Source organism: Mytilus trossulus, chromosome 9 (genome assembly GCF_036588685.1).
Source record: "Mytilus trossulus isolate FHL-02 chromosome 9, PNRI_Mtr1.1.1.hap1, whole genome shotgun sequence".
NCBI classification, from domain to species: Eukaryota; Metazoa; Mollusca; class Bivalvia; order Mytilida; family Mytilidae; genus Mytilus; species Mytilus trossulus.
Window position 1 is genome coordinate 21,366,335 of NC_086381.1, and position 144,179 is coordinate 21,510,513.

At 31.7% G+C, this 144,179-nt stretch overlaps 5 protein-coding genes across 6 annotated transcripts in view; 2 read left to right on the plus strand and 3 right to left on the minus strand.

The window, feature by feature from the left end:
• Positions 1–5,178: 5,178 nt before the first annotated feature.
• Positions 5,179–9,009, minus strand: LOC134683686 (uncharacterized). Its single transcript, XM_063542995.1, has 2 exons — positions 8,958–9,009; positions 5,179–7,001 (listed from the first exon to the last, which is right to left on the minus strand). The coding sequence occupies exon 2, from the start codon at positions 6,990–6,992 to the stop codon at positions 5,277–5,279; it is 1,716 nt and encodes a 571-aa protein (XP_063399065.1). The 5' UTR covers positions 6,993–7,001; positions 8,958–9,009; the 3' UTR covers positions 5,179–5,276.
• Positions 9,010–18,234: 9,225 nt separating this feature from the next.
• On the plus strand, positions 18,235–18,675 carry LOC134684379 (complement C1q-like protein 4). Its single transcript, XM_063543664.1, has one exon. It carries the CDS (start codon positions 18,235–18,237, stop codon positions 18,673–18,675), a length of 441 nt encoding a protein of 146 aa, XP_063399734.1.
• Positions 18,676–24,379: 5,704 nt separating this feature from the next.
• LOC134685301 (sigma intracellular receptor 2-like) lies at positions 24,380–26,958 on the minus strand. Its single transcript, XM_063544939.1, has 3 exons — positions 26,764–26,958; positions 25,306–25,450; positions 24,380–24,727 (listed from the first exon to the last, which is right to left on the minus strand). Exons 1-3 carry the CDS (start codon positions 26,878–26,880, stop codon positions 24,477–24,479), a joined length of 513 nt encoding a protein of 170 aa, XP_063401009.1. The 5' UTR covers positions 26,881–26,958; the 3' UTR covers positions 24,380–24,476.
• Positions 26,959–45,652: 18,694 nt separating this feature from the next.
• On the minus strand, positions 45,653–105,816 carry LOC134685302 (vesicular glutamate transporter 1-like). 2 transcript variants are annotated; one of them, XM_063544941.1, is made up of 13 exons: positions 105,344–105,816; positions 82,790–82,811; positions 69,961–70,273; positions 69,024–69,145; positions 65,783–65,897; positions 61,965–62,052; positions 59,548–59,634; positions 58,634–58,770; positions 56,607–56,756; positions 53,251–53,380; positions 52,352–52,462; positions 50,790–50,917; positions 45,653–48,064 (listed from the first exon to the last, which is right to left on the minus strand). In XM_063544941.1, exons 1-13 carry the CDS (start codon positions 105,375–105,377, stop codon positions 47,630–47,632), a joined length of 1,872 nt encoding a protein of 623 aa, XP_063401011.1. In that variant the 5' UTR covers positions 105,378–105,816; the 3' UTR covers positions 45,653–47,629. The 2 variants fall into 2 exon arrangements, with proteins under 2 accessions (XP_063401011.1, XP_063401010.1); XM_063544940.1 differs by lacking the exon at positions 82,790–82,811 and having other exon boundaries at positions 105,344–105,813.
• A 37,323-nt stretch (positions 105,817–143,139) lies between these two features.
• The window catches only part of LOC134684380 (perlucin-like protein), a 2,725-nt gene continuing 1,685 nt past the window's right edge, over positions 143,140–144,179 (plus strand). The window contains exons 1-2 of the mRNA XM_063543665.1: positions 143,140–143,302; positions 143,842–143,945. Of these exons, the coding sequence (XP_063399735.1) occupies positions 143,140–143,302; positions 143,842–143,945 (267 nt within the window). The remainder of the gene's footprint in view (positions 143,303–143,841; positions 143,946–144,179) is intronic.

The following is a 144,179-nucleotide window of genomic DNA, read 5'->3' on the forward strand; positions in this document are numbered from 1 at the left end:
ATTTTCTGTTTACAAAACTTTTAATTTTTCGAAAAACTAAGGATTTTCTTACGCCCAGGAGTAGATTACCTTAGCCGTATTTGGCACAACTTTTAGGAATTTTTGGGTCCTAAATGCTCTTCAACTTTTTCTTTGTTTGGCATTTTAACTGTTTTGATCTGAGCGTCACTGGTGAGTCTTATGTAGACGAAACGCGCGTCTGGCGTATTAAATTATAATCCTGGTACCTTTGATAACTATATTCGGGACAATAATTTCATATTACTTTTAATTATTAAACAGATCTTGATGAAATAATATTGTATGTATATGGCTATAATAACATTTTGCATGAACATACTTGTAATTGTTCTTATATTTCTTGGAGAGCATAATTTCTCCAATAGATATTATTTGCGTTTACTGCAAATTCACGTTGATTTGCATATGTATGTCTTTTGTCTTTAAGCAAGTGTTTTTTTTTCGTGTTTCTTGCCAATCCAAAAGATTTTGAAACTTTTTCTTAAGCTGTATTTTTACGATCAATAAATTAAATTATATTCATCTTTCACCAAATACAGTCGATATTTATAAATTTTAAAACCAAGTGTAAAATAACAAAATACCGAACTTCAATAAAAATCAATTGTCAAATTTTAAAGCTAAAACACATCAAACGAATGGAAAACGACTGTCATATAGAAAAGCAACAGTAATATTCCGGTGTTCAAAAGTCACAAAGCAATTGAGAGAAAACATATAGGATTACAAACTAAAACCGATGGAAACACATCAGCTATAAGAGGAAAACTTAAGTGCAACAGAAACAAACATACATAGTGGATTGAACTTGGTTTGATGGCTAGCTAAACAGCTTACTTATTTAATTGTTGCATACAATTCCATTATATTGACTACAATGTGTGTACAAAATAAACAGGGGTCATAGGTAAAAGGTCTAAAGTAGGGTTACATTCTTTACCATTGTGCTATAATTTAGGTGACTATAAAACAAACGCATATGTTAACAAATATCAAAAACAGCAAAAAATCAAAACAAATCGACAAATCACTTTGAAAAACAAGAAAACAAAAATCCGAGTTACTTCAAAAGGATATTACCAACCATGGATTAGTAAAGGTTAAGAATTAACAAAGGCAAATAAAAGAACACTATAACACGTTATTTAGACGATAGTTATTCTCAGTTACCAGAAGCGATACTCCAAGACTATCATGTATTAATTGTGAAATTGGTACGGGAAACTTATAAACACGGTTTTATGAAAAAGACTATCTTATTCCACAACTTTCTGTACATACACTTATCTAAGTTGCAGCTTACAGCCATTGAATACAGAAATGAGTTGGTAAAGGTATATCCTATATGAAGGTGAAGTTGATATGATGCTACAAAGGGAGGGCTAAGTTGATAATTTCAAATTTACAATCTCCTCGTTTTGCTCATGTCTAAAATGAGTCGGAGTTTCTTTGATATTTATTTCTGGTGATATATAACAATCTATAATACTAAAATTAGGAGGTCTAATTTGTCAGCCGTCATCACGTAAAAACGACGAATCAAAGAATTCAACTTTATATATAACTAATATAGTACAAAGGTGTAGATTAAAAATTACACCACTCCAGGCCCTTTTGTTTTCCACGTAATTAATATTGCCAATAATTAAGAAGTTCCGGGTCGAGTCCGATACCGATACCAATAGTATATTCATCTGTTGCCTTTTACCTTATCTGTACGTTCTGCATTTGACTTGCGCACCACCAAACGGTGTATCCAGGATATGCTATATACACGGGTCATAATCACAGGGTTGACACTACTAAATTGTGAAATTGTTACCTATTGTAGTATTTTAATCAGTAAAGATTTATAAGATAACAATACGAATACTAAAAATAAGGCGTATAGGTACAGTTTTCAATTTGTTAGCGGGCATGACGTAAAACAGCGAATCAAAGAATTCAACTTTATTTATAACTAATATAGGACAATGCTGTTGATTAAAAAAATACTCCATCCCAGGACCTTTTGTTTTCCAAATAATTAATATTATCAATAATTGATAAGTTCCAGTTAGACCGGTTCAAACAGAAAGATTTGAAAGCAGAGAAAACTGTGATAGCTATCTTATAATCAGCATGATTTTATCAGATGACAATACTAATACAAAAATAAGTCTTGCGCAAAGTTATATATTTTAATTCAGTCACGGACCCGCGATATCACGGGTGTATTCTAGTACAACATAAAATTAGAGCCATGCTATACAGAATTACAAGATACTATTATTTGTCTGTTTATGTTTAGTCATGGCGTTGTAAGTTTATTTTCAATCTATGAATTTGACTGTCCCTCTGATATCTTTCGTCCCTCTTTTAAAATCCACACATGTACTATATTAAACAACAAAAATTAAGTCCTATTAGCAATAAATAAAAGTTCTATGTTTCTTTAAAATTAAACAAGTTTTGGTACATGTTCGTATCATATTAACATCTGAAATAAAAACAATATTTTTGGTTGTCTTCTAAAATATTACAATTTGCAATAAAATTCAGCAGCATAATATTTAAACAGTTTATAAATAATTGCAGCAGTAATATACCGCTGATCAAAAGTCGTTAATCGATTTAAAGAAAACAAATCCGGGTTATAAACAAAACCGAGTGAAACACACTTATCCTTAGAGGGAAACAACAGAACAAAAAAAACAAACGCGAACATAATATGAAATATTAAAATTTTCATCGAAATTCAGCAGCATACTATGTTAATAGTTTATGAATAATTCCAGCGGAAGAATACTGCGGATCAAAAGTCGTAAATCGATTATAAATTAAAACCAAGGAAAACACATCAACTATAAGCGCAAAACACAGAACAACAAAAATAAACGCTTACATACATAGAAACGATCTATTTGATAATAACTGCCATATTACAGACTTGGTACAGGTCATTTTAACATAAAAAGAAGGATAATTGAACCTGGTTTTACGGCTGGCCCAACCTACTGCTTATATGGCAGAGTCAACTAAAATCGCTTAAATGACAACACTAATCACAGCACACAAAATCGCTAGAACACTTTGTACAGAGAAACACACAAATAAATTTTATAAAAAACGGTACAATAAAATTGTCATTAAGAGGACTTTTCAGTGAACCATGCGCTTCGTCTTCCATAAAACTAATACATAATGACATACTATGTTTCTAACGTATACAACACCACTGCCAAACGTTGGGGAAGGGTTGAGCGCTCAGAAACATGTATAAACCCGTCACATTAAATACGAATGTGCTGGTCTCAGGAAGGAGCATCTACTATTTTATAATTTTTAGTGGTTGCTGTCTGTCATATATTTTATTTGTCGTTTCATATCAAGTCGTTAGAAGTTTCTTTTTTTCGATTTATAGTTAGATGTTTTATTCCGTACGATGACTTTAGTTGCTTAATTCCACTTTACTTGGTCCTCGGTGCTCTCCTTTTTGGTACACTATTTGGTCTTTTCATATTCATTTATTCGAGCGCCATAGCTGATTATTCTTTTATTAACGAAAAGAGCAGCTGGTGTTATGCATGGGGTACTCGTAATCAGTCATCGTAATCAGCTGTAATCGATTACATTTTACAATGTAATCCAATGTAATCAGTAATCATGCCACTTATGATTACAAGTAATCGTAATGTAATCGATTACATTGCCAAAAACATGTGTAATCATGATTACTTTTAGATTACTTTAAAATTAAATTCAAATGATTACTTGCTGATTACAAATCTTGTATACTGGTATATAGAAAAATAGTATTTGATAGACAATATGAAAATGTACAGCATGAATAAAAAATTCATGAAACTAGTATTCACTATGATGGGACTTTGTTAAATGTGATAAATAGTATCATCTGTATAACAAGTTTTGTATAACCAGGAGTTTTATTTTGTTTACAGTTTACTTAAGGAATTTGCTTTCCAGTGTTTGTGAGATTGAGCTCCTATGATATTAGAGAATTTCTTGAAAGCATTTTTGTTCATTGATTGAGCACGTCTGACATTAACTCCAGTCTTTTGTAGACGCGCGTCTGGCGTATATACTAAATTTAGTCCTGGTATCTATGACGAGTTTATAAGTATGACCAATATTTTTATAAAACTACAATGAAATTTAAAAGCAGAACACACTTAGTTCCAATTTGACTTTGAGGGTCGACATACATTAATGCATGAGCCCTTTTAATTGGAAATCATATTTCATTTTTTGACAATTTTAATAAATTCTGTTTTCCATAAATATTATGATATAAATAATTTGAAAAAAAATCAAACAAACTATGACAATTAACCACGTAAAACTTTATTGATATTGCAATTAAGACAATAAAATTTTAATACCAAAGCTCAACTTTTGTTTGTTAAAAAATGGAAGAAGTGATTAACACTAGTAAAAACATTTACGAATGTATCAATTATGTCCTAACAGACAATAAAACTATACTTAATTGATTTTTCATTATTTGTCCAGGTTTAGTGAATTGAGCAGTTGGTTAAAACTTGTAGAAAAAACAAAGTTATATCTTTTACATAGAGAAAGGACACTTGTCTATATCTATGTTATCAAATTACACATGTTAAACTGTACTTGTCTAAATTCTTTTAAATAAGATTAATGAATTATGGCTATACAAAATATCACCAAAATAAGCTTTTTCTTGAGGATAAAAAGTTATTAGAAATTCTTTAATATTGTAATATACAATGTAATCATAAGTAATCACAAGTAATCAAGAAAACTTTAAAGAAAAGTAATCAAGTGTAATCAATTACATTTGAAATAAGGTGTAATTGAAATGTAATCAATTACATTTTATTAGCAAAGTAATTGTAATTTAATCGATTACAGTTTAAAGTAATCGACCCTATCCCTGGCTGGTGTTTATGTTTTAGGTTTGGTATCTATTACTGTGTTATTTGGATAGTATCTCATTTGCAATCGTACAATATATTCCTCTTTATTTTAAATAGTTTTACAGGACAATTGATGCTTTTTTTTGAGAATTCATTATGTATGAATGTTCAAGTACCCGTTTATTTCACTTTTATCTTATTTGTATTTAAAATTCTCGGACAGGTTTTTCATGTTCTCGGCAAACAAAACAAAAGTTGTATGTAAAACATTTACATTTACACAAAATATGTTTTTTATTACAGTATCCACAAAGTTTATGGGATATGACAATGTCGTCTACACTTTTGACTCTATATTTTTCACTTCACATTATAAAGTAATGCGGACGATATGTTATTTTCATTGTTTGAATCTAACATCACAAGTAGTTTTTTTCTCTCTCTATCATAATACAAATCTTTCAAAAACAAAACGCTCGGAAGAAGTTTACTCTTCTTACCGTCGGCAGATATAACAACAACGCAACCGTTTTGATGATCTACAGTGTAAACATTGCCATTTGAATCTGTGCTAAGACCTCGTGCGTCATTAAGATCTTCCGATGCAAACGTCCATATTTTGTCTCCATCAATATCACAGCAATGTATTTGGCATTTATCGGTTATGAAAAACAATTTGTCCTTATGATATTTCAGGTAACTTATTTCTCTTCCAAGAAATTTCGAAAGGGATATAGATTTAATTCTTGCGCACACTCTGTGATCTAAAATAACTATTTCCTTTTCAGTTCTCACTGCCAAATTATTGTTGCTGACAAATGAAATGTCATAACATTTTGTGTTTAGTGGTCCAATACATTTTTCATAATTAAATGTTTTGGATTCATAAATATCTATTCTTTTCAATTTTGGCAATGAAACTGCTATTTTCTTATCACTTATCATATCTATATCAAATGGTTTTACCGGAAATTTTACATCTTTATGGCGGTTTCCTTCTGAATCGAGAACTACTAATCTCATGTTATCGGAAAAATCGAGGAATAAAAGCTTACCATCAGACAAAATTAAACATCTTTTTATTTCAGTATTACCAATATGGCTAGGTGGTATAACGATCTCTTTCTTGAGTTCAAGGCGGATTCTATCGATATTTTCGGTTACAGAAATCGTCAAATGACCTTTTCCTGACTTCAGGAACTCGTGTTGTCTGGTTCGTGTTTGAACTGAGACATCTGCTATAGTATCTACAGTGGATATACAATCGTTCAGTTTTTCGGTTAGTTTGATTTCTATCTCTGTTTCTTTGATTGTTCCCTTTTCATATGCTTTTAAAATGTCACTTATTTCTTTCGAAAGCATTTCATCAAAATGACGGATGCCGAAAAATGTCTGCCGATTTGTTGAAAACTGCTTCATGCGGCCAATTTCTTCCTCGATCTCTTGGATTTTGACTCCTTTCTGTGCAAGGATGTAGATTTCTTCCTCAATCTCTTTCACTTGCTTAGCATGTACACTTTGGACATCTTTGGTGAATGTATCATGTACCCTGTCAAGAAAGAGATCGATTTTCTTACGAAAGGATTCCCCCTTTTTTAATGCTATTTGTTTTTGTTCATCTAGAGCATTGATGCTCTCTCGTCTATTTATAGTTATTTCATTTATAGTTTTTAGTGTATCCGACACTGACTGCTCCACTTGATTTAAAGCAGTTGACGTTTTTGCCTCTTCTAAGATGTCTACAAAAGGAACAACTTTTGAACACTGCTGGTGGAAATCTGTTACACATTGAACACAGCAAGGACGATCGTGACAGTTGCAATAAAATTCGCTTACTTTGTCATGTTCTTTACATAACTGTGTAAGACTTAATATGAACTTTGGAATTTTACCTTTATCTTCTAAAGGAATCACCGTATGACGGTTTGTGCCTATAAATGCGTTATGATGGTTTACGCAGTTAGAACACATTGCTTGATTGCAATTTTCGCACCAAGATGTAGCATGAACATTTTCTTTTTTCATAATGTCGCATGGATTACAAATTAGTCCATCTTGAAATCCTCCTTCAGCCATATTTACTTTCTACAAAACAAATGTACGACTTTTAATGCAACTGAATGGTGTCAAAACATTAACTTCAAATAACGATAAGCTGAATAAACTCAAGGTTTCTCGATTGAGTTAACTTTAAAAAAAAATTATTTGTTTACACAGAAATGATTGATAAATATCTTATAAGTTTGGTATTTCAGAATGCGTCACGCATCGTACGGTCTTAAACTATGAGCAAAGCCCATTCCGCACAATCAGCTTAAAAAGGCACCGAAATAACAAATGTAAAACAATGCAAACGTGAAACAAACGGACTAATGAATGTACAAACAAATGAATGAAAAACAAATATGTATAACACAGCACCAAACGACAACCACTGAATAACAGGCTCCTGAATTGGGATAGGCACATACATACAGTATATAAATAAACTCATCATAGATACCAGGACTAAATTTTGTATATACGCCAGACGCGCGTTATTAAAGTGGGTTGATTATGTTAGCGGGATCCATCCCTATAACATGGGACAGTGTTGCAGCAGAATATTATAAAACCGAAATTTAAAAATCAGATGAAAAAGGCTTAACTAAATAGGTGGATACAAATAGAAAAACATTTTTTGTATGAGAATGTTTTTTTTATATATGCTTGTACAATCATCGAATAAGCTCACTGACTCGTGTTCAATAGTTTAGCTACATGTCATTTGATTTAGTTTGGTCTTTTTACCGAACATCTCTGGCTATCATATACACAATTTCATTCACAGCCAACGACAAAAATTGAAGTTGTTAAGAAAACGAAACTCATTTAGTCTTCGACGACTGTTCTTATTGTGTTCTTATTGTGTTAATTGTTAGTGCAATTAAAGCAAAACCATTTTTAATGTTTTCCTAGAATTGTTAGTGTATTCGTGTGATGTGTTTTCGTTCCAATACCAATATTCACTTCTGACTGTTTTTACTGCTGAATTTTTATTCACGTGTGTACTCAAATTTTAAAAGCATATTCTGTCGAAAGTTTTTAGGTATCTAGATTTTCTTGTCAAGGCTTATTATGATTTTCTACAATTTCCGATTATTTTGCGATTTTCAAAACGGCGTCATATGTATTCGTATTAACGAAAAACTGAATCAGTATACGGAGAGGAAATTACTATAAAATACGGAAAGTGTTTGTTTACATCGTGGTTCCGGTTATTGCTTGAATCATAAAAAAAGTTTTCTTATTGTTTTCAGTACTTAAATTAACTAGTAAATAGTTTTTGGTTGATGTTTCATGTACTGAAATTCTAACAGTATGAATTCTTTTTCAGTTTGGCACTGGGTTTCTTCAAAAGACCTTTTTTTGAATTAAACTTGTATTTTTCATTTGTGATTAATGTAAATAAATAAGACTGTTTTCATCTTTAAATACAAACGCTGCATAAAAAGAATTGTCAATAGAATGTGGTCTGAATGCAGTTTAAACAACCATTTTGTATAAGAACCCAGTTAATTTTAACTCGCTGGTTTGTCATAAAGACTACCAAAAAAACACATGACAGTCACATGTTTTGAAAATCCGGTGTCTGCCAGACAAACGGCATAGCTGTACTTAATGTAACCCTTCAGATTTTCATCAACTACTCTAATGATGCATATTTTTGACATTAAATAAAAATGGCTGAAACATGTCACTTTTATTAAGTTTGTTCTAACGTCTTTTAAAAGTTTTAGTTTTGTTGTTTTTCTGAATGTAGAAACAGAAAAACCCGCTACGATATACGCGTTTGCAATCAAAACTGATGAAATATGGATGATACAAAAACATATGACAAGACGATATTTGTATACAGAAAGGAAAGTGTATTGCACACACTTCTATATTACATGAAGTCATATGTTGGGAAATATTTAAAAGCAAAGGATTATAAATGGTACAGCAGCTTAGTTTAAAAATTCGTGATCCATGGTCAGTTTCAAATTCTGCAACACTTACCGCCTGGGATGGATAATCAAAGTGAAAACGAAACTAGGAATTTCCACATAACATACATCACACGATTAAACATGTGACTTGTTAGAGACGTACAAAATACTAACTTTATTTTTAGCATTGATTTATTTTCCATAGCACAAAATATTTGAGCAGTGTATTAACTTATGACTCGGGTTCAATATATAAAGACAATATTCGGTGTTTTTGGTGGAACTGGTGTTGTTCGGTCTTTTGTTTTGAGTTTTTTTTCTACCGCTTTTATTCTTAAAAATGACTTGGTAATACAATAAATAGTCTGTTGACGTTAGTGGCAGAAATCATTTAAAGGTTCTTCGGAGAATTAATCTTATCATACACCGGCACGTATTAACATGTGGTTAATGTCTTTAATACATGATCCGTTTTGTACCTCCCCCTTTTTCCCCTTGCCACGTACCACAAACTTCAACATGTTCAAAGCTATTCAATATAAAAAAAAAGAAAGATGTGGAATGATTGCCATTGAGACAACTCACCACAACTGACTAAGTGACACATCAATTAACAAATGTAGGTCACAGTACTACCCTCAACAATGGGTAAAACTAATACCGCAAAGTCAGCTCTACAATTCCCGATATCAAACATGAACAATAATTTAAACGATAAATATAACGGCCAGATTTATGTAGAACATAATGCCAAAAAAATGATATATAGAAACAAACAACAACCAATGATTGACATGTTCATGACTCGAGACAGACTAATCCATGATGTTGCGGGGTTAAACATGTTTTAAAAATGGTGCGACAATGTTCCCCATACCTCGGACACTGTGTACTAGTACAAAAGCAATATAGCAAGCCTGATCTCCATCATCTTCCTTTCCATCAACCACCACAAGACGTGTATTAATATTTCACTTGCCTGGCATGAACACATGTCTGTACAAAAAAGGTTTTGCTCCAAGCAAACACATTCCTTTGAGCACACAGATTTTCCTCTGCAAGTACAGACAAGGTCTTGACACAATTCATCATTGGTCAGTGTCACCAATCTCTCAATTTCATGGTAAGCAATACTTGTTAGATAGTATCGCACTTCATTAAACGAAGCACACAAAACATTGGCATTCAACGTTTCAACAAAGTGTTTAGAACTAAACTGATGATACATTTGTGGGGCCAATCTTAAATAAAAAAAACAATAAAACTGTTTTTGGCCAACGGACACCATTGACTCAACAATTGACAATCATTTATGCAATTTCTCTGGTACCATTCCCTGATATGATAATTTGTTATATGTAGTATCCTCCAGTCACCATGAAATGAATTGTATAAAGACGAATGCAGGCTGAATTGGTGATGGAAAAGCCAATTCATCAGAATTTAGTATTGTCCTGTGGAAATATGTGGAGTGTCGATGTCATTTCTTAGTATACTTGCAGCGGAATGCAATATCATTTCCTTATTTGTGTCTGTTGATACAGATACCTGCATGCATCTCTGTGCTTTCGATGCCTGCTTTTAAATGACTAGCAGATGATTAGGCATCTTCAATTGTTATGTTGCTACTGGATACTATGTTAGATTTGCTTTGACTTTGTTATGGTTGTATGTCAACTTAGTTTCTATAAAAGTTAATGAGTTTAGACTGCAGTTTCCAAGTATAATATATTATCTTAGAATCAGTAGGATTGAAAGATTTACATTTATCAAGTAACATTGTCGTGAGGAATGTTTTTTTTTTCACAATCAAGTCGTTTTCAACAGTTAATATTGAAGAAGTAAAAGCAGTATCGTGATCTGCGATTTTTGCTTTCAGGCAAACATTTTGTATTGCAAAAAGAATGATAAAGTGCTCGAAGTTTAAAAGATGAGAAACTATTTCTACTTTAAATTATCCTAATTCCTTTCTGCCACGGCTAAAACATTCTTCTTGATATGCTTATCTGATTCAAACTTTGCAGAGTTTTGGATCTTTCTTAAATGTTTTGTTGCAACAATTATACAAGAACATCTTCATTCTAGAAACAAACACCCGAAACTGAGGGACAACAGTCCGTTGATTGCCTGTAGTCATTTAATTTCAGAAGCATCCCTACTCTTAAAGGGGGAACACTTCTATTTACGTTTGTAACATGAACGATTGTAATTGACTACCTCCTGTTCTTCAAATTCACAAATATCAACAACTTCTTCTCAAACCTTGAACTATACCTCATTCAATCTTTTAATTCATTGCAGATAAAAAAAAGTCAACTTCTATATACTAGTAAATTGACTCAATTTTTTTTTTGGCATAGTATTCAATACATATAATTGAACAAATTTCGTTCTTTCTTAGGTCTATAAGAAGCAAGTTTCAACAGATTTGACGATCTGTACACGTCGCAGAATCTTAACTCAAACTATCACCCAATTATTATTTTAGATACAATAAGCCTGTCTGACAAAGTGTATTTGACGGATTATAACAAACTGTTTATCTTATGTTAGTGGTCTTAATTGAAAATATTTGTATATATTAGCGAAGAATTAAGGCAATAATTTCATGAATGTAAGTTATTGACCGTAAGGTTTTATAATTCACAAAATATGAGGGGAAAAGAAGTGATTAAGTTCTTTGCTGAATTTTTTTTATTACTCTTTCCTTCTCCATTCATATCTTCAGGCTTTTTCATATTAAGGTTCTAAATTTTGTATCAGTAACTAGTTTTATGCAGTACACTATGCTTAAAATATCATAGGATAGTTTTTACTACTACTTTGAAGAAGAAACTAAAGAGTGTGACTGAATTTGCGATAAAAATGCTCCTTCTTTTAAACAAGTTAAAACTTGTATTTAAATATGTGTATGCCCAAAACAAATGTGAAACATAGCTGACGTTTCCAAGAGTACTTTTAACTGTGCGTGAGCTCCTCCGCGATCGAAATTAACGAACACAAATTAAATACTAGTAGCACGAATTCGAACTCAAACTCTGGCTCGAAAGTAGAACTCTTACTCCAATTTAACCTTAAAACATTTAACCCGATCGAATTTGACTCGTACTCTTACTTGAATACGAAGCATAACTCGAACTCAAACTCAGACTTTAAAAAAAATTATTCAATCTTTGTTGTTATATACACTTCTAAAAACTTGAAGTTTGTGTTACAAAACATAGATGAATGCACAAAGAAACGTACACAAAAAAAACAACCCAAACAACTTAAAAGTGTCTTTCCTAGACACCAATATAAATGCCCTTTCAATGTCTAGCTCAATCACTGTTGCGTTATTTATAAATGAAACGAAAATAATCAGAGTAAATAATGTCTTGTAAATACGGCAAAGCTTTTCTTTTCTTTTCTTTTTCTTTTGAATATTTAATATTCAAATTTTGTGTTTCAATATATAATTCCAGTTGGTACTCATCGACTTAGCTAAAACTATGTAGCTTAGTTATACTGTTTTGTCAAAAATTGTGTTTTTTCAACAAACAAAATCTGACGTTTGATTCAAGTTGAATAAATAGGTGGTGTTATAACTTTTTAGTTAATATCTATAATGTGTGCCGCAATTTACGAGTTGTCATAATATTTTTCTTAAACATCTATAAATGTGTGAAGATAAGAAACCGTGGACCGGTTGATTGTAGATCTTCCGTCTTTAAAAATCAGATTAATATGATCTGTTTATAACTACTTTTGTTTTATTGACATCGACACACAATATAGTCGTAACCTACTAGAAGGCTTATCGGTGTGCCACACAAAAGCTTATCTTGGTCGTTTGACAGAACATTATTACCGATTCTAGGTTTTAAAATGTTGGAACAAAAATATATTTTTCTTATTTTGATACAACTTTTACATGTTCATGGTATAAAGGATACTTTTACCAATGAAGACATACTTCATAGAATTTCTCTTCTTGAAAACAAGGTAGCTGTTTTAGAAACTGAGAACACACACCTTACAGAAAGAATTGCAGCATGTGAATGTATTAAGCCTAAGACCTTATTAAGCTCTTTACACTCTACAGATCAAAGGTTAGTACAATTTATTATTTATTATAATCGCTTCCATAATCAATCTTGAAGAAAATATGGGTCTGTGCTCTGAAGAATCATATATTTCGGATGAGAATTTTACCATTATGCATTTGGTGATTAATGATCGTATTGTTTCACTTCTTTTATTATCTATGTCGCTTATTTGTTATTTAATTGGTGATTTCACTATTTCTCCTTTTACTCTTAAACAAAGTGTTTAAAGCAACAACTATTTTTTAAAATAATTTTAGTGTCTTTTTGTTTTTTCTATTACATTAAACAGCGATACTGAAAAAAAGAACCTGACCATAAGGGACACTCAACAGAATGCAAAAGGTAAAATATTTGGGAGGTTTGGATAGCCATAAACCAGGTTCAACCTTTCATTTTTATACGCCCGTCAAAATTTTGACGGGACATATTGTGGTATACAAATGTCCGGTGTCCGTCCGTTCGTCTGTCTGTCTGTTTGTCCGTCTGTCTGTCTGTCTGTCTGTCTGTCTGTCTGTCTGTCCGTCTGTTAGTCCGGCGTAAACATGTCGTACCGTATGTGTGGTTTTTTCACATGTCGCACCGTAACTCAAAAAACGATTCTTGATTATTGCTTAACACTTTACACACTTCTTATTTATATTAATCTTAATATCTGTATACTTTTTGGTGATGATTCAAAATTTCATTTTTGAGTTATTGAGTATTTTGTAAAAAAAAGGGGGAGGGTTTTTTTTACATGTCGCGCTGTATCTCAAAAACGATTTATGATTATTGCTCAAAACTTTACACACTTCTTTGTTATATTAATATAAAGATCTGTATACTTTTTGGTGATGATTCAAAATTTCATTTTTGAGTTATTTAGTATTTTGTAAAAAAGGGGGAGGGGTTTTTTACATGTCGTGCCGTATCTCAAAAACGATTTAGGATTATTGTTTAAAACTTTACACACTTGTTTTTTTATATTAATCTAAAGATCTGTATACTTTTTGGTGATGATTCAAAATTTTAATTTTGAGTTATTGAGTATTTTGTAAAAGGGGAGGTTTTTTTTACATGTCCCTACGTATCTCAAAAACAATTTATGATTATTGCTTGAAACTGTACACACTTCTTTGTTATATTAATCCAAAGATCTGTATACTCTTTGGTTTGATTTTTAGTGATATTTAGTTTTTTGTAAAAAAAAAACCCAAGGTAGGGGTGTTTAACATGTCCTGCCGTGTCTCAAAAACAATAAATGGTTATTGCTTAAAAGTTTCTCAGAAACTATTTATGATTATTGCTTAAAAATTCCACACAAGACGTCGGGCGTATCATGCGCTCGTGGTGCAGCTGTTTATTTGTGAATGTCCTGTATTACTCAATTTATTTCACTTGGCATCTGGGCGGGGTTTAACCGGTTCACTCATAATAAACCAGTCCATCTATAGATAGGTGTTTTAGGATAAACTCATCAGTGAAGTGTCCGGTCATTCTTTGGTAAATTCCTTTGATGACACTGATAGGAGACTAGTATTCAATAATAATTATAAAGACAATCATCCTAATCATACAAACATCTTAAATAGACTGTCTAATGCAAATTAAAACGTAATAACATTGGTAATACCTAGTCAGGAAAAATGGAAATGGTTATCGTATAGTTTGTTTCTGTAGGTTTTGAATCGTCATTTATTTTTTGTTCACTACCGCGTTTCTGTTGTTTTGTTGTCCAACTGTTCTATATTGTATTGCATTGTTTATTTGCGTAATTCTCTGTCCTGAATGTTCTTGTTTTTTTTGTGTATTGTATTCCTGTCATGTAATGGTGTCATGTTAGTATTATATTTAACATTGCCATTAAAGTGCGAGGTTTGGCTAGCCACAAAACCAGGTTTATTTCTTAAAATGTCCTGTACCAAGTCAGGAAAATGGCCATTATTATATTATAGTTCGTTTCTGTGTGTGTAACATTTTAGTGGTGTGTTTCTGTTGTGTCGAAGTTCTCCTTTTATATTTGACTAGAACACATCCGCGAAATCGCGGGCATATACTGTAACTTGTATACTGGTATGGGATAAATTTTTATAAAGATATTATTTCTGGAGAATTTCATAAAAGGCACTAAAAGCCCTCTCCCTTTTTTTTTTAAAGTGCGTAATTATTAGTTTTCTTTCTGTTAAATTCTTTTTTTTTCTCGTGTGTCTGCATAGCCTCAGACCACATTATTCTTCCCCTTTGCTACAATGCATTTTTTTTTGTAAAAGTCAAATTAAATTGAAAATTTTCATCGCTTCAAACATGAAATAAATGTAAAAGTTTATAGACCATTATTATTCTAATACTGTGTGACTGTAGTTTACATGTAGATACACGCCAAAAAATAATTGTCCTTTTTAAGGAGGTATTATTATAGTTGTTATTCTTGCGATCAAAAAACCATGATATGGAGAACGCTCTCATTGGCTTATTTATTTTTCATTTTTGTTATCTATCATACGATTGGTTCTAAATTTTTTCTCAATCGATTGATGAATTTCGTATAGCGGTTTACTACTGTTGCCTTTATGCATCCAGTTTCCACTATTTGTTTCTTTTATAGAATCAGGTTAAATGTGTCATCAATCTTTAGTTGTACATCATAACTATCACTACAATTATAATGATTTAAAAATAAAATAGAAAGGACACTTGTTTGTACCATTCGCAAATAAACCATATGCATACACCGAGGTTAACAATCCTTAGCCTAGCGATAACCTCTAGAACAGCAACATTGATGTTTTTATACCGTACAAGCAACTATTAAAATGTATCTCTTTTTTAAAAAGAGCCATAGGCATTGTATTATCACCTCGATCTGATTTGTTTTGATAAAATGAATTTAATATATACTGAGCCAAAATAGTTTAGCAACAAAACTGTTAAATTTTATTTTATTACAAAATCATAGCAACATATAATTTAAAAAATAACAAAATGGTATATGACATGTCAGAAGCAACATGAATGATTATCACTCACATTTATGAGGGTTTTCTTTGTATGGGGCGCAGGAGGATTAAAATGCGAAAATGAGTTTAGTGTTCTTCAAAATCAATTTCTCAATCATGCCCTAAAAGTACCAATGAAGGATTGGCAGGCACACCAGCAGCTGCCCTTAGTCAATGCACTACTTTTGTGGCCGAAACAAAACTTGTCACGTGTTGACGTAAAGTGAAGGTAGCGTTCCTCCCTTGACAATATTTTTTTTTGTCTACGATATATAGACCAATCATGTGCAGTTGCAATTTGTCGATATCTTTTTGTTAGTCTTTAAACTGTTGCCTTACGCACATTAAATCGAGCCACAATGTCAGCAACACTCATCCCGGCATCAACCATCCCAAGAGCTTTCTGACGGTCATTTTCGGGGAGGCCTGGTTGACGCCCCATGCATTTTTTTCAAAGGTGTATGTGTTTTTCTTACCAATGGTGTGTTTCTGAACGTTAGTGAAAAAGAAATTTTTAATATCGTTTTAAAAGTACAGGTGCCGAAGGTAAAACATCAATTACACGTGCAAACTTCACCGGCTGACATGGCGCGAAAACAATCACTAGGAAAAAGGACGACTGTTTTGAATTACAATTAAAACAAACTTAGGATTTATATCAATGGTGTTTAAATTAAAAAAAAGTCCAGAAAGAACAAAAAATAAAATTAAAAAAGAAAGTGTTAGTAAACTTTTTTGGCTCAGTATATTTACTCAGTATGTTTATTCAAATCCATAGTATGTTTATAAGATTATTATTTTAGTTGTTCTTGTATATTTAATTTGAAAGATTTCAAACAAAGACCAAGTCACAGTGTAAGAAATAGGAAATTGACGAAAAGACGAGAAAACAGAATCGTTTCCAAAGCATTAGGTATAATATACATTTAACATATATTTTTTTATGAAAAAAGTAAGTGTTTTGTTTAATGTTAATATACATTTATCGAACATAAAAAAATCAACACTAGTATTTTTAAATAATTAGTTTTGTTTATATTATTCTGTATAAAAAGTATAAATCAAGGAACCTTGTAAATACTAAAGTCCCAAAATACAGTGTTGCACACAGCAAAAACCTGAACCTTCATAAAAATAATACGATAATTGTCCTCAAAAAGAATTGACGACTTTCGCACTTCTATGTCACAATGCATATATTGTTATGTCACAAAAAGAACCGATTGTTAGATGACGTTGTTTTAGTCGATTGGCCACGGGGCAACAGGTAAAACTCATTCATAAAACAACTCACTTCTGGTCATAAACCCATATTTTCATATTGTTATGGATTCATATTCAGGACATGAATGCTATGCATTAAAGTTGTTGAAAAATAAGACATGTATTTGCGGTCAACTCGAGACTGCTTCGTGTATTTGCAGTATGACTTGTAGCCTATATGTAAATCGCAGGGAAGCATTTAAAGATAGGCTGCAGGGAAATTGAAATAAACAAAATGAATGATTAAGCAGGGGCAGATCCAGCACTTTTAAAAAGGGGATCCGAACCCAGGACAAAAAAAGGGGGTCCAACTATATGTCCCCATTCAAATGCATTGGTCGTCCAAACAAAAGAGAAGTTCCAACCTTCAATTTCGTCCAGTTCTATTTTCGTTTTCTAATGTTTTATGCGATTGACTAAAATTAGTTTATAAGCTACATTTTTTATCAAACAAACGATCACACAGTGTCTTCAATTAAACTCTTTTAGCGATTCGAGTTTTTCAAAATCTAACTAATAAAAAATGTACACATACAGATTAGATAAATATGCTTAGATAAATTATTTTGAAGGCAGAACACTGCTAAAACAAATGAAATGTATGTTTAGACTCATTTATTTTGATCGAAGGATGATATATGCCAAACAAAGAAAATACAAATTACTAGTAAAATGCGGTTGTAAAATGCTGAATTCAATGCTATCATATGCGGCAAGCTGAATATTGTAGTATATTAAGATCTAGGGACAGGTTGAAGTTTAAATTTTGCTAGTGTATGCAACAATAAACCCATTTAAATTAGTTCAAGTAATAACAAAGGACGTAAAGACTGAAGAGGATTCACGATATATCGTTATTCACATATAAATTCTTACTTTGAATGACATTAAAATAGGTAATAAAACTAGACGTTAGATACAAAGTAGGGTGTTTTTTTTAACTTCAAATGTAGAACTATTCAATACTTAGTAAATACTAACATTTGAATATAATCACAGACTAAATGAATGTAACTATTCAATGAAGTATGATTTAAATTCTATTACAGAAGACGGAAAAATCGCATTTACAGCTACGAACAGTAAAGACATTGGACACTTAGGAAATCATCAAACTATTGTGTTTGATCGTGTTGTGACTAACATAGGCAATCAATATCATCAACACAGCGGAATTTTCACCACAACCGTCTCTGGTGTTTATGTGTTTTTCTTTGATTTAAGGGCTAGACAAAATGCACAGTTATATGGAGCACTTGTAAAAGACGGAACAGTGCTAGTAGTGGCATATGCATACGCACCAAATGTGAGTCATTACCATCGTTCCGATAGTAATATGGCAGTTACCCATCTTAATGAAGGAGACTCTGTTTGGGTACAGACTGTAGACGTTTATCAGCAAACAATTCTTTTATTAGATGACGGGTCTTCATTTTCAGGTTTCTTACTTTATCGAGATTAATAAATACTTCACATTTAGAAGAAAAACCACCAATCTTGAATGTTTGGGACCTTTGATTTTTGCCTTTTACTAAAAAGTGAAAACTAGTAGCGTAGTTTGTGAAATAGGTTAAGGACATCATTCGTAAATATAGCTCAACATGTAGACTTCTTATACGTTCAGGTATTTCACATCCAATTTTTTTATGGAAATATTCTTTATAAAGCACAAAGGTGTCAGTATTCACCTCAGAAACTAACAAAACCTTTGAATAGACTTATTAAGAAGGGATATAGTTACGAAACTGTTGTCAGGTCATCAAAGATTGCGGCATATTTTGGCGTTAATATTGATTCACTTATAGGGTCTTTGCATCGGAACTAACCACATTTATTCAAAAAACAGTTGTTGGCATGACACGGGTTATGTTCTTTTCATATATGTTATGATGGTATGATACTTAACCCCTAACAGGAAGGGTTGTGCCTGGTGTTCATATGATGAAATCATAATCTTTCAGTCAGTTTTATTGAAGTCTGAAGCTGCCATGTCAGTTAACTCTTAGTAGTCTGTTGTTATTTATGTATTATTTTCATTTTGTTTATTTTCTTTGGTTACATCTTCTGACATCAGACTCAGACTTCTCTTGAACTGAATTTTAATGCGCGTATTGTTATGCGTTTACTTTTCTACATTGGCTATAGGTATAGGGGGAGGGTTGAGATCTCACAAACATGTTCAACCCCGCCGCATTTTTGCACCTGTCCCAAGTCAGGAGCCTCTGGCCTTTGTCAGTCTTGTATTATTTTAATTTTGGTTTCTTGTGTACAATTTGGAAATTCGTATGCCGTATATTATCACTGAACTAGTATATATTTGTTTAGGGGCCAGCTGATGGACGCCTTCGGGTGCGGGAATTTCTCGCTACATTGAAGACCTGTTGGTGACCTTCTGCTGTTGTTTTTTTCTTTGGTCGGGTTGTTGTCTCTTTTACACATTCCCCATTTCCATTCTCAATTTTATAACTTATATCATAAAACACTAATGTAGTTGCTAAGGAATATACAAGACTTATAATGAGTTAGGGTAACCCTTATTCTAGTTGTCATGAATATGATCAAATATCAATAGCAAAATGAAAATTTGTTTGGTTGAGACCTCCATAGAGACATCGAATAACACTTCATATCCCCTTATTCATCATCACAGATCAATATACATAAAGTTTCAATAGACTATTGTATGGTAAATAAACTTTTGTGTTTTTCTTTCCTCAACTAATAGATAATTGATATAATTGATTGTAGGAATACTAGGAGTAAACCTCTTTTATATGGTCTGTGTCCTTGCGTCTCATAGCCTTATCAAGTTCCTAAAAAACAGAGAAATCTCTGACGGAGGCACGCATTGCTAGGTACAATGGTCAAAATTACAAGAACTAATAAGCAGTAATATTTTAAACTTAAAAAAAACCCATTTAAACAAATTATTTTCAATAATTAATATGATTATACAATAGAAAAAAAAACTAAGGCAACAAATAATTAAAAAAAGAAGAGAATTGTAATGGTCTACTTTTCAATTATTTTAGAATACATAACGACATGGATGTTATAAGTATATTGACCTCCAGTGAAAATTTCAATAGCTGAAATTTTCACCTTTGTTCTATTTTTAGCCGTAGGGGCCATGTTGATTGGCAGGTGGGGTCGTCGGACACATTTTTAAAAATTTAAATTTAAATACCCGAATATTGATTGTGGCCAAGGTTGGTTAAATTTAACCCAGTAGTTTCAGAGAAGAACGACTGACGCCAAGGGATGAGAAAAGCTCACTTGACTTTTTAGGCCAGGTGAGCTAGAAATGTTGTTTGTACAATCCTTTTTATTCACTTTTGTTTTTATAAATACTTTTTCATTACATTTTGGTAATAACGGAGGGGTGAACAATTAGTAAAGTGATTAATTGAAGACTTTCAAACGTCATTTGTAACCTGTTTCTAACGCGAAATTATCAAAAGCTTCCTTCGAGTTGGGATTAAGTTTATTTCACCTGTTTTTATTTTGTCCTATAAGAGTTTTTGAAATATTTGTATTCAAAGTACTCCAAAATATATAATTGCAAGATTTGATGGGCTCGTATAAGGGGAAACACAATTAATGTATTACCCTATTGCATTCCTTATTTTATTCACCAACGGCAAACAGTCACAGCTCTTTTTGTTTTTTGAAAAAATTGACAGACATTGGATGTCAAAACTACAGGATAAAACCCAACAAACCTTTAATTTGATACCGAAATTACTAAAATTTTATACTAATCTATATTTAATATTTGCGTCTCTTTGAAACATTCTCCATTCTCAATTTTATTCTGTAGTACAAAAGACGTATGTCTACGATACTTTGGATAATATGGCAATTGTAAACAAGAAATGCGTATATTATCCATCTCCACTTCCGTCTAAAAAATACATGTTATACGAATGGTTAAAACGCTTACCACACAGGACACGTTTCGTGCTATCTGCAAAGACTATAAGACTACTCAGTCAAAAACAAAGTGTCATTATCCATAGTCATGGAATTCTTGGTAATTACTTATAAGAGAACCTGAATTAGGTATTGACAATTCACTTGGAAACTCAACATATAACCTCACGACACTTACCAAAGAGGAAATCCTGAATAATCATAGGTCTGTTCTTTGTTCCTTTGGAATTTCAACCAAAGATGAAGAACTGGATCTTCCACCACTGTATTGGATAACTACATAAGTGTCCTTACAAACAACGGCACATTGCTGGGTCTTCCAAGTGCTCCATGAAACCTCTTTCTAAATTATTAACATTTATTTTATCAGCAATCAAAGACGGGCTTCAAAGTTGTTGTGAAACTGCCTATTCTAGAGGTGGCGTGAATCAGATTTGGATACTTAAAAATTTCAAAGATCTTTTAGAGTACATACAATCTAATTCTCCTTTATCTTGTAACAGTATTAAAACATTTGACTTTTCTACTTTTTACACACGTATTCCACATTCCAAACTAAAAGACAAATTGAAAGAGTTGGTATTGCTTTGCTTCACCAAAAAGAATGACCAACGTAGATACAAGTATCTTGTCTTAGGAAGGAATAAATTCTACTTTGTAAAGGATCACTCTGATTCAAACAAAAAATTCTCTGAAACTGATAGTATCAAGATGCTTGTTTTTTTTATTGACAACATATTTGTTACGTTCGGAGGACATGTTTTTCAACAGACTGTCAGCATTCCAATGGAAACAAACTATGCCCCTCTACTTGCCGACTTATTTCTTTTTTATTATGAGGCTGACTTCATGCAAGAACTTCTTAGGAGGAAAGATAAGAAGTAATCAATATCCTTTAACTGTACTTTCCGCTATATAGATGATGTTCTTTCACTAAATAATTCAAAATTTGGTAACTATGTGGAACGCATCTATCCCATTGAACTAGAGATAAAGGATAATACAGATACAGTTAAGTCGGCTTCATATCTAGAAATTGACAATGAGGGTCGGTTGAAAACAAAACTTTACGACAAAAGAGATGATTTCAGCTTTCCAATTGTGAACTTTCCATTTCTAAGTAGCAACATTCCAGCAGCACCTGCATACGGGGTATATATCTCCCAATTGATACGATATTCCCGTGCTTGCATGTCCTATTATGATTTTCTTGATAGAGGGTTGCTGCTCACTATGAAGCTATTAAACCAAGAGTTTCAAATGGTGAAGTTGAAAGCATCCCTTCGTAAATTTTACGGACGCCATCACGAGTTGGTTGACCGTTATGGAATAACCGTTTCACAAATGATACCGGATATGTTCCTTACTTCGTAACTTCAATCCCCTCCCCTTTCATAAATGTGACCTACCGAATTAGACTATTTACCGGATTTGATATCACATAAGCAACACGACAGGTGCCACATGTGGAGCAGGATCTGCTTACCCTTCCGGAGCACCTGAGATCACACCTAGTTTTTGGTGGGGTTCGTGTTGTTTATTCTCTGGGTTTCTATGTTGTGTCAAGTGTACTATTGTTTGTCTGTTTGTCTTTTTCATTTTTAGCCAGGGTGTTGTCAGTTTGTTTTAGATTTATGAGTTAGACTGTCCCTTTGGTATCTTTCGTCCCTCTTTTACATGTGTATGTTTCACTAGTGGGATATTTGGTGTTGTAGTTTGTAGCTATTACTGCCTACAACATATTGAAACCCCGAATTTTAAGATACCAGCAGCTATTGCCATGGGTACTTATGCAATGATCTGACCATTTTATCTTATTTTCACTGAACAAAATCTTGTTGATGGGCATGTCGAAACGACCGAACACTAAAAGCTACTATCAAACATAATAAGGTTCCCAATGTGTATATGGTTCCAAAATTTCAAAAGAAACTATAAATTTTGTTGTATTACTGATCCGGGTATGACGTTAAAAGGTACCCATCTTACCGCCAAATGCATAATTTGACATGTGATGTCTATTTATTGATGCTAGAGGCAAACAAACATTCAGTGCATCGGACTACTAACACAAAGGTACCTGGTTCGATTCCCGTCTGGGATGAAAATTGACACAATTTGCGAGTATGGTCTTAAGGAAACGATGATAGTCCGTTCGAAGGGGAAGATAAATGGCTGACCCGTGTCAAGAGAGATCCATGTCTCTTGCACGTTAAAGACACCCTTGTAGATTTCGAAAAAGAGCAGGCTAATGCCGTTACAAGGCAGCACTCGCAGAGTGGAAAGGGATTAATATAAGTTGCAAAACTTGTTTCCAATAAATAAATATGCTGAAACTAAACAAACCATCTGGATATAATGAAAATAGATGTATTAAGATACGACGAGTGCAACGGAGAAAACTCTCCATCCAAGTCATAATTTGTATAACACTACAAGTAAACCATCATAGCTCAAAGCACGGCCTTCAAAACGGAGACTGCGATCTCATTGAAATAACCTTCTCGTTTTGACAATTTTGGATATTCACCTTTTCAACAGGCATAATTGTATAATGACAAAAAGTACAGCCAACAAATCAACGACAAATACGTTTTTCTTCTGATATTTTGCTCTTTCAATAGTTAAGAAATTTGTAAACCATTTAGTAAATACACTTATTTTAATAGATGTATCAACTTCAATATAGATAATAAACAAATCTGTTCTGGAAGTCACACGTCATCGTGTCTTTAATTCCAGTTTATAACCTTGCTTTTGTGACCACCCTGTGAAGGAAGAACATACACTAACTATCTCAGTGTTGACGATGTCATATTTTAACAAGTTTAGTACTATGAGCTTGCTTTCAGTAACAGCAAACATTCTTTGCGGGTTTTTTTTGTATTAAAGAATTTGAAATACAGCTCATTTTTGATTGTGTTTAAGAGTTGCTATCAAATTAGTACAATGTGAAAATAAATATACGAAGAGTGTTTACGTCCATTTGCAGGGTAATTGTACGGACATTTATAACTACAAATCAAACAACAATATACATTTTTAAATTTCAAAAAATGTGTTTGCTATTCAAAAATACAAAACCCAAACTTTTCGTCTTATTTCGACTACAAAGTCGGAAACATATCTAACAAATCTGCAAAACTGCACTTAGATATAGTTGCAACTGGTTACCGTATATATCGGAAAGTGAATATACATAAAAAAAGAACATTTTTTTGATGGCAATTACATTGTATTCGTCGAGAAGCGTACAGTATGCATAAATAAACATTTCATAACACAAATAAACATAATGCAGCGATACTTTTAACTGTTGTCAATAACATATTACTTCTGTTTTAGTTTTTCTTTCGGAAATTCTCGAAAGGCAAAGTTTACAAGCAAAAGTAAAGGAATCAATAGAAACGGACTGTATATAGCAAACAATTTAAGCCTATCATTCATTGACGTTGGTCCTGGGTATTTTGATGTGTTGAAGTCATGAAGAAATAAATGGAAGGTTATACATATTGTCGTTGTTGCTGTGTGAGTGGCATAGATCAACATAGGTCTCTGTATCCAGGGACATCGGGTTACACCTAAAATAAAATGGTAATTATGAAGTTGACAATGATTAAATTGCGCTAAAGTCTTTACAGCGATTGATTATTTGAAAATTAGAGAAAAAAAAATCAGGGCGAGGAAATATCAACATCAAACCATTGTAACAATTGACTGGTGCATATGTATGGTCAGAGGAAGGAAAGGGGTGAACTCTTCAAGTTAAAGATATTACCTACTGCGTACCAAGTGTTCCAGGTCCAATACCGACTAATAGTGGTATTGGTCTTTAACAACACATATATTTTATTTAGCTTGTTTCAAAATCTATTAAGATTCTTATCTTATCTCGGTGCACCTTGTTACACTTCACTGGATAATCAACAGATTGTATTTATTGACATATACATTTTTTGTCTAGATAATAATACAACTTAAAAATTATTCATTGCCAATGTTTCTTTAAATTGATAATTCGGTACTTTTGTATTGAAGTTGATGCGCTCTTACTTATACATAGGAACTTTGTGACTGAACCAATCTCCCTGAATTAGATATTAAATAAAAAAAAAACGTAAATGCTAAAATGATTTCAAATGAAAAGTTACAACAATACCTTTTGAAAATGCATATACTGCCACAAAAAAGAATGGCAGTTGAAACAAAATTTCACAGCAAATAAAGGACTTGAACCAGGCTGGCGATTCTACCATCATCGGGTCTTTAAATTCTCGGCAATACCAATCCATTAGGTCTACCACCTATAATGAAATTCACAAACTATAAATTAATAACAGTTTAGACAACTGTAAACGGGTTAAGTAATCATTTCTCTATTAACCGTTTAGAACAGTAGTTCCTAGACTAGTAACAGTTTCTCAGATAATAAAATTTACTACATGGACAAAAATCCATACAGATTTTAAGTTTTCATGATTCGGGGAACACAAATGCTGTCTGACAACTGGAATATATCAATCATAAACTTAATTTAAATTGTGAATGACGTTTGGTTGTGTAGGATGGATATATTTACCATTGCTACTGTCATCTAGATGCATGCACATGTCGGGCTAAGGAAAATAACATTTTTCATTTTTATAGAGTACCACTATCTCTGCATATATAAGAAATCTCGTACCAACTCTTTAGTTATTACGAAGACTGTTGAAGTGACCGAGGACAATCGCAAGAAAAAAAACGTCTGCCACAAACAACTCATCCTCTATTGCTAGTGGCAAGCCACATTTCCACCCTTCGTTTAGACGGGTTAACTTTAAATTGCAGTTTCAAACTTAGACGAGATTCAATATGAGTATGGAGAGGTTTCCCTCTGGATCACAGGGACTAGGTAAGCAGATTAAAATTTTGTTAATCAATGTTTTATTATATTTTTTTTAGTATTTCCTGTCTATTTGTATTACTTTATTAACATATTTGACGATGTCATCGATATTTCTTTGTTTTCTAGCAATGTGCACTTTGACTATCCATATCCGTATACTGAAATATGGAGAGTAAAGTGCACACTAAAGAAATATCGATAACATCGTCAAATACGTTATTAAAGTAATACAAATAGACAGGAAATACTAAAAAAAATATAAAAAAACATTGATTAACAAAATTTTAATCTGCTAACCTAGTCCTTGTGATCCAGAGGGAAACCTCTCCATACTCATATTGAATCTCGTCTAACTCTAACCGAGTCCCTGTGCTCTGGATGATACCGGCATATCCATACTAAATTTCAGTAACAATTCTTAAATGAAACAACTGTGTGTTCCCTGTGTCTGCACATGGAGGAATATTAGTCATGTGCACTCTTTTCTTCTATCACCTTTTGTTTAGAGATCTCCGTGGAGAGGGGGAGGAGAGCACTTCCTATACACAATGTGATAGGGCGTGCCGCTTGAATAAGGCACATTTTCAAGCTTGAAACATGTGAATAGGTTGGGAAAACTATCAGAAATATAGGATAAAGTCAATAAAGTTCCAATTACTTGTATGTATCATCGACAGTTCAAAAGAGAGGATGACGGTTACAGATATATACGACTTAAAATGTACTTACCACTCTAGGGTAAATCCATTTAGGGACAATTGCTTGTGAATCGAAAAAAATTGCTACTGGAATGTGTACAATAAAATATATCAGGAAAATAAAATCCAGGATAGATGTAAACTTCATTGTGTAACATATAATGTACGAGGCCTCAATGTACAAATAATTACAAACAACAAAATGAAAGTGAAAGTAAAGATAAATAATTAATCGTAGACGGTTTTTGTAAGCTAATAAGTTCCGGAAATCACAAAAAGTACGGATTGTTTTTAAATTGTAAATTTATTTTTAGAAGTTTGTACTGCCAATATGTTGTGCTTTTTACTGATTCATCTGTTTATGTTTTACGCAAATCTTATGGTTTTATATTTTTTGTATGCAAACTTAAATGATTTTTGATATAGTTCTAACTCACATATCAAGCATTGTTGGAGATATAATTCTAAGACAAACAAACGTACAATATAGACCACTCCATAATGAAAACACACAACTTGTACATGAAGGCTTAATTGGTGTCTATTATTTGAATGCATCCTCTATAACTGATACCAGAAGTCTATCCGTTTTCCTAGTAACCCCAATGAACCTCTGCTACATTTCTAATATATAATGCATGTATTCTTGTTGCTTCATGTAGGGGTAATCTACATTTTTATGAATGATTAAACGTTCTGTATATATGTGTTCCGGACCATATGAGTATTTGGACCATACGCGTATGGTCATGACCATATGGGTATATACTCATATGGTCCGACCATACGCGTATGGTCGGACCGTACGCGTATGGTCGGGGTAATTAACAGGTACATTTATGCTAACCTCTTTATGTAACCCGTCTATAGTTGTCACGTCATTAAAAAGACACTACCAAAGGTAATTTTTTCATTAAAAATTAGTAATAACAAGATTAACAAAATAAAATAAGCAGTTTCACACAGTAAATTTTATCACTAGTCAAAACTATAGTAAACACATATTTTTTCATTTAAGACATTTAATACCGATATGTTATTACGAGTGAATGCATGGCAAAATGTCGACCTCGGAAGATAACTTCCAAAAATATTTGAATGAACTGTTACACAAGAAGTCAACTGTTTTACGTAAAAGTCGACATGATAAAGAGTCTAATAAATTGCTTACTTTTGAAACTTAATATGATTAGCATTAGCAATGCAATATTCATAATTTTTTAAACTTTACGTGTTTTGTTTAAAAAAAAATGAATGACATCACCGGCAAGGACGCTAGTTTATTTTTTAAAGTTGTCTGGTGCTATGATGTACTTCCGTCATGATGATGTTACGATATTGGAGATCTAGAGCTTTTTCTTCGTAGACACATCGGAATGATCCAGGACCCAAGAAAAGCTATGGTACCGTGTTGATGTAAAGGTCACCCTACGCATCCATGCAAGAATACAATTAGCGATGAAAACTAACTTTGGCTTCACTATTTAATGTTATTTGAATTGTAAATAATACAATTTCATGTAGCAATCATTGTTATTTTATAAAGTTTTCTCAAGTATATTATTGAAAAAAATACCTATATGGTCCAAATACTCATATGGTCCGGCCCGTTTGTAACCAAACGAGTATATACTCATATGGTCCGACCATACGCGTACGGTCGGACCATACGCGTATGGTCGGATCATATGAGTATACGCATATGGTCATGACCATACGCGTATGGTCCAAATACTCATATGGTCCGGAACATATGCATAATAGAAAATAAAATGTTACAATTTTCCTGTCTTCCGAATACACATTTTTTGGATTTACCAATAGCAGGAACTTTGAAAAGCCGAAGATATATAGACATATAAGGAGATATACAAATAATAAGGACTAAATTCAACAGCCAAAACGAGAAATAAGTCAAGCTTTGCCATTGTTATTAATAACAGCACTGTAACTTGTGAAATTGAAAACAAACCCATACCATTTTAGAATTTATTCATCTATAACGACAGTACATATGGCATTTAATTAGCATTAATTAATTAAAAACATGTACGGATGATAAAAGACTATACTTTGTTTATATTGACCATTTAGTTGTTGAAAGAACCAAAACAAGGATTGGGATTATCACAGACACGGGGTATGTTGGTCCCTTTGCTGACATACGTCGTTGAACGATTGTAATGTTTATAGCTAACAGGGTATTATAAATGGCAGACATATACTTAAGCAGAAGGAGGAACTGGACTCAATAATTTTGTCATTGCAACAATAGGGTGTAAGACCTCATTTGAATATTATTCATTCAAACATCAATTTTACATTCATGATATTCTTTTGTAGGCTCGTGGAAATCGGCTAAATCTTAACTTTGACAGAAACGGCCCACTTTAAGTATTTATCCGAGATTTTAAAATTTCATTTGACAATTAATGGCTGAAAAATGTACTACCATTTTCAATCAAATGTTGTTGTACCTTTTTATACTAATTAAATTTTAGTCCAACACTAAATAGCCAATATTTCGGTACAAGCATGAACATACTAATATGTTTTTATTAAAATTTGTTGTTTGAGAACTTGAAATATTTTTGAATTTAGCAAGCTCTGATTCTCGGTATCAATTTTGGCTTTACTCTTAGTCCATTTGTTTTTAGGCCCACCTACGATAGGAGAGGGGCATTATGTTTTCTGGTCTGTGAGTCCGTTCGTTCGTCCGTCCGTCCCGCTTCAGGTTAAAGTTTGTGGCCAATGTTGTTTTTGATAATCAACTTGAAATTTAGTAACCCTATGGTATGATCTTTCTAATTTAATGCTAAATTAGAGTTTTGACCCCCCCCCCCCAAATTTCACGGTTCACTGAACAAAGAAAATGATTGAAAATATCAGGTTAAAGTTTTTGGTCAAGGAAGTTTTTGATGAAGTTGAAGTTCAATCAACTTGAAACTTAGTACACATGTTCCCTATGATATGATCTTTCTAATCTAAATGCAAAATTAGAATTTTTACCCCAATTTCACGGTCCACTAAACATATAAAATGATAGTGCGAGTGGGGCATCCGTGTTATATGAACAAATTCTTGTTTTCATGTTCTCCTCGAACATCACTGACAAGATATTACGTCTATATCAAATGTCAAAATGCGCATCCGGTGCAATAAGTTCGTACCGTTAATGTGACCAAGCTCCTTTTAACGAGGACAGATATGAATGGTGAATATATATAAAGATATATTTTATTACACAAGAAGCTGTAAATTTGATGTATTATGTATATGTTTACGAACAAAATGAAAACATTAAGTCAGAAAAACAATAAGCAATGAATATCAGAAGGACGACGCCTACTTTCGTGTTTCATAAGTCATAACTCCATTCAACAACACATTAATAGCCCTCTCAAGAACATACTGTGTTAAATATAGCTATGTTATTTTCCATTTATTACAACTCACATTTATATTAATTTTATAAAAGTAAGAGCACCAGAGAAAAGTAAGATATTCAGAGAAGGATTGTCTATATTAATGTATTTTTCGTGATATCGGTATGTTATTAATTCCAATTTCATTACTTTGAAATCATCTCCAACGTAAAATGACATGCCTACTGATAGAAAGACAATCACCAAAAAAAACCTGATCTGAGTTGATTACCAGTACATCATTCTATTTTCTATATTTTGGATATTCGCGTAGTTGGGTTACTGTCTCATTGGTTATAATCTTACATCTACTTCTATCTACATTCACAAGGCGAGCATTGGTAATTGCCAAAGTTATAGAGTTTATAATGTGCATATGGGCTTCTTATGGTGGTACCCAACACATTGACTTAAAAATCAAATGGACTCGTATAATATCCATAAAATGTTGACAAAATGTTTATTTTGAAAAAAATATGAAAATTTCAAAAAACATGAACCAGACAAATTATCAGATAAAATTGGTTGGAAATATATAGCAGTTTGTTAAACACTCATTCTGATCATTGAGAAGCTTTATATTTTTTAACAATATAACGTAATTAAAACGTTTAGCCGATTTTACATACATGTAGTTATCTCAAGTAGTGGTATCATCTATCACGTTGAGGGTTGATATGACCGTCATCGACTGTAAAGCTGCATCTGACCCACTAAATCAATCGGCAATCATCGGGAATCTGACGAGTTGTGACGAATGTCGCTAAACAAGTCCTTGTGCAATGTTCTTTGCCAAAAACCGTAAATATAAAAATAAGATGATATGACAACTATTTCCAAGAGACCGAATGACATAGGTATTAATAATTTTATCTCATGATTGGAAATATGTTGTATATTGTTTTTGTTTTAGATGTCATAACTAAAAAATTAGATAAAAATGTTGGTTTTCTCTTTAGCTAACCAAGCACAAAGGACTGTGTGTCATCTAATTCATCCTTTTATTCAAAATATGTTTGTTACTTGTTCATTGCAATACACAAAGTAAAGTGGATGAACATATTAAACATTCTCATTAGTTTTCTGAATGACTTCTATTCGCGTGTCATCTTGACCATACGGTTAGTTAATGTTTTAAATTGAAAGAGTTGCTAATTAACCATCTTCTTAAGCAAATGATCTTAACTGATGTTGTTGAGCCAAAGACTTATGCAATGTATATATGTATGATGTTGAACCATCTCCCTCTGGTAAAGTAACCCTATATATAATATATATATACAACTATTCTAAACATCAACCCAACAATGTTAAATCTGTAATTTTGCTTTTGCAAATGTTTTGTAGATGTCATAACTAAAAAATGAGATAAAAATGTTGGTTTTCTCTTTAGCTAACCAAGTACAAAGGACTATGTGTCATCTAATTCATCCTTTTATTCAAAATATTTTTGTTACTTGTTCATTGCAATACACAAAGTAAAGTGGATGAACATATTAAACATTCTCATTAGTTTACTGAATGACTTCTATTCGTGTGTCATCTTGACCATACGGTTAGTTAATGTTTGAAATTAAACGAGTTGCTAATTAACCATCTTCTATTTAAATAAAAGCAAATAACCTTAACTGATGTTGTTGAGCCAAAGACTTATGCAATTGTATACATGTATGATGTTGAACCAACTCCCTCTGGTAAAGTAGCCCTATATATAATATATATATATACAACTCTTCTTAACATCAACCCAAAAATGTTAGATCTGTAATTTTGCTTTCGCATTTTTTTTTGTTTTTCCCTCGCAGGGATTCGAACCCATGCTACTGAGATATCTTGACACCAAATCGCCTGCACTGCAGCCGTCCTGCTAGACCACACGACCACCTGGGCTTCACAAAAATACAGTTTCGGTGGCCGTGTGTTACCTTTCCTCGTCAGTTTCAATCTAGCTTCGTACTACAGTATATGATATTAAGCATGGAGATGTTATTGTTACAGATCAGATCAATAATCTATAGTAAAGGATCCTATAATATCACATATATATATGGATGATATATGGATGAACCATATATACATACTGTGAATTCATTTATTTTCGTGGGTACAAATTTTCGTGGATTTTGGAAAACTAGTATTTTCGTTGATACTGGACTTTGTTTTTTAACCAATCTGTGCATACAACGCCTATTGAAAATTTGCAATTCGTCGATTTGAATTCGTGGTTCTCCTAGACCCACGAAACCCTCGAAAAATGGGTAGCCAACTAATAAAAATTAATCCACAGTATGTCTTCTTTGGTCATATAGTCCCATAATGCTTGTCCAGAAAAGCGCTTTGGATACACGAAATGTATGGCTCTTCAAACTTTGTAAAATCGCAGATTGTTAAATTTAATTTATTGATGTTTGTTTTCGTCTAGTGGCATGTATTTCAAGTTGATTAATGACCGGAGTATCTTACAAATAAGTGCAAAATGTAGGATCGAAAGTATTTCAACTGGGATGAAGAGTTTGATTTTCTGTAAATGATAGGTATCGACTTTATTGACTGTAAATGTCTGTGTATTTATACATACAGCACAGTCAGACACCCACTTAAGCAAGGATTTACTGCCTAACAGGATATGTCCCTTGAAGAGAACACCTATATAACTCTGGTCTACCCTTGGAACTCTCGAATTTGAGGTAATTTTTATACCCCACATATGTTCTTGCATAAGATATAAAAATGTAAATGGTGGAGATATTCTTCATATCTATATATAAATCCAATTTCTTTAAAATATAAAATTAGCAGCCAACATATTATCCTAGTAGTATACTTGTCTAATTCATCTATTTATTTCGAATTATTCTAGCCTTGAAAGGTGTAACAGCATCGCATGTCTAGATGAAACAAAAATACAGACGATCGATAACTTCTTAAAGATATAGTAGGAATAGAGCATAACATAACACCTTTAGATCACTAAGATAAAGCTATAAAAGGAAGAAATTCATTAATAATGTACGGATACATTGTCTTCTTTCAGAAAAACTAATAAAAAAACCAAATGACGTGTTAAATGATCAGGCGTCTGTTTCTTCCAAGTACAAGTCCACTACGAGAAAATGAAAGGCTGTTGCATATAAATACATTTATATGAAGATTTGGTATGCGTGTCAATTAGACAACTTGCCATCCAAGTCGCAATTTAAAAAAGTAAACAATTATAGGTCTAGGTACGGTCCTCAACACGGAGTATTAGCTCACACCGAACAGCAAGCTATAGAGGTCCCCCCAAAAATACTAGTGTAAAACCATTAAAACGGGATAACCAAAGGTCTAATCTTTAAAATCTATACATGGTTTTGAAAAACATTTAATTAAACTATGTGTTAACTACAGTGTTAACAATCAACACATTTAAAATTGAGAATGGAAATGGGGAATGTGTCAAAGAGACAACAACCCGACCATAGAAAAAAACACAACAGCAGCAGGTCACCAACAGGTCTTCAATGTAGCGAGAAATTCCCGCCCCTGTAGGCATTTGTATGTAAACATCTTGTTACGCTTTATTAAATTCGAAAGCGGCTGTTGCACGACATTCAGATTGAAGGTATAATTTGTATAGCAAATGGAAAATCATAAAATGATAACAATGTCTTATGAACAACCTTCAAATAGCAAAACCAACACTGCCTATGACTTAATTGAAATCAAAATAATCACTGAAAGTATTTCAACAATTAAAAAGTGATCTGTCACAGCCGATTCAAAAGAGCGTTTATTATATATACTGGTTTGTAATTTAGACTAAATGTATGCAACAGCAACAATGATGAGCATATTTGATTCGGTCTGAATCTTCAAATGGGAAAACTTTTATAACATACTCTTCAAATGGGAACACTTTTATAACATATTCTAAGTTTTGTAGATTATTGTTCGTCTTACAATATTCGAATTCCTTCTCTGACTTTTGATGTTTTTTTCGCTATTTTCTATCATGGAAATTACCGCCATGTTTTTTTTTGTCGTTGATATTACCTATATTCTGTCTTGATAATTACCGACAACTTAGTTGTTTAGTTGATTTCCTCTGTATTCTACCTTTGGTAATAACTGACAACTTAGTTGTTTAGTTGATTTCCTCTGTATTCTACCTTTGATAATTACCGACAACTTAGTTGTTTAGTTGATTGTCTCTGTATTCTACCGTTGGTAATTACCGACAACTTAGTTGTTTAGTTGATTTCCTCTGTATTCTACCTTTGATAATTACCGACAACTTATAGTTGTTTAGTTGATTTCCTCTGTATTCTACCTTTGATAATTACCGACAACTTAGTTGTTTAGTTGATTTCCTCTGTATTCTACCTTTGATAATTACCGACAACTTAGTTGTTTAGTTGATTTCCTCTGTATTCTACCTTTGATAATTACCGACAACTTAGTTGTTTAGTTGATTTCCTCTGTATTCTACCTTTGGTAATTACCGACAACTTAGTTGTTTTGTTGATTTCCTCTGTATTCTACCTTTGGTAATTACCGACAACTTAGTTGTTTAGTTGATTTCCTCTGTATTCTACCTTTGGTAATAATTACCGACAACTTAGTTGTTTAGTTGATTTCCTCTGTATTCTACCTTTGGTAATAATTACCGACAACTTAGTTGTTTAGTTGATTTCCTCTGTATTCTACCTTTGATAATTACCGACAACTTAGTTGTTTAGTTGATTTCCTCTGTATTCTACCTTTGGTAATTATCGACAACTTAGTTGTTTAGTTGATTTCCTCTGTATTCTACCTTTGATAATTACCGACAACTTAGTTGTTTAGTTGATTTCCTCTGTATTCTGCCTTTGGTAATTACCACCAATTTGGTTGTTATTGTTGATTTCTTTACAACAGGGTAGCAGTAAACATACAGAAACAATGTACAAAGGTCTGACAGTTGCCGGCTTTCAGAAAGTATCTATCTGTTTAAAAGATTGATTGAATTCTACAACATATAAGAGAAGTCAAAGACAAAAAGCCTGTTTTTATTTCTATACAAAAGATAAAAATCGTATCATTATTGTTTTGATATTTTGTTATTGACATAAAATACATTTATAAATTTAACGACATCATCTGAATTCAAAAGAACAATTAAGTGTAATTTTTACTATCATCAGTACAATTTGCCTTTTAATAAGGGAGGCTATTTATAACATTTTTATGATATCAAAGTTAATTTTCATGTTTAAAAACAAAGTTCGTGCGAAAGTGTTATCAAACCGGAATGGTTTGATTATTCTGTTTCAGACAAAATCGGAAATTGAAAATGAATTAACGTATAACATTAAAGTAACACAGTACTTTTAATCCTCCTTTTGAGATTCAGGGCACGCAACACAAAATTTAGATCACATATTTATGTTTAAATGCCACCGTTTAGATAATTAGTCCATCAGCTAGTTCTCAAAAGCGCGCTAGTTAAGGAGTTTGTGTTACACCCCAGGGTACCGCGATTTTTTTGGATAGAATTCAACTTCATTATCTTATTGATAAAATACAAGGTGTTAGACTAAAAAAAAAGTGTCCAAAAGAGGATTAAAAACGTCCCTTCCAATGGTCCCCTCATTTAGCAATCATGACTAAGTAATTTGTAATTAATTGTTTTAATATAAAGCGATTAAAAAAAAATAAAGTATAGGTTTAAACAACTAAAAGAGATACAAAACTTATCATATTAAATGTAACTCGGAAGATTTTTTGTTTAAAATGAAATGTTTTTTTCATTACAAACAATCCGATTTTTTGGGTTCAAATTAAGGCATATTTTCACCTTTCATAAAGAAATTCGTTATACAATTACCCGTTTTAGCTAATTAAACTTGAGAATTAATCATTATGCAATGTTTAAATCGTTTGCAGTATTTATATATCGTCTAAAATATGAATTATTTAATAAAGTATATGTACGTGGACATACTCGTGAAATACCGGAAATCATCAAATTACCGTCTTTGATTCAGTATACAACATGTACAATGTATTAACACATAAGCTTTATCAATTTGCAACTGAAAACAAACATTTAATTGTCGATTTATGCTGTTTTTGTGAGACAAATTATTTTATAAAGTGAATGTGTAACGAAATATTTATGAAAAAAATACAAATTAAGTTGATTTTGTTAGCGTTCAGAAAAGGTGCGCTCTATCGAACTCAATAAAGGTGTGCTTGATAACATTTTGTGTTGAAGCTATGAAGTGATTGACTTAATAAGGGCATACGATACAGTTTTGATCCTGTATTTACAAGTTCATGAAAATTTGCATATAGGCTATTTTTACCTGATTAAATCAAATATGTAATAAAAAATATACCTTCATGTGTTACTTTTTGCGTAAAATGAGGTCGAAATTTTGTATATTTGCTCGAAATTCAGATTTGTGGCCGTAATTTCTTTTTCGAAAGAAAGACACACACAAAAGTAAAAACAAATTGTTTTTTGTTAAATAATCGGTAATTTCTGTATTTTATAAATATCTTTAAAAAATATGCATTTTTTTTTATTCAGAAATGACTCATATTTATCAAATGTTCATGAATTGAGGTAAAAACGTAATTTTTTACTGCATGTTTATCACAATTAAAAAAAATATAAAATTTGGGTCACATAATCTCCCTGCAAAATGAAACCAAATGCCGTTTTGTAAAATAGGGGTCCATGAACTCGTTTTCAAATTACTAGTAAATCAGTTTGAATGATAAAAATCAGTCGAAAAATGCAACTTTTCCCGATATGTCACAGTTTGACGTCGCGAAAATAACAAATTACGTTTGCAACGTCATTACCTTCCCTGTAACTGTATCGTATGCCCTTTACTCTCTAAGGTTTCTTAGAGATAAAAAAAAAATGGCTTTGTTGGTTTCAGTTTAAATAAGGATTCTGATAAACGTTGGTTGCTAAATGCACATGAAAGAGCTTCAATATCATTAAAATGTCGAGACTTGGTAGGAATGGTTTACCCTGAAACATCCGCCCCAAAATAACTTAGAAAAACTCGAATGAAGCGAGACGAATCAGATGTTTTGAAATTGTTTCATACAGAGCTGGCCAATTCCATTATAACATCTGAGTAGTAAAATGGCTTGTTCTCGGGTTCTGTTGCTTCTTCGGAATTAATGTGCGACCTTCTTAACGCGTATGAAAAGGGAAAATTTGCTTCAGAAATTTTCATTACGGAACGGCTTATTCAAATGTCAACCGATATCTTCAAAACACTCAAAAGAAAATCATTGCTTACATTTAAAAAAAAAAGGAAATAAAAGGCAAGCAGTTAACGGCTTATAAGAACAACAAAACATTGAGAGCAGATGAAAAAAATGTCGCCTGCTTGTCATAGCCCAGACAAGATAGTTGGTTATGCGATAGGTTCTCCAGTTTGATTTAGGTCCTCTTCCAATGTCCTCTTCTAATTTCTCTTGCAAACATTGATTGTACACATGTAATGAAAAATTAAAACCTGTCCTGAGTGGTCTTTTTGATAAGGCTCATTCCTTAGGAAAGCATGTGGATATTTGATGACATTGCAGTTTTTCAAACAATTACTAGGATACCAAACACTTTTTTCGATTTGGCAATTGTCATTTTAAAAACCATCCTTTTAGTTTCAAAAAGTGGTCCCGCATTGATTTTGTCACTGAATAGTATCGGACAATATTCATAACGAAATTAGAACGGCAGGTCCTTGGGAGGGCAAATCATTACGATAAGTTCTAAACCATCAGTCACAATCGTGTTCTTGGGAATGGAAGAAATTTTTGTTAGTTGGGGGAAACAAAGTTGCTTTTGTTGAATTCTTTTGTTTTAAAAGAGTAAAGAATCCTATAGATTTACACTTGAATGTATTGATTTATTTGTATCACATGGAAGTATGTGCCACAAAATACATGTTGAAAATGAAATAGCGTAAAATGGTTTATGCTTATTATCAAACAGGAAGAAGCCGATACAAAAATGTTTGTTAATAAAATGCAAAAAACATGCAGCTGACAAAGGTTACGACTCCATTGTTATTAAACCTTCTGACACTGTTGTGGAAGTGTTGGCTTACTATTTTTACAGTTGTATATCAATTCTAACATTGTAAGTCTGACATATACATCCTCCAAATGCAGATTATTAAATGTACAATCAATGTGTGCAAACTTGGTGAGAATATTTGTATAAAACTGCCAGGATTTCGCGCCAATACAGGTTGTGATTCAGTAAGTGTTTTGTCTGGTAAAGAAAAGAGGCAAGGCATTCGGCTTTTTGACACGTTATGTGGAGTTTTCAGAAGGTCTAATCCATCTTGGTGAAACCTTGGAAGAGGTTGGCGAAAAGTTGTCAAAACACTCGAGAGGTTTTCGTGTTCTATATATGGCTACGAAATTAAAAATATCGATAAATAAAGATCAGAACGTTTTGTAATGCAAATGATGCAATTTTAAAGCACATTAAACAAGCCAACTTTCAGACGAAGATTTGGAAATCTGCTCTTAAACACAACACTGGTCTGCTGCCAAACAACTATGATTGGATTGTTTAGAGCTCTATGATCAGTATCAATTTGCTAGACCAACCACCAGCGTTAGATGCTTTGGTAATTCTGATGTGCTGTTCGTGTAAAGCTGGTTTTGCCAAAAAAAAAGATGTTCATGTGTTCAACAAGGTTTATCCTGAACAGATAGCTGCATGTTAATGCTCGAAAGCTTGTAGATATAAGCATTATCAAATCGTTGATATTGCTAACGATGACGACGAAGATGATGGAAAAGATGATAATTCGGTAGATGCAGGTGACCAAACTGATGATGATTCTATCGATTGACCTTCTGTGTGACCTTAACATGTGGTGATGCGGTTGTTAAATTAAAAAAGAAAAAAAAAAGAAACTTAGAAACCCTGAGAGTTTTGTGTGTTTTAATATGTGAGTTAATTCATGAGTGTGATGTATAAATTTGTGACAGAATAGTGCATTTCTGGTTGCTTATGTTTGTGTTTGTCGTTGATTATCGTTGTTTTTGTTTCTTATCTTTTAATTTTTTTTCTTCAACAGCCTTTATATACTTTATGCTGTATGTTTCAATGTGAAACATTATACATTTTATCAAGAAAATTAGTACGTATGCTTCTTTTCATTCAAAATCATGATTTATGGAAATTGACCCTCCCCCTTTTTTTTCTTGGTCCTGTACGATTTATAAAATAATTAAAAACTAGCCTGCGTTTTAATAAGATATGATGTGTTCCATTTAATAAAAAGTAAAGTACTTAATACTTGATTATTTTTACCTTTTTCTGTAATAGTGTGCAAAACAAAATTTTTGATATACCCTGAAATAAGTCCCCTTTTAACCCCTTTTGGACACTTTTTCAAAAGTCTAACACCTCTTAAAATATTCTTCAGATATTACTCTTTATATTTATACAAAAAAAATGCGGTACCCTGGGGTGTAACACAGAACTGAATTTTTGCCCTACCAGCTGATGGACTAAATGGGTCAGACCTAGCTGTTTTTTTCTTCTGATTGCTTATATGCAAATCATAGAATATTTGATGGCGTAAATTCACGCGATGTCTGGTGGTAGGACAGTTACTAGTAAATAGTTTTAAATTCAAAATCAGAGGAGAGGAATGAGTATAATAACAATGAATGAAAAAAGAGTTATATTCCTTATTTTTATCCATCGTTGTAAACTCGTTGAGCAATTTTATATATCTCTTCGAGTCTATTTTCCTGTCGCAGATTTATTTGTGTTCTGATTTGTACTAGCAATTTACTTTGAAGGGCACGCTCTAGTTAATACCCCCGTCACACTAGGCCACGATCGCACTGTGGTCTCTCTCATCAACAACGTTCGGCAAACCACGGGTTTATAGTACCCCAAGCGACTTTTAAGTCATACTACAAGGTTTATTCTTGTCACTAAAAGATACATGTTTTAAAGGGATGGCAAGTTGAAGACAAGGTGACCGGGCTCTTCTAAATAGAAAATCTGTGTTTTTGATTATTTGACCAACTCTGTTAAGAAGTTCATTGTAAATGTCTGGTGGCATTCTAAAATAAATTAAAGAAGGAAAGTTCATCCTCGATTCGTAACTCTTTCATCAACTGATCACAATGACTAAACATGAGTCTCCTCTCGGTTGATAATCAAGGACGAACAAAACAAGACCTTCTGTACGCCGTCTAAAATTTCATCTAATTCTTCTTTTTCGAACTCTCAATAACAATGTTATGGCCTGGTCGTTAATATTTTTTATCGGTAATTTGTATATTTTCCATTTGATCTTACTGCCTAATATTTTCGAGTATCAACGTACTGTACTGGCTGTATCACTGAAAATATTAGGCAATACATTGCGTGACGTCATAATTATCGATAAACATAATAATAGGTAGTTGAGTTTTTGATACTGACTATATCATGTTGAATATCTTAACTCGCCCTATCGGGCTCGTCTAGATATTCCACATGATATAGTCAGTATAAAAAACTCAACTACCTATTATTCTATCTGTACCTGTGTTATAATGATTGTAGCAGTACTAAATGTACATAGATATAGAAAGATGTGGTATGAGTGCCAATGAGACAACTCTCCATCAAAGTAAATTATAAAAGTAAATCATTATAGGTCAAAGTTCTGCCTTCAACATGCATGGTCTTGTGTTTCCATGGTAACTTTCAATTGCATAAGGTACTTTAAACTAATAATGGAGAGCTTTTAGACTTTACGCGCGATGTTCATACATGTAAGCGTAACACAACGTCGCGATTTTAGGTTTAATTCTGTTTGCTACAGACATCTTTACTTCTGTAAATAAAAGTTTATAGGGTGTCTGCCAAAGTTACATCTATTAATACAATTAATACAATTATCAACTCATAGTATTTAAATATGACAAATATTCATATTATATTATTTCGTAACTGAAACGTTGTTTTTAAGCAAGTGCGACATTCTTGTAAGACTCCGCAAAATCGACGATGCTTTTTAACTGCTTATTGCAAATTGATGTATTTTAAATTTCTGAAAAATTAAGAAAACTAATGATAACATTTAAAAAAATAATAAAATTCTACAACTATAAGAACACTTTAAGCAAACAATTGAGTTAATTTTGGAGTTGAGTTCGTTTTTACTTCAAAAAATGGCGGTGCGACAACCACGGAAAGGGGGGGGGGGGGGGGGGGGGGGGGTAACCTCAATATTTTTTTGGTAGGGGTGTGTCATTTTTGCCTAAAAAAACGTACCCATTTTAATATAACATTCACTGAAATTCAGTACCTATAGTTATATAAATATTTAAGAAAGAATGACCTATACTTATATACAATATTTAAAATATGACCCATGCTTATATAAGCACTAACTCATCATCACTCATAATTCATAAATATACCAGCTACTACCTAGACCATAAATTTTTATATATGAATTGACATTCTCAATAGCATATTTATATATGGTATAAAGATCATACCCCAAATCAATATACAGTTATCAAACGTAAATGCATTTTAATATAGGATGTCATAAAAAAGGATTTTTTATATAAAATCTCGCAAAATTATGACCCATATTTTTGGCACATCCCCGTATATCCAATAATAGGAAATTACTCCCCGTGGCGACAACCTTGTAGATCTATAGCCTTTGAAAAATCGCTCATAAATTACCATATCATTTTTCAGGAAAATAGTCTTTAAAATCATAAAATTAGGCAATTTAACATTGATGAAGTAAATAAAAACACTAACTTAAAGCTTTTTCCATGTAAGATATTTTTTTTGGGATTAACGTCATTAAATAAAATGCATAAAAGACGCAAGGAACCTTTCTGTTAAATAATGGAAAAAAGCGTTTTTCAAAATATCAAATAGTTAAGACGAAAATCATACTTTAGTGGTAACAATAAATGAAATCTGTTACGCGGGGCAGCCTAAACATATTTTTTTTCAAATGAAGCTTGTCGTATACAGCATACAACATAGTTTCAACATTTTTTTTTTCGTTTTTATTTTCAAAACATTTTTTTTTTAAATACGTACAATAGCGATGGATATGATATCACTATATATTTTGGACTTGCGTCTTGCCAACTACACCGATTTTCCAATGAGGTACGAACATCGTGCGTAACGTTTCTATACATTTTATGTGTCAATCACAATGAGCATGACTAGAACTCGAAATGGTCGTTTTATGAACGTAGTAAGGTCGTAAGAAGAGCGTGATAGGGACGACAATATCCAACTATGGTCTTAAGGTTCATCATAACCTTTTGGCTAAAATGGCCGTATTTACACCTCAAATTTTACTCTGAGCACAGACTAACCTATAGACCTCGAACAGTTTTGAGGGATGGCAGGAACTAGATATATAAATTTTAAATGCAATTTATGTTTCAGAAAATTATAAACTTTCCTAGATTTTGCTCTCCATTTTTTTTCGTTCCTGCAGAAGGTGCAAAAATTAACTAAGTAGTGAAAACGATTGAGAAGCTCCCCTCATATAATCAATGTTGTGAGTAGTATTGATTTAAATGGACAATAGATGGACAATAGACACCTGTAGACAATAGGTGATTTAACAGGTTTAAACTGTGTAACTGAGTGGACCGTATCAAATGAAACTCGGGTGTTTGTTTATTTTGCTATCTTCTGCAGACTGGAAAAAAATGCACATCAAAATGCAGGTAAGTTTTTAATTTTCTGAAACGTAGACTTCATATAACTTTTATATATCTAGTTCCTGCCATGCCTTAAAACTTTCCTGGATGTACCAGTTTGTCTGTACTCATAGTAATTTTTGAGGCGTAAACACGGCCATATTTTTCAATTCCTTATGATGAACCTTAAGGGCATACGATACAGTTTGGATCCCGTATTTTATTAGATTTTTGATAATAATTTCCACATTTTCCATTTCGAAAGAAAGACATAACTTTTTTGTTTTAAAAGATAAACACAATTGTTTTTTTGTAAAATAATTTGTAATTTATGTGTTTTAAAAGTATCCAAAAAGTTATACATTTTTTATTCAGAAATAACTCATATTTATCAAATATGAATGAATGTAGAAAAAAGCATAATTTTTTGCTGTGTATTTACAAATGTATCAAATTTAAAAAAAATACACTAATTAACGTTTTCATGAAAATTGGCACACTTAATCTTCTCGAGTAATCAAACCAAATTGCATTTTAAAAAAGAGGGGTCCATGAACTCGTTTTTAAGTTAAATACGTTCGAATGATAAAAATCAGTCGAAAACTGAATCTTTTCCCGATATAAGTCATAGTTTGACGTCGCGAAAATAACAATTTACGTTAGCAACGTCATGACCTCCCCTGTAACTGTATCGTATGCCATAAACGTGGTATAGTCGTAGTAGAATCGTATTTGGGTCGCGGTGGGTACGCGAAGGTCGAAGTCATGTTGTAGTAACGACGCTGTGAGATGGTAGCGCTGTCTCTCCGACTATAGAACGTGGTATTTATAATCGTAGCGAGATCGTTGAAAAAGCGTGAAAATTTACATTTTAGATTACGGCCGTGAGCGTTGTGCGATCGTGGTCTAGTATGACGGGGGCTTAACGCAATTAATTGATTTTCTTTAGGAGATTTTTTGTAAATAAATATGGTAACAACTGTAAACAAGACATGATAGAAACTGATATATGCTGACTCATAAAATGAAGGAAATAATTGTGTACAAAACTGAAACTTAATTTTCGCGTAACGCTAACCGAAAACATAAGCAAAATGTGAAAAATTATATTCTCGAAAACCAAAAGTTTAGTACCTTGCCATCACAAAAATTAGTTCAGCTGTATAGTATATAAACTCGTCATAGATACATGTACCAGGACTAAATTTTGTATATACGCCAGACGCGCGTTTCGTCTACATTAAGACTCATCAGTGACGCTCAAATCCAAAAAAGTTAAAAAGGTCAAATAAAGTACGAAGTTGAAGAGCATTGAGGACCAAAACACCCAAAAGTGTTGCCAAATACAGCTAAGGTAATCTATGCCTGAGGTAGAAAAGCCTTAGTATTTCAAAAAATTATAAATTTTGTTTACAGTTAATTTATAAATATAACCATATCAATGATAATTCATGTCAGCACCATCGGGGAAATAAATGTTTTAGAAACATGTACAGAGGAAATAAGATGAAAATATACTACTATCTGTAATAAGATGTGGCAAACTTTTCTCTTTAGTAATATTTTTATTTCTCTTGCAGTCTTTTGTTGTTTAGAATTTGGTTAACTCGGTTTAATTCATTCTGATGTTTTAAGTGGTTGTCATGGTAATTATAAACAGAAGATGTGGTATGATTGCAAATGAGACAACTCTCCACAAGAGACCAAATAACACAGAAATAAAAATGTCTGTTTCATGTTTATTTACCAACCAAAAATCCATTTATTGAAGATTATTCTGTTTATTAAACAAGTTTTTATGAACTTGTTCCATTAGTTTAAACAATGTTGTCTCATACAACCTCCTTGGTGTAAACTTCTACATCATCAACTACTCTTATATAGAAAATAGGTTTCAGCTTGCATGCTAATTCCCCACTTTTTTTCAAATTAATACTCATATAATAAAATACAGATTACTTTGTGAAAATTGACGTATAGCACTACTTATAATTCCTTTTAGATATGACCGAACAATGATCTTTACAATGCTCTTGTGAATTCTATATATCATAGCTCACATTTTGATGTGAATTTAATGAGCTCCCAGCGGACCTTATTAGACGAATACTTACATGTCTTTTATCATATTTTGTATACAAGTAGTGTCATCTTGTCACTAGATTCCATGGTTGTTTCACTGGGAGTTTTCAATTAATATCAAAACAGTAGTAATAAATATGTTTTTGTACTGACTTTGTTCAGAAATATAGTTTAAACCATTTCTGAATTGGTTTTAGAAAAGCGCAATGTAAATATTAGCAGTTTTCTTATATTGAAATGAATTGAAATGATTTTTTTGGGATAATTAATTTGTTTATTTTCAAGCATTTTCATCAAGTCTTTTTTTTCGTTCTTTTCATATATTATATTAATGATTATTTCAGTTGAGTACAGTGCTATGCCGACATTTTAGTTGACTTAAGAATGGCATTATGTTCTCTCTCTCTCTCTCTCTCTCTCTTATAATCCACCTTTGAAAGCCAAATTAGTACTCAGCTGTCTAAACAGGAATTTGATTGCACAATAACTTTCATATTTAAAAAATCCACCGTGGCCAAAATGCAAAACTGTGATATCTTGATACCTTGAAGAAAACTATAAACTGAATATCATAGTTGTTCTTTTGAATTTCATGTCAATTAAATAGATATCAAATAATCTTTGTGATTTTACAAAGGTATATTAAGAACTTTCTACTGTTGCACGGGAGACAAGAAATAATGATTGCTTGTTAAAAAGTTAAAAGACTTCAGATTTGTAAAAGATTTATTTGCATAATTCTACATTTCTCAATACGATACGGGTAAATATAGTAAATACCTTTTAATTGGCGTATTATAAGTTATGCATGTATTGACGAAAAATTTCTAATATTTAGTTAGTATGTTCACAACGCAAAATTACCCAATATAAAAAATGCCAACCAACGAAATTTTTTAAGAATGTTTTCTTCTATGAAAAAAATCCACTATTCGATATTAGTATGATATCAGATAATTTGATGTACTCCATTCCATTTAAACGTAAACCATACGAATTGTGTAGATAAACTGTATATGATATATTTCATTATGTATATTTATTTACATTTAACAAAACAGTAACAATGATAAAAAACTACTAAGTACCCGAAACAATAATAAATAAACATGACTAGAATATCATATCAAACGTCAACAAGAATAAGAAGAAAAATTACAGAAAAGCATTTCCAAGAATTAACAAAACTATAACAATTGTATAATTCGAGCATGATTATAGCAAGTTATTACATTTCGCGAAGAACAATACTTTATAATACTTAAACAATTGTAAACATAACAATATACATTGTAAATAACAAACGAAGACACATTACAAGAAAAATATCTCGTCTCCAAAATAATTAAGTTAGAACACCTAAAGACTTCTAGATTGAACACCTAGAGAGTTTTAGAGTGGAACACATAAACAGTTCTAGATGTGAACACTCGTTTCTGGCATAACCATTCTTAATCTCCACTTACTACAATAAAAAAACAAACACCGGTCATATAATCTTGAACATGCAACCGCAGGTAAGCTCATCTTGGTCAATCTATAAAATGACATCGTTAAACAAACTACTAGGCCTACTTACATCTAGACCAACAAAATTAACGAGATTTGATACACATAAATGTCACCTAACTGTAAACCAACCTATGTTTGCGAGTGATTTATTTTCGCGACTTTCGCGAGTAGAAAAATAACGCGAATATACATTGTTGCGAATACGTAAAACTTAGATCTTTTTTTATGTAACTACTTGAATTAAATTAGAAATCCACGAAATCTAATAGAAGCGAAGATTACTAGAAAGGGTTAAACGCGAAAATAAGTTGGTTTACAGTAATTGTTGTGATGCTATTTTACCAAAAAGTAAGCTATTACTAGAAGTGACAAAATGGAAGCAACGACCGAATTATTTTATGTCTGAAAAAGTTGTGTCTATTGTCAAGTTTCTCAGAAAGTCAAAAGTTTTTTTTTTTATCAAACCCAGGTGTGTAGGTTCAGTATGTTTTTTTTTCTATTTTTGCAAAATTAAGATAATTTTTATGTACTTTAACTGACTACAATTTTTTGGTGTTAATAGTATTTATGGTTAACTTACATTTCTTTTCTTGATACTCATTATCACAAGAGTGTGTCCATAGTACACGGATGCCCCACTCGAACTATTATTTTCTATGTTCAGTGGACCGTGAAATCCAGGTCAAAACCCAAATGTTGCATTAACATTAGAAAGATCACATCATAAGTAATATGAATACTAAGTTTCAAGTTGATTGGACTTCAACTTCATTAAAAACTACCTTGACCAAAAACTTTCACCTGAAGCAGGAGGGACTAACGAACGAACAAACGAACGGACGCACATATCATAAAACCCAATGCCCCTCTGCTATCAAAAACAATGTAGCCTAACTCTATTTCCTATTGTCTCTGATGGTCGTAACAAGTTTTATGAACTTTCCTTATATCTAACTTCCGTGCGATCTTTACTGTATTCTAGAGTGTTAAAATTATATATACTCGGAAACAATTATAACTAAGAGTGTTTAAAACATTGAAACATTTAGATTGAACATAAACAATACATAGCAAGCATCGTTGTTAATAATAATGATAATAATAATAAACTATCAGAGAAAACGTGAAATGTTTTGTTTTAAAATTCCGTAATATTCCTAAGAGAAGTTTTTTTCATAAATCACGATCCTCACTTAAATATCTGTCCCTAGATTGAACTTGTACTAATTCTTCCTTCGTTTCATACATTGGTCCATCGAATGAATATTGTCCAAACGAGGACTGTGATGTATCGTCATTTCGATCACGTGGTCCTTTTGAATTATTTGATGAATTGAAGCCTGTGTGCCCATTTCCAACGTTTCCATTCATTGCTATAACTCCATTGTTTGGTCCTTTGTAATCAGATGTTTGTTCTTGGAACGCACCGTAAGACAAGAACTTTCCAGTTGTATCTGGTTTAAGTGTATCTTCTGGTCTCCATGTATCTTCCCCATGTGGTTCTGCCCAGTGTTGTTGTTCCCCGGATGCAAATATTCCATAGAATGTTATTCCAAGAAAATGAACCACGCTGGCTATAATGAAGACATTCTGCCACTCATCTGCAGTCTGAAATTACAATCATATCATTTTGTAAGATACTAGCTTGCTGATGGAACAAATATGTAAACAATGTCTGAATATAATATTCAGTCTTTGGAACTTTCTCAAACGTCGTAACATTACTAACGACAAAAATCAACGAAAGCATTTGATTCACTAGACTGATAATTGATTGATAGTGTTCTATTGCTGAATCAAAATCGACTACACGTGTAGCAATAAACAGAACTGTTTATAAGAAATCTGTCGCAAACAGTCGTTGTTTGAATGATTTGATTTTCATTTATTTTTAGTAAAACCAAAGTTTTAAACATAAATCATAAACAGTACAGTAAACTAAATTACCTCCCCCGAAAAAAAAATAAAAAACCAAAACCAAAACAAACAACAAAAAAACAAGTGAAATCACAAAAATACTGAACTCCGAGGAAACCTCAAAACGGAAAGTCCCTTATCAAATGGCAAAATCAAAAGCTCAAACACATTAAACGAATGGATAACAACTGTCATATTCCTGACTTGGTGCATGCATTTTTTTATGTATACAATGGTGGATTGAACTTGGTTTTATATCTAGCTAAACCTCTCATTTGTATGCCAGTTGCATCAAATTCCGTTTTATTGACAACGATGCGTGAAGAAAACAAACAGACATAATCGACAAATATATCAAATATACAGCAGTCAACATTGTGTTATAATCTTTATCACGTGGTAGCGAATGTCCTGACTTCATATTGACGTCTTCTGAAAAGAAGAGGAAAATTGACAATAGGGAACAATATTTTCACCTTCGCTGGTTGTTTGTATATGAGTTTTCCGCGTAAAACTAAAATGCCCAAATCAAGGTATAAAATGGATGTTATTGCTGTTTTTAATAAATATATTCAAGTAAATATCCACAGTATGCTTTAAGACTGCTTGATTATTTGAAGTAAAACATTTAATCAATGTTACGGTAAGTTTTATTGCTTATGTTATTTTGCATTTGTATTTTTAATATCTACGTTATTTGAAGTAAATGGCCGTAGAGTAATTAACTTGAGAACAAAACTAATAAGAAGCTTTTGTTAAAGTAAGAATGGGTCACGTTTCTTCATGTATTGAAATATGTGGACAGGAAAGAAACAACATTTAAGTTTACTGAATAACATTTTAATAGAACATCATCAAAGAATCATTGAACTTTAGGCTGAATCTGACCAACAATTAATTAAATTATAGACAAGAAAGAGACGTGACACAACCCTTATTGACTCATTTTGACTTGTCCTCGAATCTCTGATGGGTTAATCAATGAATAATGAGTTCTTTATTATAAAATGATCAACATCAGTCTGGACTAATTGTTTTGATGAACTTACCTAATTGACTTCATCAAGGTCCATTTATATTCATAAACATTTTATAGTCGCGGTCATTATATTTAATAATGTCCATTCAAAAGCATCCGTAGTTGTCATATGTTAATGTCCGGTTTTACAAAGAATTCCTGAACAAATGTGATGTATGGTTAAGCTTACATTTATTGGGTTAAGAAGAATTTAGCCTTGAGATTAAAGCAGTTATTTTGTTTGATTCCATTGCATTTCATACATTAACAAATTTAGTCAGTTTTGTGTGTGCTTAACTGCTATACAGAGACAACCATTACATTGTGCGGTCAAAGCGCACTTTTGAGCTTACTTCATCAGGAACAGTAATGCGAAAAAGCTTTGTCTTCAAAATGAATTCAAATACTATTACATTGACCATACATTATTCCAATGATTATCCAAATATGCATAGATGCATTTTTAGAGTATGATCATATCAAAGCAACATAACTTAAGGTCAACAGTGCCTTACGGATTTTTAACCTCTGTGAGTTCATTTTAATTAGTTGAAAAGCAATTTTCTTGGGTCCATATGTACAGGTGAAACACGAATTCAAATGCTCAACCGATTGCAAATTTTCTAAAGGCTTTGCATGAAGAGATTGGTAAAACCACGAAATCATATATCAAAGAAAATGCAAGTTTCCAAATTCCATGAAAATTGGTACCCATGAAAAAAAAAGAACTCAAAGAATGAATGTACCATTATATCATTTAAGTGCCAAAGTGGTGATACATAACAAATGTAAGAACAGTTTGCTATAAAAGGTATAATCCTACCGACGCCAAATTAAAAATGGCACAGACCACTCCACTTTATGAACCTTCGAAATGAATTTTGCACACGCCTTCATGAACCGAAAATGTTGAACAAAACAAAAAAAATATTTTAACTACTATACCCTATTTTTGACATTTTTACTTATGATATTTGTTTTGTCACATATCATTCTCAAAATATTTGAATCTTATGCGACTGTCATACTAGTGAGAGTTATAGCTATATTTTAAATCAGGTTCAATCCACCATTTTCTGCAGAAGAAAATGCATGTAACACGTCAGGAATATTACTGTTGTTATCCATTCGTTTCATGTGTTTGAGTTTTTTTCTCTCTCAATTGCTTAGGGAGCTCGCATTTGATGTTTCATCGGAGTTTGGTATTCTTGATATGTCACATTTTTGATAATTAATTCCCCGCCACGTTGCGTATGTTCCAATTACAAGCCAGGAGTCTGTTTTTGAGTTGTAGCTGGTGCTTGCTACCTGATATATTTGTTAATGTTGATTCTTTTGATTGTTTTGTCACAAATCGGACCGTTGTTTTTCTTGTGTGAATGGTTTTATAATTCTTACCCCTTTTTTAGTTAACAACTCGGTAACAACTGGACACATCATTCCTGCAAGTGTACCAATCCCATTTGACAGACCCATCAAAATGGAAGCATAACGTGGTGCTAAGTCAAGGTGGTTAACGTTGAAACCTGAAAAATACAGTACAAGTAAGGTGAGAATATTACATTTCATAGTGAAGTTGCATCATATTCGTTTTTTGCAGACGAAATATTCATTTGTCCCTGTTGCTTGGCCGCCATATTGATTTCGGTTTAGAACATAATTGCTTCCTATATTTTGTGAGGGTAAACATTTATTTAAACCTATCTTATGCGATATTTTGTTTTCAGTTATTACCAGTCCAGGATATTCGGTATGCAAGATCTTTTTGGGGTTCATGTGATTCCCTGAGTTTGTGTTTGTTGTTTTGATTTGTCTCTTGCTATTCGATTTCGAGATTTGGAAATCGATTGACTAATGTTGCTCTAATTCATACAATGAATAAACAGTTGTCGAAATTACCGAATTCCATCATAACCGAACCAAACAAAGAAATAACAAGACAGGTGCCAAAACCGTGTCATATACGGTGCAGGAAATGTTAACCCTTCCGGAGCACCTGCTTTCAGTCCCGGTTTTTGTGTGGAGTTCGTGTTGTTTCTTATTTATTATTTATAACTGTTGATTTAAATGGCCTTTGAATTATGAGTCTTTGTTAACTCCTTGGTTTTGATTGTTATTGTTTTTCTAGTAATTCAATTTATTCGATTTTTTTTCTAGTACGGTTATACATACTGTAGAAATTAATATTGAGAGTTGATGCTTTTTTCTTTTATTTCGGGTGGTAACGTATTTATATTGCGACAAAAATAAACTTTGTTCGTGTTCTCGTTTCAATTGTTTCCAATTGCCGTTTTAAGGCCTTTTATGCTGACTATGAGGTATAAGATTTACTCCGTACGTGACCTATATGTTACATTTTGGTGTTATGTTTCTGTTGTGTCGTAGTTCTCTTGTATTTGAAACGTTTCCCTCAGTTTGTAACCAGGATTTGTTTTTTCTCTATCGATTTATGAATTTCGAACAGCGTTATACTACTGTTGCCTTTATCTATAGTTTTAATTTCTGTGTCATTTGGTCTCTTGAGGAGAGTTTTCTCATAAGCAATCATACCACATCTTTTTTCATACTTGTATAAAACCTGTCGAACTTACAAAAAAAACCATAACGATTACCATTATCTGTTTTAATTATTAAAACCGGTTTTGTTTTGGAAATAAAATGCAGTGTCATCATTATCATCTGATAAAAATCTCACGGAGCACACTCGGTTATTAAATCCCATACTGTTTTAAAATTTTATAATATACTTTTATAGCCATCATTTTTCACAATGATATGAACTTTTATTGCTTTGTTTCCAATTAAAAAGACATTAAATACTAGATTCTGTGAAAATCAATTATACAATTCTATGAAGTCATTATTTGCTGGAATCATTACGTTTGTGGCAAATGCTTTTAAATAAGACTAAAGTCCGTTGCAAAAAATGATAAATCATTCTGACTATGTGACATGCATACCTGAAATGGCAAAACCACTTGATCCAACTGCTAATGTCAAACACACCATTGCTGCAGTTTTATCACGTGCAAAAGCAACACCCAATAGAAAACAAGCTTCTAGTCCAAAGCCTGAAAAGGTAAGTATCTCCAACTTTATATTAATGCTATAAAAAAATACTTTGAAGTGTTGTTTTTTGGCAAAATCTATCATAAAGGTTCTCACAGTTAGAGGAGAAAAGCAATTCAATTATTTTTCTGAGTCTCAAATACATGAATGACTATCAAACATTTCACCTTTATATATAGTTCTGCTCAAACGGAAACGATTTTTCCATATTAGCCACAATCCTTAATATGCTATCAATTGGCAGGGAGGGAGGTCATTTTCTGGTTTATAGATGCACAATCAACGATGGAAATGTATATTGTAAATTACATAGGAAGATGTGGTGTGAGTGCCAATAAAACAACTCTCCATCCAAAAACCAATTTATAAAAGTAAACCATTAAAGGTCAATGTACGGCCTTCAACATGGAGCCTTGGCTCACATTAAACAACAAGCTATAAAGGGCCCCAAAATTACTAGTGTAAAACCATCCAAACGGGAAAACCAACGGTCTAATCTTTATAAAAAAAAATGTGGAATCTGTTTCTTTAATGATTTTATACGATATACAGACAATCTTAATCATTGTGTCGAACGACCTGTTCTCTTTACTTTGCGTCATCAGGCATGGTCGCCTTTGTGATGTCTTCATAATGGGAATTTGAAGAGTATTTGACGTCATAATGAAATTTTGACCATTAAACAACTGAGTTCAAATGATTCACGCGTTGATAATATCAAAATGAACAATAGGTCATGATAATCGGGTAAGAATTGGAGAAAAATATTTTTTCGATAAAATAGTCTTACCTCCACAATTGAATATTTTTCTAACAGTAGTAGTGGTGAGATGTCTTTGTCGTAGATTATCCGCTATTTGTCCACCAATAGGCACAATAATAGCCATAACTAGATGAGGTAGTGCCGACAGAATGCCACTCTAAAAGACGAGGAAAAATATATATACAGGTGTATTGTTTAAGAAGTTTGAATTCGTACAATACTAAGTTATTATAGTTAAAGTTTGTCGAATCTAAAAGGAAAGGAATAGTTTTTACGTTTAGATGTCTGAAATATATTTGAAACATAATAAAAAAGTAACATGTGCTACAATACAAAACCTATGTTTATGTTTTTGTAGTGGATCTTCCGTTAGTTATAGTATTTTTGTAATCCTCAATGCTCTTCAACTTTGTACTAGTTTGGCTTTATAAATATTTTGATATTAGCGTCACTGATGAGTCTTATGTAGACGAAACGCGCGTCTGGCGTACTAAATTATAATCCTGGTACCTTTGATAACTATTTGTATTCTTTTTACTATTCAAATGATCATACTAAAATAAATTTGAAAGGCGAGAGATCATACATCATCTGAAAGTTTCTTAAGTTTCTTTTATCATAAATGAAAAAAAAACAAAACAAAACAATTGAGTTATGGTCTTGTAAAAACATCTGTGAATAGATTTAAAAAAAAATCGATGATTGGTAAAGAAGTAATATAAGGCAAAAAAGGATGAGATGTTTAATTGCATCAGAACAAAATAGAGACCTAAACAAAAAATTCCAAATAATTATTGTTTTGAGAATTTAATCCTTTATTCAACGCAATATCAATATTACTTAAAATACTATACAACTTGGTTAAATCTACCATTTTCCAAATAAAGAAATGCATGTACCTTTTCAGGATGTGACAGTTGTTTTGTATTCGTATGATATAGTTGAGTTTGTGAGTTTGCCATTTTTTAAATGACTCTCCATATTAAATTTTCTTTGATTTCTGTTTTTTCTTTATTTTACCTTTTTCGTAAACTTACCGATTACATTACGATTTCATATTATAATGTTTGTTTTGTACTATACAATATTGTTACTGTGGAATCATTTATATTCGTTGGATACCAATTTTTGTGGGTTTCGTGGGTCCTGGTGAATTATGAATTCAAATGTCCAACAAATAGAATATTTTGAATAGGCTTTGTATACAGTGATTGTTTAAACCACGAAATCAAATATCCACGAATATGCAAATTTTCAGCAATCCACGAAAATTGATAAACATGAAAATAAACGAATCCACAGTATTTCTAATCAGTTTTGCTTATTTTCTGTTGATTATATATGTCGAAGCTACAATACACCTTTTCTTACAACAGATGAATCGGTTATGCATTGAGGCTAAGCCGAACTTAACGCACGAACAGAGTCAACAGGTACTTTCGGCTAATTACTTATTAATTAGTAAAAAGGATGAAGGATTTGAATTCATCTACTTTCATAAGTACAGTAGTGCGAGAAAGCTTAACAATAAGCTCTAGAATCGGATTAGGGGTAAAACAATAAGCTCCGGAATCGGATTAGGCGAAAAAATGTAATGATGGCATTAACTTTCGTTATGCTATTGCACGAATTACGTTCTTGATATAGTGATTAATAGGTGAGTTTAATTTCATATGACAAGCAAATGAAAACAGACAAGGTTATAAACTGATTAGGTGCTGGCGAAATGGAATTTTAATCAAATAAATGGTAGACTGATTAGGTTCCGGTAACTTTGCTCTTAAAACTGGTAACAAAAGTTATAAAATATTAAGATTGATTTTAGAACAATACATAGCATGATAAATGAGGTGCCAATAAAGAAATTTTCAAAATTGACATACTCATCCTTCAAATGAGCATGTGCAGGAGTAATTCAGTATTCAAAGTCTTTTATTATCACATGTGACATTTACAGAAAAGTAATCTATTCAAGGAATGACTGTAATATTTTTTCTGTCTATGAAAAAATAACATAAAAATTTGGTGCATACTGAATAACGCGCGTAGCGGGTTATTTACAGTGTGCACCACATTTTTTATGTTATTTCGAATAGACAGAAAACATATTACAGTCATTTCTTATAATTTAATTCTAAATTCCATTTTAAACCGTAAAAAACCATGAAAAAACGTTGATGACGTCACGGTCACATGACTAAATTATGTCTATGGGCTCATAACATAATAATGTCAGCCAATCAGAGGACGCGTTACATCCAAAACTAAATTATATAGTATTGTTGACATATAGTTTAATGACAATACAATCGACGTGTTCGAGGATGAAACTGGAGGATAGATATTGACCAAATATAATGATTATAAGTGTATGTAAAGTATATACCGTTTAGATATTGACCAAATATAATGATTATTAGTGTATGTAAAGTATACACCGTTTAGATATTGACCAAATATAATGATTATAAGTGTATGTAAAGTATATACCGTTTAGATATTGACCAAATATAATGATTATAAGTGTATGTAAAGTATATACCGTTTAGATATTGACCAAATATAATGATTATAAGTGTATGTAAAGTATACACCGTTTAGATATTGACCAAATATAATGATTATAAGTGTATGTAAAATATACACCGTTTAGATATTGACCAAATATAATGATTATAAGTGTATGTAAAGTATATACCGTTTAGATATTGACCAAATATAATGATTATAAGTGTATGTAAAGTATATACCGTTTAGATATTGACCAAATATAATGATTATAAGTGTATGTAAAGTATACACCGTTTAGATATTGACCAAATATAATGATTATAAGTGTATGTAAAGTATACACCGTTTAGATATTGACCAAATATAATGATTATAAGTGTATGTAAAGTATATACCGTTTAGATATTGACCAAATATAATGATTATAAGTGTATGTAAAGTATACACCGTTTAGATATTGACCAAATATAATGATTATAAGTGTATGTAAAGTATATACCGTTTAGATATTGACCAAATATAATGATTATAAGTGTATGTAAAGTATACACCGTTTATATATTGACCAAATATAATGATTATAAGTGTATGTAAAGTATACACCGTTTAGATATTGACCAAATATAATGATTATAAGTGAATGTAAAGTATACACCGTTTAGATATTGACCAAATATAATGATTATAAGTGTATGTAAAGTATATACCGTTTAGACAATGTGCATGCGATCGGTATTCTTTTGTGTGCATGCCTTTCACCATCTTCAAAGCATAAAAATGTTGAAGTCATATCTATCGGATTGTGATCGGTTTTTTCTTTGTGAGACTTTAACAATTTTATAGTGTTACCAATGCCATTTTATTACATTTACCTTGGCAACATCGTCATGAAAAACTTCTTTGAAATACATAGGCTGACTAATAATAAGCAGATAAAATGTCCAGCTTCTACAGAAATTAGCTACGTTTATAGCATATACTGGCATGGATGTAAAAAAGCTTAACCATGGCGTCCTCATGTTCTGTAAAAAAGAGAAATACAATAAAAAGTTTCGTACCACACATATTTGCTTTTTATAACTTGATTGACAGTAGTTCTTAACTTCAAGTAGATAAAACTTATTAACTGTTAACTGTTTGCGAAAAAAAAAGCTAAATTTGTCATTGAATTTTGCTTGTCATTTTTTATTATATATAAATATGTCATATTAGCGTACGTTCAAACAATATCATCTACAAGAGAGACTAAAGGTACAAGAATGTCAATTTAAAACAACTTTCATGAAAAAATAAATAAAAAGTGCTCGGACTTATTTTTTTCATCCACAACATTAATGTCAATTTAATATGAGTGGTCCCTTTGCGTTTTTTAAAACTATGTTTATTGTAGATAATATATGTACTATATTTCTCGAATCTTGAATAAATCCCTCAACACGCGTAATATAATTATCAATTTTAATTTAATTACGAATGAAACCTCTTGCTATCATTTGAAATAATTGCTAAGCAGTAGTATAATTGCGAAATTCATTTATAATGTAATGGAATTTTGCACTTTTCAGACTTCAAACTTGTCAAAAGCAATTATCTGGTATAATGTGGTTAGAATTATTGTCATTTTGAAAGCCTTAATACAAAACAAGCACATTTGCAAAAAGCCATACTAATGTTTGCTGAAATGCTTAGATGTTTGATAATGCCACAAAGCTTCTTTATTGAGATCTAAATTATTTGTCTTAAAACAGAAACTAAAGACATTTAAGGTTACTTATGCAAATGTTAAAACCATGTTTGAAAATATGATTATAAAAAATATTTTACTGTCAATTCTAGCAAAAATTGGGTTAATGCATTTGTTGTATTTAGTACAATTTTTATGAACTTTTTGTGTTATGCTATTCAACTTTTTCTCATTTGTATTTATTTAGATATTTCCTAGGAGTTCAGTATTTTTTGCTACTTAACTTGTTGTGCAAAGAAAACGCGCGTTTGGAGAACTGAATCGTTAACCTGGTATCTTTGATAAGAGGAGATTTTATAGCATTGAATGTTGTTTTTACCTACTTACATAAATATATCGTAGGAGTCTTTCTCATTATGAAAATATTCGAAGTAATAATTATAGCATGCAATTAATATATTTTTCTGCATTCATTTGTGAATACCTAAAATTCAAAAAGTCTTGTTTGTATTTGAAAACAATAGCTTGTATCCAGTTTCATCTTTTATTGTAATCTAAAATTTTGTTCTGAAATCATGTGGTTATATTTGTGAGTTTCATGCCCAATATAAAATGTATTGTAAACTCTTATCAAAAGAAAACAGACAATCTAAGTATGAAAAAAATCCTAAAAGTCTCCCATTGAATATTATTCATATACTTTACTGAAGATAAGACTTAATTAATTAAATCAACTTGACGAACAATTCCATATGTGTCCTTCTTTGTTGTGGAGTGTTCTCGATTGTGTTTAAAGCAAAATGTATTGGACGACTTTCCTAATGGTGGAACCTAATCAAATCAAAATACTATTGATGGCAACATAAAACTCTTTAATGTCATGAATAGACATTATACTAACTCATTGTATTCCTAGATATTTGCCAGACACCGAGTGATAAAATCGGAAAAGAACGGGATTATTTAATTATCAATCGATTCGAAAGATAGAAATTCTATAACAAAACATCTGAGAACTGGAATATGTAATGTTCAATTTTTACAGTAGGTTGTTGTCGTGTCAGCTCTGTTTTAAAGAACAGGAAAGATAAATGTCTTGTTATTCAGATTATATTAGAGTTCCCTAAAGATTAAACGATAGACAAATCTTGTCAAAGCTAGTAAAGAATAAAACAAAAGTAAGATGTGAGAATTGATCTTAGTTCTTAGACTTACTTTGTTTGTTAGTGATGTGTTTTCACCTATTGATGTTTCTATATAAATAAGTTCCTCTTGAGATATATAAGGATTGCACGCTGGTCTTTCAAAAGAAAAGAACCAAAAAAATATAGACCATATGATACCCATAGCACCTGTAAAAGAAAGAAAGAAAAAAAATTCATATATTGAAATTTGATACCAATAATAGATGTTGAAAAAATATCAAAATTAAAAGCCTTTAAAAAAGTCTTAGCAACTGTAAAATTACACCAAGAAACATTTCCAGTTTAAAGCTAATAATATCCAAAAGACACGATCGATAGTTTGCAATCTTAAAAATTTTAAGAAAATACTTACATACCAATACGATTAAAAATATAATTTTATTGGTCATTTACAAGAAATCAATGAACCGGTCATGAAAATACTATCTGCAGTATGTCGCTTCATTTTCATAATTGAAGATACATGAAGCGTTTGGACATTTGCCTTGTGACTTAGTACCTTGCAGTTGGGTGCTTTTAATAATGTATTTTGATAAAAAAAAAATATTTGCTTAAAACATATTTAATGATTACGTTATCGGCAACTACCTTCGTATTGCTCTCCAAAAAGAAGGATTTTATATGAATAGCAGTGTTTTAAGCTTATTTGGAATATTTTAAAACTAAGCTATTCTCATAGAGTTAGACAGGTTTTTGAGGCGCACTAAACATACACATTGACACAGTGTACTTTGGATATTGAACGTTCTTTTGATAATCATTGTCTCGACGTATTTCAGAAAGGAGATTAAAACAGAAACGTTTTATAAGATCAAACAAAAAAGTTATTTAAACAATGATAATAATTATTATTACAAATGTGTATCATTATTATTAAAATAATCATAATAAAAAACAAACAATAATATAAAAAAAAATAGTTACCAAAAACATAGAATCCAGACTGCCAACCAAAATTCTTTGTCAATATACCAGACAGGGGCATTCCCAAAACTGCACCAGCATATGAACCTGTTGATAAAAGTATTGACATATTTTTCTTTATTAAAAACCTTAAGTAACAAGTTTATAGATTAACTATTTATAGTATCTTTTAATATCGATCACTTCACTTTTTGTTGTTTAACTGCATTAAAATAGAAATATTTTTATTGTTGAAACTTTTTTTTTAGGCTAACATCAAAAACTTATTGCACACTTTGTTCTACAAAAATTAAACACATATTATGCAAAGGAATATATTTGTTTATGTCATTTTTAGTTAGTATTTTAGTTACTTAAATTTAGTTGTAAATTTTGTGTACGAATCTTAAAATTAGAAATACAAAACTCGGCAACTACTTTTTTTCCTGTACAAGACAATTTTTTAGAAGTTTGTCTCTATTGGATTGACATGTAAGATATTAATTATTTTTGGTGTAGTAGTCTATAAACATGGTAAATTGTTATGTTGAGCAGTGGAGTATAATTGAGTCTTATACTCAACCGAGTGTCTTTCTGCAAGAATTCCGTGTTATCGTTTCAATTTTAAGCATGAACACTTCGCATCCCATACAGGGAAATTGGCGGTCTTTATTGTTGAGAAATGTACATTTTTTTAAAAAGATTGCACAGGGAAGGAGGTGCAAGCCTTTGTAAAATTCCAAGTTTAGTCATATGCTCTAGACTTGTTTAAACTCTATTCACCGACAGCATAATCGTTGGTTGGAGTTTCTGTACATGATTATGACATGTACACTACAGTTGAAGAGTTTAGTGTAAGTTTCATAATCCATAATATTCAGTTTGAAAATCTTTGGAACCAATAATACCTTCTGTTAATTGTTCGTTCACACTAACGGAATAATCAAATGTGTCTGCTTGTGATACTCTCTGATATAGGTAACATATGGCGTACTCTTTTAGCTTAACACCAAAGTCACTATGCACTAGTGACGCTTTTCTGACGTGAAAGAGCTTGGTCTTATCAATGATCACTTTAAAAGTCTAGTTCACTGACCGTTATCCGGTTGATAGAATCTGAAGGAAAAGGTTCTTGATAAGTATATAAAACAATGTGAGCACATGATTATCTGACCCCTTTGCAGATTGAAAACCAGTCTGTGAATTTTTCGTTGATTCGAATTCAACGCTTTAATCCGGATTACATACTTTGAATCACTTGAAGCATTCTTCTAATTCCAACAGTTCTCAACTGATACCATACAACTGAATGATCCATAGAGTTGAAAGCCGTCTATAAATCTGCAACCTCCTGGAAATGTTTTAATTTGAAGCTTCTTTTTTTTTTTTAAGTTTCGTAGAATTATATGCTATGAATTTTCAAAAATCCATTTTGATCCTTACAAGAATTCATTCTTTCTCGAAATCCTTCGCTAATCTCTAACTCATACTCGAGTTGAATAATTTAGCTACTGAAGACTTAAAATTGATGCTCCTACACCATACAGATCGCGGTAGTCAATTCAAATAGGTTGGTAAAATGACTAAATTCTGGTCTAGAAGAGTAACGTACGGAAGATAATTAACCACAACTGATTTTCCTAAAATAGGGATGATCGTGGCCATTTTAGTCTACGCAAATCACCTCATTTAATTAAATCCAGGTTCAGGAATTCTGTCTACATTTCGGCATATAATTGTTCAAGATTGTCTTATAGATTTTCACTTAACTCCATCATATTTGATGATAAAAACTATGAATCTTTTTTTCGTCATTCTTCTTATATACCATTATTATCAAAAGACAAGGTCAAATTCTATATTTTAACACTTTCAAATCTTTGTTTTCTATGGTAAAGTTTTTTTGTTTTTCAGTTTAGCGTTTACGAGGTCTTTTATAAAAGTTGCGCCTATTCGACAGGACTATTCGTCAAAGTCCAATACGTATACTCTTGTTCCCGATGTATGATTTTCCTACTCAAATGTCTTTGTTAAAATGTTTGAGAGATTGATTGTTTCAAGAGGACTGTCTAATCTACTTTTTTATTTGAGTCTAGTTTAGTCTGTCTGTACTTATGATGCAAATCTTCCATCTCCTCGTTCTGAATGTCTACGAATTGACGATATGAATTATCATTGCGCAGAAGTTTTAAATGCACCACTAAATTCAGCAGTATGTGTTTACAGCAATCGTTTATAAACATGTCATTTGGAATCAGGTTCGTGTTGTTCTTTCGTCTATTTTCAGTTGATGAGTCATATCTAATACCCACTTCATCTTTCAGTGTTTGTTTCGCGTGTTCGATTATGTATGCATTTCAATTATCCGAACAGACTCTAAGTTCATGCATATTTACTTACTTGTGATACATATAATATTATTATAATGATAAACTTACCACAGAATGATATGGTTGCTAGTTTAGAACGTTCAAGTGGAGGAGCCCAATGCCGCCACATACCATGACATGCAGGATAAGTTACTCCCTATTAAAATACAATTATTCAAATGCAAAAATGAACAGATTAATTTTATAAAGAGTTTATTTATTGTGAATTTCAAGTGGAAATGTAAATTCAGTGAACAACAGTTCACTTCTACAATTTACAATTTGATATGTTGTTGCATTACTATGCAACTTTGAAACTTTTTAGAAAAAGCATGATGAAAAAGGATAATTTGTTTTCTAAATCACATGAATCCCTTTAGATTTCTTTCCTTTTAAACTCTAAATTCCAAGATTATTCTATTGTGCAACTCTATATTTTTTGCTGAACGTGGTAACAAATAAATGAATTTGAGTTAAATTATAATGGGAAAATAGATTAAGATATTACATAATGAAAATTGAATTGTCTCTAATACGATTTGGCCCTTTTATAATTCTGGGCATGATATCCAATAGCGATAAAAGATGCATCTTTTTATTCGCAGTGTTAATTTAACGCGTCGCTTTAATGAAGACTAAATTACAACTGACACGTCTGTAGTTAATTAAAATTGAATTAAAATGCAATCAAGCTGGAACACTGTTTTCAAATAACGTCAAACTGACACACAGTTAAAATAATTTGAAACGATAAAAGCAGTAGTAGCAATATTTTCAATAGAACTAAAGGAAATCACGTGACATAACAACAATAAATGTAGTATCCCGCTCGTTTTACATTGAAATTAATTTTACCAAACTGTTACAAAGCTGCTGACGGAAGAAGCAAACTAATAATTGATTATAATAATGCTCGAATGTATATAGCATTCTTGGATTTTAATATAATCTTTGTAATCCTAATCCGAAATGAGTTGTCTCTCAAAGGTAAGATTGATGGCTGCAAATTAATCTTGCTCTTATTCATACAACAAACTGAACACACTTTTCTAATGGGAAAGCATCAAGCATTCAGATGGAATACATAACAGAAGTGAAAAATGTATTTTTAATATCCCTTTTAAGCCTTTATACTAGAATGAATAACAAGATCTCAGAAATGGACAGAAACCGTCAGCATTTCTTCTTTGTACACGTTATTGGTCTTTTAAATCATGGGACAACAAAGATATTATAGCGCAACACGACTGAAGTAAAGGGACAACTAGATTTTATTGATTGCAATATATAAAATAGATGAATTAGAGTAAAACTGTATATAAATATTAAAAAGTAGTCTCAAAACCATTTTCTAGGGTTAAGTGTTTTTTTGCAACTTTCTTATGGTACTTTTATGTATTTATTTCATAGATTGTCTTAAGTTTCTCAGTTATTGAAGTCTACATGTCTTTTAAAAAAAGAATAATTGTTAAACATTGCAGTTAAACTCAGGCGGAAGATCCCATAGGAACATTTAAATTCATAAGTCGAGTGGTAAAACACAAAACTAGAAGAAAAGTTAAACACCTATTAAGATACATAACATACTTGACAATTTAAGGCTTAGCAACACGAACCAAAAAAACCTGGGATAATCTCGTGTGACGTTTCAAATTATATCTCACATTATTTTCATATTTTCACATTTCATTGACACATGAATGGCATCAATCATTTTTTAAATGGGATAAGAACGGGAAAGAATAACTTAATGCAGATGTGTATGCAGTGTACGAGATTTTGCTCGTGTTATTACTTGATTTATTCCACTTGACTGGGCGGAGTTAAAACGGTTCGCTCATCATTGACCAGATAGGTGTTTTGGGATAAACTCATGAATGAAGTGTCCAGTTATGGTCATTCTAAATTCGTTTGATGACACTGATAGGTGATAAGAAATCAATGATGATTATAACGGCAATCATCCTTATCTCATACATTTTCAAATAGACTGTCCTTATGCAAATTACAAACGTAAGCCCCGCCCGATCAGTTGAAATAACGTACTGTCAATATACTTGTATGCCTGGTGTAATTTGGTTGTATATGTTCTTAGGTTACTATTTCGTTAACACAAACCTTACATCTTTTTATTCAGATACGACTAAGCACGTCTTTTTGTGTGTTAATCTCAACATGTTCCAATTTTTGTTTAAAGTAGGAAATTAAATACAGTATTGAAATATAGCTAAACTAGAGTTATTTGCATTCCAATCAGACATGTTTGTTTTTCTGTTCAACTAATATCACTTGTATATGCAAATCTTGTTTATGTCCCACAAGAGTGCTATAAAGATGTAGAAAGATGAAGATACACATGTTCTGCTAACACTATACAGGATATTTAAGCACGAAATGTGTATCTTAATCTTTATAGCACTTTTGTGATGCATAGAACAATTAATTGATATATGCAAGTGGTTAGTGAGATCAGAGCATTCATCTTGCGTCTGAAATGGCTACCAGTAATATTTTTCAAGTGTAAAAAATTGCGTTATTTTCATTTGAATAATAAGATGTTAATACAAATGAAAATTTTTCACTTATGAATGTTATGCTTCCGAGGCGCTTTTAACGTGTAACCTTCATCTGGAACGCTTAAAGACATATATTTGTGTAGGAAATTGAACACACGAAAAACCACAAGGATATCATGACCAAATTGGATTTTAAATTAAAAGATAAAAGCGAAACTATTTTCAACTCAGCTGGAGGAATTTCACAATAATTTCTATACACAGAGAACTTAAGAAAGATATGTTACTGATAATGACAGTTCTTAATAACACATAACCAGACTACAGTAACTTCTTTGTCAGTTGGTCTTTGGTGGAGGGTTGTTCCATTGCCAATTATACGACATCTTTTAGTTTTTATGGCCCCGTAACAAAGTTGTCGGTGCCATAAAGTTTTACCCTTGTCCGAAATTCCGAATTTCCGTAATTCCGTCATTCCGAAGGTTTTTTTCTAAACGTATTCAGATATTGAGCTTATTTTTGGTATGAAGTTAACAATGATGAGTTAAACATCAAGTTTAAGTTTCGTTCTGCTCCACTAATTTTTGCCGAAATTACGGGCTTTGGACTTTGAGAAGTTGTTGCAAATCACAGTTATACAGACTTTTTATCTAAACGCCTTCAGATATTGAGCTGACTTTTGGTATGTGAGTTAACCATGATGAATTACAGATTAAGTTTAAGTTTATTTCCGCTCCACTATTTTTGCCGAAAATAAGTTCTTTGGACTTTGAGAAATTGTTGAAAAACACAGTTATACAGACTTTTGTCTAAACGCCTTCATATATTGAGCTGATTTTTGGTATGTGAGTTAACCACGATGAGTTACAGATCTAGTTAAAGTTTCGTTCCATTACACTAATTTTTGCTGAAATAACGGGCTTTGGACTTTGAGAAATTGTTGAAAAACACAGTTACACAGACTTTTTTCTAAACGCCTTCATATATTGGGCGGATTTTTGGTATATGAGTTAACCATATTGAGTTACAGGTCAAGTTTAAGTTTCGTTCTACTCTGCTATTTTTTGCTGAAATAAAGGGCTCTGGACTTTGATAAATTGTTGAAAAACACAGTTATACAGAATTTTTTTTACAAACGCCATCTGATATTGGGCTGATTTTTGGTATATGAATTAACCATGATGAGTTACAGATCAAGTTTAAGTTTTGTTCCGCTCTGCTTATTTTGAGCTGATTTTTGATATGTGAGACTACCATGATCATGTTTGTGTCCACATGTGTTTATATTGAAATTGCAGATTTTTCAGCTTTTTGGGAAGGGGCCATTCGTGTCGCTTTGACACATCTAGTCATATTATATATCATACGTACCTCGACTATTCCTTGTAAAATTCTAACCGCCATGACAAGACCAAAATGCACCTGTGCAGCACCCGGTAAAAGTAAATTTAAGAAAGCAGATGTTCCTATTGCAAGACCAAATATCCTGAAAGAAACATCATCATTACGAAATCTACAGAAGTTTGTTACTTCAATAAAAAGATGTAAACAATCTTGTTTGATTTAAACTAAAAACATAAAATAATTGTTCTCTTAATAAAATGTACATGACATATGGCATATCTTGATAACTTAGTTTGTAAGTGATTGATAAATGTGAAAATTGAATTCAAGTTCGACATCATCTATTCATCGTGAGCTAGAACCTAGTTCGCCGTGTCAGAATCTAACGCATTCTGTGTAATATTTTCAAAAGTGTACACCAAAACGTTGCGATTGGTTTAAAACGTTCTAAACAATGAAATTTGTACCAAAGACGTGACTTTATTTCCATTTTGGTGTACAAACAATGTGATTACCCATACTTCTTTTGATTCTGAATTCTAAGTTTTTTGTCGAGATGATGTTGTAACTATTGTGTTCTACTGATTTTTCAGTAATGTCTTCGATTTGTGAAGAAAAGACACAAATGGTTTTAGTTTGCTTTTTTCCTCGGAGTGAAATAAAAGATCTGAATTTGAAAAGATAAACAAAAGTTGACGATGTAAGTGTTTCATCAGTTGGTGATGAGCAATTCTATTATCGTTATACTAATGGTTGATCGAAATATTTCTCCTCAGTTTAGAAAAGCCTAAAAGTTTGCAAAACAAGATAAATTAAAATGTACTTCATAAATAAAATGTCGTTCATTTTATGTAATCTTGTTTTTTGCTTAAAATAACCTATTTGCATGTACATCTTTCAGTCTGCAATCTAGCACTAAAATGACATTAATATGATAACCTATACATTTATATTCTACTTGACATGACTATGACATCGATTCCAGTTTTATCATATATCTTTTTGTAGAATCATGTGAATATAACTGACAATTGCAAATGTATGATGATATTAAGAATGGTTATTCTGTTATTTGTTATTTGTTTTTTGATTTTGAAATGCAAATTGAAAGCATACTAGATTCATTTTCACTTCATTTCAAGCTAACTTATAATTTATATAAGGAAATACATTAAAGGTGCACATGGTAAATATCAATAGAATAAAACAGGATAAACACCATTGACTCAAAAAAGAAAAAGAAAAAGAAAAAAACTTCTGTAATACATGTTGTGGAACAGGTTGTAATGCTGCTTTAAAGACCAGATCCTGGAGGAGAAAAAAATGCATAAATCCTTTGGTTAGTATAGAGAAAACTAAACAGAATTAACAAAAACCTCAATAACCATCTTTACCAGAGGAAATAGAAAATTTGGATAAGTTTTTATTTCTAAGGTAACAATTGGGTTTTTCAGTCCCAACAGTAATGAAGCCGATATTTATACACGCTGTTATTTTTTTTTTAACCATTTTAATGAATTTTGTGAGCAGATTTAGAATAAACTGTTGTGAGCAGAAGTTTTTGTGCCGCATTAATATTTCATCAAGGAAGAGATTTTAACTGAAATATTTGTAATTTCTAAATGCCCTTTATTATTTAACACAAATTTTTAGGTCATGCCTCAGCAACTTTTGATATTTGTTTTTCTACGAGTGCAGGAAGTACACAAGCTTCGAGGGTGAAAAAACCCAGGAAGGTGTGACGTTAAATCTAGATATTATTAAAGCAAAGAAGAAGATCACAGAAATACAAACTATATTATGAATTTGTTAGTTAACGCGTTATTAGAAAATTTTGCACTTTGCAGAAGAGAAACGGTTTATGAAAAGACTAATTCACCCCACACCATATAACAATAAAATTATATATTAGGGTAATAAATGAGAATAGAATGATTACCTGTTAGCAGACAGTCTGAATAGCAAATTTGGATTTAGTTTTCATTTCTTAGGTAACAAATAGGTTTTTGAATCACACCAGTAATGAAGTCGAAATTAATATGAACTGTTATTTTTTTTTAAACATTTAGATGGATTTTGTGAGCAGATTTAAAATAAATTCTTGTGGGCAAAAGTTTTTATGCCACATTAATATTTCATCAAGAAGTAGATTTAAACTGAGATATAGGTTATTTCTAAATACCCTTTCTTATTAAAAAACAGTGTTTGCCAAATAAAGAAAATTATTAAACACAAATGTTTAGGTCAAAGGTCAATATGTTTTGATATTTTTTCTTAGAGTGCAGGAAGTACACAAGCTTCGCGGGTGAAAAAAAAATCAGGGAGGTAGGACGTTAAATTTAGATATTATTAAAGCAAAGAAGAAGATCACAGAAATACAAACTATATTATGAGTTTGTAAGTTAACTCGTTTTAAGAAAATTTTGCACCCCCACACCATATAACATTAAAATTATATATAAGGGTAATAAATGAGAATAGAATAATTACCTGTTAGCAGACAGTCTAAATAGCAAATTTGGATTTCGTTTTCATTTCTTAGGTAACATTTAGGTTTGTGAGTCCCACCAGTAATGAAGCCGATATTGATACGAGCTGTTATTTTTTTAAAAACATTTGAATGAATTTTGTGAGCAGATTTAAAATATATTGTTGTGGGAGACATTGTTTTGCCACATTAATATTTCATCAAGATATAGGCTTTAACTGAAATATATGTAATTTTTAAATGCCTTTCTTATCTAATAAAAAAAGTGTTTGCCCAATAATTTTTCTATTGAACACAAATTGATAGTGCAGGACGTACATAAGCTTCGCGGATGAAAAAAAACCAGGAAGGTGTGACATTAAATTTAGATATTATTAAAGCAAAGAAGAAGATCACACAAAAACTAACTTTATTATGAGTTTGTTAGTAAACGCAATTTAAGAAAACTTTGCACTTTGCAAAAGAGAAACGGTTTCTGAAAAAACTGGTTCTCTCCACAATATATAACATTGAAATTATATATTAGGGTAATAAATAAAGGCAACAGTAGTATACCGCTGTTCGAAATTCATAAATCGATAAAGAAAAAAACCAAATCCGAGTTACAAACTAAAACTGAGGGAAATATAAAATCGCATCAAATATAAGAGAACTACGACACAAAAGGAACACAACATTAAAATACATAAATGAGAATAGCATAATAACCTGTTAGCAGGCAGTCTGAATAGCAAATTTGGATTGAGTTTTCTTTTCTAAGGTTAAAATTCTTATAATTACCTGTTAGCAGGCAGTCTGGATGCTAGATACCCTCCCGGTATCTGCGTTATAATATAACCCCAAAAGAAAGAGCTGTCCACTGCACCTATTGTTTCTGGTGTCCATGTAAATTCAGGTAAACGCTAAAATTAAAGCAATAATGTTCTTTTTTTGTTTTACTTTTATGTATATTTTTTTTATTTTATAGAGAAATCACTTTTTAATTGAATAAATATGGTGAATACAGTTTGTTATATATTTTTGGAGGGTCTTCGTTTTAATAAGAATATGAAGATATAAAAAAGAAGATGTGGTATGATTGCCAATGAGACAACTTCCCACAAAAGACCAAAATGACACAAACATTAACAACTATAGGTCACCGTACGGCCTTCAACAAGAGGTTACATGATATACAATGCCACTCAATGTCACTACTTATATAGACTTAAATACAAAAATTGCACAAAATAGTTGTTTGTCTCTGTGCTTATCTCATATTCTCTCTATGTGTTCTAAGATCTGTACAAAGTGTGTATTACTAACTTGGAAATAAATTCAAGCATATACATTTGTGTGATCTGTTCTATAAAACTATGGTGATTTCAATCAGAACTTTTTTGAAATTTGATGAGATTGTCATACAAGTAAGAAGTTTGGCTAGCTATAAAACGAGGTTCAATTCATCATTTTTCTTTATATGAAAATGCCTGTACCAATTCAGGAATATGGACAGTTGTTATTCATTCGTTTGGTGTGTTTGGGCTCTGTCATTTGTTTAGGGACGTTTCGTTTTAAATTTTCCTCTGAGTTCAGTATTTTTGTGATTTTACTTTTTAGAAATATAAAATGCTAAGTATTGTAGTTAATCTACTGTACGTATTATGGATTATTCTTTTCAATTCATCTTATTATATATATGGATACAAGCTTAATAACTAATTATTTTGACACTTACTAAAAAAGGATGAGTTTTATTATGTTGAGAAGTGTTAGAAAATGTAGAAAAGTTACTATCACTATCACTACTAGATTCCAACTCTTTAGTCATTGTAACAATAGCCACTCCCATATTGCATCGTATTCCGAATGATATTATAAATCCTATACTGCTAAGACATGCGATAAGGTAGCGTTGGGAAACACATCGACAGCAGTCACATTTAAAATGGAATGGTTTTGACTTTGGAGCCTCCTCTTCGTCTATATACGCTTCGTCAAGTTCGTCATATTTAACAAAGGATTTTTCATCGGCATCCTTCCGCATAACCCTGCAAATAAAAATGAATATGAAGATAAATGTTTTTGGTATTATGAAAAATCATATTTTATTGAATCAGTAGGAAAATATATTTATTGATAACAAACATGCAATACAATTGATAATGGAAATGTGGAATAGGCCGAACTCTATCAATGGGTCTTTTTTCCTTCATATACAACTAAATACAGTTTAGCGTATAGGATACGAGATTCACGAGAAATTAAGAACACCTAAAACATTAATAGATTTGGTTTTCGAATCCCCATTCTACAGCATTTGTCAATATGAACATTTCTCTTGTCCACAATCCTTTGGTTCTTGAATGTATTTCATATTCCCTGCTCACAAATATATATTAAAAGTAATCAATGTTTGGCATTTTTTAGGCGCCACACTAAACTCCGAAACATAAATGAACCAAAATAATAAAAACAAACATTCAAGACTTACAAAAGGACAGAGGTATGGACGACTATTAAGTTTTTTATTGTCTCCTATTACTTTTTTCACCGTCACAGCAACATGTGCATTATAAATCTGTGAATCATTACATATTTTCTAAAAACCAACAGCAGCATGCATAACAAATTTAAAGTGAATGTGTTCAATCATTTACCACACCATTTATGTGATATGATCAGAAGAAAAGTTTTTGAATTTGAATATGCGCAAATTTATGCAAGCACTGAATGTTTCATTTTTAATCATCTAGATTAGTTTCTGTCCTATTCGTGTCACATCTGGTTTTCTCGAAATTTAATCAGCAACAAACTGTACTTTTACAATTTTAATCATAAAAAATATAAAAATCGTAGTTATTAGTGCATGCAAAATGATCAAATATCGTATCGCATAAAGTAATTCGAATCGCCCTGAGCGAAAACTTAAATGATGATTGTTTTGATTGAAATACAGGAACCTGTTTTGTTTGCTTTCATTAGTTTTTTTTGTATCCTTATAATGTATCCATTTATCACCAATCTCCGTTATATGTTCGTTTGATTAAATCCAAATGAGATTTTATTGCCATCTATATTGACATAAGTGACAACCAGATTGAAAATCCACTTTGGCGGGAATTATTGCAGACGACAAACAATTGCACGGATCTCTGCTATCATGAGCAAATATAATCTTCTCACTATTAATTAAACATTGGGTTCGCAACACTTTGATATCTGAAGGCACAAGCAGGAAAAGTTTGCCGTTTGGAAAATCTGAATTTCCGAGAAAAGTGGAAACAGGAACGACACACCTATATAAGTTAAAAGGTGTATTTAACTTGATATGCTACCTTTGCTATATATAAATTTCTTTTACTGATTGATTAATATGTGCAATGTTTTCATAAGCAGCCAAAATTAATGGTGTGCTTAGCTGCACTTTCATGACATCGTATAAACTTAGCAACTTCCCTAACAATAGTAAAAAATCCAGGCCATCTTCTATATGCAGTGTAGTGTGAGTTTCATCCCATGTTAAGACCTTACTTTAGTGAATTTGGCATTAAAAAATAAAAAAAAAATCTTCTGCTTTCAGTGTTGTCTAAGCCATGAAGGGATTTTGTAATTTGAAATCATACTCCATATTCCTTTTTTTGAGTAGGTACTATCAATGTTGATTGATTCTGTTTGAACAATGTAATTTTGTATCTTTTATTCTGAACCATTCATCACTATAGTCAAAAGGTCGTATCGGTATATTGTAGCCATATGAATAAACCATATTATACGTGACATCACGAATTTCAGAACAATAATGCTCAACTATTTCCAAAGTTGTTAAAAGGTTAAAATCTTTAAATTTTAATACAGCCTGGGATTCAAAAAAGTTACATTATGTGGAAGAGATACTTCCCCCGTAAATTTGTTTAAATGCAATTTAATATTATTTCAATAACTAATTTTTCCCATCGCATCCCTCAACAATCCACTTGTAATGATCTGTTTTGATTGTCTTTATAAATCTTATTGATTTCAGCGACAGATATATCTTGTCACTTTCTCTTAATATAAAGACAGAGAATGTGACGGGATCAAGCTATATTGGGACCTTAAGTCAAGTAATAATAACAAAGCAAACCCATAACAAATAAATAGAAAAGACAATTAGAATAGATTACTAACGATAAGTCGGACGGGATACTAACATTAATTTTGTATAGTAATTCTTACGATAATCTAAGGAACTAAAAGTAATAAGATAGAACGTAGAAAATACCTCTGCTACCAATGATATCCATGAACGACATTTCTCCTTTTAAGAAATATAGATCTTTGATAGTGTGATGAATTTTAAAGGTCAGAAGTGGAGAAAGGCCGTTGAGGTCTACTGTCATTGGAAATTAGATATTTACTGAACTGATTTGCACGAGAAACCACATTAGAAAACTGTTCTTTAGTTGATATAACTATGCTAGTTCTTTATCTATGTCGTCACTAGACGTGAGCGTTCGTTTCTATGTTCACCAGCTGATATAATTACAACATTTTTACTTTTAAATACATATAAAACACAAAAAAATAACCCAGATTGTACTTTTTTACAACAGGTTAAAAGGTTTTTTGTACTTAACTCATATATCTTGTCAACAGCATATGTATATAAAGGACGAGTTTTCTAATTTTCAATAGGAAAAATATAATAACGACGAAAAATTATTAATAAGGAAGTAATCATCTTTATACGTTATAAATCTGCTGAAGGGAATGTAAATGTAACACAAGGAAGATGTAACATATGGTAAATAAATTAAAAAGTTGATAGTCTATCCACTGTTTAACTTACAGCTATCATTAATTAAAAAATGACAGTTGCAGTACAGCAAAAGGTTCTTTTTTTAAACAGTTTAGTGAGTGCACAATGTTCAGATACAAATGGATGGGTAAGAATGCCGAATTTTACACTTTATTCCACAAATTCCAAAAGAAATTGTATGATTTTAGTGGTTTATTGGTATGATTTCCTGTATGCGCTATTTTTGTAATTTAAAAAAAATGGAATTTTTCAATATATGCATCTTAAAATATATCAAAATGTGATTGATTATATGTTCTATTAGTTTACTGTTACGTTTGTAAATATATTTAAAAAAGAAGAGATCAATACTATTTCTTAAAAGAGGGGCGAAAGATACCAGAGGAATATTCAAACTCATAGATCGAAAATAAACTGACAACGCCATGGCTAAAAAAAAAAAAGACAAACTAGTTATTTCATCGAATAAAATTAAAAAAATATCCGTGCTTAACATCAACCAATCCGATTGAATTCATATAAGCGATGCATTTGACCCACTTTGCCATCTTAATTCAACAGTATGATCTGCTCAATAGCCATTGCAGATATGATAACCAAGATTGCATAATAGAAAATTAATTGATGGCTATTTTTCTAACATCTAAATATGTGCATTTATTTTGTTGTCAGTGTGTCTTGTTGTCAGACTGAGTGTTATTACTGGTAAACACTAAAACAAATAAATAAACTATGTATCACTTACACATCAAACGAATCGAATATCTATATACACAATGACAAAATATAGATAGGTTGAGCTATTTTATTTTTAGCCTACCGTCTATTGAAACATAGTTGACATTGTCGTGTTTATGAGTATTGAACAGCGGTATACTACTGTTGCCTTTATTAGGCAAAAACCTTTAAGATAGCAACTATCCAAAAGTCGAAAGTAGCAGGATGCTTAAAAAAAATTGCAGATCACCATACAATGAACAAGGGCAATGTGAAATTAGCATACCATATAATAAGTAAGCTATTAAATATATTGGAATAACATAATGTGAAGCAAGCAAAATGAGAAAACCAATCGCTTAATGAATTATGCTAACATTAAACGGAAAACAACTATTATAGAAAGCATCAAACTACTACCACTTGAGTACAGGCTCTTAAGTTGTGGAAGGCATTTCTAAAGAGGCCGGTGGAGTAACAGTACAACATATAAACAAACTGCAAAAATGTTATTTTGCAATGCTAAGATATATTTTATTTGTAGTTAGTTGTTATTGATGTAGATATAGTTATCAAAGATACCAGGATTATCATTTAGTACGCCATGTATATATGTTCTACTTTCAAAAAACCATTATTCATTTGACAAGCATTGCGACGTCTTGTACATGTCAACAACAATAACCTCATAAATCTATATGCTTTACTTTCTAATACTCGACTAAACTGAGACAGAAAACTGTGATATAACAAAAGCATTAATTATTAAACTTAGTAAAATGTCACCTCAAATGCCTGGTTTTCTTCAGAACCTGTCACTATAAATTTCCCAAGTTACAAACGTATCAAAATTCGATGTGACAGAAACAAACCTTATCCATAAATCTATTTCTGGTCTTAAATTGTCAATTTCCGTTAAGCGCTTAAGAACAACCCTACTAAGTCTTTGCTAATTTAATGTTGTTAAATTGTCGCTTTTCTCAATGCAGTTCCAGCGAAGCGTTTCTAGACAACATTTAAACAGTTTTACGTAGAGTAATAATTCTTAAAGAGTTGAATAAGATTACGTTTCATAGCTGTAATCAACGTATGACAAGCTGATTGCAAGGTTTTACAATGTACTATTTATTGCAAATGTCTCTTTTATTTCGATAGTGACATTGTTTCGTTCTAAACCTGCTAAGAAGAGGCTTATTTTGAGTAATTATTTTTCAGCGTTATATAAAGATGTAGATAAGTTATGAATTGCGTATATTTTTTTATTTTTTTATTTTAACATAGAATTTTGTTCTTTACGGAAACAGATATAAGGGTTAAAGAAACAAATACAAACAAAAAAATAAACCAAAAAATAAAAATTACCAAGGATGATTTTTAAACGGAAACAGTGAAATCAAAAGCCGAAACACATCAAACGATTGGAAATACAGTCTTATTCCTGACAATCATTCAGTGTATTAGCAATTAAATATGTAAACAATGTAATTCAAATTCAAGATGATTGTTCATTTTATATATACATTTTTCAGTGCTTTACAATCAGATTTACATTTAAATATATAATAACTTTTATAACTATGAAGAAATAAACAGATTTTCACTAAATAGAAGTTTTGCAAAAAAACAAAACCCTTCAAAATGGTTTGCATTTATTCCCATGCTCTTTTTATTTATTACTTATTGAAATAATCCTTTTAGTTCATTACTTTTTGACAGGATATTTTATATAATGAAGAAAAAATTATGCATGTTAAGAACACAGAGAGACAACAACATCCTGTTAATAATGTGGCTTCAACATGAATCTTCTTATCAACCGTCATACTGACGCTTCAAATCAATTGATATTCACTTAATACTTTATAATCATGCAATTTCTACATTTATTATTAATTATGTATAGTCTTTCAGATTGCAAAAGTATAAATTCAGACAATTAACACGGAAAGAGTACTCATAAATACTTGTCTGTAGTGACCAAACGATTTTTAATTAGAAAATATGGAGAATAAAATCTGAAAATAAAATAAGAATAATGGGGTGTTGAGCTTGCAAGGTTAATGCTATTGGTATTGAGGCCAATGCAATATCCTATAAAAACAAATTGAGTTAAAGGAACACTTGAAAAATGTAGATAAGAGAAATTTGAATAAGAATGAAAAGTGGAAACGGGTAGTATGTCATTCAAAGATGCTTATTTTAGATGTTATATACGATATGTACAGAGTACCTAAAACATCTTTGGATAAAAGTAACTGTAGAAAATTGTTTAACGAGGAAATATGAACATACACCTCAACAACAAAATGTCACAAGAAAAAGTCACACAACATAATATAATCCGAAACCCCAAAACAATGTTTTATAAACGGGTTTTCCACTCATTCAAGTTTAAATGAGTATTGGAGAAAATATTAATAATGGTAAGAAACTATGTATACAACATACTGATTTTTTATATTATGTACTTTAGTTCCCAGTAACTTTTAAAAGTCATGTTTAGTTAGTGTATTCTATATAACCGACTTTTTGGTATAAAGAAACACTGCGTGCATATTCGTTAATTACTAGTAATTGTCTTTGACATTCCTTCTTTCCACGAGTAAAAAAAGACACAAAATAGTTCACAAACCATTAAACAGAAAATTATCCTGAAATTTGAACAGCACGAATATCACCAAACAACAGGGTTAGTTCAAAGTATTGCACTTCCTGTGATTACGAGGCACCACACCTCATTAACTGTGTAAATAATTCTTGCCAAACAATAAAAAAGTGCTGAATTTTAAACTAGCTGTAATAAAAAAAAATGCTCTTATCATATGAATTATCTACAGTTTGAAATGAAAACAAGAATGTTTTTTGCTTAGACGAAGAAAGCTAGATATTTTAATCTTTCTATGAAAATTTGTTTTAGTTTTATATACAATATAAAACAATGCTTGATAAAATTTGAATAAATTGCAACTTATTTCTTTCTTAATCCTGCTTGTTTTCTTTCATTGTGGCCATCAATGAAAAATATATAATAAAAATCAAATAAAAGACGGAAAGAACATGACATGGCGTCCGGAAATTGACAACAGAAGAACATCATTGTAAATAGAACTTCAAAGAGTATGATTCTTTCAGAACTTACTTGAAATCCGTCAACCGTAGAACTTCTCTAAGTAGACTTCCCATACCAGTCTTTATTCATGTAAACGATTGATGTTGGCTTTTGTTGTTATTGAATGTACTGTCATTGAACATTGGACTTCGCCAATCTAATTTGTTACCGGTAAATGACTTTGCTATCAATAAAGCTTGACATTTTCAAAGCCTACTCAATGTAAAGTTACAAGGTTTCTTATTACATCTTTTGGCTTTCTATGCATGATGAATTGATTTCTGTCTATATTATATAGAATTCAATGTATTCACACAATTTTAAACTTCCTTTCTTAACTTTTAAATCTTCAAAAAATGTCTTTATTCTCATTGTCAAACATGAATAGTATTTGTGCACACAGTCATATCGTTTTGTTATATTTCATATGAAAACAATTAAATTAATGCAGTGTTACTTAACACTGTAATGTCCAGAACAAAGATGGTTTTCGACAAACGATTTACCTTGTCACATAACACTGGTTTGCATTAAATACGAGAAGATGGCAGTTTTTGATTCGATCTCATTATGTTCGATTTCAATGTACAATCACAAGATCCATCTTATTCCATTGAATTTGAAATTAAGATCACAGTACTATATAGCACCTTTTCCAGGTAAAAGTAGTTGTTTATGAAGACAATAAGATTTGTCCAGGAATAAGTCTTTAAGACGTCTTACGGATTCAAGTATAATTTATCATAGATCTTTATTCCTATTTATGAGAAAGATCATTTGTACTTAACTTGTCCATAAACAGTTACGTTACGATTCGTAGCCATAACAAGATGCCTTCAATATTACGAACCTCAACCATGAAATGAAACTTGTTCAGCTGCAAACAAAGCATCAAACTGCTTTATAACATTGATTTTTAATTACAAACTAAAATAATAGAATATTTATGAAATATAATTGACAAATACATCAATTTCGTTTTAAAGCAGGAATTTAGTTTAAGTAGTGTTTAATATCTATTCAGATTACGCTGAAACTGGCAGAAAGTGAAAATTTCAAATGTGACTCATTGCATTTCAATTAACTTCTAATCACTGTTTCAGACAAAACAAAAATGTAATCGTTAGCGTTTGACATTAACAAAAGAATATCTGTAGAGTGGATAAAGGTGAAAATTTATATAACCTAATGTCTAAAACACGAAGTTATTGCTGTTTAACATTAAAGTAAAGAAATAAGGTTCTAACAAAGTTGATCTTACATGAAATATGGTTGTGCTTTTATATACGGTTTGGTTAAATAGCCAATCTTGTTTGAGGTATTTATGGATGACTAATACATGCTTTGAGTTTAAGAGTTCCCGGTGAAGATAAATTTAGAAAATTGTGTTAGAAGCACGTTCATAAAGTATTATATTCTTCTGAAATTCAACAACAACATTTTTAGAACTAAAATTCAGAAAAGTTAAGGTCTCGGTTGCGATGACAAAATTATTTTTCAAAATCTAGCCTTTATGCCAATTATTTAAATGGGTTTATAGTTTACAGTACCTTTAGTTGTTTCATAATTTATTTTCCGCAATATTTGATATTTTCTTCCCAGTATGGGCCTTTCCTCATTTTTGATGACGAAACGGTTAATCTTAACAACTTCTTTTAAAAGGAATAGGACGTTCTCAATTAAGGTTTGTAAATGCTACAGCCGTCGAAATTCATTTAGTGAATGTGTTGTAAAATGAAAGTAGAAAGCAGTTTTGAACAAATTCATTGCTTGGAGAAAACAATTGCAAAGTTTTTCATTTTTTTTCCTGTTAATTATTGTGATTAATATAAAATAAGGAGATGTTTCATAATTGTCAATAATACAACTACCCATCAGAGATTTGTAAGGTTATTTGAAAGATGCTTAGATTCACAACCGATGAAGCAACAATAGTCCAAAGATTTTTTTGTAAAGTTTTTGAGTTAAAAGCGGAGTTACCTCTTTGTTCGTCTACAAGCAATGTGAAAATAATATTCATAACTACAATTCCAATAAATGAGATGTAAATTATTCCCTGATTAAACATAGTAAGAACACTTGTACTTGAAGAAGCAGTTAGCTTTTTAGGAATTATAACTCGTGACGTCATGGCATGGGTTTATCCACATTTAAACTTTTATGTTGCCATGACGTAACCAATGAAATAAAACTTAATATATAACATTGAAATACATGTCATATTTGATACTTCTTCTAATCATTAGAAAACATTAATTATATGTAATTATTTTATTTTACAAGAGGCACATGTTCATAATGCTTTTCTAATTGTAGCTAGATAACGAAAGTGCAATTTATTTACCAAAAATTTAATAAAAACGCAAAACAAATTTTCGTTTTCAAAGTACATTAATCAAATAGCGTGAAGGGTGTTATATTTCATACTACAATTAGCAAGAACACACAAGAAGTAATCTAAAATTGAAAACACAGCAAAGTTAATTTGTTTTTTGAAATTAAAGGCATTAATGGTAGCACACACGCGATGAAATTCTGTCAAACAAGACTATAAATAAACCCAACGTGCGAATTAAAATGTACATATATTTCTACTGGTTCTAAAATTTGTGCTGTATGGAACTGAAGACCACATCAGTAGATTTTTTTATAGAAATGTTGATAATCGTATGATAGTATTTTTCTTACTCCGATATAACAAAAATAGAATAAAACACTGAAAAATGACTCTAAAAGTTTCAATATATAGCCCATATAGCCGAAATATATTTTCATCTCAAAATTTCACTACATGTGTTCCCTTATAGTTGATTAATCATGTGCCTGTACATTTCCTAAATATTTTTTAAGGGGTACTAGCTAATAGATATTTAAAAAATCTAAAGTAAGATTTTTTTTGTTAAATCAAAAATGAAAGTGAAATAGTGAAATAATAACTCGCTTTTAGCAGCCAAAATAGTTCAATTTTGTCAAATTAAGCGAAGAAACATTGATGTTTTCTAATTCACTTGCAAGTGAATTAGTCGACCTCATTAAATCCGTATTCATGTGAACTTCAGTTTAACCCCTAGCTAGAGATTGACAACGCATGCATTGTACGTGTACTGGTTATGTTTAAAGAAAAAGAAAGTCAACAATGAAAGTGAAACTACGGTAAACCATTTGATTACTTATTCGATCCATATTAAATCATTCTTATACGGTTAAAAACAATGAGAAGCATATATGTTTAATCTATAAAATAAAATCAAACCGATCTATAAAATTCCAATTGCACGTGTTGGTTGAATTTGACAGCTAGTGCCCCTTTAAAGTAAATAAATTGTGTGTGTTAAGCATCTGTGTTTTAAGAAAAACTATCGGTCGCATTATCAGTATGAAATAACAAATATATAGCTCTTCTTATCCATTTTATAATTCAGAGAAGATATGAAACTTTCATTTCTTGGGCATGGATGTAGGACTGTATAGTATATCATTATAAAATTATACCAAACATGTCTGTTACTCAGATTTTCCGAAACATATCTAGATAGTGACACAGGTCTTTGTTTATGTGATGACCTACACTCACGTCCTAGTACTCATGGTACAGAGTAATCTGTCCTCGACTTAAATTGATATGACAAAAAAACACTGCCAGTTTAATGGTTTTTTTAAGTTGGTGTATCGAAAAAGATCAAAATAACATGCCAAAAATATTAGCTAAAATTATAGAAATTGATCTGTGATAAAAAAAAAATCAAGAAAGAAATCCATCCGATGTTAAACTTTACTGCTTTTTTTAATTTGGCTACAATATAAAAAAGAAGATGTGGTATGATTGCCAATGAGAAAAACAATCCACAAAAGACACAGACATTAACAACTACATGTCACCCTATCTGCTTTTGGCCATTCAAAACCGGCCATGGAAGAAAAAGAAAAAAATATAACATTCTCTTTCAAAGACCAAATGATAGAACCCGTTGCTTTGAAGAATCGTTTTGATTTATATTCAACACAAGTACTAAAAGCAACAAGTAAAGTCAAATTGTAGACAAACAAATTTTTGAAGTTGTATTTTTTTTTCATGATACGCAAGACTATTTTGAAAGCAACAGTTTCTATCAATTGGTCGTTTTAAGAAAATGTACCAGCTGGCAAATTTTCTACGTCAACTTGAAGATTAATACAAAGCGCTTAATCATCTATTGAGAGAAAACAATAACCATTATGACAATCATTTTATCGAAGGTTTTGCCGTAATGACACGTCGGCTGACAGTCAATTGCAAATTGATTGAGACAAAAATTCCCCTTGTCATCGTATTGTCAAAATATATAGCTTTATTACATTAATATGTCATGAAATGTAGAAAATCAATAACTTTTAAAGACCGACATAACTCTACAGGATGCCATTTCTTAAGTTCCAGAAAATCTTTGTTGACATTTATATTACATAATGTTGAATCCATGGAAAACATAAATGTTGTAGGATTTATGTTATGGGAAAAAATGAGTTGACAAGAGAGAGATAAATAAAAGGATACTAGCAAAGTATGTTTTCTAGGAAAACGATTTAAAATGTAACCAAAAATTTTAGGCGCTCGAATCCTGCAATTTTGGTTGTCATTTACGAATTCCTAAATATAAAAAAACAACGCGGAAATATATTTTTTTTAGGTCAAACTAAATACATCACAAATGGAAACGACGAAAAGAAAGAAAAACGCATCGAAACACTGCACAGAAGACTTTACTTAAGCATAAAAAACCAACCAACACACTAAACGCTCATACTTTAAAGATTCGATTATAATTATAGTGGTCGATTCAGAACGATTACGATATTTTAATCAAAATATATTACAAGGAATATATTGGAGGCGACAGTAGTTTACCAAAAAAAAAACCCATTCAGAATATACAATTAATAAAAAGTAAAATCACAAAAATACCGAACTCGGAGAAAGTTGTAAAGTCCCTAATCAAATGGCAAAATCAAAAGCTCAAACACAGCAAAACAAATAGATAACAACTGTCATATGCCTGACTTGGTACAGACATTTTCTTATGAAAAAAATGGTGAATTAAAACTGATTTTATAGCTAGCTAAACCTCTCACTTGTATGATAGTCGCATCAAATTTGATTATATTGATAAAATGTGTAATAAAACAAACAGACATAATAGGTATAATTTCCCAGAATAGGGGTACAGCATTCAACATTGTGTTATATTATTAATCATTATGAAAACAAACAAATATGTAACAAAGAAAACACAATTTTTTTTTAAAATAGTGAGAATTGTATGAACTCAAAGTTGAGCGGAACCAGATGCGTCGATATTGTTGCATGATGCTTTGTATCCATTTGATCTATGTTTGGTTGTCTCAATTGAAATCCTTCCAATGATATGCTGTCACATACATACGATTTTATGCAATACCTCTTCATATATATAACAAAAATTCGAATACCATTTTAACCCTGTATTTAATGCCAGATTTTATCCATGTCATTGTTTGCTATTACCCTATAAACTAGGGAAAGAGTAATAAATCAATCAATGACCTGTAAAATTTACCAAAAAAATAAAGTGCTATCATAAATTTGTATTTGCACTTTAGCGCTAAAAGCTTCTTTGTCTGCTCCTAATGGATACATTTGAAATATGAAGTCAACATTTAATATTACATAAGAGAATAATTTATGTTGATCAAACACAAGTAGAAAAAGTAAATTGATGCAAACCGTAATTAGAAAGTGCAACAATATTTGATCAATCATTGTTCAAAGGCAATATCCTGTTCCTATTTCCAGACAATTAATCAATTTTGGCTACTTAATTGTGAGGTTATAAAATGAATAAAACATGCATTTGTGTCCATGACAATCGTTTGATAAAACATATATTTTTAAAAAGTAGATTAAATCGAATGTGCACTACCTACCTTGTAATTGCCATTTTCCTATCTGATATTTTTTTTAAATAAAAGAAAATTTTTAGTAAGTATTATTTTAATTTAATTACCTTCCATTAACTGTGGTCAGGAAATAGAATTTGTCCCAAGTATGGTAATTTTGTGTTACTATTACTGTTGTTTCATTGTGCACTTGTATAAAAATGCAAATGTTCATAACAATTAAGAAGGTCAAACCAAGTACATAGCTTTAGAGCATTATAATTAAAACAAGCACACATACGAATAAGTGTTATTTTGAATATTCAACAATTAATAAAAAATCATTGTATAATTCACTCGTGAAAAAGACTACGCAAATGCATAGACAAAAAACATATGATATGAGTTTTTACCTCAGCGTTTAAGAAGTCACGAATCACGAACCTTCATTAATATACGTGTATTTCGATCTCAGATGACCGATATCCAGCTTGGTTTATATTTTATTTAAATAATGGCAGTTAATGTACTTCGGAGGCAAAAGTGGAAATATAAATTCTATATTGTAACATTCACGCTATTCTACTTAATATAACCATGTCAATCACGTTGCGTTCTGTCTCGTTAACGACGTCTGCTCAGCAAGACGCTTATCAACACAAATCATTAGTTCATTTTGCTTTAAACAACAGGAAAGAAAAATCCTTTAATTATCTAGCACCTATAGAATACCACAGATTGACACGAATATAACCATTACATAGTTTACATTGAAAAGATTTCAACGTCGAGATACAACTGCATTGTAAACATTCCAAAAGGAACTGTGCTACTGATATTTCCGATTCATCTTTGCATCACGTTAATATAATCTCTTAATTTGTTAATGTAAAATATCTGTCAAAATATGTTAAAGGTAAATTAAATGTTTTACTAAAAAAGTTATGTGGATAAAGATAGAAATAGAAAAAAGTAATTAAAAAAGTACAGATATTGAATAATGATTTAAAAAGAATTATTTGTACATATACGTATACTATGAAAAAAGAAACAATTGAGGACACCAGGCATATATTTGTGTATGTTAGACTCACGTTTCATCTACACAGACGCATCTACGATGCCTAGCTATAAAAAAAGGAAGTAAGTCTCATCTGAGACGTTCGAATAAAAAGGTTAAGAGACAATAAAGCAAGTTTGAGGTACATCGAGGACTAAAAATAAGATTCCGATCGGTTTTGCAAAAAACAGCTAAAGTTATATATTCTAAGTACACAACACCTTGAATATGTCATACAATTCAAAATTATGTATACAGTTTAACAAAAATTAGGTATACAGTTTCAATAGATATAACAATATCAAAGACAAAGTACCTCAACACATAATAGATGACTACTGGGATATAGTATCGAATATTCCTACAAAACGTCTATTTTGTGTATGTTATAAAACGAAATCCCGTTTTTAATATCATCTGAAAACGTAGGAAGATATGCTAATTTTGTCGAGAAATTATCAATTAAAATGGAAAAAATTTATACCTATTTCGGAAAAAAAAGGAAATTAAACAATTGAGGGGTTTCCCTAATGGATTTTTCAATTGAACGTACTTTCATCATTCGATTGATCGTGAATAAAATAGATGGATTGAGTGCTCTAAATACAATTATCGTACCGCGGCTAAATTATGACGTTGTGATTGGTTTAACGCCGTCACGTGGTGACCCCTATGAGACCGTTAGGGGTTAGTAAATTTCATAGGGGTTCGTGACGCGATAATGGTGACGTCATCTATTAATGTTGTGTTTCTTTGACTATTTTTCAACAAAACGCAGCAGAAAAAGTCCAGCGTACGATAAATTCGTTATACGGTTAACTACTGACCCCCTTCGGATCCATAGAGGGTAAATAAAATCCATAGGGGATTCGGCCTCCTGCATCACCCCCTATGGATTTTACTAACCCTCTATGGATCCGTAGGGGGTCAGTAGCGAACCATATAACTTATAGTGTAACCAAAGTACAAAATCGAAAAAATAGTGCTTATTTTTCTTGTATCACAATGTGTTCGTACTCAGGGAATTTGACATTAACAATTGATCTTGGAAAGTCTTTGTCTTATTAAACTCAAGATGATTTAAAGCTTCTCATACGTTTAGACATGTTTCTATTGTTGAAGATTATGATACTTTCTAGATATGTAATTGTCCGTTTCTTAATTTTGAGTGATTTTCCATTATTTAACACTCATTTTATATTCTTTTAGTTACATATCTCTATTTTACTCAGAACAGGTGAAGAAGCTCATATAAACCACTGTATAATGTAAGAGAGTCGGATAAACTCATCATATATACCAGGAACTTTGTTTAAAATTTAGTTCATTAGCTTTCATAACTTGATTACATGTCTGCTTAAACTACTTTAAAGGTTTTATACACAATATAATGGTTGGTTTTATTGTTGGTTTTAGCTACAACAAGACTAAAACTTGATACAAATATGCTAGTACGATATAAGATAAATCACTTGGGGATAGTTTTAAGATAATGGAGGGATAGTTAACGTACTGAAATGCATTGGGAAATATTCATAATCAGGACGATATTCTAAATGGAGAACGGTTTAATTTGATTTTAAATGCTAGATTAGGAAATTATGTTACCTTACATGGAAATATTATTTTTACATCAAGCCAACCAGACTTTTCTGTTACTTCCAAACTTTCGTGTTGTATGTCATAAAGGAACAATCACTTTTCAGTCAGAAAGTCCACCTACGCACTCGAGTCTAGCAAGTATCCCCCAGACCACATAAATGGTTCTGAATAACTTAAGGAAAATTTTATGCAAAGGAATTGATTTTCATATGTGCAATAATCGTTGCAAATTTAAAACTGCCATCACAGAATTTTCTATTACTTTGTTTGCGCCCAGCAATACATTGAAAATAGAAGAAAAAAAACCAAGCATTAAGCTTTATATTTGCTTCTGAGATCAATGTAAATATCTATGAAAATATTTTTCTATCAGACATCAAATACATTTTGATTAGTTCCTAATGCATCTTAAAATGTTTCTATATACGGCGTATTCTACGTCCTATTAAGTCATTAATAAGAAAGGTACATGCGTATAATGTCGAACTAAATAAAATAATGTTTTCCTTGTCAACACCATCCAGATCAATTAAGTGTTCGTCTGTATATCGACTATAAAATATTTTTACCAATATATCTAGTACTCATCACATTCCAAGCTGCAAATCGGTATTGTTCTGATCCTATCACGATCTTATGTAGTCATGATTATTATTGATGGGGTTTAAAAGCCTTACAACGACCCGTTTATGAAATGGTTTATGTTTTGTTATACATCTCATTGGGTTTTTACTGACTTAGAGTAAAAGCCTATTTTACAAAAGGATGCTTTATAACCATATCAATACTTCATCCTTCAGTTCTGATGTGAAACGATATTCACTAGAGAATAGAAAATATGCACCAAGACTACAAATTTTATCATTAATAAAATTACATTGAATGATCAATCAAGTTAAAATATAAAAAAAAAACACATCCAAGATACCAGGCTAAAAATTTTCTATGCCAGATCAGAATTAATTTCTACAAAAGTCATCAAATGAATAAAACAATTTCGCAGTTCACTTTTTGAAACTTTAAAAAAAAATGAAATAAATGAGAAATTGCAATACTCTATATATATAAATTATGTAGTGTTTTTATATGTTGAAGAAAAATATCATTTGCAGTGCCATCCGCACGACTTCTATAGAAAAGTAAGCTGCCAAAAGTTTAAAATACCTCTTCGTTTAATTACTATTAAAATAAAAACTTATTAACTTATTAACGCGTCGACAATAATTTGCTGTACTGTTATTAAACAACTGTTAATTTGAATAAGAAAGATATATTGATGATGACGTAAGAAGTCTGTTGCTATTGCCTACAAGACAAACTTGCATACTCCATATATTTTGTGTGAATGCATTATTACAAGATATTTATCGCTTTTAGTTTCGCACATATTTCTTCTTAAACTGTAATTCTTTATGTCGTTACTAAGCTCTCTGGGACCCGAGAGACCTAATTCAAAGGAAATCAGTCTTCTCTGCATAGCATAGGAAAACTTAATCAATCTACCCGAACCCACAGGGACTTTCTATCTAGTAATATTTCCGTTAATCTAGAACATCGTCAGTTTTAATCTAAATCATCCGTAGGCTTTATTGTCTTATAACATGTGCAAGTAAATATATATTCCGATAACAATGCCCACGGTATATACAAAGATTTGTAAAGACGCTGTGTAAATTCTGTCTCTTTTAATTATTTGTACCGACAAACTGAAGGCATGGACAACAAATTAGATTTAAGCAACATAATCATTTCTTCAAAATCTGTCTTACATCTTTGTATCAAATAACATACCAACACATACACCAAATAAAAATAAAAGAAATCGGCCATTCATTTTATTATAAATATAGAAATTTATCTTACCTCCTATACATTTCTAGGAATATGATTGAGTAAAAGCGACCTCGTGGAGACCGTGTATATTCAATATTAGGTTAGTAGGGAGGCGGGGCGTATTTCAATACACGGTTAGTTGTGGATTTACGACTTGGGCACTGTTTGATTATTTAAAACTATTAAAGTTCTGTTTCTAAATGTTGATATCAAGATTGTTGGTAATAAATAGTTATCGTTTACATTAGTTGTTTAGTGCAGATCAAATGAAGAAGGTTCTTAAAATTGAACACATGAACACTTTAATACAGAAATTATAAGATGTGTCAGGATAGCAAATAAGACAACTTTAGTCTAAATTCAACAAATAAAGATAGTCGGTAAGATACATTCGTTACATAGTGTGCTAGTGACCTAATATGATATATACAGGGTAAGTAAATTTTGTACGGGGTTCGAGCTTCGCTCTCACCCAATATAGAATTTACTGACCCTGTAAATATCATATTAGGTCACTAACACACTATATAAATAATAGTATACAAACAGAATGTAAATGATGTCAGTAACTTAATAAGAGTAATGCGTGCATAAGGTCATCCGAGGAAGGAGTCCGAGATGCCAGACTTTCTGTTTTGCAGCGTTGATACGTTTGTTTTAAAAGGGTTACTAAAGTGTGAGAGATTAACTTTATTCATGTAAACTTTTAATTTTGAAATGATTATTTATTGTATTTTTTTAACACATAAACATATTGACCATTGTAAAAATTTAGAAAATTTTTGTTTTGGGGGCGGGATGTTATATATCAATATGTATGGTCAGATTATGTTTCTGTTTGTAAGAGAGAGTTGTTCCCCTTTTGACTGTATTTTGTATTTATGTTTGTGACGTCATCTTTGTCTGATTAAAATGTAGAAATGGAAGCTGATGTGTTTTTATGTGTCCGTATGTAATCGCCTCCATCCATGCTACCAGAGCTATTCCCCTAGTCTGTAATAATTGATGAGTTTATCCTCAGTTTTTGGTGGGGTTCGTGTTGCTTACTAGTATTATATGCTGTGTCATATGTTCTATTGTTTGTCTGTTTGTCTTCTATCATATAAAGCCAGACGTTTTGTTTTTTTTAGATTGATGAGTTTTACTGTCCCTTTGGTATCGTTCGTCCCTCTTTTGTAGAACCCCTGCATCGATGACAGTAGTAGTTGATGTTTCGTATCACTGAGGATATTATCACTTAACATTTTTTGTTTTGAAATTAAGTATCATTGATGTGTTCATTTTATTTTCAAATGCGGTTGACAAACTATTGAATTAATCGATGCAATGTCGTTTTCTACCGCACTACAATTTACACAAAAACACTTCGGCGGGTTACAGCTTTCCGTTGTAATGGCTACCCTTCTAAAACAAAGTAATCAAGGCTCGTACTAGCTTTATGTATTGAATCTTAGATAACAATTTTATAAAATATCATAACAAATAAATTTGTTTATCTAAAATTATTCTATAAAATATTTGGTAAAAATCACTGTATCTAAATGTTTTAATGCAGATGAGCAACAACGAATACCATTTAGCAAGTATGTATGGTCGTTTTTGTTGAAAATGAAGGGAATTCTTTATGAAATATATTGCAAATATGTTATTTAGAAAGGCCTACCAAAAATGTGCGTTTTAAATTGTTAAGATTGCTATAAGTTTTGTTTTTGAATGGCATGAAATAACATTTCTTCACATTTGATTTCAGCTGAGGTTATAAGCAAATGAAAGTTCTTATTATTTGTTTTTGTTATTTTACGTTTTGTATTCTGTAAATCTTCTCAAAAGAAAATATACAAATCTTTCATGATAATTTCATTAATAATCTTTAAAATTCGTTGTTCGAAACAATATCAGAACTCCAAATTTAGTAAAAATAAATGTTATCCAAGAGACAATCATAATTAGAATATTATATAAATATCACATGTGAAGCCCGTGGTTCAGTTGTTGTCGTTGTTTCAGTTCTGTTGTATTTTTATTTTATAAATTGTATTGTTATAAGTTATACCGATAATGTTTATGTTTGATTGTTTTCCTTTTTAATTCCAGGCCCTTATAAGACGAATATACGGTATAGTTTTTGTAACATTGTTAATGACTGTACGGTAACATTCAACTGCATATATTCACGACATGTGACCCTAGTGAATAGTTGTCTCATTGGCAACAATAAAACATTTACACTGTTTTGTATTGATATGATTTTCACTTGTTTTGCTTTTCATCGTATTTCACGTTTTGCCATTGCGTTGGGTTTTTTAATTTATCAATTTGAATGTCCCTTTGTTATCTTTTTGTCTCTCTATCATTGTGATGATTGTTCAGAATCTATTAATATTATTAGCAAACCAAAGAAAACCTATTTGTCGTCATAAACGGTATCGTGTTGTCGAAATAAAAGACAGGTCTTATCTCTATTTTGTTTCATCCGGTAGAACAATTTAATTAAAACAGCATAGGCTAAATTAATAAGCAAGCCTTGTGCTATTTGCCGTCAAATTGATGATATTTGATGTATATTTGTACCATTCTAATTGCAGCAGACTCCTTTGATTCTCAGGAGGAAATAATATTACAATAATTATTGTAGACACTTAATATAATTACGATTGATTTGTTACCTTTTGTGGAGAACCAGGGGATGAATAGTTATAACATTCATAGCACTTTAGCAGTTCTGGAAATCATCATGTATACATACATCGAGTTCAATACCAAATACAAGTCGTTAAATTCAATAATTTATCAGCACAGCATACACAAAAATCATCATTGATACATACATTTATTTACCAATCGACCTCAATATCAAACAAAAGTTGTGCATATTCTGCCATACAAGGAAGAGCTTTGACTAGCTAAAATAAAACTAAGTTAAATCCACCATTCTTAATAGGAAATACCTATACCAAGTCAGGACAGTTTTTCCATTCATTAGATATGTTTGAGCTTTTAATTTTGTTATTTGAGAAAGGACCTTTACTTTTTGAAATTTCCTTAAAATTTCTCTGAAATTTTGTATTTTTGTTATTTTACTTTATACATATATTCAGCAATCGAAGTAAATACCAAACAAAACATGCGTATTTTCATGTATGCATATTTACCATTTTTTATTACAAAGGTGAGATAGAAGGAGTATAGAAAATTATAATTATTGTAAATTCAAAGTGTTTCAAAACATCAAAATGTAAAGTAATCTTGCATTTGAATTTCCCTTAGCAAATAGGAATTGGTGAACTAGCACGCGGTCCTAAATATCGGTCCTTTAGGTGTTAATGGCTATTATAAATCAGACAAATATAATAGAATATGTTAAATTAATAAAGTTCCCCACGAAAATCAAACAACTTATTACATGCAATAAATGTTTAGTACAGCATAAACAATTGCCATTGTTCTTCAAATAAGAAATGATCCCCATTTCCAAAATTTTTAAAATAATACCTACTATAAAAAATTAAGTTACTTTTTTTTAAAATGAACGGTGTTATATGTTTTATACATACATTCACATATGAAAAAGCAAAATAACATAAATCCGAACTAAAAGGAAAATTCAAAACTGAAAATCCGTTATCAAAACACAAAATGAAGAACTTAAACACATCAAACGAATTAAAAATAACTGTCATATTCCTAACTTGCTATAATAATTTGCTTATCTTGAAAATGGTGGTTTAAACCTAGTTCTGTATCTAACGAGACCTCTCACTTGTAAGACAATCGCACAGAATACAAAAAAATGTTTTGAATTGTATATACCCTGCACCATTGGACAAAAGATCCTTTTCTGTTGAAACCCTCTATCTCTATTATTTTCACAATCAGAAAACAATTAGTCATAAATGGACATTTTCATTTTATTATCAGCTGAACAATATTTCATTCGTTCAGTATCTTTTCAGACTGATTCACTGCGGTAAATTCCAACGATCTCCACCAGTCACTTAACAGATTTTTTCTGACATTGCAGTAGGATTTTGATGTGTACAGGTAAATAACAACTACTGGGCAGTATGAAATCAGATCTAAATTGACTTGAAGGCCTGACCAAATTGTAAAACAATCACTGAATTAACCCAAACTCATTTTGTTTTCTTTTACTACATATATATGAAAAAACCATACAGGTGAAATATATTTTGTGATTACTGTTTCAAATTCCTCAAATAAGTGAAGATAAATATGATCAAAAGAATAACCTTATCAAACATAATATAGGTTCACTTAATATGATTAAAATCTCCTGGAATACTAAGATTCAAAGTGTTCTTTCTATACAGTCTGAGAGAGATAAAATGACAGCATATAAGACTTATCATCATCTCAAGGGATCAAAACAAAATGAAAGCAATAATCCTCTTAGGTAGGCATAATTCAATGTGATACTAACAAAGTATTATAATACGGGTACATCTTCAGCTGATTTCTAACAGGTCGACGATGACATTAAGTCTGAGATCTGCGTTTTGTGTAACTTGTATGTCAGGAGGGATGATTTTTCTATGGTACAACAAAGAAATGAGAAAACCAAAGCAAAAACATTTTATGCTAATTTTAAGATGCCATGACAGCCATTTGTGGAAACACCTTAGTAAGAATTCATAAAAATGTTAAATGAACAGACTTTACTTCTAGATAAACACATAATTGTGATTTAAACGCGTAAGACACGTGATTCGAGAATAACTGTTTGAAGGTACGGTAGAACGTAAGAAGTTCGAAAAGCCACAAAAAAATCATTCGGTGTATAAATAACCAGATGAGGTTAAACGGAATAGCCTAAGTCGTCTTACGTCTCTTCTATAAGAGTAAGTTCTCGATTGTTTCCCCTTTTGTTTTTGTGTCATGTGACGGACCAATCCTAGCCTTGAACTCTTCTGACCTGTGTTGGTTTAACAATTTCCTGGTGGGTGGATTGTTTACCTGCATTCATAGATTGGTTCTTAAAACATTTGTGTCTTTATTCTTCAATCATGTATAATGTAATCCATCCATTAGCAGGTAAAGTTTTTAGAAACAGAAAACGGAAGTACATGATTAACGTTGGTAGTTTCAATGAACGTTTCTAATGTTCATTTCTGTTGATTTAATTGATAAATTTCGTAATGTTTGCTAATGGATAGGAATCGGTTGGTTTAAAATATCAAATCAATGAATTACATTAGAACTGAAACATCACTTAATTTATTTATAAAATTAAAATAACTTCTAATGAGTTTCTATTTGCAATTTATTTTAGAGTGTATCAATTTCTAGATATCTCTATAGATAGAGGATTGTAATGTTCATCAAGGAGGCCATACTTAATTATTGAAAATCAAATGTATTGGATAGGGAATTAATTCAACGTTATATATGATGCCAAATGTAATGAAAAGTATAGATACCCTTGTCTGCTTTGTATAGATTTATGATTCAGATGATATCAGTGTTTGATCAGTTCATCGATGTACCATGCAGTCAAATACAATTAAGATTTAGGGGTAGCGTTCGATTAATGCTCTGAAAAGTTTAATTAGTGAAGATTTTTGTTTCGCCAAAAAATTGTTTAATGTCTCTTTAGATCAGTATTCTATTATTTTATATAGTATTAAATTAAAAAAGTTTGAGAAGAAATCACAATTAATAAATTTGGGATGATATTTTGTATATGACCTCAAATTTGAGTGGTTCAATGCAAATAATTATTCATTATCAACATGGAACAAAACACTATCTTAACGGCTGCCTTGACTTGACGTGACATAGAACCTATTATATCCATGAACAAGGCCCCACTGTGCTATGCAGATGACAAACAGCAATAAAAACGCGGTTCCCTTGCCTTAGGTTTTGTCAATTGTATTTAGTAATACTGTGTCATATTCTACTGCACCGATTACCTTCTTTTTCTACATTTTCTTTTTAAGACATTGATAAAAAACAATGATAATATAGAGCTGTTATTTTTGTACAAACAGTATTTGATAGTATAAAACACCTTATCGAAAATGATGATAGTTGAAGGATATGCCCAGTATATCAAAACCGATATAACAATCCAAAAACAATGTCATTAAAAAGCTAGAAATGCATGTATATCCATTATAAATTCAGTGTTCTTACAATATCAACGATGGGGTTTATGATGTCATAATGAGAGAGGAAATGTGTCAGCAAGCTACAAGATTATTACTGTAGAGGTTATATATTGAGGATACACTTTTCCGAAGAAAATATCATTACCCACCTAATAAAACGTTTTGAAGAAATAGTGCCATGGGAATTTGCATTACATAACATTTTAAATTATTATAATTTATTCTAGCATTAAGGTAAGACTCATTTGACTTCTTTTCTGGGCAAGCTTTCAGTACAAATAATGCTGTTTCTTATTTGAACTGACATTTTCAATTCTTATAATCTAACATTAAGATAAAATTCATTTGACTTATTTTCTGAGCAAGTTTTCGGTATCAATAAGGCTCTTTCTCATTTGAACTGACTCACTTTTTGGTCATAGATATTACTTTAAGTAATGTCGCATCGTGATTACAATGTGAAAAAAACATTGATGTTAATATGACCCGTGGCCAGTGGCTGAAACTGACAACAAATCAATTACATTCGACTTATTCTGTTGAAATTGATATGGACTCATCAATGACGGGGAAATAATCTACGTGCCAGAAATCCAAAACAAAGCTTATCTATGACTCTGAATAGAGAAGATGTTCTACCGGAAATAGTGTTCATTTCAAGCGCAGATATGATTCTGATTGTTGTGTCATTCACCATTTTAATAAAGACCAAATTATGTTTTGCTTTTAAATGTGCGAATGTCACTTACTGATTGGCAATATTCTTTGCTTTCTGTCGTTCAATCTATTCTCTTGTCATCTTTGTACAAACATAATAAGTCATCTACACAAATTAATACTTCTCTGAGCATTAAAAGTTAATGAATTATAAATGAATTTTGAAAAGCATCGGAGCTTTAATAATCGGCACGAAGTATAATAGTTCTATACGAGAATTGTACGTTGTTTAATAAATTTTCCCACTGATGACAAAACATCGACAATAAAGAAATGTATTGATAATGACGCCACATTAAGTTTTCTCATGTGTGATTGTTAGAAAACAGAAATTTATATTGATGTTTTTGTTAAAAAAAGACAGTGGGGTGTTCAGTTGGGATACCGTTCATCATTCTTTTGTTGTCTTTTTGTTGATTTTTTGCATAAATAAACGTTTATGTGGGTTCACATGCAATATGGGAATAATAAAAAATACATGGACTATCCCAGCGTAATTGGATTCGGAGAGTGGAGTGTCCATTTATGCTTATTCTACAATATTTGTGTAGATAAAATGTTATTTTAGACGATTTTTATAGCAAAACACCCAACTTTAATGAGAAGATGGATAAATACCAAGTAAAATCATCAACAGTTACAAGTGATTCCAAATGTGTTTAATAATTATGACTTTTACTAATTTCATTTATATATTTCAGCTATGATTTGTATTTCAATTTTTGTACGAATCGATGAGAAATAACGGTCTAATTTTAGTAGCACTTGAAGATGATGGTGTCTGGTTAGACCTTCTAGATTAATTTATTATCCGAATCATTCTATCTCTCTAATGTTCATTTAAGTGCTATCTAATTAATATATGTTTACACTCTGATCGTTACAAGAAATTATTCTTCCTTTTAATGGAACTTTCTATAATGAATTGCTCTATCTAAAATTATCCTATATATCTTATCAAGACGCAGTCTTAAGGGATTGCCCTTGCATATAGTGTTAATTTAATTACAATTTCCGCAACATTTTCATGTTCGATCACTCTTATCTAAAAGTCATCAGGTTTAATTATTTTTATCTTTTTTCTCACGAAGACTCCCTCTTCTTATTTCGTTAACTTATGGTCATAAAAAGTACAGTTTTCATTTGAGACTTCTAAATGGCATTCACTATCAATATGAATAAAAGGAAAAGTGGCTGGAATAAACCCAATAAGAAACCACCACTAACACAAAGTATCCCTTAACATAACACACACTATCACACACAGCAAGATTGAAAATAACAAACTTTTTTTTTCTCTTTTTTCTTTTTATTGCAAAATGTAAAAGTACACAAAATTTCTATTACAAGAATGTATTTAGCTTTTAGTTTTGATAAAATATATATTTTTTCTCAAAATAGATGCATTAAACATACTATACAAGCCCTGGTATTAATTCTCTTTATTCTAGATGTCACTAAAGCCATTCTTTCCATTAATATTACAGTACTTCCTGGAAAAAAGATGTGTTTTCTTGTCCATTAATGGACTATCCAAATTATCAGGTAATTTTATGTGATAAGACGTTTTTACGAGGACATTTCTATGCAAATAAGAACTTATTCAATTACAATATCCGTCCTCGTCCTGGACATCAAACACTCTCAAGCTAATATGATGGTCGCCATAAAAAATTAATAAACAAAATTTGCAAGAAGTGATGGGATTTTATTAGCAAGACATGATCTTGCAAAAATATCTTTCAAAAGAAGAATGATATCGATTCCATGATAAAGGGGGGCTTATAGAGTAGTAATGAATCATTCTTACAGTTCGATTCTAAAGATGCATGAGCAACATGAAGGTGTTAGTAGTTGAAAGAGAGACGAACAATACCAAAAGGACATTCAAACTAACAAGTTAAAAATATACTGACAAGGTCATGCCTAAAGAAGGAAAACAGACAAAATGGCGGACGTGATTATAGCGCGCCCAGTGGCGAAGATTATTACTACGGGTGATACATTGTAATTGAAAAAATGTGTCTATTGTACATAAATCATAACTTAGAAAAAAAAGAACTAGCATCACTAACTTATAAGAAATATTTAAGACAACATTTCAACATGAAGTATTTGTTTTATTACCTCATTCGCAAAACCAATATCTAAAATTCAGAAGCATTTGAATATTTATCAAGAGTCTTATATAAGCAATGTCATTAAATGTCAAAAATTTAGAAAAATCTTTAAAACTGCATTTATTTTTTAAATACAGAAAATAATTTAATTAAAAGCGTTGAATCATTTATCATCCTTATGTTGGAATTTAAAGTTCTGATACAGGTATAAACAAAATTAGTATCACACTTCTTTGTATCTAAAGGTCATAGAAAACACTTCCTTCAGAAACATTATACAGTATGTCAACGAAAACAAATAATGAGAAAAAGTATAATGCTTTAAATGATGACAGAGAATGAATGGTGTTACCGATTACACAATTACAATCGTGCATGCATGCATGTGGGAGTTATCAAATTATAAGCAGACATTAAAACTGGAATCCGCTTGTATTTAACGATTACATAAGTGTGATTTTGAGCCGAGAACCAGCTTATAGACAATATAGCTATTTATTGCAATCCGGTTAAGTTCTGAAATTACACAACTTTTGCATGACGTCATGAACACGATGAAAATAACTAGGGCACTGTTAAAACAATTAATTGTGCTTAAAACTTTTCAAACAGACATTTTTAAACCATCGTTTAAAATTCAAAAAAAGCATTTTCATGACTTGAATTTTTACCTTATAACTTTCCCTTTCTCAGTTCTTGAATCGTGGTTTTGCTACACTTGTCCTGAACAGGAAGTTGTCTTGGTGATTTTTTTGTAATGTTTTTCTATTCATCAAATTGGACTTAATAGGACTAAAGAATATGTCAAACTGTTCTCTTCGAACGCAGCTTTTAGGAATAAAATAGACTTGACAACTCATTTAAACTTTCATCTCGAAAGAAGACCTCTCTATATTTTTTGTCTGTTAATCTTCAAATATCTCCTTACACATAATTTCAAATAATTAAGCAATTCAATTCCTTTGCCATCTATTATGGCAATATTGACAAGTCCTCGTTGTAGTCGAGATCGAATACGGGAGATACCAACTTTTTGGGGTTACTTAAATACGTATTATTTAAAAAATATTGTCTAGGACTACATGTTTTAAGCTTTTATCAAAGAGACTTTATTTTTTTACTATCGAAAATAAGCCACATGGTATTTCATTTATTTCTCCTTTCATATTTCTTCACTTTCCAGTTGAATTGAAATTTTGCGGCCATTAGGTCAGTCGATCTACTGCTACAGAAACCACATATTGAATAAACTGTTAATTTGACCTCGTTCTGACCATGCATGCAATCTTTTCAACTGGACTTGTATAAAGTAAACACCAATCTATTTTAATGAAAATTTTAAAAAAAATCTACAAAATAAAATGATGTGAATCATTACGAACGACTTCCATTGTTTTTTTAATTTTTCAAATTTCTTAACATGAATTCCTCAATAGGGGAGACGAACGTTTATTAATCAATAGATGTCGCACTAGTACATTATTAGCAATAACATGTCTGTACATTATTCGAAGCCCATAAAAAGAATAAGAAAATAAGTCTTATGGTTTCGGTGTCGTTATTTATAAAAATCAAAGTTATTCTAGAAGTTGATAGTAAACAGTTATTTTTGTCCTTTTCAAATTAGTACCAAAGTAATCATGAGAAATGAATATAACTCGTGCATTTTGTACTACATTTTCTATGACAAATTTGTAAAATATATGACGTTCGGATAGAATTACGCAACGCTGTAAAAGTAAACGCTTCATGTATTCTTTCCGATCAATTTAAATTCTGTAATTTATCAATCTGACATAATAGGTCTTGTACCGGTTTCAAATTACATTTTCAGTAATTCTGTGTTCTCCATTTTATAACACTATTAGTTACTTTTTCCTGATCCCTATCTTTCAAAACTTTCAAAAAACCTAATTTATTGCATGTGGTTTATATAATTACTACAACCTAATAAACGTTGAAATCGATATTGAACAATTAATTCAGCAATAAAGTGATTTTATCAATATTATTGAATGCTCTGAACACCCCCTGTTGAGCAATCACTATTACAATTATTACAATTCAGTTCACCACAAAAAATGCCATTTTTGAACATAAAATAATCGTGCAAATTGGAAATGTTCATGAAACAGAACTGTTTTAAACATGAAATTAATATTTGTCAACATTTTATGAAACAGAAAATGTTGTGTTAAATTTCATGTTAAATGAAATGTAAACTAATGTTAACGGTTCCGTTTAAGAGTTAAATTCCATGCTTTTAAATGCATATTGCTGCTTCATAAATTCATTGATTTTTTTCTGCTATGATAATATATATCTCGAAGCAATACTTTATCACTAGTTTTCAGAATATTAATACAAGTCTGAGATAATAAAATATGATACGTATTAAAATGAAAAAAAGCAAAACTGGAGTCTTTTGGGAGCTAGTCTCGCTGAAATGTCATCGCTCATCGAAACAGCTCAACAGTATTTAAGAGTAATGGTAAAAAAAATAATAAGCTAGATTATAATGCTGAAGGCCGTACGGTTACCTAAAGTTGTTAATGTTTGTGTCATTTTGGTCTTTTGTGGATAGTTGTCTCATTGGAAATCATACCACATCTTCTTTTTTATAAGTATGTGCATGTGTTATGCACCATTCAATTTGCTTCAATTTGATATGTTGAAGTTAATCATTTCTCTGTTGTTGGTAAGCTTTGATCAAAAGTATTCAACATCATTATATAATTGTTACATTCTAGATTTGTTTTGTCATATTTAAGAATGGCACCGATGGGAAATGGTATTCGACCTTCAGTCCAAAAAAGTCTTACAAATTTTGATTAACAATAAACCATGTGGAACAACCTTTCCTGGTTCACAACCACATCTGATATTTTATTAATGTTAAACACAAATGCAGAAAATACACAGTACTCATGGCTTCAAGAATTTACCTCCAAATGATTATTTTTACAGAAAATATTCGTTATTTTGTTTTAATTGTAGTTTTCAAGATTTAAAAGAGTTTAAATGAATTTAATTTTTGACATTTAAAAATACTAAATGAACAAAAAATAAAAGGCTATGTCAAATTAAACAGCACTGCTGCTTTTTATAAATCCGGAGTTCTCGAACATCAAAAATCATGCGACAACTATCATAATAAACAAAAATATTACCGACATTATTAATGAAAAAAAAATCATGAAAATAGGAAGACAATAATTTGATATAGATTAAATGATTTCAATGAAATACAACTTGGAAACAAAATATATATAAGAAGTAGGACAATTATGAACTTTGAAATTGTCTCGCCTTTAAACTTAAAAATCATATACTTTCACATTCATTCAATTGTAGTAATGAGTAAGTAGGGAGCAATGTTTATGTTAAATACTAATCGCCATTGAATGGTGGTAAATATTTAAGAAACAATAAAACACGAGTCTTAAGGAACAGCGACAATGTGTCTCAAAAACTATGGTACGTGTCTTGGGTCACAGTGACATGTGTTTCAACAAACTCGACATATGTCTTAGGAACAGTTACAAATTCTTACAGAACTTGGTCATTGAATAAATCAACGAAATATCGATCTCGTATAATTGTACATGTATATATGACTGGATAACTCTGTCTCGTGAAAGGAGATAGGAAACAAGATTTAACAATTAATGGTTTCATTTAATTTTGTTAAGCCATTAAGTCGAATGCCTTATATTTAATTTTGTTTACATTCTATCTGAAAATACATCAAATAAATTCAATGCATTATTCGGTACTTAATGCCAATCTGTTTATCCTTTTATAGCTTTCTTACTCAACTAATCAACTTTCAGGAAGCAATCTTCGAAGAAATAAACGTAAGCGAAAACGGAATTTTGAAAGTGCAAATGGATGCAATATAAAACATTCATCTTATGGGAATAACTTGGCAAAAATGTCTAAACTCTAGCATCGATGATATTGAAATTACTTCATATAACCCATTGTTTAGTCTTAATAAACATGTCATAGTTATTTCAACAAGGGATCCCTGAAATTGATTTCCAGTGACAGAATGGCTTTCTTTTAAATGTAGAAACCAATAGATGTATTAAGATCCCCTCCTGGGACCTATTCAAGCCTCCAAGTTATTTTGCTTTTCAAGATCATAGTTGATATGGTGCCTTAGGGATGCTTTGAGAATTACAATCATTTAGCATTCATTTCTTTGTCGGTTTCAGCCAGTCATCTCGCAGTTTGGTCTTTAGTTAACAATGTGTTGTCGCGAAGTTTGCCATTTTAATTGAAAGGTCTCGATCTTTTAGCAGTCATAATTGGTTGTCAGTTTTATAATTATTATTTAATGAGAGCTAATGTACAGACAATGTATATAAAGGTGACACAGAACGAGACATTTAGGACCCTTGAGGGCCCTTGAGGACCAATGTCTTGAAGGTCTTACAAAAACATACCATGACACAACATGCACAATATAAATGCATTCTTTTGGATAATGTAGTATAAAAAAGGACATAAAACACAATAGAACAAAGAAAAAGCAATGAACAGATAGGGAAGAAAAAAGGAAGAAATCAATTGAAAAAGATATGAATTATATAACACAGATTTATAGACACAAGCAAATCTAGACAAACTATATAAAATAAGGCTTAGAAAGTCAACCCATTCTTCCTAATTTGAATTGTATAAATATGAAAATCCCAAAAAAATTCTGTGTTAAATTTTAAATCATTTGGATCAAAATAAAATGGACTAGTGAATCAACATTGTCATGTTTTAAGAAAAATTCTATAAATGAATTTGCAGATAAAAGATGTCAACCCCCTTTATAGCTATGACAAATCATGTACTGGAAACAAGCAAATGGTTTAGATAAAACGTTAGATTGAAACTGGAAAAAAACTATTCAGTGTAATTTATGTTTTTCGTCCAATTTTGTCATTTTAATTTGTTTTGCGTTATTTATGTTTTTTGCGTACTATTTGGTGATTTTGGTGATTTTGCTTTCTATTGGTGTCATACATCTATTATAGATTTTGCGTTATATTTGGTGTGATTGCTCTGCATATCCTTTAAGCTTGATTTCTATTATTTGGTTGAGCACATCAGTGAATAACATGAATGTGTCTTTTTGTTTTTTAGCTTTCCTGATATTCGACTAAGTGATAGACATTCATAAAGCAGTGTAACTAACTGAACATGGCCGCTGTCTGCATTTAAAAATATAAAACCCAGAATAGCATAAAAAAGGAATAAATATTAACATTAGATATACAATAATGGAAGACACGTCTCAAGAATTTAATAAAGCAAAAATAAGGGGACAGTATACCGAGTGTAACTTGTATGTTCATGTAAGGGTTTGTGGGCATACGCGCTAACCTTATCAACAAAAAATGCGTACCAACTTTGACTTTTCTAATGAATTATGCGTCTGAAGCAGTTTTGCATACAGAATAGATGTATAAAAAATATATTTAGATCAGATTTCACCCTGCCCATGGGGAAAAGAAGAATAAATTAGAAATACTGTATAAAAACAAGTGTTTGTTTAGAAGAAATTGTTTAACAATGGTATTGCCAGCTTTTTATACAGACTACAGGCTCCACATATCTAATTTGTTTTTGCATTGCATACGTGTTTTGACAACAACGTTATCTAATCATCACATTTCTCGAAACATTGAGAAGTTATATTTTATATCTTCACTTGGTCATAATCTATACCTTGATCTATCATTATTTGTTACAACATTTTTATCTATTGAACGACGACTAGTAGTATATAAAACTATTCAAGATATAATTATATCATCATGCTATTTTTTCAGGAAAGAACTGTTAAAATGCATACATTTCAGTGATGCAGTTAAAACAATTTGTAGGTTTTATCAAACAAAATAAAAAAAGTTTCAAATTTATTTTAATGTGCCATCTTTATGTTGGTGCTGGTGTTCGTATTAGCTTGAGCATGTTGAAGAGCGCGTGGATGATTACTGGCTACAGGCAAAACACCCATAAACCGTCATTAACTTGTTGTACCTAACTTCTCTGGTCGATTAATGAGTTCCAGCCTGCCTGATTTAGCTCATCTATCATTTAAACAATCAATAGAACAGACGTAGAATGAAATCTACCTGATAAAAAATACATGTTTCCATCGATTTGAAATGTGTCATTTTATGCCAGAATTCACTGGACGGTTAACTTAAAATAGAGAACCATTAACGAGAAACGTGCGAACACAATCCGTATATCAATTCGTTAAAATTTATCAATGTCGGAAACATTTGAACTTTTTGTAAGAACAAAGCTGCGGATATAGTGAAAACGTAGAATGTCTTTTACATAATAGAAGCTTTTGAGTGTCTAATAAATATTTTTTCTCTCAGTCAATTAGATGTAAAAGTATCGATGCGCGCTTGATAAAAAGCTTTCCACCGCGGCTTATTTGTCGATGCATTGTGAAATAATACTCTTCTCTCACGCCTTCACGTTTTAAACAAATAGATCGATTTTATAAATCTCGGGTAGATACATTTACGTCGTGTTTGAAAAGAGGATTTTAAAAACATCAATAATCTTTTTATAATCCTACTCTATTTTCAATAATGCATTGATATTGTTGAAAGATAAACTTCACATCAAAATCATGGTTTTCCCAATACTTTTTAGTTTAAAATCGACGTGAAATATGAAGAACTGGGTGGTACAAAGTATAAAAGACTATAAAGTACTGAATGTTTAAGATCTTGAAAGGTTTTATTCACAGCAGAAAGTGTGATAAAGTAAAGCACAGTTGGAATCTCCAATAAGACGCATCGCAGGGATAACATGCAACAATTTGTTGTGTAAGAAAAAAAACTTAAACAAGGATTTAATAATTATGATATGCGTCTGCACATCTCTAAAATTTTCAAACAGCAGATTCCATATAGCGTTATTTTCTTTTTCAAAATAAGCTTTTAGTATGATTTAAAGTTGATTCGCCCGATGCACAACCAGTATACTTGATCCTACTGCCATCCTCAATCACATATAAAACCTTAAATTTGCATAGCTATGCTACACATCAATTCCTTATACAACAAAGATATAAAAAAAGAATAATGCTAGTATTGCTTTTCATGGGATATTAATTCGTATAATTTACAAAACACCTGCTTCCAGGGGAATTTGATTTATCTAGACGATTACATGTCTCTCCAATTACTCATAAAAGTCTGTTATATATGAGAAAAAATGTCTTTGAAATCAAGAAAAACATTATAGCATAGAGGCGGTTCAAAATGTGAATAAACTATTAAACTTTTGTATATATCTGACATGAGACTATGCTGTATGTTCGTATAGTTAGGAAATGAGAAGGAGCGAGTTTGTGTGCACGTAAAACTGGTTTAAAGAGGCTCGAATGTACAAAGAAGATCAGCAAAAATTTAAACATTTATTTGTCACTTATGCTTATTTGTGCCGAAAAAAATACCTAAAATTTGAAAGAAAGTAGACTGTTATTAGAAGTACATTTTCCGATTGGTACTATGAGTTTCTAACTGAACTACACCACATCTTCCTACATCTACAATGTATATGATATAACTTATAATAACTATGTTTTAGGTCGCAAGATATAGTTAATGTATTTGGTAATACTATTTTCATGATGATATGAAAAAAAAGAAGATGATGTATGATTGCAAATGAGACAACTCTCCACTAGAGACCAAATTACACAGAAATTATCAACTATAGGTCACCGTACGGCCTTCAACAATGATAAAAAACCATACCGCATAGTCAGCTATAAAAGGCCCCGAATCAAGAAAACTAACGCTACGGCCTAATTCAGATACAAACTGTCTGCATACTATGAATGTTGGTTAACCTTGAATATTGTATGTTTGAAAGCAATGTCATGTTTGTCATGGTAACAACTTGATATTTGTATTTTACACCAATACAATCATTTGATTTGATTTGACTTGATTATAAAGTCGAACAATATCATGTTCGCACCAAATAGAAAGAGTACTTGGTGATTATAATTTGCAATTTATTCATATTACCCCGAATATATGTATGTGTTGTAATTGCACTTTTAAATGAACTTTAATTTGCCATGTGTTATATTTAGTGTGTTAACGGGTGGCAAGATTCTAGAATTAAAATGAATACAAATGGATGTGTGTATACGTCATTTTAGAAGCAACCAACAGCAAAAAATGGAAAAGACATATAGGGGCAATTTTGTTGTCTTCAAAAATTGATAGATGTCTATACCATATATCATGAACTGATACCAAACTCGAAATCATCTCGAAACTAAAAAGTGAGTTTTTGAAATTACAAAAAAAACCAACCCAAACCCCAAAACCCTTTATGATACAACAACAACAAAAAACTCTACCTTCTTTTCCGTTGAGTCAACGTCAAATTACTAGATAAAGCAATTTCATTTTCGATACATTTTTTTTGTATGCAACATGTGAACATAAGAGATTGATGACAATATTCCAAATAATCAAAGATTCTTTCAGAATGGATGAATTTTAAAAAACTTACAAAAAGATCTAAACACAGAAAAAATACGTAGGTGAATAATTTCATATATTTATTATTAAAAATGCAATATTATCATCTAAAACTGATTAAATTTAGTCCATCTGTTTCTTGTTCTGTAATCGAAAATAAAAAAAAACTTAATTGCTTTTCAAAATTTTTATACATACGTATTTTGTTTTGGAGAAAACCCACATATACCATTATTGAGGAAAAAATAACGACTTATTTGTACAATTAATTTGATATTTGATAATTTCCACATATAATTATGAGAACTTGCATCATAAACTGGCTGACATTATATATTATAACAGGTTGCACTTTAAATAAACAATATACAGTTATGTATATATCAAATCATTTTGATGCATTTGTATCATCCTTCAAATCTAAATTCAGTTCATGATTTATAAAAATTCTATTAATCAACAAATGTAAGTTTATATTGTTTTCAATAGTATCAAGCGTATTGCCATGCATATTTTCTTTTTTCTACCTTCTTTTGAACTAAGTAACAGTAGATTTCACAAAAACAACAAATTAGCATAAATAAATAATTTTAGAAAAAAAATTGACTTACCTCGAAATAGAAGATTTTGCGGAGGACGCGGCATCTCTTGCAGGGTAGATGATTCTTTCCTTGAGTGTTTGAAAGTTTCCAAACGGCATCACTTCATATATTCACAACTTTATAACAAATAATTATAAGCAGGAAAAGTTGCAAGCAAATGCTAAAATGTGAAAAAGAAGAAACAAATGTATGTCGTCACAGATAAAGTCCTCTTGTGATGTAGTGAAAATCAAATTATTCAACTTCCGCCGCTGTAGGTGTTACTGGTTCTATTTGAGAAGATGATTCCAGTCCGATGAAAATTATCCAATCAAAATGCGAGAAAACCTTTAAAATATTCATGCGCTACATTCGTTTTCGTAAAATAGTTATTTTCTTTTAGTTCACACAAATAGAGGAATTCAATCAAACGGTTCGTGGATATTGGTAGAAAACAATATAACTCCCGTGGGTCCATTAGTAAATTAAATTTCACAGAGGCAATTCCTGCAGTGGGAGGAACGGTTCTTTCTAAGCTGATTTAGTTTGCGATGAGTTTTTCAATGTATTCCACTATCATTATATTCACAAGAGAGCGTTGTAATAACAATAGGCCATTATTGATCTGCTTAATCTGACTTTAAAGGTAAATGCAACAGATACTGAAATTTACATCGACACTCGTCAACGAAAGCAGACGAGCTCATTGCACGCGACAATCTGCAATCCTCGATTTGATTTTCGTGATTTTTTTCGTTGAACTTAATTAAGAACATAAGTATTTGTTTTAGCTTTGACATTTATTCTAAGTTTATTAAAAGTTGAGTATATTTGCTCAGATAGATTTATTGGAATAAAACTTCATTTAACTATCCTTCATATCGTTTTTTAAGTACAACACTTTTACCAATGACTGAACGATAACGCTTGCAGTATTCAAATAAAATGAGAACATACAATGCAAGTATATCTTCAAAAGAAAGAATTAACCACCTTCCTCTGTATAATTTTTTTTTAGTTTGTGAATTGAATATAATTGCTATTTATTTTTTATATCAATAATCTTTTCTGTGTTTCCATTTAAAACATTTTAAAACAATGCCTAAACGACGCTTCTGTGTATCTGAAAATAGATTCATTTGTTTCTATTATTTTTGTTTTTTTAATATATTTTTTGCGTATTATTTCTGTTTTTCTTTAATAAATATATTTGTAATACTAGTAACTGTTTCTTTTTTATCTAATATAAATGTTTAATATTGCTTTATTGAGATTTCAGGGCAAATCTCTGTGATTCAAGTAGCGTCTTTAATGTCTAGCATACAATGAACTTGAAAGTCTTAAGAGGTACAAGTGTTCGCGCGCAGTTGAATCCCTCATTGTGACTTTAAAATGCAGAACAGGATTTGCGTGTTAGCAGTTTGTATCTTAAATTAATGCACTATTTACTCTTTTCTATTACAAAATGCATCTCGGATATATCTTGTGCACTTCGATAAATGTGCATATTGTATCATTGTGTTTGTGCTTGTTTTTCATGTCTAAAATACGAACTATTTTTACACAGTACTTGTAGTAAAGCTCATTCATAATGTTATTCTGTTCATAAAACAATTTAGCTTTGATTTTGTTACTATGGAGAAAAGAATATCATTTTAGAAAATGCAATCTTTTTTATCAGCCAAGCACGATTTTCCCTCTAACGGTAAGTACAAAGAAGCTTTGTGATTTTGTGATATTGGTCATGCTTCATGCGTATCACTTATATACATATTTTATAACTAAACATATATACCGCTAGACCTCCCCCCCCCCCCCCCCCCCATTTATAAGTATTATTTTTGGGGTGCAAAAAGTAGTTGAAGCTAAGTGTTATCTTCAAAGAATCGATTTGTTATTAAGTTGCCAATTGGATCTCAACATCGAAAATGCATACATAAATTTGTTGTTGCCTATATCAATTTTCGGAAATTCAAATGATGTAAACCTTCCTCAACCAAAGCTCTGATTCCATACCCGAATCTGACTATATTGTGAGACCTTTAAGATTTGATCAGGTTTTTTTTGTGATGTAGTATTTTTACACATTTTGGCCTGAAGCATAAAATTTGTTCAGTTTGTGGTATAGAAACTCAAAGACCTTGACACGTGTCTAATACTGGCTTTCTATTGGGTAAATGAGATATATTTAAACAATTAAGGAACGTTTAAAATATTTTATTTGTTGGGGCAATTAAATTGCAATTTATTTTAATTTTCTTCCTCCTATTTTATCAACATTACACAACACAAAAAACAAAGAGAACAATCAAACATAATTTTATTTTAATAACACAACCATAAGTGATACAAATGATTGAGAATTTATTTGTTCATATTTTATTCCTCAAGTATACATAATTAGTGTATTTTTTGAAAATAAGTACAAGATTCTACCAACGGGCCTTTGGTAAAAGAATGAGGAGAAGGTGTATAATTCTTAACGAGACAACACAAAATCTGAGACAAAATAGACGATTTTACAACCAGAATATTTTTGAGACAATATTATGAATTTGACAGATGTTCTAATCAAGTCTGTTTGAAAAAAAAACATGAATGTTGCTAATTATCAAGATGAATTCAAGAACATATTGTCAATTTAAAAAAAATCGAAAACTACGTAATAATGAAAATAATATGATGTAAGATATCGTAATAATAGAATATTCGATGAATTCTCCTACTCATATTACATACTCCTACCTCTTCAAAGAACGATAAAATATAATGACATTATGTATTTGTTTTTTAAACGCTTTCATTTCTATATGTAGTATTGAAACAGTCGGTATTATTGAAATTTATTTGTCTTATTAACTTGAATCTGCTGGCAGTGACTTCTTTATTATTAATGTTTTACTATACAAATCGTCATTCAATACATTCCATCATAACAGAGTACTGTATCACATTTCCTAGTTTATTGAACTTAATAACTTTTAATTTATTTATAATCAATGACCAATTAATAACTCGAGTCACCAGTCAATTTTTCTACAATTACATCAATTACGTGAAATTATCTCAAATTGTTGACATTCAAATAGTAACACAAATCAACCACAGCATTCATACATAATTGATTGGACTATCGTAGAATGAACAATGCCTATAGTTAAGACATTCATTACGAACATATTACTTATAACGAGTAATGGGTATCAATATTTGATTATTTATTACAAAATCCCTTGTCAATACTATAGAACAGGTAGTTAAGCATTAATAAAAGAATTAGCAATGATCAAATTTAGAATTTACTAAACACTCTGCACCAAGAGAGAACTATACATGTCTTTTCCAACATAAATGCAAGCCATTTTTTTTAATTGATGAATACAATTTAAATGGTGCCATAGCTGGTGACATGGACTGGAAACTATTATGTGCTTAACAATGGACAAGTGTCTTGAAATATTTGTCAAGATACATCTTTTGTAATGGCTCGACATAGAATTGCTTTTTTTATTGTCAAGCCCGGCAATATAAATGACGGAACACATATTCTGCCAAATCAACATAGAATAGATTTTTCACGGTTCCGACGTGAAGTAGCTCCTCTCACGAATATAAACTGGAAGGTATAGATACTGTATTAGAAGATGTGGTATGAGTGCCAATGAGACAACTCTCCATCCATGTCACAAGTTGTAAAAGTAAACCATTATAGGTCAAAGTTCGGTCTTAAACACGAAGCCTTGAGTTATACCGAAAAACAAGCTATTATACAGGGCTCCAAAATAACCAGTGCTCATGTTATACCATTCAAATAGGAAAACAAACTGTCTAATCTATAAACAATAAAATCGAGAAACGAGCACTTATGATCTACATCAACAAACGAAAACCACTGAACAATTGGGTTCCTGACTTAGGTCAGGTGCAAACAAATACATTAGGTTTAAACGTTTAAATAGGTATCAACAATCACCCTTACCTGATACACAGATAGGTTCATGAAAGGAAAAGTTAAAGCTTCTCAGTCTTATAAAAGTCGTACTTCATGTCATTTTAAAATGATTAATAGATGCAATGCAAATCATGATATTGAAACTTTACGTTTCAGTGAATATTTTAGCCTTCAAATGTTATCAGATATAGCGAGACAAGTTTTATTCAATAATAAAAGTGTTGCTTAGTTAAAGAGCAAAAGCTGCAACAATATTGTCTTGAGTAGAAACAGTATTTTTTCGAGTCAATTTGTTAATGTAAATACCACATTATATCATTTGGTTAAAAAAAAAAAAAGTCCCTTAAATACAAGTAAATTTGTAAATAGATTTATCATATGGAGATGTGTAAGATGTTACGTGTATCTAAAATATGTTCTAAAAATAGTAAAACTTGCTAGCTTACAAATAATCCAAATTCTAATGCAACAACGTTTGTTACGTTCATTTTGATTGGATAACGTCACTTATTTACATGGCATCAATTGATCAATTGACAATTGATGCTATGAGACTTACGCGCAAGCGCAGATGGCATATGACAGATTTTAAATACATGTTTTAAAGTTGTTTTCTGACAGTTTCATTAGAATGGAGATAACAATATTGTATTTTAAGCTCCGACGGCATCAATTGGGGATTTGATGGTCGCAAATACCCGTTTACTGTCTCCGCTAACGCGTCGCCAGTAAACTTAATTTGCGACCATCAAATCCCCAATTGATGCCGTCGGAGCTTAAAATACAATACAGTTATCTCCTAATTCACATGTTCCAATGTTTTAAGAATCATGAGATATTAAAATTAATCTTATATATAAAAAAGAAGATGTGGTATGATTACCAATTAGACAACTGTCCACAAGACCAAAATGACTCAGACATTAGCAACTATAGGTCACCGTACGGCCTTCAACAATGAACAAAGTCCATACCGCATATATATAGTCAGCTATAAGAGGTATGACAATTTTAAACAATTTAAACGAGAAAACAAACGGCCTTATTTATATAAAAAAAAAAATGAACGAAAAACAAATATGTAACATATAAACAAAAGACAACCACTGAAATTCTGAATTACAGGCTTATTATTATATCGACTGTCTATGCATTCAGAGATACGACGCCTCATCTAAAGTTTGCGTAAGATGACATTTTTTTTCTTTTAAAAGAAAATCTCAGTACTATAGTTATAGTGTATCTTATTCCGTTTTTTAACTAAGTACAACAATTGTAAGAGAAGTTCATATCATGGCATTCTTGAATATATATATTTTTATACATGCAACACAATCTTCTTATAATGATAATTAGATATAGGCATATGTGGTATGAGTGACAATGAGACAACTCTACATCAAGTCAGAATGTATAAAAGTAAACCATTATAGGTCAAGGTACACCCTTCAACACAGAACTTTGGTTCACACCGAACAGCAACTATAAAAGACCCCAAAAATTACAAATGTAAAACCATTCAAACGGGAATAAGCATGTAATCTAGATCAGCATGCAATTCAAAACTGCAATCTCTAAGTTTTTTAACACCACTTTTTATGTGACAAAAAAAACACTATGACATTAATTTCTGTCATTTTCATGACGATTAAAGTGTTGTCCAGTCCGTGTCCCCATCAATAGCACCATTTTGTGTATACCAGCCAACTTTCAATGGCCTTTATGTCGTGAAAGCTCTATTCGGGACAGATGTAACAAAAAACAAACCGATTGGCCCTTTAATATGAACGCATTATAACCTTTCCAATATGCCTCTCCGAATTCTTTCTTAATGTTCTATAACAGAAAAATGGCTGAATATATTTAAGTTTCAATTAGAGTAGAAGTCGAAAATATTTAAAATGTATGTATATTGAAACTTCACCTTGTATAAACAAATCTATGAGACATTTTGGTAACATTTTTGGTGATATTTATAAAAAAATAAACATACAACTTGTATTCATTCAGCTGCTTAGGTAGTTCTTTTTTTATACGAATGGTATATGCATATTGACAAAAATCTTCAAAATAGAGTCATTTGGAAAGATACAGATAATGATGGTTTAATGAATTCTTTTATAAACGACTCTTTGTTATCTCCCCTATAATAGGATTCTTCATTGGTTTTACAATGTAATATCTTCTGAAATTGGTAAGTGATAAAGTATGCTATTTAAAACGACATGTCCAATTGACCTCTTTGACTGCTTTTCTGCATTAAATGGTAAAGTGTAAAATCAGTTAAATACTATGTATGGATGGATGGAACACACAGAAGAATATGCACGTTTACGAAAAGGAGTAGGTCCGGTAAGGGCCGATTTCGGCCTTAGATTTCAGGTTAATCTAACGAAAGATTTTTGACACTTTTTAAATACTTAAGTGTCTATTCCAAATGATTCAATTAGTTTTTTGTGAAACATTTTAACTGATAAAAAAAATCTATCAAATATGCCAAAAGACGTAACTTTTCAGATGTTTTTTGTCAAAAATAAAAGTGGCTGCATCCGTGTTCATCCTCAACCTTTATATATGAATATCATGAATGAACACGTATGCGGCCACTTTCATTTAAGACGGAAACCGTCTGAAATTGAACTAAAATGCTAAAATTGTGAAGATTTCAGTAATTTCGCATGACTTAATGATGCCAATGCCCGATAAATGTGCATTGTATTGTAAAAAACAGCACATATTTATGTAGCAGAAGCATTCCACTTTCCAGCAAATAGCTAAAAGATTACATTTTCACAATTTTGTAAAACTGCTATGTTTTGGGGCCAAAAAGGGGCCTTACTGAACCTACTCCTTTGTGACAACAATACTGCAAATGATAATGATTTTGATTCCAATCTTTTTATTTGATTCCATAAACTATTTGTTTTTAGAGTAATTGTGAGTGTTGAGTTATAATGAATGTAGATACATGTATGTCGCTGCGTTGAAGACTCATATGTAAAATTGAGAATGGGAATGTGTCAAAGAGACAACCACCCGACCATAGAAAAAAACAACAGCAGAAGGTAGCTGCATTGAAGAACAAATGTCGTTGAAAACCAGTTGGTAGCCTCCGGCTATTACCTGCTCTTTGGTCAGTTTGTTGTCTTTTAATATATTTCCTTTTTCCATCCTCAATTTTATAAATGGAAACCTAATCAAAATGATATTTTATGTTTGGTGAAAAAGAGTATGCAGACATACAGGTGACTAAGTCAACACACTTTAAATACACAGTGAGGTTGGGTATACGTCAATGAATAAACTCATCATAGATACCAGTACTGAATTTTGGATAAACGCCAGATGCGCGTTTCGTCTACAAAAGACTCATTAGTAACGCTCGAATCCAAAAAAGTTATAAAAAAAAGGCAAAATAAAGTACGAAGTTGAAGAGCATTGAGAACCAAAATTCCTAAAAGTTTTGCGAAATTCAGCTAAGGTAATCTATGCCTGAGGTAGAAAAGCCTTAGTATTTCAAAAAATTCAAAAATTTGTAAACAGTAATTTATAAATATAACCATATCAATAACAATTCATGACAGCACAAAAAAGGTTGACTACTGGGCTTGTGATACCCTCGGGGAAATAAATATCCACCAGCAGTGGCATCGACCAGTGGTTGTAAATAAACTCATCATGGTACCAGGACTAAATTTAGTATATACGCCAGACGCCCGTTTCGTCTACAAAAGCCCGAAACGACAGCCCGAAGACACACATAAAAAGAAGAACTACACTCGTCAACATACATTCTTCAGCACTAGGTAGGTTATTCCACATGTAAAGCCCTAGATAAAGAGTTAACAAATTAACAGAGAACACAAAAAAAATCAAAAAAATGCCATCAACACAGCACTTTTTAAAAAGAAAAGACAAAATTATATATGACTAAAGATATTGTATATCCCGACTTAAGAAAGGCACATACACATGTAAAATTTATTTTTCATTTTAGATATTAACTCCCATTTGTAATCTCGATTAGAAGATTGGTATATATTGGTATATGGTATATATCGAAGAACATACTATCATCATGATCAGAATATCACAAGCTTAATTCTGAAAAGTATGAGCTTGAGGAAATATTAGTTATATAGAGTGCTATTGACCTAATACGATATACATGGGGTCATGTATCTATATCTTTTTATTTCTTCTAAAAATACATATTGATATCAACATCAGAATTTACGTTAATCCAATCCCATCAAATGTGCTAATTTAACTGAAAGCTATGGGACATTTTTAGTTTTACTATAAAACATCTATTTTTGTCTCAACAAATCTAAAGATATTATTTTTACTTAGTACATGAATAAAAACAATCTTCTAATTGACTTTATTTTTGATACATCTTATGGCATTGAACGGTTGATTATAGATATATCAAAAGGACATGTGATGAAAACTCATTCTCAAAGACTACCAAAGAAATGTAAGAGTGCCACGACACACGGAAACCTAATTCGCCAAATCGCATCCCCCTTTCAGACAACAGTTGCTAGAAAAAATAGCCACCAAATATATTTTTGAAAGACAATTAATGTGAATCAGCTACAAAACAAGATACATGTATGACAACTACATGACCGAAATACATATTATCAATTGAAATTATATGCGTGCGTTTGCAGTGACGTACCATATTTGACTTTAAAAATTTCTAAAAGGAGTAGGTTCAGTAAGACCCCTTTTTGGCCCCGGAATAAAGCAGTTTTACAAAATTGTTTAAATGTAAACTTTGAGTTATTTTTTGCAAGGTATAATGCATTTGCTACATAAATATGGGCTTATTTTGACATTACAATGCACATATATCGGGTACTTGCATCATTCATTCATGCTAAATAACTAAAATTTTCACAATTGCCGCATTTTAGTTAAAATCGTCCTGAATATGCATGAAATATTTGCCACTGGACGTTAAGCAACCAACAATCAATCAATCAATTTTAGTTAAATTTTAGACGTTTTCCGTCTTAAATGAAAGTGGCCGCATTCATGTTCATTCTTGATATGGAAATGTTAGTTGTGATTAATGATAATATATCACATATATAAAGGTCGAGGATGAACACGGATGCGGCCACCTTCATTTTTGAAAAAAAACCATATGAAAAGTGACAGTTTTTGGCATATTTGACAGATTTTTCATATCTAAGCTTGAATCGGAGCGTTTTTAATGAGCGAATCAGTTAAAATCTTTCACAAAAAATAATTGAATCAATTGAAATAGACATTTGAGTGTTTAACAAGTTTCTAAAATATTTCAACAGATGAACCTGATATTTAAGGCCAAAACCGGCTCTTACCGGACCTACTCCTTGGTCACATATAAAAAATTTTGATGTGGATGTAGCAAGTGACCTGCAATCATTTATTATAACTTAATTTTCATAATAGACACGTAGAAAAATATATAAGTATACTGCTATTGTTTATGTTGTTGTTCAATCACTGTGTGTAGCACCGTTAAAGTCCACAATTCCTCTAAAGTCCAAAACACCGCTAAAGTCCACAACAATTTTCCGCTAAAGTCCACAACGCCGCTAAAGTCCACAAACCTCCGCTAAAGTCCACAAAATGACCTCCGCTAAAGTCCACAAGAAAACGCCGTTAAAGTCCACAATAACAAGTTCCGCTAAAGTCCACAAAAAAGCACCGTTAAAGTCCAAACATTTTTTTTTATTATCAAAAGATCAATTCGCTGGTTTTATACTCCCAATAGTATATATATCTTATAAAAAGCATGAACCCTTGTTTTTTCAAAGTATTTCTTACGAAAGCGTATTAGGGACATAGTAAACATAAAATTTGTAATGAAATATTTTTCAAAGTCGAAATTTTGACATTCCAAATTTTAAAATTTCGACTTAATCTAGAATTTTTGACCTTCTCAAATTTTTGAATTCCGACTAAGTAAAAATTCAAAATTTTGATTTTTTTTAAAACTCGAAATTTCGACTTTTCTCAAACGCAAAATTCGACTTTTCTCAAACTCAAATTTCGACTTTACTTCAAACTCGAAAAATTACTTTCTTAAACTCCAAATTTTGACTTTTCTAATGCCCGCGTCACACTGTCCCGATTTTTACGCCGATGGCAACACGATTATGGAAATTTTCAAAATCGTAACTGATCGTATCCAGATCGGGCTATTCGTAGTGCCATCTTAAACTATCGTAGAACCATCGGCCACTTTTTCTAGTCTTCGGGGACAACTTTGGGAAGGGTTCTAAATATTTTAACATGTTAAAAAATCCCCGAAGGTGCGTCCGATGTTGAGGGTTCGTATTGAGTTCGTATCACCATCCTCACCATCGTCATGTCACCGGAAATGCATCTTTGAACATCGTATTGTATTCGTGTTTCCATCGTTTCTATCGGGCAGTTTTGACATTACGATGTCTACACGAATGGATCACAAAGCTACCCGAAGGTATTGCGATGGCAACACGACTTCGAGAAGAACTCGTAATCCCGTCGTGTTGCCATCGAAAAAAAAAGTACGAAGGCGACAAGATGGAACTACGACGGCAATAAATCCAGCTAAATATAAGTTAATTTTCGCTCTTAAATACATTTAAAGTGCCATATTCATATATGCCATATGAATAAAGGGCGATATGCACTGGTCAGTCTAATACGACCGTTAAGAAAGACGTTCACAAAACATGGAGCTCATATACTATGATTCTATGAGAAAAAGAAAGGCGAAAGCGTTGTTTCTATTAATTCAAATGGAATTTTACAAGAAGAGCAGCTATTACAGACTCAGGATATACTTTTACAAGTAAAATATTATTTTATTTTATGAGAATCATAAACGCGCTTCGTACACCAACACTGCAGGTACACGTACATAGGGAAACCAACTTTTTCTTCATTATTCTGATTTTTATGTATCGTCTGAGTTGTTGTCACACGAATGTTTACTCCATAACCATTTTGTTTTCTATATGTCATTTTTGCCCTTTTTGAATAAAAGGGATCAACGAACCCATTACCTTACCTTTAAGATAGATCAGTAAACATGGGCATAATTATGAGTGATTATTCAAACTAGTGCACACATTTTACAGTTCAAACAAGGCAATGCCGAGCGTGGCATCCCCTCGTATGTAACATATTGGGAAAAACTATTGACACTATATTTTTATATGACACATGCAGAAAATGGTGAATTGAATATGCTTATTTGATACATAAACTATTTTTTTAGAAATCAACCAAAATATTCAGTAACTGGAAATACCTTTAATATTGTCTAAAGAACCAGCAGTACAATGTACAATCTAATATATATTCAATATTGAGCAAACAATTTAAACCGCGTGATGCCTTCAGCATATAATTTAAATGCATCGTAAGCTGTACACGACATCTTTAAGACATCGTATGTCCATCGCGCCATCATCGTAATATATCGTGTAGCCTTCGTAATCCATCGTGTAGCCTTCGTGATCCATCGTGTAGGCTTCGGCTAAAATATGAAGCTTAGATACCCGCCTTCGGTTAACCTTCGTATGTCCATCTTTTGCTATCGTATATATTATTTCGGCAACATCGTATAAACTTCGTTATTCATCGTACTTGCTTCGGTCACTTTTTGGTATTTTAACGTAATCGGGACCAACTTCGTACGAACTTACAATTTTCGCATTCGGGTGTCCATCGTATGTAAAAATCGGGACAGTGTGACGCGGGCATTATGCCCGCGTCACACTGTCCCGATTTTTGTATACGATGGCCATCCGAATGCGAAAATTGTAAGTTCGTACGAAGTTGATACCGATTTCGTTAAAATACCAAAAAGTGACCGAAGCAAGTACGATTAATAACGAAGTCTATACGATGGTGCCGAAATTATTATTATATACGATTGCAAAAGATGGACATACGAAGGTTAACCAAAGACGGGTTTTTAAGCTTCATATCTCAGCCGAAGCCTACACGATGGATCACGCAGGCTACACGATGGATTACGAAGGCTACACGATGTTTTACGATGATGGCGCAATGGCCATACGATGTCTAAAAGACGTCATGTACAGCTTACGATGCATTTAAATTATATGCAATCTAATACAAGTATACAAACGATCTAAAATGCGTTCTTCCTGTTTTGAACTTTTTTGATACGAACAGAATTTCGAGAACATATCGTTTCTGTACAAGTTTGAGATGCATGGCGGGAAATCCATCTTTATGTCTAATTCTTATAAAACTTAGTTTAATATCCCCTCGCCTACTACATGCAAGTTGCGTGTAGATGTTATGGACACTCTAGAACCAAAATGCTCAAAACTTGGTATGGTGTTACTCGTTAAGAATATCTTAAACGCTATAGACTTTAAAGTTCAAAGGTCAAGATCACAGTGGCAGTTGTAATACAAAGCAATATCACCCTTTGTGAACACTCTAAAACCAATATGCTTCAAAAGAAATTGGATGCTCATTTTTTTACCTGCTCGTTCTAAAGACAATATTACAGGAATTTTCAGCTACTGAATGTTTTGGTTGATTTCTAAAAAAATAGTTTATGTATCGAATATGCATATTCAATTTATCATTTTCTGAATGTGTCATATACAAGTATAGTGTCCATAGTTGTCCCTAATATGTTACATACGAGGGGATGTCACGCACGGCATTGCCATGTTTGAACTGTAAAATGTGTACACACGTCTGTATAATCACCCATAATTATGCCCATGTTTACTGATCTATCTTAAAGGTAAGGTAATTGGTTCGTTGATCCCTTTTATTCAAAAAGAGCTCTTTCAAGGAGAATATCATAATAATATAGGCAAAAGGAAGGATGTGGGGAAAGCAACAAAGGCGGCAAAATATGACATATAGAAAACAAAATGGTTCTGGAGTAAACATTCGTGTGACAACAACTCAGACGATACATACAACATCCGAATAATGAAGAAAAAGTTAGTTTCCCTATATACGTGTACCTGCAGTGTTGGTGTACGAGGTTCACACATTGCCGATTATTGCTCCCGTTTAAGAACAAACAGCGATACGACACGAAAAGTGAAAAAGTCGGATTACTATCCTCATTTATCTCGAATGTTCTATAATTATCTGAACAAAGTCGTATAAGTTCGTAACAGATTCCTACGGATCGGGAAGGGTCCGAAAGTTCAGCGAAGCACCCCGACAATTATGTGCGTCCCGTGACATTCGGGGAAACTCAGCCGATTTTGTCTAGTCGGATTATAGTCGTGCTTGTGTCATGACAGATTATGCTGTATCGGATCAAAATCCTAACAATGTTCTGTGTATTCTTTACGGTGTCCTGTGGAACGGGAATGATCTGGAGAAATTTTTCATTACTGTTTTTCTGCCGATTAAGTCAAGATTCGATCCAGATCTTGTGAATTGCGAAACGTTTTTGCCTAAACCGTTCGAGAACAGTCCCGTTATTAATGTGAAATTCGTCAATGATACCCACGTCAGAGTCCCGATAATTACAGAATACAATTCGACTGAGATCAGACAAAGCCGTTTGCAATGCAATAGAGCGAACCGTGATAGGATTACGTTCCGACAGTACCTGGTCATCCCGAGTATGCCGACAGTTTTCGAACGGATAACTTCCGTCAGCGTCGGTTCACTACAAATCTTGTCACTATCTAATAGCTGATGGATTACATTCGGTAGAATCGGGACGCAGTCGTGACAGACTCGGTCGAATTTTACCTGTCGAAAGATACAAATCGGATTAGAAGCGGATTTAGAACGGGATTATTGGGATAATTGCGCTTGGAAACGGTTGAATATCGACGCTTCCTGAACAATATCTGATTGTTGTCGTGATTAAATTTTTTTTTTACAAATTTTAATTGAAGTTTGAATTTCCATCCACGATTCATAGGATCTTGATCAAACGTTTAATAAATTTCAATCCCGGAAATGGTCCTGTCAAGGGCGGCAGTAAAAATCGTGAATGTGCGACCCTAGCTTAAAAGATACAAATTAGATCATAAGCGGATTGAGAACGGGATTATAGGAATACATTCGCTTGAAAATGGTTGAATATCGAAGCTTCCTGAACAATATCTGACTGTTGTCGTGATTATATTATTTGTTTTACAAATTTTAATTAAGGTTTAAATTTCCATGCACGATTCACAGGATCTTGATCAGACATTTGACAAATTTTAATCGGGAATGGTCCTGTCAAACTGAGACGGCAGTAAAAAACGTGAATGTGTGACCCCAGCTTAAAGCCCCAGTCCCACTTGACCACTATTGCACCACGCACACTACGGTCTAAAACAAAATCAGAACGGGGTGAGGTCGCGATATGAGCATGATTAATATCGCACTACGATCTGTGAAAAAAATGCACTATCGTGTAGATCGCAGTAAGGTCGTATCACGGTCGTGGTGTGGTCTTCAAGATCGTGATGAGCGTGGCTAACTTTGAACATAGTATTTTTGGTAATTTATACCCCAGTCCCACTAGGCCACGATCGCACTACGATCTGTGAAAAAAATGCAAATTTTGATGATCGTCGTACGATCGTGTAGATCGCAGTAAGGTCGTATCACGGTCGTGGTGAGGTCTTCAAGATCGTGATGAGCGTGGCAAACTTTGAACATGTTCAAAACAATCGTGGTGCGGTCGTGACGAAATCAGGTCGTAGTTGAAGCGTAGTGAGAGCGCACTAAGATCGTAGTAAGATCGCAAAGGTCGCTGTACCATCGTAGTGAGAGCGTAGCGAAAGCGTGATTTTAATCGGAGAAACTGCGCTACGATCTCATTGCGACGTTATTACGACCTCACTACGATCATCACGTTCTCACCACGACCAAACTACGCGTCCACTACGACTATACCACGCTGTTTACGACCATAGTACGATTTTAGCACGCTCTTGCCGTCCTCATCACGCGCTTCTTACGACCTGACTACGTTCATACTACGACCATTATTCCCATTGTCATTTTCCCATAAAATATATTAATTCTCTCCAGGATTTGTTTGTCTGAATGTAATTGGGACTTATTGTCCATTTTCTCTAACGGTTCAACTATGCTTCTTGTTTTCATATAGATCAGACCGTTGGTTTTCCCGTTTGAACGGTTTTACACTAGTAATTTCTGGGGCCTTTTATAGCTTGCTGTTCGGTGTAAGCCCAGACTCCGTGTTGAAGGCCGTATCTTGGCCTATAATTGTTACTTTTAAAAATTGCTACTTGGATTGAGAGTTGTGTCATTGGCACTCATACCACATCTTCCTATATATATTAACACATCTGTTTCATATCTGCTATCGTTCACTAAAATATCGTCATTTCAGCTTAATGACCAGCAATAGGTTGTAATTTAGGTCGGATTGGTCGGTCCAACATCTGTACTTGTTCAAGATTCGTTACTATATCGGAGCAACATCTGCTTCTTCATCAACTCTAACACCACGCCCACGTGGTCTAGTAGATTTTTGTGGCATGGCTGTATCTTGTTTGAGAAATCTACGTATTAATCAGAAATAGAACTGAAGGAATGACACTGTATTGATATGGAACACGATGTTGACGTTATTGCTGAGAGCGTAGTAAGATCGCGGTTTGAACGTAGTGTAATCGTGGTAAGAAAGTGCTACAATCGCAGTAGAAGCGTGGTAAGATCGTGTTGCAATCGGATAACTCGTGGTATGGTCGTAGTAAGAACGTGATGAGCGTAAAAAGATCTTGATAAGCGTAGTAAGGTCGCAGCATAAGCGCGGTGAGAACGTGTTATAATCGTAGCGGGGTCGTTGTAGAAGCGTAATGAGGACGTAGTAGCATCGTGAAAGCAACGGAAATTTACATTTTCATGCAGCTCATACCGCGACCTCACCACGATCTGAATTTAATTTAGATCGCGGTGAGTGTGGTGCGATCGTGGTCTAGTGGGACTGGGGGTTTACCTTTTGCTTATATTGAAATTATTTTTAAAACAAAATAAAACGATATATGAAAAATCTTGCATGTCTGCTTTTTTTTTTTTTTTTTTTTTTATCAAAATCACTCACGTGTACGTTAAAATGTCATTTTTTTAGTTTGAAGTAAAGTCGAAATTTTGAGTTTGAGAAAAGGCAAAATTTTGCGTTTGAGTAAAGTCGAAATTTCGTGTTTAAAAAAAAATAAAAAAAAAATGAATTTTTACTTAGACGTAATTCAAAAATTTGAGAAGGTCAAAAATTTGAGATTTTGCAAAATTTCGACTTTGAAAAATATTTCATTACAAATTTTATGTTTACTATGTCCCTAATACGCTTTCGTAAAAAATACTTTGAAAAAACAAGGGTTCATGCTTTTTATTAGATATATATACTATTGGGAGTATAAAACCAGCGAATTGATCTTTTGATAATAAAAAAAAATGTTTGGACTTTAACGGTGCTTTTTTGTGGACTTTAGCGGAGGTCATTTTGTGGACTTTAGCGGAAAGTTTGTGGACTTTAGCGGCGTTGTGGACTTTAGAGGAAAATTGTTGTTGACTTTAGCGGTGTTGTGGACTTTAACGGTGCCACAACTGTGCTTTTTTTTCTTCTAAAAATATGAATTCGTTATTTGTCAGTATTCTGTTCTGTCATTTCAAAATTCATCAATTAAAAAAAAAGTATTTCAGTGATTATTTACAATTTTATTTATTTCGACGCCAGTATTTACTCGATATACTTCTCCGCACATAGGTTTTTGTTTGACTTATTTATTTCATTTCATTTGTGAAAAATGTGTTACTGTGTCATGTCTGTTAACTTTACATGCCCTTTAATTTTCTATCTTTTTAACATATAATTTTAACAAATGCTATTCACTAAATGGCAATTATCAAGGTTTTCAGCGTCAATTTCTTCATAGACTTCCTTGTTCAATATGTGCACTGATAAAAACGATAAAATCCGCTGTAGTTTGTTTACGTTACCAATTTTTCACTATTTTATGGCGATTCTTACATATTTTTTCAAAGATCGCTAGAGCAAGCAAGAACGTTTGCTTTCTGTTATTTGTTTTATTATATGCTTTATAATAATTGCTTGGTAAGTGTTATTGGGTTTAAAATTAAAAGATTGAAAAAATAATTATAAAAAGCCCGGTTGGCAGAATTTGTATAATATCATCTGTTTTATTTTTCTACACAACTTAACACTGGGAACGGTAGGAGTTTGAAATATTATATATATACCTGTTTTGTTATATAACCCTACATCATTCTCGTGAGAGTCGATTTTAATAGTTCAGAAATTTGTCCTTTTATTCTTTGATATTAACAGAAAAAAGGACGATGAAGATTATCCGTTTTTTATAGTTTTTATTTGATAACTAAACTCACAAAAAGTTTTACGAAGAACTAATATCATCTTGATAAATCAGGTCGTCAAGATGTTCAGCTTAATATTTTCGTCCAAGCTTACTACTCTCCATTTTATAGTAAAACATTACCTTCAATTATATATATAATATTGTGATAATGTGTATTTAAACAGTCGTGCTTACTAGATGTGATTTATAAAAATTAGTAAGACCTACTGTAAAATCACATTCTTTACAATTTTGCAGAAATACCAAAAACAAAGATATTCTACAATTAAGAGTATTATTCTCCATGTTCAATTGAAAGATCGAACTCATCGTCTCATGTTAGAAACTAGGAGTGATCTTATGTGCTCCGGAAAGGTAAGCAGATATCCTGCTCCACATGGGGCACCCGTAATGTTGCTCATGTTATTACATACCCGGTAAATAATATAACTCGGTAGGTCACATTCATGAAAAGGAAACGAGACTGCAGTTACAACACAAGGAACAAACAAAATTAGGAATCGTAGATAAAAGTTAACCTTTGTTGTTGTTGTTTCCTTTAATATAATAAACATATGAAAGGGAAGGGGATTGTAGTTGCAACGTAAGAAACATATCCGATATCGTCTGTGAAACGGTTATTCCATAACGGTCAACCAACTGGTGATGGCGTCCGTAAAATTTAAGAAGGGATGAATTTAACTTCACCATTTGGAACTCTTGGTTTAATAGCTTCATTGTGAGCAGCAACCCTCTATCAAGAAAATCATGATAAGAAATGCAAGCACGGGAATATCGTATCAATTGGGAGATATACAACCCGTATGAAGGTGCTGCTGGAATGTTGTTACTTAGAAATGGAAAGTTTACAATTGGAAAGCTGAATTCATCTCATATGTCGTAAAGTTTTGTTTTCAATCGAGCATCATTGTCAACTTCCAGATGTAAGTCAAGATATAAGGCCGACTTAACTGTATCTGTTTTATCCTTCATCTCTAGTTCGATGGGATAAATGCGTTCAACATAGTCACCAAATTTTGAATTATTTAGTGAGAGAACATCATCTATATAGCGGAAAGTAGAGTTAAAGGATGTTGCTAACTTCTTATCTTTCTTCCATAAGATATTTCTGTACATGTATGAAGTCAGCCTAATAATGATAAAGAAACAAGTCGACAAAAAGAGGGGCACAATTGGTTCCCATTGGAATGCCGACAGTCTGCTGAAAAAACAAGTCCTCAGAATGTAACAAATGTTGTCAATCAAGAAATCAAGCATCTTGATAATGTCAGTTTCAGACAATTTTTTTTTTGAATCAGAGTGATCCTTTACAAAGTAGAATTTATCCCTCCCTAAGATATGATAGTTGTATCTACGTTGGCCATTCTTCTTTTATAAAACAAAGCAATACCAACTCTTTCAAGTTGTCTTTTAGTTTGGAATGTGGAATACTTGTGTAAAATGAAGAATATTCAAATGTGTTTATACTATTGCAAGATGAACGAGAGTTAGATTGTGTGTACTCTAAAAGATCTTGTTTTTTTTTAGTATCCACATCTGATTCACGAAACCTGATTATACGGCACCTGAATGTTACGGCAGGTCTCTTGACAACACGACGTGCTCTTAGGTAGTCTCTATGAATTCGACAAAACAATTTTCGAGAAATAACACGACCACCTGGAGGCCATTGGATTCTAAGTTGTGGGGCCCGAGGAAATGGGTTGGCTTTGACACAACCAATAAGCAGTCTGTCATGACGATAGGAAGTAATACAAGTTCTCCTAGACGTAGGTCTATTATTTACAGTTCCTTTGTCATTGTGACGTTGTAAAAACCTGACAATAACGGTGCGATTAATATTGAAATGATTACCAATGCTCCTAGTGCTCCTAGTGCTCACTTTCATAGTGTATGTTATAGGCAATTCACAAAACCAAACATAAATTTTTTTTTGGTAATAATTACAAAAATATTGACTGTTACATTTAGGTGGTGATAAACTTTTTGTGGACTGTATATATACAGTCCGCGAAGAGTTAAGCACCACCTCAATATAAATCGCAGTATCGCTTCAACTATTGCAAAACGATATGTATGTTTGGTGTTAAGAAATGCCTATAAGATACACTATGAAAATTCATCAGGACAAAAAAAAAATCCGATAAACCCGCAAAGCAACTGTCATGTAAAATTTTACAAATACACTGAATCATTTTCCTACTGTACAGCGTACAGGTGAATTTTGACCTTCACCAAGTCACTGTGAAATACGACAAGGCGTAACTTATCTGTGATTCAACAGTGACAAGCAATTACCATGTCAAATGCCGGTAGGAGCACTTTGAGCATAGGTAACCATTTCAATGTTAATCACACCATCATTGTCAGATTTTTACAATATCATGTTGACACAGGAACTGTAAATGATAAATCAAGGTCCGGAAGACCCCGTTGACTATCGATCCTGATAAAAGACTGCTTATTAGACGTGCTTAAGCAAACTCATTTACTCCTGCCCCACAGTTAAGATATCATATGACTCAAGGTGGTTGTGTTAGTGTTCGAACATTGGTCGACTTCATGGGCTACTCAAGAGCACGTAGTGTTGTCGAGAGACCTGCACTAACAGGCAGAACCTCAGGTTTCGTTGGATTTATGACCATAAACGCTGGAACATAAGAAGCTAAAAAAAATTCATTGGTCATATGAGAGTCGGTTTCTGTAACGACCAATAGACGGAAGAATACGAGTTTGGCTGGGAAATAACACTTCTTAGGACCAAAACAACATTTACCCAACGGCTGCATACGTTGCCGGTGGTGTTACTGTATTGGGGTTCTTCTCATACTGTTGTACGGTGGGTATGCATATTCTGCATATTTCTATGAACGCAAAATTCAATTGCAAATTCAAAGTGACCAAACCTAAGTTTATGGTTTGTTTATGATATATGTTAGCAATTTTGCTACATGAATATTTTCTATTTTACGAGGATAAACTGATGTTTTGAAATGAAAAAAAAACTCGATGCAATAAAAATATGTGGGGCTTAACTTTTGGCGGACTATATATGTTAATAAACAAGCATTACAGAACCTTAAGTTGAGACTATACATATAAAAAACCTCTGACATGAGACTGTTCCCACTCGCCTTATAATCACAGTCACTCCGGCCATGTTATTACTGAGTACCTAAACATAATTCAATATTAAAATCTTCGAAAGGTGATTTCACATGGTCTTAAATTTAGAAAACTCCAACACAACAATTAGAACCATAACTTAACAAGATAATTATGGATTCCATTGAGGACTTCGCCAGAGAGTAACTGTCATATTCCTGACTAGGTTCATGCATTTTGGTATGTAGATTAAGCTTGGTTTTATAGCTGGCTAAACTTTTCACTTGTTTGTCAGTCGAATCAAATTTCATTACATTGACAACGATGTATGATCAAAACAAACAGACATAATACGTAAAAGAGTAAAAAAAATGAATACAACAGTCAACATCTCGTTACAAACTTAATTAATTTAAAAAACAAACAAATATGTAACAAAGAAGCTCAAAAAGGGATATAGACAAAGCACATTAGCAAAAATTGAAGACAAGAATATAAAAACGTACCATAGCACAATAACATAATGATGGGATGAATAAATACAGAGACACGACAACGTATCAAAGAAACACAAAAAGGCATATAAACAAAGCACATTAGAAAAAATGAAAGACAAGAATATAAAGTGTTTTATAATAGCACATAAAACAATGACGGGATTCATAAGGAGAGAGCAATGCCATACGATCAAAGAAACACAAAAAGGCATATAGACAAAGAACGTTAGCAAATATTAAAGGCAAGAGTACAAAAATTATCATAGAACAATAACACATTAACGGGATGTATAAGTACACAGCCACGTCATATGTATCAAACAGACTTACTAAACAGTAAAATTAATATTCATAAAGATAGATAAAAGAATACTATGACACGTTATTAAGTTGAAAAACAACGTCAGTACCCATAATCTATCCTTCAATACCACTATGTATCATTTGTGAAGTTGATACGGAATATTCATCAACAAGGTCTTGGTACCTTTCGATGAATTTTGTTATTAGAAGAAGGACGGTATGTTACTTGACATACTCCTGGTTCTTCAAGCTTCTGCCAAGATACTGGGGACGTTTTACAAAGTCTGAGAAGGAGCTGTAAGCTCTTGAATACCGAATACGTTGGGAAATGTATATCCGATATGTAGGTGAAGTTGGTATACTGATACTGATGAGGTGGGGTAAATTGATAATTTCAAAATACAAATCGTCTCTTTTGTCATGGATTCTGGTACTGAGATGACCATGAATGTCGAACTTAAAGTATAAGTCTAAAAATGAGGCGGAGGAAGCCTCGTCTGTTGTGTCTTTAATTTCTAGTTCTGAGGATATATTCATGAATCTACTCATGATTAATACCACTACTCGAGTAAAAAGTTTCACAGTATTTCTAAAGGCCCTCAATTTAATTCTTAGTCAAACATGCAAATGAGCCTGCTATACGGAAGTTTGTAAAGTTTAGTCATTCGATTTGGTGTTCTATGCAATTTTCATAGGAGTCATCAATAGTTATTTACAATATAATTTGACATATTAAAATAATTGGGGAGAATTATAAGTCATTATTAAGTGAATTTGCACTAAAAAATAACGGAAGCACAACTATGAAGATGAATGAGCTCTAAAGATAAAAAAAAATTACAGTAGTAAATACACTTGTTTAGAAGATGTTATGAAAGTAAATAACTATACTTGGTAATATAAAATATAAAAATAGTATGTATAAAATTACGACGGTAATCATATCCGTATTTTCAATATTTTCAATATTTCACTGCAGTACAATTCGTTTACTTGCAGATGCGTGTTGTAATCTAATATTACCAGCACGTGTTGAAATCGGATGCATACAAGCGGGAAACATTAAAACACATCCGATCACTAGTGAAATGTATTTTTAGAATGCTCTTATTCAGTACAAACAAATATCATGCATATTAAGTTGTCGAAAAAGGAAAATCATCAGCTGTGATTTCACAATGGCAGCATTTTTACTGTCAACTCGTATCTTCGTTAACAATTCTTAACTCATTAGTAATGTTGCAATCGGATATATAGAAACATAACGACAAAACCTGAAGCTTGTGTACAGACACAGTACAGTTACACAATTCAAAATGCACGAAATCAACTCATAAATTAAACAACTGTGATGCCAATATCGTAATGTCATTCGTTTATACCGTAATGTTACCAATATTAATAGCAATAAATACGATATTCAAAGATCTTATTTCAGTGTTGAATTTGTAGCCTTTTAGAAAAAGGTTATAAAAAGAGGCTTATATTATATCCCTTCATAAAAGTGCAAATTATGCAATGATTAATGCAAGAAAGGTAATAATAATTATTTAAATATATAAGTTAATATTTTCAAAGGGAATAATGTATCCTTTTAGTAAAATTATTAAAGTCATACTGTACCCAGTTAGAATCATTCATAGTATGTTGCTATTAAATGGTTTATATGTAATGTTTATGTGTGTTTTTTTTCCAAATGTGAAATATAGAAAAATAATGTTTTGGTAGCCATAAAACAAGACTCAACCCACCATTTTGGTTCTTTAAAAAAATCCTTTAACAGGTTCGAAATTTGGCTGTTGTTATCAAATAGATTGTTTTTATGTTTGTTGGCGTTTGGTTTTGTTGCAATTTTTGTATCTTCTTGTATTTTGTATGTGTTTTGCTCGATTTCAGTTTGTAACCCGGATTTTCTTTCTCTCAAACGTTTTATGACTTTCGAACAGCAGTATACTATGGTTGCCTTTATATTCATATACAAAGGCAACATTATTGTCTTCTAATAAGCGTAGCATGAGTGATCAAGTGTACGTATCTGATATAAAGCATTTGTTATAAAAGAAAACATACTGTACATGTAAAATCTGGATTATCACTTAATGAGAAGAACTCACTTTCCTATCAGTTGGATAAAATAAGAAAATACGGTATCAGTGTCGTTGAGAAACTTTTACATCAAATGACTTAAAAATTGGCAACTATAAATTATTGTACTGGTTTCAACAATATACGAAACACATGTCGCATATGATGCTAAAAGAATAGGTCACACCATGGAAAATTCAAGAAAAAAGGACGCCTGAGATATGAAAAAAATAAATACAGGACAAATTGTAGGACAGGACGAAGGTTGTGCATATGGCGATCAAACCACATCCTGTTATTTATATTCATTCAGAAAATGATTGAAGAAGCCAACACCTCCCTAAATTCGGGATTATAGAATTACATAATAACAGTAAAATCTAACTTAAAGGACAAACAGTTGACAGTTTATAAGATCGATAAAAAGCAAAATCACAAAAATATCAACTTCATAAAAGACAACATCTTCTTTTTAATATTATCTTCAGGGATTGTTACTCATGCAGGGTGGATGCAATAGAATGTGTCCCAGTGCCTGTAGTGTATGCCCTTACACTTTCACAGTTAGGTTGGTTATTTGAAAATTCTATTCAATCCTTATAATTTTTTCGTTGTGTTTTAAACACAGAAGAAGCACATCACACACAATTATTTTTTATTATTTGATTTGCATAATCTCTGGTACTTGAAATTTTTAATAAATTCCATGTTTATTTAGAAATGTTTGGTATTATAATAATTTTTAGAGGTTCATAACACTTTCATTACAATGTATATTATATTGATAGTGTTGTGTGCGACACAGTACAATATATTAAAAATGTACTATCTTTATTGTAATAGAAAGTGTTGTGCGCAGCACAGAACATTTAAGCACAAAATAGACATGGAATCTATTAAAAATTTCTAGAAGAAGAAATTATGCAAATTCCATAATTAAATAATTCCAAGTTGAAATAATAGCCTGTTAAATATTAAATGTTTGAAAATCGAGAGGGACCTATTGCCCGCAACATTTTCATTTGATTATATTTTAAAAACAAGGACACATAACCTTTCATTTTCCCGGCTTTTGAGGATCCAGTATTTACATACCCCTAATATATAACAGTCTTGTAAAAGAGTATATTTGTTTGAAACAGAGAAGAGAACATCTCATTGACGTTCTATTGATAATTTTTGGCCCCGTTTCTTTGTTTTTGGCTTTTCTATGGTTAAAATGAAATTCATGATTTACGATAACTAGAGCAACCTTAAAGCACACTGGAATCAAATATTGTGTGACGAAATTGTACTTGATGTATCAGAAAATTTAGTCAGACTGATGGATGACCAGAAGGAAATCATGGTATTGCATACGACGTCAGTACAAAAACATGACTTTGTTGTAATCATACAAGGTCCAATTCAAACATTTATGGAGCTTTTCAATAAAACAAAAATATGGTTCACATAGTAATCAAAGGTACAAGGATTATGATTTAATACGCCAGAGGCTCGTTTCGTCTACATAAGACTCACCAGTGACGCTCAGATTTTCAAAGTTATAAAGCCAAACAAGTACAAAGTTGAAGAGCATTGACGTTCATTGAGGACCCAAAATCCCCCCCCCCCAAAAAAAAAAAAATCCAAGTACGGCTTCGATAATCTATCATTGAGATAAGAAAATCCTTCTTTTAAAAAAAAAAAAAAGTTTTTTAACAGGAAATTTATAAAAATGACCATGTAATTAATTAAATTAAATCAAAATGAAAAGTTAAATTCAGGCTTTTCTTCAACACCATTTGTGTACTCATGCAGTTCATATATTTGTGTCTAACAGTTTATCTATTATCATATCACGTGGTGCATTTTCAACCAAAATTATGACAACAATTAATCATAGTTCAGTTAAAGCTATCTCAGTTCTGGGTGTGTAAGCTTTGAAAAAGAAAAATCACATTAATATTGATTTCAGCTTATGCGAAATTAAGGAAGAACTTAATAAATATCTGATCATTTATAAATGTTTTAATTTGAGAAAGTATTTCCTATTTAGTGCATTTTCTCTATTTTCTAGCAGTATATGATACTAATTACATCCTAGTGTTCTATATTTGAATGTATTTCCCTACTGTGGGACATCTATAGACATTTTATCTAAGTATAAAACCCATTTCCTATTACACGTTTATAGATCATCATAGTTGTTCAAATCCATTTATGCACCAATACTATTTTTTTCATTTTATTCAGTCGAATGAATATATAATACTTTATATAACAACAGGAGCAATGAGGGAATTGTAATTTAATAACATTGTATTTTGATTTTGTAATTTTACGATTGTAAAGGTATATTGGGAATGGAATGAATGTGAAATGTTGTAAAATAATTCAACTTACTCAGAAAACGATTAGACTGATTTCAAAAGGTTAAAACAGTACAATAAGAAACATCAGAGGGCAGATTTGATTCATTTCGCATTCAAATACTATGAATGTTCAGCACAGTAATTGGATAACAACTACTAGTATAAGTTAATTTTAAACCTGATGATTTTTGTTAATCATGTGTTTCTTTGTCTAATATGTTCTATTCATTTGTATTGTAGTCCTGTTATATTATGTTGTCGTTTCTGTGTTGTATTTAACATTGCCATTACAGTGCGAGGTTTGGCATGCCACAAAACCAGGTTCAACCCACCATTTGTTTTCCCCTTTAAAAAGGTCCTGTACCAAGTCAGGAAGATGGCCATTGTTATATTATTGTTCGTTTATGTGTGTGTTACATTTTAACGTTGCGTCGTCTGTTTTCTCTTATTTTTGAGATATTAAGATAATACGTGGCACGGTTCTTGTCTATCCCAAATTCATGTATTTGGTTTTGATGTAATATTTGTTATTTTCGTGAGATTTTGTCTGATGCTTGGTCTGTGTGTGTTACATTTCAGTGTTGTGTCGTTGTTCTCCTCTTATATTTAATGCGTTTCCCTCGGTTTTTGTTTGTTACCCCGATTTTGTTTTTTGTCCATGGAATTATGAGTTTTGAACAGCGGTATACTACTGTTGCCTTTATTTAAGGATGAAAGGCGTATATATCTCCCTATTGATACGATATTCCCGTGCTTGCATTTCCTAACATGATTTTCTTGATTAAAGGTTGCTGCTCACAAGTAAGCTACCAAACCAACAGTTCCAAATCGTGACGTTGAAATCATCCCTTCGTAAATTTTACGGACGCCATCACGAGTTGGTTGACCGTTATGGAATAACCGTTCGCAAATGATATCGGACATGTTCCTTACGTCGTAACTACAATCCCCTCCATTCCTACCGAATTAGAACCGAATTAGACTATTTACTGGATTTGTTATAACATAAGCCACACAGTGGGGTCAACATGTGGAGCAGAATCTGCCTACCCTTCCGGAGCACATGAGATCACCCCTAGTTTTTGGTTCGGTTCGTGTTGCTTATTCTTTAGTTTTCTATGTTGTGTCATGTGTTCTAATGTTTGTCTGCTTGTCTATTTTCATTTTTAGCCATGGTGTTGTCAGTTTATTTTTGTTTTATGAGTTCGACTGTGCCTCTGGTGTCTTTCGTTCCTCTTTTATAACAAACTACCGTCAATTTTCTAAACGCCTGTAACACTGCTAACCAAAAACACATATACATGCATATGCATATTTTAAGGGTCACAAATTGAAAGAATTTACAATACATGAGTGTCCCGTTGGTGTCTTCTGCCTCACTTTCACTACACACAATTCAAGATTTTTTTAATTTTTAGGCGTCTATGATTTAGAGCTGTACAAAAAGGGGACTGATATTTCATCAATGTCAAATGAACTAATAAACAGACGTTAAATAAAGCGGGGAGGTTTGGCAGACCACAAATTCAGGTTTAACCCACCATTTTTTTCTTACAATGTCCTGTACCAAGTCAAGAAAATGGCCATTGCTATATTTTAGTTCGTTCCATGTGTGTTACATTTTAATATTGTGTTTCTGTTGTACCGTATATCTCCTCTTATATTTGATGCGTTTCCCTCAGTTTTCGTTTGTAACCCGGAATTTTTTCTTCTCTCAATCGATTTATGAATTTCGAACAGCGGTATACTACGGTTGCCTTTTACTTAATTATTTTTCAATTGCCCTTGAAAATATTTCACAACGGAAACTTCTTGCAAAACGTACGATTAGAATATATTGGAAATCTAAATTTAGGAGACATGGTTTGTAATACCTAAGTATTTGACTTCAATTGTATTTGACAATTGAAGTTAATGCTATTAATTCTTGTAATCTGAAGTTGAATTGTCTTATCGTATTATTTTCGACCTAAATAAAAAAACGTTCATTAGAAAGACAAGAACTGCCCACAATGTAAAAGAAAGGAACAAGGAGTAAAACCATGAATGAACTTCAATTTTAACTGTATTTAAACATTTCTAAGTATGTAGGACTTTCCTTACATTTTCTATTATATTCTGTAGGACTAATTGTACATTCAAAAGTAACTTTTGGTTCTCTATACCTTATGTTCCTAATATAGCAACACTTCTACCAATAGACAACTAAAACACAAACGTATGTTTGTCGACTAGCTTGCTGCTTGTGTATATTCTGAGCTGCCGATTTTATTAAACAAATATCTACAAACATGTCACATCAATACACATACATAATGACTTCTTATATCTACTACTTATATCTAAATGTTTCTTGGCCGTCCAGGAAAAACTACTTTTAGAAACCTATGTCCTTTTGCCAGATGCCAGGCGAAACACCAAGTGTTGGACCGCACTTGATATAAGAATGTTCAAAAAATATTTAAGAAAACATTTAAAAACAAAGAATCTGCTATCAGTCAAAAGACTGCGGCTAAATGAAAAATAATTTGAAGACAGAAATGAGTCTGAAATAACAAAATCCGATTACGTTTGTATAGCCATACCACCTATATATATATAAAGAAAAGTTCTAACTTTAATGCTAATGTGAACATACTTATATATACAAAATATTTAAAAAACGTTTCTTAACGTACCGGTTAAAAAATTTGATGTTCACTCAAATAAAGCAGGGCTAGAAATGACCATATATACACTTGTTCTTTAACAAGATAATTTTTCCCGCCGAAAAAAAAATTCATACGCCTTCGAACTACTACGTGTGAAGACAATTAATTCCCGTTACACTACTTACCACAGAAATTATGAAGTTAATGTATTAACTCATATATGAGTTTTCAGTGAACCGATATAAATATCTTCTATACTATTAAACGAGAAGACCTCATTTTGGGTGTCGCTTCTCTTCTTTCCACAATTATTTGATCAACACGCCTCTGTGTCCTATAGGTACAGTGCATAGTGCCATTTGTCATCCATTCATATGATTATTCAGATTGAGTTATTTTTGGAGAAAAACGAGAAAAAAGGCATCCGGATATTGTCCCGTCATTGGACGAAAATTTAAGTCAGATTAGAATTCCGGTTTGCGTTTTTCTGTATACTTTTTTTTTTTTGAACATACATATACAAAGAATAAAGGGTATTCTCAGAATTCTATCTGCTATCATTTTCAAGTTTACTATCCACGGCAGTCACAGAGTTTATTAAATAGAGAGGGTCTGTATACTATTTCAATGACCACTATGGATCGATTAGTAAACTTAGAATTGAAAGTAAATACACTATATTTATATAGTAATGAATGTTCATAATATACAGATAAGCGCTGAAAATATTCATGTGAACTTTTGATACCTTTTCTGAAATACTCAGTCATTAAATCTTTTACAAAATTCATTGAGTACAAAACAAAGCAGATGTGGTATGATTGCCATGTCGAGACAATATACCGCATACTCAGTTTTATAAGTCCCCGAACTGACAATGTAAAACAATTCAAACCAGAAAACTAGCGGCCTTATTTTTGTACAAAAAAATGAACGAAAAAACAAATATGTAACAAACAACAACCACTGAATTACAGGCTCCTTACTTGAATGTTAATAACATACTCAATGTGTATGTTCATATCATGAAATTGATAGAAAACCAAAAAATGGGAATATTGTAAATAAAGGAGGAGGGATAAAAAAAAAATGCATTTTCCTGTCCCCAATAACCTATGACTTATGATACTTTTGCTGAAATTCTCCAGTCATTCAATATTTTGCAAAATTCTTCCAACAACACTTTACATACTTTAAACTACGCTCTGAATGCCCGCGATTTCGCGGGTGTGTTCTAGTCATATCTAATTTAAGTATCAGACAAAAAAAGATCTAATCATTACTGCAGCAAAATGGCATAGAAATAAAACCGGTATCCATTTCATTACAGTGGATATGTATTTCTTCATTTAGAAGTAGATTGTCTCGTGTTTTATGGTTTTTTTTTTTGGTGAAAAATATAAATTCAATCATATCATTTATCTATTTTGGACATAGGTAAACTACAATTACCTCTAATTTTGCATGTTTTAAACAGCATTGATGAAATATTGTTTTCTGTAATTGTTATCATTGTTAACTTGATATTGACAATCTAGATTTATAAACTTAGGACAAAATCAGTCATTATTCAAACTGATTATGTGTTAAAACGAAAACAAAACGTATAACCATACATAAGTCGATATCTAAAATTTTGTTGAACCACAATTCATATTTTATGCTTTTATAACCTAATTAGAACAGTAAACATGACATCATTTTTCAAATATTATTTATAATTGCAAGAATCAAACTCAATCGCACATAGTATCTTCCACATTCAAAATCAAATTATTGAAACATATTAAGTTTAAAGTATTTACTGCAAATAGATAACTTTAGTTACACTCTATTGTTATGTTTAGATAATACATTATCTGGATCAATTCGATTCAAATGAAAAATATGTACTATATAATTATTTAAAGTATGTTATCGAGTGAGATCATACATAATGTGTTTGCTAAGTAAATTTAATCCGACAAAAAAAAACCCCGAAAGCATGTGTTGTTATCTTGCTAAACCATTTTATTCTGACAAACAGCGTCATGTTTTAATGAGAACAGTTACATGAGTTACGAGCAAGTTTGTATTTACCTTTATGTATAAATTTTGAATATTTCAGGTGGCTCTTTGAATTGATGTCAAACTACCACTAAATGTGTGCTACATGCGAATAATTTTGCTTATATTTAGTAATTTGTTTGGTTTTTTTTATCATTCAATTGGTCCCCTTTTAAACAATAACATTTAACATACTGGACATAATTATTCAAATCTTATTAGTTTGTTTAAAGCATTCATGTGATGCTGAAAGAACAGATGTGTAGAAATACAAGTTATTGCTCTACTCAAGTTCTATCTGATGCACTCCTCATCTGTATGCACCCTTGCAGTATGGTCTTATGGTGCAAAAAAAAGCAGTGTATAAATATCCACTCTTCTGAATGCAATAATACTCAAATAAAATTCGCTAACATTGTTTTTCATTGTTATTTTGGGGCGTTTAAAGCTGACTATGCGCTTTGGGCTTTGCTCATTGTGGGAGGTTGTACGGAGAACTTTAGTTGTTAATTTCCATGTCATTTGTTCTTTTGTGAAAAGTCATCTCTTCGTCAATCCTACCACATCTTCTATTTTTTTTAATAAAAAACAACAAAACATTTCATGGAAATTACAAATTGAGAAACCCTAAGAAAAACCATGGTGAACAAACGGTGCTCCAGTAAAAGTGGTTCAAACTAACCCAATTACATATATATGACGTATGTGTTACTCATTAAAGTATATATAATATAAAGTTGCAGTTTGCAATGTCACGAACGACAAAAAGAGGACGAAATTGTAGTAACAACATTTGGAAGAATTCCAAATGTTCAATTGTTCATGCAAGTTTGTTTTATTAGTGGTTGTTTTTATAAATTTCTCTATTCTGTTTTTATACCTATCTTTTTGCATCACTTAACGTCTTGAAATTATCTCAGTTGTGCAAACGTGAAACGATAATGATATTTCATTTTTCTTGAACGTTGACTAAAATCGAACTTTTTGTGAGACAAAAAAAGAAATGATTATAAAGTTTGTTGTGTAAATATAGAATGCGTACAATGCATGAACGTTAATTCCAGCGATGTGCATTTTATATTCGTATTTCAATAATATCTAAAGGGCAATAACCGTTATTAAACTTTTCTGGAATCTTTAACTTTACTTTATTTCTGTATTTAGATTTATTCCGTTTTATGTTCTCTGTTTTTGTGTTCTCTAGATTGTGAAATGACACGTTATTCTTTTATTTATAGTAATCAATGTTGAAAATTAACAAGATAGCGTGATTTACAAAATTGAAGAGAGAAGTCTAATTTTTGTATTTTTAATATTTCCGATACTACATAAAGACCGTTGTAGTGAATCATGAACATTTGAAAGTAATTCTCAGTATTAAATCGAACACTCAACCAGTTGATGATGTGACTTTGAAATTATCATGAGTTGATGCAGTTAAAAGAAAGGAAGTAGATTAAATGAATAAAAAGACATAGCAAATTATTTGAATATTAAGGGGGTACCCAACACTATACCCCAAAAAATTCCTGTCGTTTAATTTTTCTTAATTTTTTTTCATTGATAAACTAGGCCAACCTTAACATCTTGTAAAAATTTTAAAAGATTTGAACCATAGGTTTAAAAGATTTGGCAATTCAAATATGGCATCTTTTACATACTAGTATCGGCCAAAATTGGAAGTTTCTGAAATATGGGTATAGGGTTGAATTTGTAAAAAAAAAAAAAAATAATCCTAAATTGACAATAGCATAGCTAATAATGATAGCTGAGGAGAATATTAGTTCACTGATACCCCCTTCTTGAAAGTTTTTTATTCCGGTTAAAAAAATTTGTCAGAACTTTAATAAGGCGTATCAGAATTAGCCCCTAAAAGTGAAGGATTTGAAGAAGAATTTTTTTTTTGAAAAAAAATGTGTCGTTTAATTTTTTCATAAAACTAAGCATTTGGAGTGCTATACTAGTCGGTTGTTCTTGCAAATTTTTTTTTAAAATTTAACCGTTAGAATTTTTGGAATTTAAGTTTAAATTAGGCCCCACCCTCAAAATTGGTTCATTAAATAAGAGCAAAATCTATTCAAAAAGTACATAATGGCCATAATTTTGTTTGTCTTTTGAACTAGGCCTTAGCTATTTGGCATGTGGATGTATCATCACAGGGTTAAGTGTCTGGCATCATGATGACCTTTGTGTGACCTTCAAATGTGACCTCAAGGTCAAATGTATGGGTGTTTTTCCGTGAAAACACAACCATGTTGGCCATAACTTCTTTGCCTTTTGACATAGGCCTTACATCTTTGGTTTGTGAATGTATCACCATGAATGAGGTGGTGTGCCTTCTTAAAATTTTGACCTTCATATGACCTGGAACTTTGACTACCAATAAAGGGACTGAGGGACAGGAGTAAAAAAAATCCCCCCCCCCCCCCCCCCCCAAACCGACAATCAGTTGCAGGGGGAACAAAAGGATGTAATTGATTTTTGATTTGAGATACGAGCTGTTGAAATTAAAAGCATGACACACCAAAAGTACACATGATACATAGGCAAAAGCTTTAAAGTTGGCAGATGCTTTACATGATCAAGATTTCAATTTATTTGTCGTTTGGCCAGATTAAAAAATATACGATTCAAAACATAACGTCAAAACCATTGGTGCAAAGAATTACGGCTTATGAGAGGTGAAACAGAGCTGACTATGCAAAATCCTTATACTGTTAAATAAAGTTCGTTAAACATAGACCATTTTTTAGTATTTCTGCAGAGGTTTATAAATATGACAATTAGATACAACTGATTTTTAGTTGAAAGCACGACAGTTACAAGTTTCACATTATTTTGGGGCCCCTTATTATGATAGAGAATGATTACTCTATTCGGTAATAATCTTAAATTGAGACTTGAAAATAAACATTTTCACTACTTGTCACTTGCAATAACATCACACTTTCTTTTTTATATTTATTTCAAAATTGCATTTGATAAAAAAAAAATCGGAAAGATACACAAACATGACAATGGAACAACAAAAGAAAATAGCAAATTTTGCTATCCCTTCGAAATTGAAGTTTGATAAAGCAAAAATAACATGTTCTATTTATATCATACATGTGTAGTTTCAGTTTCAACTATGATTCTAAATATAGACTTTACTTTCCATAAAATTGCGGACGGAATAGAAGACACCCGTTAATTTTCTACACATGTCAAGATAAAGGTTGGAAAAAGATACTAGAAAGATAAAGTTTTTTTAGATGAATTAAGAAAGCAAAAATATGTGTAGTGTTTTTTGGACTGAATGAGATGTTTTTTTCTTCTTTTTGCCTTGTTCCGTGACATTTTAATGACGCACTGGTGGTTTAGTATCCCTCTGGGTATCTTCAAACTTTTTACATGAATATAAATCATTCAATAAAATATTCAATTGCACTTTAAATAATATGACAGCAATTAGAAAATCATGAAGTATTCGTAATCTTTTTTATATTACTGTACTACATGTATTACTAAGGCCATAGTGTATTTTATTTAAAAATACTAGTTTCGTTTATCAAAAAAAAATATGAGAAGTCAATTCAGTTTTGATTTAATCAAGTCGATAAGATGCATTTCGATAAGAAGATCTACAAACATATTAAGCATTGTGAAATTGTCAAGGGATTCTTATTTATTTGGTTTAAATTTTATTGTCGGAGGGAGCTACCATTTGAGAGAAGGGTAGGAGGGGTCCTGACCCCGAAATCCCGGCTTAAAAACATGAAATCCCGAGGTCCCGAATTTAGATAAATTTAAATCCTGACATCCCGATATCCGAAAATAGAATTTCGGATCTCGAAAGGGTCAATCCCTAAATCTTAACATTAGAAACACTCGATCCCGGAGTCCCGATAAAGGTCATATCCACCCTCATTTGAGGAGGGGGGCTTGGATGAAATTTGAAAAAGGCAAGACAGGCTTTGGAACAAACAAAGGCAGGATCAGTAATTTAGCATAACAGGATGACAATTTATGAAAACAATTTCAGTAAACTAATGAAAATTTCAGGTCCGCAAAGAATGAAAAATAATGCAGGACAATATAATGATGAGTTCAACTATGAAAACAAATGCAGGACAAAGTTTTATAAATCCTAGCCCTCCCCCCCCCCCCCCTAATATCAAATGGTAGCATCCTTAGACATTTTGCACTTTATTTCGTTTTATTTAAGACATACATGTAGGCATTGCCAAGTAAAAAACGAAACAGTTATGGTCCCTTCTCTTTCTGTTTCCCTCCTTTTCCAACGTCCTTGTTTTCTTTTGGTAAATTTATTTCACTTTGAAATTTCCCTATTATGTCTCATTGAGGGTTCATTTATTGAAAATTATTAACTTTAAATGATTTTTTAGGATTAAATGAATAACAAAGGGTGTACAGCTGGTCTTAGCAATAATGTAAACATTCTGATCATCATCTTTTAAAAGCTTGCATATTGCACATAATTTTAAAACGCAGCAATGAATCAGACTATGAGTAAGAGTTATCTTTTCTTAGGTGTTCTGTACCCCCTTAAACTATTAAACTACTTTTAAAGTTGTACCAAATTGCTTGTGCTCAGTACATTTTCCTTTTGTCACATGTTGTCTGAACTATCGGCAAGCTGAGAATATTTCCAGTCAGTTTTGCATTCAAGACGTGACTTTGCAATCGGTACTTTTCACATTAAAGTGGCATTATCCTTCAATTTTATGATAACCGATTTGAGTTTAATTCTCATATTTGAAATATTCAAAGTTTAAAACCAAAAAATAAAAAGTCCAAAATAAATAATTAGTAATGCATGTTAGACCCATTAGTGGCCTGTGGCGGTTTTCTGCTCATTGGTGCGGTTGTTGTCTCATCGACACATTTACCATTTCCATTCTCAATTGTATGCACTCATTATAGTGTAGCGACAATTTTGTTATTTTTTTTTAAGAATAGACTCAATCTAATAAAAGGACTTCCAATAGTCAGTCGACCCCATAAAATCAGAAATACATATATAAATAGGATGAGAAGCACGTTGAGTTGTGAGAGTACGATTTGTCTAGGTCTGTTTGATGTCATGTCATAGATTTTAAAATCTAAATCATGATTTCTTGTGTTCCGAATTTTATTCATTGTACCTACCGTGTTTAAGTTTTTGCAATGTTAACATTTTTTTTAAATTTTTATGCCCCACCTACGATAGTAGAGGGGCATTATGTTTTTTGGTCTGTGGCTCCGTTTGTTTGTTCGTTCGTTCGTCTGTCCTTTCGTTCGTTCGTCCGGAGGTTAAAGTTTTTGGTCAAGGTAGTTTTTGAAAAAGATGAAGTCCAATCAACTTGAAACTTAGTACACTTGTTGCTTATGATATGATCTTTCTAGTTTTAAAGCCAAATTAGACTTTTGACCCCAATTTCACGGTCAATTTAACATATAAAATGAAAGTGGGATTTTCAGGTTTAAGTTTTTGGTCAAGGTAGTTTAATTTTGATGAAGCTGAAATCCAATCAACTTGAAACTAAGTACACTTGATACTTATTATATGATATTTCTAATTTTAGACTTTTGACCCCAATGTCACGGTCCATGGAACATGGAAAATGATAGTGCCAGTGGGGCATCCGTGTACTTTGAACACATTCTTGTTTATTTTTTTTAATGACTGAACACATTCAAGGCATGCATTATCTATCTAAATAAAAATCTGGAGCACGTTTGATAGCGATAATTTGAAAACCTGTCGTAAAGTTATGTTAAAATATGTGAAATTATTTAAAAAAAAAGGGTAAAATAATTTTAAAATAAGTATAAACATTTTAAATAAGACTTTCGCGTTTCATGTCTTTAGAAATGATTTGCTCACACTTAAAACGATGTGATGATACATACAGGGAAGTAAACTCAGTAAATATTTTTTTTCTTTTATGTGAAAAAATTCATTACTGTTTGAAGATTTCTATTAAAATTGGGTAACTTCCCATTTACAATGAAAGGTTTGCATTAGATGCTTGGAAAAAATATTAACGCTTCTAATTGGGGTTTTATGTAACCAGGCATCGAATCTGTTCAGTTTGAAAACGTAAGTGAACATTGTTTTAGTATTTTAGATTTTCTGTGAACTTATTTTTACTAATGTCACTCTCCAATGTTTTTAAATTATTTTATTACACATTCAAAGCTTTTTCTCACGTGACTGGGCTAGAAATAATGTCACTGAAGCCATACAATAAGTATCAATTAGTACCTTAAGGTTAAATACAATAGTTTCATCCAGTGAGAGAGTAAGGGAATTTCTAATAAATGAAATGCCATTCTGATTAATAATTTGATGGCGCACGAGCTGAAAATATTTTTTTTACCAAATCAGACGATTAAAATATATGTATCCATTAGACTAGAGAGATCATATCGTACTAAAATGAAGTTCAATAGGGATTCAACTTGACATTTGTCTTCTTTTTTTATCCACATAAACTTAATCTAACACGAAGACATTGGTCATTGGCAGGCAACAGAGTAAACTATAAAGTCATATGAAAATAAGAAGATGATATGATGTCCAATATTACAAAAGAGAGGCGATATATATAAAATGGACACATATCACAAACACAAGTAACAAAATAACGAACACTAAGAAGCAGTTTAGTACAGGTACCGAACGACAGTTAAAAATCAATTATTACTGATAAATGAATATACTTTTTATCATTTCTACGCGATATTAATGTTAATTGTTGTCGCATATGATAAAACGTCAAGAGTCTGAAGAGAAGTTTGTAAATATAACAAAAAAATTCTGGATAAGGGAACTAGGTACTGCAATGCCATATGGTTGCAATGAAAATGTCAATGCACCCCTATTTTAGATATTTTTACTCTTTGAGTTTGTTTGTTTTGTTCATGCATCGTTGACAATGTAATGGAATTTGATGCGACTGTCATACAAGTGAAAGGTTTAGCTAGCTATTTAACCAGGTTCAATCCCCCATTTTCTACATTAGAAAATGTCTGTACCAAGTCAAGAATATGACAGTTGATATCCATTCGTTTGATTTGTTTGGACTTGATTTTACCATTTGCCTTTTGATTTTCCCAAATCTGGATAAAGTGTTTGACGTTAATTGGTAAAATTAATTTTCGTAAAATCATTCTGTTTTCTTCCATGGACTTCCTGTATATATAATATGCCTCTTCAGATTTCTGACACTGCTTGAAATAAGTGCATAGGATTATAATTGAGATTATAGCTTTGTAGTAATTTTAACAAACTATGTCGATATCAAAAACATTAACGAAAACCAACAGAAAACATATATTAGTCTAATATTTTATGTCACCTATTGCAATTATATAAATTACATTTTAATGCATATGTTTTGTTCAATGATTATTACAAGCCTACTATTCTCCATTCCTATGATTTACTTTTTATTCAATAAATTCAATTTAGAATGATACATGTAGCTCTGTTGATTATTTTGATGGCTACGTATAATGAGATTTGTGGAAAAGATATATGTCTAGCCAAAAAGGAAGAGAATCGTTTTACTAGCTTGAAAAACCAGTTGAAAAGTTTCGAAAGGACAATCAGTGACTTGGAAAAGGGACTCAAGGGTTAGTTCTTGTAACTCTGTAGGAATCATGAAAACAAACCTATGAAACTACAAAAACTAAAGTAAGCTAACACATTTTAAAATTGAGTTGTGTATTTCTTAATTCATAGTATGCAGTCTTTAATATTGGAGCTTAATATGGTGTTCACTATCACTGAACTAGTATATATTTGTTTAAGGTGTCAGCTGAAGGACGCCTCCGGGTGCGGAGATTTCTCACTGCATTACAGACCTATTGGTAACCTTCTGTTGTTGTCTTTTCTATCGTTGTCTCTTTGACACATTCCCAATTTATATTCTCAATCTTTTTTAATACCTATTTTGTTGAGATTTATGTTAATTAAAACGTATACTACGGACGTTGCAGATGCATTTGCCTCCAATCGTAATTGACACAGTTAGACACTGACAACCAACACATAGCTAATAGGTCCGAAATGAATGGGAATGTGTGAATGAAATGAATGAAATTTATTTAGATACTAGTTTAGTTAAGAAAAACTAGACCATAAATGATTTTTCTCGGTTGAATATTTTCAGAGAAACATGTTATTAGTGATGGTGGATGTAAAAAGGACTTGTACAGATTTAAGGATCATTGTTACTATTTTAGTAAAGAAAAGAAAAGTTGGTTTGAAGCTGAGGTATGGTAATATAATACACATACAAATATACGTCGGAATATGTAAAATCTTTACGAAAGACGTTCTCCATCGAATAAATTAGGATAAGGCACTGCTTGTTACCGCTACTACATCAGTAATATTCAAATTCCATGTATCTCTGAGTTCTTGGCAGGTACGTCACAATAGTACCCTATCAACTATATTATGGCGCTAGTTGAACTTTTATAATGAATATAAACGGTCATGCCTTTC

Bases quoted from the DNA above. Each gene is read 5' to 3' on its own strand.
- LOC134685302 (XM_063544940.1), bottom strand. From the start codon at position 105,432: ATGCCGTTTGGAAACTTTCAAACACTCAAGGAAAGAATCATCTACCCT. The intron at 62,053-65,782 runs GTACGTATGATA...GTATTTTAATAG, and splicing joins TTTTACAAGGAATAGTCGAG to GGAGTAACTTATCCTGCATG. The intron at 56,757-58,633 runs GTAAGTCTAAGA...TCTTTTTTACAG, and splicing joins ACACATCACTAACAAACAAA to AACATGAGGACGCCATGGTT.
- LOC134683686 (XM_063542995.1), bottom strand. From the start codon at position 6,992: ATGGCTGAAGGAGGATTTCAAGATGGACTAATTTGTAATCCATGCGAC.
- LOC134685301 (XM_063544939.1), bottom strand. From the start codon at position 26,880: ATGAAGTTTACATCTATCCTGGATTTTATTTTCCTGATATATTTTATT. The intron at 25,451-26,763 runs GTAAGTACATTT...ATTTCATTATAG, and splicing joins AATGGATTTACCCTAGAGTG to GTGGTAGACCTAATGGATTG. The intron at 24,728-25,305 runs GTATTGTTGTAA...ATTTTATTTTAG, and splicing joins AGTATATGCATTTTCAAAAG to GTGTAACCCGATGTCCCTGG.
- LOC134684379 (XM_063543664.1), top strand. From the start codon at position 18,235: ATGAAGTATGATTTAAATTCTATTACAGAAGACGGAAAAATCGCATTT.